This window comes from Abramis brama (assembly GCF_963993115.1).
Source record: "Abramis brama genome assembly, chromosome: 13".
NCBI lineage: Eukaryota > Metazoa > Chordata > Actinopteri > Cypriniformes > Leuciscidae > Abramis > Abramis brama.
Genome location: NC_139975.1, coordinates 8626840 through 8748735, shown reverse-complemented (window position 1 = coordinate 8748735; position 121896 = coordinate 8626840). Strand labels below are relative to the sequence as shown.

The 121896-nt window shown below is 38.5% G+C and overlaps 1 protein-coding gene across 3 annotated transcripts; it reads left to right on the top strand.

Moving 5' to 3' along the window:
- The first annotated feature begins 3258 nt into the window (after positions 1 to 3258).
- On the top strand, positions 3259 to 108736 carry LOC311095324 (transcription factor COE3). Of its 3 annotated transcripts, none has more exons than XM_084133794.1 (16): positions 3259 to 3667; positions 16230 to 16386; positions 18611 to 18674; positions 20364 to 20419; positions 23247 to 23320; positions 28731 to 28799; positions 72408 to 72489; positions 72577 to 72694; positions 74105 to 74235; positions 74784 to 74910; positions 86591 to 86679; positions 98444 to 98509; positions 99300 to 99474; positions 102243 to 102425; positions 104769 to 104858; positions 106048 to 108736. In XM_084133794.1, the coding sequence occupies exons 1-16, from the start codon at positions 3534 to 3536 to the stop codon at positions 106077 to 106079; spliced, it is 1647 nt and encodes a 548-aa protein (XP_083989920.1). In that variant the 5' UTR covers positions 3259 to 3533; the 3' UTR covers positions 106080 to 108736. The 3 variants fall into 3 exon arrangements, with proteins under 3 accessions (XP_083989920.1, XP_083989919.1, XP_083989921.1); XM_084133793.1 differs by having other exon boundaries at positions 74102 to 74235; XM_084133795.1 differs by lacking the exon at positions 104769 to 104858 and having other exon boundaries at positions 74102 to 74235.
- Positions 108737 to 121896: the final 13160 nt, after the last annotated feature.

Genomic DNA, 121896 nt, shown 5'->3' with positions numbered 1-121896 from the left:
AGGAACTATTGACACTATCTTCTGTAGTTCCTGGATTCTGTTTTGTACATTCCTGCCCTTTTTTAAAGGACGTGCAAAGGAGGGTCCTGCCAGTGTGGCATTCTGAGAAAACCCAAATGCTTCCTCAAATATCATGTCTTTTTACAGTGATGTTAATTTGCTTGCATTCAGGTCTTCTAGTAAGGCCATTGTTAGAACACTAGATGGAGCTCTTTACCTTACTAACAAAATAATAGCATGGCCTTGATAATGTCTGTTCAGTTGTGTAGCCTGCTTATTTTATTTACTACTCAGGTGTCATGACTTCTGTGATTTACGTTACAATTTTAATAATTATCACTATTACTAACTTGCATGCTTGCATAAGTAATATGCAAGCATGCAAGTTAGTAATAGTGATAATTATGGTCGTGACAATTAGCACTCAGTCTGATTCTAAACTGACTGTAATTTTATTGTATGTTACTGATAACAGACAAGCTCACATGCTTTTATAAATAAACAATAAAATTAATTATCCATAAAATGATGTTGCAAGCCGCCAAATCTCTGATCTCAAAAGACCCCAGTAATTATTTAAACTCTTGAGGTCCTAATTTAATATCAGTCGTTGCACATTTAAGGTGATTCAAAAGATTGCAAGAAACCATCTTTTGAAAGGTGTAATAGAAAATAAAATAAGTAGGCTTAATAGGAAAAATACAGATTTTCTCTTGACTTTTTGAAGAACACCATTAAGTAAATTTATAGATGCTCGAGCTAATTTCATGATTATTGAAGCATTGCTTGTTTTTTTTGTTGTTTTTTGTTTTTTTAACTTGACGGCCACTAGGTGGAAACAACCGCTTGAATCTGACAGAAAGATGTCCGGACTGATATAGTGACTTCAATTAACCTGAGCCACATGTGTGCGAAAAGACAAGATACCATATTAAGTGCTTTTTCTCAATTTTTGTTTAAGATATATTTCAGATAAATTTCATAAGAGACATTAAAACTATTAAAAAATGTCTTTGCACGTATCTCGCTTTTCACTAAATATGTTCAGTGTAGTTTGATAAATTGTGCACTCCAAACTAAAATGCAAATCATAGCCCAAGTTCAAGAGTTTTTTCGTATAGCAAAATGTCAGCCGGATGTGTTATATTGTATCAAGGATTATTAGTCCATTAGCAACTTTAAAAACCCGTCCGTGCAGTTAAAACGGCTCACATGATGTTTTACAATTTGACAGCGTCCATTCCGCGGAATAGGCTACATGTAATATTAGAATAATATAGAGTAAAATAAAATTAGCTACATGTTCTTGCCATCAATTAACATATATAAGACATGAACATTTGATAGACTCCCAAACAATCGAAAGTGGCTGAAATAAAGCATTAGAAAATAATTTTATACCGTAAACATCTTTCAGACGTCAGGAAATATTTAGCACGGGTCTGGAGAGTTGCGAAAAGCGCACGAGACACAGATGCTGTGCTTTGAGGATTGACCCTTCAACCTCCTCTAAAATATAGAATAGAAAAGAATATAATAGACCGTCTTGTATGTTTTAGTTTCGTCATGTAACCCAACATGAGTTTCTGATGACTGTTGACCTTCAACCTTCTCTCAAATATAGAATAGAATATGTTTTATTAGTGGTCAGAGGTCACGCTCCGTTTGAGCCAGTTCAGGGCAGAGAGGGATCGTGTTGTTTTGTAGATGACTTTCATGAACACTGGGCTGCTTTTCTGCCGCTTCAAGTATTTTGTCTTTGAGTGAGACGTGGACGCAACATTTTCAGACAACATAAGCAAGATAATACTTTTGTAAAATATAATAATAATAATTAAATTAAGAAGTGTGATATATATATATATATATATATATATATATATATATATATATATATAGGTAATACTACTACTACTACTAATAATGTGTAAGGTATGATGGATCCGAGGGAATTTTTATTTTATTTTTTTGCATTATACGGGGACTCTTTGCTTTAGTCAATAATATTTGTTTAGATGAAATGGAGTTTGTTTGTGTTTTTTCTTTCTTAAATCCCACTGGGTCGTTTTCTGACTATGAGCTCTGGAGGGCTATCTGTAATAAATATTTAATCAGGCATCATTTGGTGGAATTCAAAATAATGTCAAAGAACACCAAAAACCCTTAATTCAATGCACAATTCAAAATTTATTTGGGATAATAATGTGTATGAGCAAAAACATTAACTTATTTACTGGATTAATTTGACCCAAATTATATAATAACTTTTGTTAATATAAGTTATTTAATTTATTTTATATTTGCATTGCAGGCGGACTGATAATAATAATATTATGATGATTGCTATTATTATCGTAGTCCATGCAGCTGCTAATAACCCTGGTTTCTCAAATTTGAAAATTTCTTCTAATTTATCGAGCAGGAGACAGCATAGTCCTTAGTCAGGAGGACAACTTCATTCCTCAAGGTTTTACAAAATTAAGTCACTGTTTAATAATAATATTTGACAGAATATTACTGCGCTTTGCCATCTGTGGAAACATAATGTATAGTAGTTTATAGTAGCCTTTCCAGTATGCTCCTCATTCACTCACTTTGTATCAGATCATACCGGCTGCACTTTTAGACAAATTTGACTTCTGGAAAACTATATATCCAAGTCGATTATATTTTAATCATGATAGATGAAATGCATCGTGAATGTTCCTGGATATTAAAGGGAAGTGTCATGTTAAATCTGGAAAGCACGAGACCACTTCCACTGGCAGAGCGCTCAGTCCCTCTAACATCAGCTGAGTTTTTGCGGCCAATTTTGAAAATGACGCAAGGGATGACCGTGACCAATCAGAGCTCAGAACGGAGATTGACATGTAAATGACTTTGCCTTTTAAGGACAAGTCTCCGCCCTCGTCAAGTCCACGCTTGTCCCCCCCGAGAGCTCTGGAGCCGCGGAACCCGAGAGAAGGTGCGCTCCGCTGGGACACAGGAGGCATTAAGAGACGGGGAGGGAGGGAATGAGATTTCTTGCTACCCAATCCCTCTTTTCCCCAGGGACAGCAAGCCTTCCCTGGTCCATCCCTCCCTCTTGTTTGGTAATCATTTCATTTTACTCCTTTTTGAAGCAGTCGCCCGTTTTATCCCACTTTTCATTTCACAATCCCGTGCGCGTCTGTTCGCCTTCTTCTTCAGAGCAAGTTCGCGTTCTCCCCTCTTTCTCCCCGCGACGAGAAGGTCTGCTTGATCCCGGCTGATCGTTTCCTTTGAGATGCTCCACAGCTCTTGCCTTCTCTCCACCCTCTTTTAACTAGAGACCGGTTAATCTTGAGTGAACTGAACTTGGGTTTGGAATCTAAAAGAAAGAGGAACACCCAAAGGGATACGGCAGCGCGTCTTTGGATAAGGACCTCTTTCCCCTTGTTGCACTTTGGGGGAAGATTTTTTTCCCTTTCAGTTGGTTTTTGCTAATCCAGGTGGTGCAGGAGGATTATTCCACTCGAGCTGGTGTAGAGAGACATCCCCAGAAGGCTATTTTCATGTTCTCCATCCAGGACGGTCTCCCACGGGGAGCCTTGACCATGAAAGAAGAGCCCCTTACGAGTGGCATGACGCCGGTGCGCTCTTGGATGCAGAGCGCGGGGATACTGGATGCCAACACAGCTGCGCAAAGGTAAACATCACCAACAAGCTCCAAGTTGTTCATATTCCAAGTAGTTGGGTGCGTGAAACGGAGCTTCTGAAGCGCGTTAGAGAAAGCGCTTTGCCACAGTTCTGTGAGTGTTTCGAAATCAGTTGTTTTGAATCTGTAAGTGCTCGTTCAAGGTTGTTGCAAATAGCACAGTATCCCAGTCGGTTTGTCGGCTGTTATTTAGTTGTAGACGTGTTGAAACTGATTGCGCATCGTTAGGCGCATTAGCAAAAGCTGCTCGCTCCGCTCCAGAAAGGCGGACTCTGATTACACTGCCTGTCACACATGAGAAAACATTGTTCTACCTGATTTCTCTGTGGCTGAAAGAGAGCTGGAGATCGTTCAGGTTGTCCTGGGTAGGAATGTCCCGCTCATGCCATCTTATTTACCGTTAAAATGTTGACATTTCGCGCTAATCTAATGATGTTTCACGTGCGTCGCAGGGACAGAGAGCTCTAGTGAGAATCACTGACTAGCATGAGTTTATAGTTTGTTTGTAAATAAAATATGCAATACATTGAGCGCCCTTGAAATAGTCGATTAAAACGGATCTTTAATTATTTATTCTGATAGGCTTAATCTTATTTATGTGGTACGTTACAGAATATAACAGATAAATGCTGAAAGTGTCGAAAATGTGTTTGTGAGGTTATTGCGCTGTCGTAGACAAAACTATTTGGCCTGTTTTCACAAACAGAAAAGTCAAACCGACCATGCGTGTTTTTCAGTAGTGTAATGCAAACCAAACCAGTTTCCAAACCATTTGCGCTTGAATCAAAGTTAGTTTTAGGACTGCGAGTTCCTCCGCTTACATAGCCTACTCTCCTATGGGTTCTAGAATGATGTTGAAACACCGAGGAAATGTGTGCTGTTCTGTCTCAGCCTTCAAAGAAAGACCTGGGATTTTGAGAAATGTGTAAAGGTAACACTCAAGTTGTCTTGTAGAAATTTCACGCAGAGTGACAACATTTGTTTGAGCATTAAAAAAATAAAAACTCTGATAGCGGCTCAAAATGATTATTATATGGCCAGTGATATCATGTTAAAACTGTTTAAAATATATATAGGAGGAGAGGGAAGAACAGGGAGCATCACACTAATTCTGAAAATGTATTGTATGTAGCCTAATATTAAGACGGGCACGCTTTTTTAGAAAATATACGTGTGTGTTTTTGACCAAAATTTCCATTTCTTTTCTTTTTCTGACTTCATAAACGCACAGAGAAAACGGTCAAGGACTTAAGGAGATTTGCTAATTTACTGCCATTGATTATTTTTTTATTTTTTTTGCAGCATAGCCTATTTGAGCTCAATTAAAAACTTTATGTAGGCCTGTATATTTATTTATCATAGGCTATACATTTAATTTGGCTGCAGCAAGGCCAAACGTGCGGGCTACAATAAATTAACATCTAAATAACGATTTTATGTGATCTTTTATACTCAATTGATCAGTAAAATGCAGTTAGGCTAATTAGACGGGTTGTTATTTTCTGCTGGTTTGTGGAAAAGTATGCATCCTGAAATCAAAACATCTTCAGGACATATAAGCTTTCCAGGCGTTTTTTAATGTACAAATAATATTGCAGTTCATTAAAACATGTAGCCTACCAAGAGAGATATGCTGCGTTTACATGTTTTTGCGATTCCCTTGAATACGTTCGGAGATAAATCCCCGTGGTATATTAATATTGCATATTGTGAAGGATAAAGTTGATGTTTCAAACTTACACCGAGGTCAGCTGCCGTGTACAAGTGGACGAAATCACCTGCCCATTCTCTGCCTTTCATATGCGCTAACATGAAAAAAAAAAGTCGCGAACACCTTGTAGATCACCAGTATTTGCTGGCGAAGCTGTTGATGTTTTTACTATGATATTAATTAGAGACAAAAATGCAGAGTCTTTGGGCATCTAATTACCCTACATGGGATAAACTCACATCTTGAATTATTTATTTTGGGGAGAAAAAAAAAGTCGCATTGAATGTAAGTTCCAATGCATATCGCATACAAAAAGTCAATTTGCAATGTGACAAGAAAAAGCACGTTTTATGTGCATTTATTTATTTAATTATTTAAAATAAATCGGTCAGATTTATCGCACGTTTTATAGTAATTTCTCATGCTTAAAGTTGTGATAAAGAGCCGCGTTTTCTCATCATGTAGCAGGGCTGCAGAAAAGTCATTTGTATATGTTAATACAAAACCGTTTCCCTCATAATAGCCTAAATAATTTGCTCTAGCCAATTATCAGCCTCATACACAATAACACAAAATTCGAGCTCCTGACAAACGTATAGCGAAAGTGTCACGATAGCATCTTAAACTAAGACTAAAAGATTTAAAAAGGCTACTTAAATGATTAAAAAGAGTTCTTAATTTTTGCATAACAAATAGTGTGTTTATAATCCTTAATTTGTTGTACATTTCTGTATCAGCCCATGAATAGCCTACTTTAGTTAACTTTCAGGTAAAATAAATATGCACCTCTTCTTCTGCTTCTACTTTAAATCTATCCTCTTTCTCTCTTTCTTGCTCTCTCACTCTCACATTTTTCAAAAAAAAAAAAAAAATAGATTTAGTGCTTCATTTTAATATCAAATATACACTGATGGCAGGATATCAGTTTTATGGGTGCAGTAAAGGGTGTTCTGTTAAGAGACAGTAAAGAGAGTGAATCTAGACAAAAGAAGCAAAAGTGAGAGCTTAATTTTATTTTAATCCTTAATGTGATCCTGTAAATACAGGCTACCATGTGTTGGCTGTGGAGGTGATAGATAGGTGTAAGGGGTGAGCTTGGTGTAAAGTGCAACCTTTTTTTTGGATTAGTCAGAGTAAAAAAAAGGAAAGTCATTATTCAGACACATTGGGATTCTGCATTCAATTTTAACTGCAAAAATGAGGATTGATGCATGATCCCATTATTATTACCCACATTGTAATCACAGTTCAGTGCAAATTTTCATCCAGTGTAAACTTGTTTGCATTGCTTCGCTATCTAGATAGATGTAGATGGAGTTGGCGGAACAGGTTTGTGATGCTCAGGCAGCTCGGGGGTATGTTTGTGGGGTCCATCTCCCCCCAAGCATTTCTCTCTCTCTTCTCTCTCTCTCTCTCTCTCTCTCTCTCTCTCTCTCTCTCTCTCTCTCTCTCTTTCGTTCGTTCGTTCTCTCTGGGCCCAGGGGTGAGTGAGAGGGCCGCACAGCTGGGGAACAGATTTCGATTGACCCTTTCACCGATTCCGTACCCCTACACTGTAAAACCTGGCAAAGTGAATTATGTCGCCTCTGTTTTGTCCGCTTGGGGGAGAAGGAGGGGTCAGACTAATGAAGTCCAGACCCACAGGCTTTGTAAAAAAATAAAATAAAATGTAAAAAAGCATTTTTCTCTCCGCACCGTCCCAAAATCCCTTGCATGCCGAAAGAGAGAGAGAGTGCAATGGCGGGATACATACTATTTTTACATGTTGCAAATCCGTCCAAATATGCAACAACGACACTGGACGGTACAGAAATCGCACTTGGCCGCTCCAAAAAAGTTGTTCGTGCAAGTTTAAAACATTTCCGTATTCGTAAATACATTAAAACACTCACCAAATCACAAAACACACCTGATTTACAGGGTCTCGCTCTGCTCTGTCTCAGTTGACGCCTGCATGCCGGAATGTAACACAGAGAAACAAGTGTTTTAGAAACAGCTGCCCCATAACATGCTCGCGATTAGAGGCCGGGTGCAGGGCCACCTCTGTAACGACCCCATTAGAAACATACAGGTGACCAGCTAATGATTTCAGCTGTAGGCCACTAACGATTTTAGAAATGACTGTAAGGTGTTTTTTTTTAGAACAGTGTGAGTGAGAGAAAGAAGCGAGTGCTATAATTTGTAGTGTGTGTGTGCAGGTCTGGCAGGTGCAGTCGAGCTAAACCTACAGCAAACACGCACAAGTGCAATACTAATAAAACACACACAGACCCCACAGTGCAGGGGCAGCACTTCACACACACTGCACTGCTCTTATGTAGAGCTCTCTCAGTCCAGCTGAGGAGAGACATGTGACCAGTGCATTGATCAAGGCGTCCATAGCAGATCAGTTACAATGAGGCCCTGGCTAATTTTCACTCTCTCTCATGATAGAAAGAAAAACAAATATATGGCAATTTGGAGGGAGACAATAATGGTAAAGGAATTCAATGTGATTAAAGCATAAAGAATGCAATAATATTAGGGCGTAACAAATGTAAATACCCATTTCCTATGCACTTGATACACTTCTGCCGCTCTATTCTTTGTCACATGTTCAATTAGAGTGTTCTAATCGCATGAAACATTTGTCTGTAATTTAGCCGTCCAGCTCCAGGAAATAACTTCTCACTGTGCAATGGTTTACTTGTCTCGGTGCAATTACGAACAAATTAGAAATGAGCTGGAAGCGTTTAGCACTGGCTGGTTATACGCTTTTACGATTAAAGAAGAGGAGTATTACGTTTCGGACGTGTTGCAGTGTCTGACAGTGCCGTCAGCACTTTGAATTTGTTGGTGCATGTGTGTTAATCTTTATTGCTAGTTACACTGGCTTAATAGTACGATTAGCAATCATTGTGTGGACAGTAATTACCATTATTTGGATACAAGACATTAAAAGCTCTTTTATTTTTTGATCAAAACCTAAAAAGACCAAGTCAGTTATAGAGACTTGCATGAGGTGCCTGTTAAAACTGAATCAGCAATATGGATCATGATATTATTTTTTTCAGGAAAACATGATAAACCTTTATGGTCCATATCACATGACATGCATGTACTTTGCATTAAAAAAAGTCTGGGTTCATAATAGCCTACATCGTTTTTGTCACAGCTGTGGAGCGTTCCACACTGACATGATAGCCCACGTTAGCGAGCGATAAACAAACGGAGGTGAATTTGATTAGATGTCTAATCTGTGAGTGAGCCGCGAGTCTATTGACTCAGATCATCTCGTGTTGAGAGCTACAATCAGTGAGCAATGATGGCACATCAACCCCACTGACTCCACGGCCCATTCAGCAGAGCACCTCTTCTCAAAAGAGACGTTCAGCTAAACGTTTAGGTGGCAAAAGCTGTGTTTTGTGTGTGTTTTTTCAGTGGCTCATTGGTTTTTTTGTGAAAATTCAGATCGTGTTGAATGCGTTTGTTTAAAACATGTTCGGGTGCTTTTAATTGGCATACACTAGTGATTCCGTTTAGATTGAGATTATTCAAAATCATCAGTCAACAAAAAGTATCCAAATAAATGAATGGATGATTAATGACATTGAAAAGTAAATATTTGGGCTTTAATTTTTTATTGAGAACCAAGCACATTGTATAAACCAGTGTACATATAACCAAACATATTGGTGTATATAGAAAGAAAAAGAAAGCAAAAAAAGTACAGGGGAAAACATCTGTACATCTTAAGCTATTGCATATGCAGTTTGTATTGCTTTTAATTTTTTTCTTTTACATATTTTCCCAAATGCTTCCAATTTCCAATTGTTCAAACAATTTGACTATATGAATATAATAACAATCAAATACAGTAATTAAATAAAAAAAGTGTTACATTTTTATCACCATCCAATGAGAAACACCTTAACATCAATGTGATGCATGATGTCCCAAAAAAGCCATTTTTTAAGTTACATACAAACCACATTAGGTGATAACTTTTGACCCTTACCCATAATTCTTCTTCACATGTAATTGTGTTTTTACTTCTGTTGCATTGGATTTGCATACCTCTTAAAATACATCATTTTCAATACATTTCTCTATTTTTGTATGCATTGTCTATTAATCCATGCATCAGAGGTTAAGGGAACACGATCAGGAACAGAGAGGCATTTAAAGACACTGTGTACTTTTCAGTAAAGTGTTAGTATTTGTGTGTGTGTGTGTGTGAATAAAACGGCGAGCAGGCGGTGGCAGGGATGCAGGCAGCTGGTGATGTATGTGCCAGCTTATCACTGGGAGACGTGACAGACAGGCCGTTTGTGTTTGTGTGGCAATAGAAATCATGGAGAAATGACAGGCCTTTCTTTATGCAAAGATCCTCTCCGACACGTTTGCTTTGACTTACGGCCACCCGTTACTGTGCAGCGGTGACAAATGCCTCTATTACTCTCTGCACTCTGTCATTCCAGGAAGGTTTTCCTATGATTCCACGTCGTAACATCCAATTAGCGATAAAGAAACAAAGATGCCGCCTATCCATAAATGCAATCAGCACATCTGGCGCAGCGCTTTCACCTCAGATAACTGCCATGTAAAATACACATTTTTATACTTTAGGGGGAACTAAACTGCTCATTTTGACAATTTACAATGCACACGGCTTGTGTTGAACAATTAAATCACCACACACTTGAGTCGAGAGAGAACGAGAGCTACAGAGATGACATCGCAACAGGCCAAGTGAACCAAAGAAAAAAAAAAAGGCCCCGTTTGACCACAAGTGGGATTTGGGTTTCAAAACAACCTCTTATTCTCTCTCTCTCTCTCTCTCTCTCTCTCTCTCTCTCTCTCTCTCTCTCTCTCTCTCTCTCTCTCTCTCTCTCCTATTCTCATTCTGTTTCTGCTCTCCACTAATCCCAATATGCTGCCCGTGCTCCTACAGCGCTTTAGTCCTCAACTCATTAAATCTTATTACACAGCTAATAAGCGCTAACCAAACATACCGCTGCCATGCTGACTGCCCGCTGCCGCCCCCAACACCGCACGAGTGCACACACACACACACTCGTAAGCATGAGCAAATGTATGCCACAGTAATTGTCTGTTTCTGCATAAATTACTCCTCATGTAAACATAGAGTATGTGCATATCTTAGTATCCACCATCCTCAAAATTCTTCCATACGGACCCTGATGAGCACGAGAAAAGCGAGCATGTTCTGGTTCTCAGCTTTCTTCTTTCTCATTTGGTCTGTTTTGGACATTTATTAGAGTAAAGGTCAAATTAAATATGATTCCCTTATGTTGGTTAATTTAGAGAATGATCTCCTTCTCACTGATGAAGGCAGGTGCTTTATCGACCAAATCTCAGCTGATTTTTTTTTTGACGAGACCTTTCTGTGAGGGAAACTGGTTCTGAGACCTTTTTGAAAGGATGGAAGCAACAAAACAGAACAAGAAATTCTTTTAAAAAAAAGTGAAAATGAGGAAGGAAGAGCGCAAGAGAGAGAGAGAGAGAGAGAGAGAACAAGATTTACATTTACTTGTTGGATCAGCACGTTGGCGCTCAGCCAGGGCAGAGATGATTTTTCCGCGTCACATTTGTATAAACAGAGCGCTGCTGTACGGCTCATTAGTTCGATAGTGAGAGAGAGAGACGAGCTGTAGTTAAAGACTTCCCTTTGTCACAGTCCATCACAGGCGTGATTAATGTCACCAAGATGTGGGGCCGAGTCCGTGATGCCACCCATATGCCACACACACACGCACACATTCACACTCACACACTACATGTGTCATATATTGTATTGCAGGCGTTTTAACAGACACCTCATGAAAAAAAAAAAAAAGGAAAAATACTGGTTGACAGTCAATACAAAATTGATGCACTACCGTTTTTGAAAGATGCTTTCAATTGTTTCAATTGTTTAAAAGTGACAGAAATGAAGTTTGTAATGTTACAAAAGGTTTCTATTTCAAATAAATGTAGTTATTTTTAACTTTCTATTCATCAAAGAATCCTGATGGAAAAATTTAGCAAGGTTTCCACAAAAATAATTAGAAGCACAAATGTTTGCAACATTGATAATAATAAATGTTTCTTCAGCACCAAATCACAATATTAGAATGATTTCTGAAGGATCATGTGACACTAAAGACTGGAGTAATGATGCTGAAAATCACATGAATGAATTAGATTTCAAAATATATTAAAATAGAAATAGTTGTTTAAAATTATAATAATAATTCACTGTTTTTGATCAAATAAATGCAGCTTTGGTGAGCATAAGATAGTTCTTTCAAAACATTAAAAATTTTACAGACCCCAAATGAAGTGTAGTGTTCAATAAAGATAACTTACGTTTGTTAACACAACAATGATGTACTAAAAATGGAAAAGTTTTTCCTTTGCATTTGGATGACAACATTGTCAAAGCGATCCCCGTTCAGACGGATCCGCGAAAACGATTAAAAACGCTGTATAAAGCTGCCAGGCCCATAGTTGGCAATGTCACTTTGTAAAGAAACACTACGCACCTATAGACGGAGCATGTAATACACATGTGCATGACGTCACCGTTTTCACATATTTGCGTTTTTGTAGTTTACATGGAGACAATAACGCTACTGTTTTCAAAAACTTTCACTTTGAGCCCCATTGTTGTGTAAATTAACGGCCAAAATGCATGCCATTGCCGTTTTTAACTTTTAAAAAAAGTATGTGAAAATTCATTTCATTGTGACTCATCAAAGTAATGTGACATTTTATTATGATTTATTATGACATTTTATTATGACATGTTATCAAATTCATTACTTCAACATTAAGTACGCATGTTAAACAACTTTACCGACCTCTGAAACATCTTTTCTTTTTTGCTGACGTAATCTAAGTCAAATTGGCGGGAAAAATAGTAACCAATAACGTAGCCTAACAATCAAATCAAATCCTGATAGCTGATATCAAGTAACGCTCTACATTTGAATACCAAATATTCTGTTTTACTCTGAAATATGACACGTTGTGGGAGTTAAATGTGTTGTAAATTACATATTTGCAATAGAGTGGTGCAGGGATGACGTCAAAACCCGGAAGTCTAATTCGCCACTGGTTTCCTCGAGACTTTCCTATGGGGTTTTATAATGGTAAAGTAAAATAAGGACTGTGTTAAACATAACTTGATACTTTGATGTTTTGTTCTACAATGTAAACACTCACACCCCAAACGTTCTTATCTAGTAACTTATTAGATACGTTTTTAAAAATAAACATAACAGCTTAAACAGTTTGATTTATCATCATTTTGCAGTGAGATGATTGTTTTATTGAGATGTGCATGTGAAGGCATCACTCCTTTTTGCTCACACACGTCATCTAACTCCTCAAAATCTCAGCAGATCCTGCTGAATCCTGTGTATCGGCAGTTTCTTCTCCTCTGCATGTTCATTAGCTGATGATTTCAGAGTTTGAGAGTCTCTGTGAGCTTAGTATCTATTTCCCTCAAGTGTTCAGGCCCTTGAGCTGTGAGGATCTTAGCCTGGGGTTACTTTTTTCATTTAACATAATTAGACTTTGCTGTATCGTGTTAAGCCTGCAGTGTGCAAAGGGCCGCAGACTGCACCGACTGCCATTGCATAAAGAAAGACAGCGCTCTTGTATTCTGAAATGTCATCATTACAAACCCTTCAGCTCTTGCTATGAATGGTTTATTGTTAAAGCGGTTCTGTGAGACTGTATTTATTGATTCAAATAAAAGGCTTCAAGTGGAGGGTGTTTTTACGTCCAGAATTGTGTCAGAACTGTGGTTGTTTCTGGCTTGCATGCTTTTTTTCCTTTTATTTCTCTCTGCTCTGTGACGAGAAGACGTCAAACAGTGTGTTCAACGGAGACCGTAGTGAGACCGTGTGCTGTAGCCGTCCGTTAGCGACTGATTTACACAACTCTGCTGTCTATGTGTGTGTGTTTGCCACCTCGATTGCAGTTACTTCAATACAGAGCGAGCGAGAGCCGACCAATCGCGCCTTCCTCTGACTCAGAACTGCTGGAGTGGATATGGCAGCAATCAACATAATTAAAATAATAACACTAACAAGCTTTCCGTGTCGATCGTTTCCTGCACGTAAAGATCCGTGCTATTGCGAGAGTGTGCGGGAACGCTGTCTCTCTCTCCTTCACCCCATCAGAAACATGACGCCTGGCTTTGTAACCGAGCTGATGGGGTAATGGAGAGGAGCTCATGATGCAATGTGTGTGTGTTTAAGTGTGATGCTCCCCCACAAATGTGTAAATTTAGTAGTTCTGTCTTCCTATGTGAAGGTGATAATTTGTGTTTACATGTGCTGGTGCATTTCATGCAGTGCAGATGCAGGATCTGGGCCCAGACTGTTGATGTATCCTGTTGTGCGATATATGCCATATTTATTCTGAAACTCATATATATTATTTTATAATTATTATGCATTGGGCTAATTTAAAAATGTCACAATGCATTATCATTCATATAAATTTGAACCTATTATCTTGATGATTTGATTTAAAAATATTATTTAGAATCGGCAGTCGACACGATACATATCCACTAACAATTCTTTCGAAATTATTTTGACGTATATTAAATAATACACTTTTCATAATGTTATTGTGATCTTTGAAGAACCCTCGTCTTACTCTCTTATTTTGTATGCCTTTTTCGTATTGCATTTAGAGGGCATCTGTCAGACTTAGCACCGCCCTGACCAGTCAGACTGCTAAAGATCTTCACTGCGAATCAATTACTACAGATGAAGAAGATCATATTTCCCATTTACGTTGAAGTCATCCGCTTTACAAGTGCTCCTCCCAGAATCCCCCCCTCCCACAGCCTCTTCTGTGAAAGCTCTTTTTGCCTTCAGTGTAGTAACCTCAACTTCACGAATGAGATTTCACCAGGCTCGGATACAAATGAAGCATTAAGCCCTGGTAATAGTACTGGGGAGGGGTCAGGCTTTATTAATGTCCTATCAGGGGAATATCTCAACGAGCGGAGACAGAGAGCAGGCCGCTTTCCAAAACACTGGCTCCCCACCCCGAGCTCAGCAGATGAACAAATATTTATGTATGAGCATATTTTTGAGATTCAAATGCATTTCGGCCCACCTCATCAGGGTAACGAGTAAATAATGAACTGACTTAACAATGACAGCTGCAATTTACGTCTGTGAACATTACGTACTTTCTCATTTAATGATTCAGGGAATTGTAAATATTACGGGGTGCTTGTTTTGACTTAAAGGTGATGTCATTTTTTTCTGTTAATTATGTTAAAATACTTTCTCCGTTTTTATTGTTTATGAAAGAAGTCATGCCTCGTGTTATGCAAGGCTGCATTTATTTGATCAAAAATACACTAATACCACATAATACTAAATAATACCACATAGTAACTAATATTATTACAATTTTAAAACAACTGTTTTCTATTTTAATATATTTTAAAGTGCAATTTATTCCTCTGATGTCAAAGCTGAATTTTCAGCAGCATTACGCCAGTCTTCAGTGTCACATGATCCTACAGAAATCATAAGAAACATTTCTTATTGTTATCATAGTTGAAACCAGCTGCGCTGCTTAATATTTTTGTGGAAAATGTGATAATGTTTTTCAGTATTTCTTAATTTTTATTTAGCATTTAATTAAAATGGTAATCAGTAATGTGCGTTTGGGGCGGGACTATCTGTTTGGCAACCAATGGCAGATGTGTTCGGGAAACCTGTTTGAAACAAGTCATTATCACCTTTACATACATAAATATATACATAGATATTTAATAATAATAATTCAAATATATTGTTATTAATTCATATTTTAATGCATGTCAAATTTCTTTGTTAAAATGTAATGTTGGAAAAGTGTTAAGAGATCGACTTGAGTGCTTGATGTCAGTTTCTGCTTGAGGGAAGGGATGCATGCATTACCACCCTATTAAAAATACAGATCACCTGCATTTTAATCTTCCTTCCTTTACTTCAGGCCTTTATCTCTCTCTGAGGACCATGTGTCCACTGATCCAGGTATGGCTATGAAAAGATGATCAGTGCTTGCGTCAGTGGACCAGGGCTGACGGTTTGATTGATAGGTGGAGGTGGAGGGTTGGCGTAGATGTGCAGGCCTCCTCCTCTCGGGCTGCCCGAGGATCCTCGGTCTCTGTCAGTCCGTAGTTTGCCACGCGTTCTAATCGATGCTCAAGTGCGCGAGTCAGGATGGAGTCTCCTATCGGCTGAACCCTGGGGAGGCCCGAGCAGGTTTGACTGACAGGTCAGGGAAAGAGGAACGCAGCAGTTGCCAAGGCGAGCCGTACCCAGTAGCGATTGGCAGCCGCAAAGGCAGACGGTGCCTTCTGGGGTCCCCGATCTGCGCCAGATTCCAATTGTTGAGGTGGCAGAGCAGAGAGGGGCAGACAATAGAGTTCATGGCACACACAGGGCATGAGAAAACAAGCCAAATATCTCTCTTCTAACCCCTCTCAGTTATGTCCTGTTATCTCTCTTTGTAACCGCTGTAATTTCCTGTTTGTGTTTCCTATAGTCTTTGCCATTTTACGGGATTGGCGTATAAAGATACATGGGACTCTGCATATTCCCATGTAGAAAAGGGTTGTGAATCACATGCAGATTTAAAAAATGTTGACGTTGCGGTGACTTTTCAACAACACGGCGTTATATATTTATATGCAATGTGATATTATTTGTGAAAGTTCATGTGAAACTGCCATTTCATCTTTCTGCAAGCTCATGTTTTGAGTGATTATTTGGGTTACAGTACATTAATCTCTCTGTCTCTTTCTCTCCATCTCTCTCTCTCTCTCTCTTGTAGTGGTGTGGGTTTGGCAAGAGCCCATTATGAGAAGCAGCCTCCCTCAAACCTGCGCAAGTCAAACTTCTTCCACTTTGTGCTGGCCCTGTATGACCGGCAGGGACAGCCCGTCGAGATCGAGAGAACCTCCTACGTGGACTTTGTGGAAAAAGACAAAGTAAGCACTCTGTCACTAATAGACGCCGTTCCACAACGCGACAGGGTTTGCGATATGCTGGGGTGCTGCTTATTGAACTTAGAGAACATGCTAAGAATGGTATAATTGTTTTTAGATGCATTTTTTTACTAAATTATTTAGGAAGATTTTTTTGTGTTAGAATAAAACCTTGAAATAATTCTGATAAAGCCGAAAAGTTATCATAGATCTCTGAAATCTCTGAAAACCTCAAATGTGAGACAAAGATTTTACGTCATCTCACACTGAGTTAGTTTTTTTGTTTTTTTGTTGCATAGGTCAAAACCATTGTTTATTGTTTATTTGATTGTAGTGTTTGTTCGTTAAAAAGTAAGAAAAGAAAAAAAAGAAAAAAAAAAGAATTATTATATATATGTGTTAATACATCATTTTTTAAAATTAAAAAAACAACATGAATTCCTAAACATTTTCCAAACCCTCTGCTACAATGTTTAATGTAAAGGTAAGTTAAAAAAAGTAAAAAGTTAATAAATACTTATTGATCATACACATTCATAATTTTAAATTATTATCTTGTGTTTTGGACGTATTGTTCCAAGATGCTATTAATATAAATGCTAATTTTATAAAACCACACCAACATTTCCCAAACCCTCTGCAACAATGTTTCCTGTTTACACACATTGTTAAATTTTTGTTTCTTTGTTGTGTATAGTTGCAGTGTGTATAAGTGAGATCTTGGTTCTGGGCTTCACCCATTCTCAATAGTAGCTGTACCAAATTATACATCTAGGGGGCAGCAATGAGACCACTTTTTTTTTCATAAGAAGTGCATTAACAATATTATATAAAATGTTCTTATTAACTTCAAAGCATTACTTATTTATTTTTTAATTGAATTTAACTCTAAAATATTCAGCTTTTATAAGAAAACACTGTGCTTAGCTTATTTTTAGCGCACATTATTTTCTTCTTCTGTGTCTGATTCTCAGTCGTGTGTTTGTACCTGCTAGCCCGCGGTGTGTGTCGGAGGGTAGTCCTGCTCACCTCGCGGTGTGTGTGTCGGGGGGTTGTTCTCAGTAAAAGGTTACAGAGAACAGCTCCGCCCACAGTCATGCGGGACGGGGTCCAGCTGGCAGAGTCAGAGCTCTGTCCTCGCTGTCCGTTCACCTCCGCCATAACCCCCGCCCAGCATCCCCTCCACACACTCCTCCACTCCACCCTGGGTCGCTGCCAAGACACTACCACTAAACTTGGCAGTGAGGAGATAGAGAGAGACTGACGACATGTGTGGGTGTGTCGTGTTCTTGCGTCTCATTTGATTGATGTTACATCAGGGGAAAATAACTCACCTGAAGCCGGGATGTGATGCTTAAATGTAAACCTCACACGAGCTTAGTCCAAAAAAGTGACATCAAACTAGGCTCACGTTTGGATGGACTGATTTCGAAATGATTTCGTAGTGAATGATTTTGATAGACTCACCAAAGACTTGAAGTAAGCCTTCAAATTAAGTCAGTAAGATAAAAAAAAAAAAAAAAATGACTTTAAAAGTTTAGGCTTTAATTTAGGCTGACAATAAAGACATTTATAATTTCACAAAATATTTCGATTTCAAAGAAATGCTTTTCTGTTGGACTTACTATTTATCAAAGAAGCATCAAATCAGCACATTAGAATTATTTCTGAAGGACCATGTGACACTGAAGACTGGAGTAATGATGCTGAAAATTCAGCTTTGCCATCACAGGAATAAATTACATTTTTATAAGTTTAAAAATAGAAAATAGTTATTTTAAATTGTAATAATATTTCACAATATTACCATTTTACTTTATTTGTTGATCAAATAAATGCAGCCTCAGTGAGCATAAAGACACAAAAACATAAAAAAATCTTACTGACCCCAAACGGTTAACTGGTTCTGTATTCAAGACTATAAGGAACTACATAGAAGAATGCATTGCTAAACCTGCACAAACAAACATCTAGTTGTGAATGTATTCTTATTTAATTGTAGTTTTTGCTAATTATTGTTGTCACAGTGACAGTGATTATAAGTCATTACCAGCAGTATGACATTCACAATTCAGATCTGAAGGTCAATGTGCTTAGATAACCTGTCTTGATGGTGAATGCTTTAATAAATGACCCCAATAAGCACAGCACACACATGTATATGCACGGTATGTTAGTTTTGTTTTTTATTCTCATACATGTCCTACTTGCTTTTGTGTTCTTTTAGGAATACAACGGTGAGAAGACCAACAATGGCATCCACTACAGGTTACAGCTTCTCTACAGCAACGGTGAGACCCATACTGTTCCTCCAAACCCTTTCCATATCCCATCAATAACAAAGACATATTGCGAGGCAGAGCGAGGCCAACTGTAAACGATATGTAACCACAATCATGCAACATGTCTCATCACATCTGGGAGAGTATTTTAGAGCTCCATCTGTTTATCCTGAGAAGAGTTCATGCTGTTGAACACATTTGCCACCCTTTCACAGTTTACGCTCATGTCTAATGTCATTCCACGCTACTCACCCTCACAGACACGTTAAACATGGTCTCATTTGAGCTCTTAGTTCTTAGTAAGTATATACTGACTGGCCACATTTGTAAGAGCAGGTATGACGTTACACTTGTCAGTATAAGTGATTTAAATGAATGATAATGTATATGTACATTGGCATCACAGGAATAAATTATATATTAAAGTAGAAAACAGTTATTCAATTTTAATAATATTTCACAATATTGCAATTTTTACTGTTTCTGTGATCAAACAAATGCAGCCTTGGTGAACATAAGAAACTTCTTTCAAAAACAGTAAAAAAAATGTGTTACTATGTTTGCATAATAACTATGAACAATATATAGAACAACTTGTTGACCTACACAGTCATGACCTACTTTAAAGTAACTTTCATTAATATCCGTATTAAACATTGGTACACTATTCAGTGCTTAACAGACCTTCAGTCAAATAATTATCACCCAAAAATGTAAATTATGTTATAATTTACCCTCATGTTGTTTAAAACCCGTATGACTTTCTTTCTTGTCAACCACAAAATGAGAAATGCTGGTTGCGTTTTGTTTCATATAGTTACAGTGAATTAGGACTGAAGCTTTCAAGCTTCAAAAAGGATGAAATAATTATTTTGAGTTGGATCTTTTCAATAAATCTGTTCAATCTTTTCACAAAATAAGATTGATTCATTCATGAATCTGACTGATGCATTCGATTTGGGTTTGTAACGACATTCGGGTGAATAAATTAAGTGAAGTTAAATTCCTTTAATGTACATTTAAACAGTTTGAAATTCCACCTTAAAATATATGAAAATTAAAATGAAAGTTCTCATAAAGTGTGACTCAACTCAACATGTATGCTATAAGAAGATTCAGAACCAAATACTTAATACAAGACTGTTCTCTTCTCCTGCTCTCCTTAGTGTAATGCTAACAGCTAGTGATGAGTGATTTGTCTATAGATGTGGATTCTCTGTCATCCACCAGCACAGAGACAGCAGGGCAAGAGAAAAGCAAGCTCTCACACTTTAAGGCGGGAAGATCATAAATAATAGAAAAACTGAGCTGAGTTTGTTTTTGCTAAGAAGCGTTAGCGGAATAGCTCAGTCGGCACGACAAACATAACAGAATGTGCATAAACGTACTGTGGGGAAAAGAATAATAAAACAAATTAATTTCCAAGATTTTCATAAGAATTTAGTCCCTTTATTTCGACTTGTCAAAACAATTGGACTCTGCGTTTTAGGGCTGGCTTTCTGTTTTGTTTGCTCAAAGAGCTCTTTAATTTGAACACACTTGATTCTACAAGTATTTGTGTTGAAATATGGCACATTAGATTTTTTTTATTGTACAACTGAGCAGGATTGCATTAAATGCAGAGCATATGAGAACATTTTTGTGTCCAAAATGCATGTTTTTGTGCCTAATATATATTTATTCCATTTAAACTTGTAGGTATCAGGACAGAACAGGATCTGTTCGTTCGATTAATAGACTCCATGACTAAACAGGTAAGTACTTTTTTTATTTATTTTCAATGTTTTTTTGTTGTTGTTGAAATTCTTCTCCACTCTGAAAGTTACATTGTAAAGTGTATAAAATGTAAATCTCACCAGATAATGAGTTGTTAACTAAAATTAATTAAATAATATAAATAACAAATAATTCAACTACAATAAGTATATCCAACCTTACCCGGATACATACATACTCACGTTAAGCGGTATGTGCTATATAGCAAACTGCTTGATTGTTCTATCGTCGATAGATGTTAACTATATTAGCACTTGATTTATTAAAAGTTGGATATATGGTGGTACATCCTACTTTACCTGCGTACATACAGTATCCTCACGTAAAGCAATATACTGTATACTCTATAGCAAATCTTGGCTGCGTGATTGTTTATATCGTTGAAAACTGTAAACTCTATTATCACGCAGCTCTCTATATAATAATAATAATAATAATTCATTAATAATTCAACTTTATCTGCATACATACAGTACATTCACGTAAAGCGATACTATATAACAAATCTCAACTGCTTGATTGCTTGTATTGTCCCAAAATGTAAATTATATTAATGCCCATTAATGCTAAATGCGACTATAAGGCATGGAGATATTAAGATATTCTAAACATTAACATTATGATTTTCTAAAAAGCTTTGAAAATGCTTTGAAACAGCATGTATTGTGAAAAGCGCTGTACACATAAATTTGAGATGACTTAAAGTGCATGTGATATGAACCCCACGTGCAAATAAAAGTGCCATTAGAGATGCCTCTCATACCCCGAACTCAGTTCTGCACCTGCTTTCTTCATTCCGTCATAAAATGGACCAGACCTCAACCCCCTCCGGTCTTCACATGGCCTATCCTTTCCCCAGCCCAGCAGGTCCCACTGTCACTGCGTGTCAGCCTGTCTCAGATCAATATGGCAACCAGTTCCTCGACAAAGCATCAACCCCGGAGACCAATCAATAGGCCTTAATGTAGCTGCAGAGCCGACACGCTGGAGACAATAATCCTCCCGACGACAAAAAAGGGCTATAGCTGTGCGTGCCCGTAAAATCCTTCTCCCAACCCGCGCACGCAGTCTTTACATATGTGCATCAGCAGCGAAGCTGCGAATATCGATTGACAACGGACACGTTTTTTTCTTCTAATTGAGAATACGAGGGATAAGGATATTGGTTGAGCTATGCTGCCTCCAATTGAAACATTTCCCCAAAATTAATTTAGCAAAATAGCTTTGTTCTACTAATCAAATTATTCCTTGTAAGGCGAGATGACTTCATTAGGAAACCAGGAAAGAGTGTGTTTGGAGTTCATGGAAGAGTTGTAACACTATTCCATATCGCTGGAGTCAGACGTGCTTGAAGACCTGGGGTGGGGCCACTACTGATATGGCGCCAGCGATGTGAATCAAGAACGATGATATATAAATATCGACCCGATCCACCTCCCGACCCCCTCCGATACCAAATCCCCTCCCCCTTCGACAGATTTGGAGGATGGTGATGAAGAGGAAGAGACTTTCATAGGCAGCGAAGAGAAAGATCAATAATGTAGAAGTGGTCGTTATCCTAAAAGTATTGTTCCCTAGGGCGTTGGGTCAACCCCGTCTGGCCGACTGACTGACTGAGTCGAGTAAGATGGAGGATAGTTTGAGGTGGATTGTGTTTTGCGTTTCTTATGTGTGTGTGTGTGTGTGTTTATGATGGATTCATCTTTACCGGTGATTGGGATGAGGTCTGGTTGGAAGGGGGGTGAGTCCTTTAACTTCCTTGATATGCACCGATCATCCGTCATTCAGGCCAGGCATGACAGCCCGATGACGGATGCCTGGGAGGAGGCCTCTCTTTCGGGGCCTGGCTGGCCATCTGGCTGCTCGGGTTGGATGCTGATGGGGAGAATGGGAAGATTGTTACTCCACATGAGCCCCAGCAGAGTCTGGATCCCCCTCAGATCGCTGCATACATCCAACCGTTGATGACCAGATTTAGCTTTTAAGCATATGTTAAAGTTGTCAGCATGCTTCGAACCAAAAACATGACTAATGACCAGGTGTCAACATCCTAAACATTTATCTTGAGCAATCGCTGGTTTCAGGATGAGCTAAAGGAGGGCTCAGCCAAGTGTCAAAAAGATTTTTAAAAAGTAATCATTTTAGTGAATACTATCTTCCAAACTACACTACCACTAAATTTGAAATTACTTTTATTCAGCAAGGACTCGTTCACTTAATCAAAAGTGACTGCAAAGACATTTGTTACAAAAGTTTTCTATTGCAAGTCTATTAACTTTGTATTCAAAGTGTCTGGAAAGAATGTATCATGGTCTCCTCAAAAATATTAAGCAGCACAACTGTTTTCAGCACTGATAACTATAAAAGAAATGTTTCTTAAGCACTAAATCAGAATATTAGAATGATTTCTGAAGGATCATGTGACACTGAAGAGTAATGATGCTGATAATTCAGCTTTGCCATCACAGGAATAAAGGCATTTTAAAATATATTGAAATAAATAAATAAAAATCACTTCTGGGGTAGGTTGTCACATTATATTTAATGAACTTTTTTCCCTGGACAATAATTGTGGAATTTTTTCAATAGTTTTTTTGGTAGCCAACACTTTATGGTATGTGACTACATAAAAAAATTACTTTTAAAAATAAATAAATAAACCCTGGGAAATATTCACTGGTGTAAAAGTGTGACAACTAGCCCTGGTCTGCTCTGCCTAGTATAAAAAATAACATGCAATATATCTTTCTGCTTAACTTTTTATATTTAGCAATAACATGCATTTGTCTCTCTTTATTCCTTTAGGCAATCCTTTATGAAGGCCAAGACAAAAACCCAGAGATGTGTCGCGTTCTCCTCACCCATGAGATCATGTGCAGGTCAGTTCATATTTACCTCTCATTTCGTAAGACAAGATCCTAAGACCTCTATAACAAGCACAGCTCTTCTCACATTCAAAGCACTAACATATTGAACACCGCAATTTTTGAAGTTTCTTTCAATGCCTTATTAATCCCTTTTTTATTATTTAATGTGAAAAAAAGTATTACGCTTCATATTACTGATCACGATTCACTATCGCTGCATGAGAGAGGCTTTAGAAGAATATTAACATATGGTTTGGGAGTTCAGCTCACGGGTGTACCGCAGGGTTGCATAGGTTGGCCTACACGATTCTTCCCGCTCCACTGTGAAGTCCTACAGGGCTTTCCTCATTACATTGACCTTAATGCAGTGTAATTATGGGTTCACAGTAGGCTCGCGTGGCTGGAGGCCTGGATAGAGGGCTGTGTTGTCCATGAATTTTTGCCTGATGGCCATTGGAGGGGGTATGGACCAGTAGGGGAGCAGGGCTGGGGGGTTGAGGAAGTTAAGGGGGCTCAGATGCTGATGTCCTGGGTGACAGGGGGCTGACCAGGTGGGGATCTCAGAGTTAATAATGTAAAGAGGGGAAATTATAGGGCTTCGTTTGAGACCCGGGGCAGGTGGGAGACACAAATCCTCCAATGTGGCGAGAAGACAAAAATAATTAGAATACCGATTAGGGCTGCACGATATAGCAAAATAAAATGGATATTGTGATATGACTGCATGATTGCAGACTGCAATTTAATTAAATAAATGTATACCATGGTCTGTCTGAATACTCATTTCTGATTGGCTTGAAATAAAACATTTTAATGCACTGGTAGTTCCAAGTCAGTTTAATCACCGTTCTAGATTAAGGTGCTGCTTTCATTGAAGCGCACACACACATACTTGCATCACTTGCACACAGAAACTTTCATGAGCACAAAAACTTGTCCACGCTGTCCCAAGACATAAATTAGCTTCGCTACTGAATTGCAACATTAAATTACTCAGCAAGGAGATTGTAATTCAACTTCAAATAAAAGTTATAATTCAGTCACATAGATGTAACCTATACTTTATCTCGGTTTCTGATTTAAAGCGGACAGAATCATTAATTCTTTCCAAATATAGCTATTCAAGTCATCTGGTGAAAATTAACAAAATATTGCAGTGTCAGATTTTTACAATATCTTGCAGCCCTACTACTGATGTAGTTTGCGTCCAATATTTTTAATATATTTAATTAATGCTAATGTTCTTTGCTTTGCTCTGACAGAGAATTGCCAAGAACAGAGACAGTCAATTATAATGGGGAGCATGGCGAGTTATTAAAGTGTTGATGGGAATTTCAACACATTCCAAATCATTAAGATGGACTTTGCTAATTATGTTCATCACTGAAGTGATTCCATCTGGCTGCCACCAGTCCTACATAAATCTCACAAATGCTTCACCCTATAAAGTGGACATCATCACTTCCAGAAAACTCACCTGTTTTATGCCACACGGCACTGGATGTTGGGTATCCTGTGCTATTTTCTCCCTCAAGGAACCGGGCTTCCTTGTAGATGATTTCGAAACAGGTTCCATTTCCATAATGATGGCTCAGTTTGAGTTGGTCATTATGTGATTGAGTGTGATTATTAACTGCCTCCCCTGATGAATGGTGTGTTTCCATTCGCTAATGAGAGCGAGATGAGCGATATTTCCCCTGTCTCTCACTCCCAGGTGATAGAACTCTTTATCAGGGCCCTGACGGAGTCTGCCTCACCTGCAACACCCATCAACAGACTGAAAGCACAGCAGATGTTCATGGCAAACTTGATGTTCTTGTCCCAGACGTGAGGATGAGTGTCCTATGGTCCCTTTCAGGTTTAATAAATAGCAATTGTTTTGGAGATCATTTCCTTTTGTGTGGTAAATGAGCTTAGCAAACGACTTTGACAGATTAATTGGCATCTCTTGTAAGCAGAGTTACAATATTGCCACATGAACATACTCACAGACTTTTAAAGATTTTAAAGAATGTTGTTCTGAGATTTAGCTGGTTTGCATGGCCCCATTAGCTGCTTTGTAACCATTAAAAATGAATTTGCTTCTATTGACAGAACAATTCTTTTCAAAAACCCAGAGATGTGTCGTGTTCTCCTCACCCATGAGATAGTCAATGCAAGTCAATTCATATTTACCTCTCATTTCCTAAGACAAGATCCTGAGACCTCTATAACAAGCACAGCTTTTCTCACATTCAAAGCACTTTCAATGCCTTATTAATTCCTTTTTTATTATTTAATGTGAAAAAAAGTATTACTCTTCATATTACTGATCACGATTTACTATTGCTGCATGAGAGAGGCTTTAGAAGAATATTAATATACCAAATAAATTAAAAAGGTAGTTTTTATTTATAATATTTGTTATATTTTCCCTGTCTACTGCCTTTGAGGGTTGGGTACTGTGTCCATCAACCAATCAGTCTGTTGTTATGTCATTTGCGGCTCAGGGGATTGGCTAAAATATTTTAATGTGGTAGGTGGTTTTACATTTTCAAGATTCAGACTACAAGTAAATGGATTGACTAAACAGAAATGTTTGGTTTTTTTATAGATGGAAATAATATGCCCCTAAAAATCAAATCCAAGGTGCAAATTTAGCTTCTTAACTGAAAAGTTAAAAGTTAGAAAGAGTCCTGTGTTCTCCGTAATGTATCGTACAAAGGAATTTGTCATGGGACAAGACTTGATTTGCCTTCAACCATTCAAGGTCCTTCCTGGTCATCCCAATGACTTGAAATTGGCACTTCAGAGTCTCCAAATGGGGCATCGCAGCAGATAGTTGGCATGGCGCATCTACAAACTCATGGCGCGTGGTGCACAGTGGGCACGGACTGGTCTCTGTCCGCCAGCCTGGATGAGGATGCTGTGTTGGAGAGGTCTGTCATCGGCTCTCACCCTCCAGTCAGGCAGCCTGGTGCATATGATTAGCCCTGGCTACATCCTCTCTGTGCCTGACTGGGTAATTACAACACTTGCCCTTTGAAAACAAGCCCTCTATTGACATCCATTCTCTCTGTCCTTCTCTATCGTTTCATGTCTTATCTTACCCCTTCAGCATGTTCCACTCTATCTGATGTTAGTCTTAAGATTCCCCAGGGAAGCTTTGAAGGCTATTTTTTTTTATAAGCCTCGCTCTGATATTGCACCCTCATCCGATAAACCCACCTTTCTAGTTTTTGAGTGAATCTACTTTAGTATACCGGAGGTCCATCTGGTGGACTAGTGAGGGCCACTGTGGAGATAGCAAGCTGAGTAAGTAGCTCTTAAAGCATCTGTTCCTCAATCTATGTCTAATCAGTAGGAGCGACCAGGGTAGGTGCCTCTCTACAGCCGCACAGCTTGTCCTAAGGTTGGAGCCGCATTTGTTTTCGTGGTTCTGGCCCTTCGTCATTAACCAAGCCAGGGCTAGCCTGCTTAGACCCTGGAGGGAACGCCATTAAGGCCACATTATGGACGCTCCGCCAAGGTTTGTTTTTGCGAACGGGGGCCCGGGCCTCCCTCTGGACCTGGCTGTGCTCCTGGGGTCCAGTTTGTTTATAACACTTCTTTCGCAGTTTGAGGAGGTTGTCACCACAGCCTCACCATTGGGTTTCCAATGCTAATTGGTCTCCTGGAAGTTTGCTAATGGTTCCAAGTAGCTGGGGGAATAAATTATGGTGGCGCGCACTATGGCAACAGTCACACACACAAAGAACAGGAAAACAAGGAAACGGTTTATGTTTTTTCAGGTTCTTAAAGATCAAACAATGTGATAAATGATTCATAAAGTCAGATCATTTTGCATTTAGTGGCTCTAAGTGAGGATTATTTGTCAAATGGCAATCTAATGCATGACAGCATGAAGAAAGTAGGATGAATATATCAGGAGTCTTAGTGGTCGGAAAAATCTATACAATATGATTTGAAGTTATTGCTTAGCTAATCTTAATCGAGGGTAAGGATTTTTTTTATTTAAGCATCTACTTCATCATTTTATCAAACTGTGCAGAGAAAAATGGAGCAGGTACACCAACTCGGTGTCTCCCGCTTTGTTATTCAGGAGTGCTGCTGCTTCATGATTAATTTTGATTATGCTTAGTCATCATTCATAAAAAAATCTATATTTTCTTTAAATATGTTATATTATAAAAAAATTAAATCATATTTTTAAGTATATATATATATATATATATATATATATATATACTTAAAAATATGATTTAATTTTTTTATAATATAACATATAAATTATTATTATAATATATATATACAAATATTATATAAAAAATACGAAAATGTAATATTTTTTTTTAAAAAATTCTTTAAATATATTTTTAAGTGTAATATTTAATATTTAGTATTTATTTAATAGTTAGGGGGGAAATTATTTGGGATTATTTATTATATTATTAGGCCCAAATTCTTAGGGCTATTGCTATCTCTTGCTGCAAAAAACTAAATCCTGCAGGAAGCACTACTGCAACACTATTTCTCTTCTGACTGATGATCTCAAGCTGATGAGATTAAACTTAATTGGAACCATTTTCACAAAGCAGGCGGCACCAGTGGTCTCACCAGTTTGGTTGGCAAGGGGTGAATGGGCAAGGCGGGATGTATTTAGGGGAACCACATGCCACCAGATGAGGTGCCAGCCTGGGGCGAGGGCATGGGCAAGGGCAGAGGTGATGACAGTGTCGGAGAGGAGCATTTGGGAGAGAGCCGCTGCACCAGGACTTCTCTGGGTGCTGTCCAAACTGTCAGAGGCTGGCTGAGTGACCTTGGCGGGGGCCCAGCCCAGCTGGAGCACAGGGCGAGAGGAGAAAGAGGGCGACCTGTCAGGCAGCCACCAGCTTGGAAAGACTTGCCGGTCACCACATAGCTCCATCCCTACCTCTCAAAGAACAGAACAGAGCAGAGCATTTCTTTTAAGCATCAAAGCAAATCTCTTTTCTTCTGTGGTCTTTTAGAGAGCTTTATGTCCTTTTTCTTTGGTTCCAAATCAAGTCACTCTTCTCAAATTTTGTATTTAAAAATCTAATTGAACATCAAGCTGGTTGTAAAAAAAAAAAAAAAAAAAAAAAAATCATTTTTGTGTTTCTTGCTATCTAAACCAAGATTAAATATAACCCCAATCATAAAAGTGATTTATTTTGTATGTTTAATAAAAAATGTGCCGTCCAAATATATTATTATATTATATATTCTTTGGTTAAATTGAGATTATTATGCAACTAATTGCAAATTATAATGTTGAATGTTTGAGTCTATTGACACCCTATGTTTTTGGTGTTGATTCAATATTGGTACTGAGGTCGCAGTGGCTAGTATTGCACCAAAACATTTTGATATCGATCCAACCCTATTAGATAGGCATGTAACTTATGTCTTTTATCCATTTCAGCCGGTGTTGTGACAAGAAGAGCTGCGGGAACCGAAACGAGACGCCATCTGATCCTGTCATCATTGACAGGTAAGAACATCTTGTATCTTCCTCTTGCCCCCCAAAATGGAAAGACGCCTGTACCTACTGACACCTGGATATTTTATTAATGTCCATTTTGGGGGTAAATCCTCAATCAGACTAGTGAGTGAAAGATCATTTGCGAAGTTTGTATACACATTCTCCTCTTGACAAATGCAGCTCTCGCAGGGGTTCATGTGTAGATGGATCGATAGGATTCTGAAACATTTGGAGATATTGAATATATTGCATAATTCCCATTCTTTTTGCCTCCCCCCCGGGTTAATGCCACATGTTTTTACTTTAAGGTTTGCTAACTGCTTATTCCGTTCTGAATACGTTTCTAAAACTCTTTACCCTGTTGACTGGACTTCTACCCACTAAAAGCATCTGTAGGGAGGTTTTGTAATGACTGGAATGGAGTAGACGAGATTGTGTGAGAGAGTGTGCACTTCCAAACAGGACAGCAGTGAGAGTGTCCTCCTTGGGCACAGGGGTCATTACCAAATCCATGTTGGCTCATTAGACTGGCCTTGGAGCGTATCCAGCGGACAGAAGTGAAGGGAGCCGGAAATCAGTGACCCTCCCTCTTTCTCAACACACACACACTTACAAAAGCGCGTACGCACAACCACACACGAAATCTTCTCACCTCTAGCTGCCATGGAGTGCATCTGATTGGTGTAAGGTCCGAACCTGCAGAGATGATGTCACCTTTTCATGCTCTCGGTGTCTTTTATGGAATGTACCATTATTTAGCCGCTCAGTAAATGACAAAACCCTGCAGCCATTATTGCATCCACGCCGGCAAACAAACTACCAATAATGCCAATTTACTAACAACCGACTGGGCGAGAGAACCATCAAAGGCGCGACAAAATACGACAAAAGCGTGCGCGAGAGCGTTTGAATTTTTCATCTCTCTACAATGAGGCTGATATTGCCATCTGAAATGTTTCCTCTGGGAGTAGTCTGAATGAATGGCGCTACGTGGGGGCTGAATCGCTGATGTCTAGCTTGTGTGTGTGTGCCAGCCACATCCAAACTCCTCATTACGCTGACCAAAACCCATTCTAAAGTGTTTACGGGTGACAGCGGATGCGCTTGATTTAAGGCGGACCGGTCCATACGACTGCATTTTAGCGCCCTATTAAGATGGGCAGTATTTATAGGAGCGCCGCCCTGAGCTCCTTAAACCAACAGATAAATCAGTTCGGCGCGAGGGGCGGCCGCCGGCCCACCATGCAAATCAGCTGTAGCGCCCGTCACTGTAAAAGGCTTAATGACGGCCATTCATTCTATCCTCCACAATCTCTACCTTTGTTTCAAGCACAGATCTGCTCTGTAAATCAAGACCTGCTGTGCACGGCTGTGCGGCTCCATGCATCACAAATAAGAGCCCTCGGACGCGCACGCGCACGCTTGCATTAGCGCAGCCAGGCCTGGTGGCATTCAAAGGAATCATTTTTCACCCCTGCCTCTCTGTTAGTTTGGTCTCATCAATTTTGCCCCATTGATCGTGATGTTTACTGCTAATGGAGACGATAAACAACAACAAACAAAAGAGCTTCACTTGATTCTTTTTGATTTCGGCCCATTATCGCCTGTCACAGGAAATAAGGCAATTGTGGCGACACAGTCACTTCCTGTCCTGTTTCAGCTTCGTAAATGCGAGTCTATTCACTTGTTAAGGGTTAAGTACGGGTCAGAAAGGTCAGGGGTCGTATCTCACTACCCCTTTACTTACACAAAACTGGAAGCACTTGCATTACATGCCATTTATAGATCAAGAAGTGCTTAGGGAAGAGTCAATTTGTGATGGGCTGGATGAAATATTGCTCTGCAAGCTTTAAAACAGGTGTTAGTACAAGCTAATTTTGCAATTAGATTGTCCAGAGAGTTCTCTTAGTTGGACAATAAATTGTGCAGCGCTGTCAGTGCTTAGATGGGTTTGGTCTAATTACCTCCTTTTCCCTCTCAACCACCCTGCCTCAAACATGATCATCATAATTCGCCTCTATGCTTTTCATTTTGAGTCATGCACGAAGAGAGAAATGAGATGATAGAAAAGGGTTAACATCCATTTCCATGTGACCTTCCTGACCTTTGCTCCGTGTCTATGTTCACCAGTGTCTCTCCTCTTATCTCTTCATAAGGAAAGCATGTTTTCATGAAGGTCCTGTATAGCATAGAATAGTGGATGTGTGAAGTGAAGGGAAAGCCAGTTCTTAAGATGTGTGTGTGTGTGTGTGTGTGTTTGCGTGGAGTGGAGCACAAAAGTCTGAGACCATATTGAAAATCTGGCAGAAAAAATTTTTTTTTAAAGGAAAGATCAATTTCTTTAAAATTCAACGTTTTCACTTTTTTACTCTTTTGATAATATAATTTGTTAAAAAGAAAAGCATTAGAAAAATGGGGGAAAATATTATTTATAAATTTTATAAATATATTTATAATATTAAATAAAAAATAATAAAAATTATATTAAATAAATTAAATTAATTTGTTTTAATGTTTAATAAATTAAAACAAAAAGAAAAAGAAATGTATAACAAAAATGTTAAAAATTTAAAATGTACATTTTATTTTTATGTAATTCACATTATATTAATATATCCAAATATCCAAATATTTTTTAAATTAATAGTACAAAATAGAAGCATTTTCACAACTGGTCCTTCTCTAAGGAGTTATCCCTCTGCTTTATTATTTATATGTGTGCTTGTGTCAGAACTTAATGTGTTTGTCTGTTTGTGTAAGATGGTGTCTATACAAATGTGCATGTGCGTCTGAACTTCAGCTTAACCCTTATTTTGAATGTTTGTATGTGATAGGACTGTGTGTGTGTGTGCTTTGTACATATATGTGCATGTCTGTGTCAGAGCTTAACCCTGTGGGGGTGGCTGCTGGTTTTTGGTTATCAGCCTCTCTGGACTCTTCCCAGCAATCGCGTTCTATTGATCGAGCTGCTCGCCCATCGGTGCCGGCCAGATTAAGAGTATAGATTTGCAATAAAAGAAGGACATTACTGGGCAGCCTGGGTAAAATTGAAAAAAATGATGAGCTCTTGGAAGTGGAGATGAGTCAGAGGCAGAACAGAAGGGTGTTAAAGAGGCAGATTTTATGTCTGTGTGTGTTAGAGACATATTACAGGCGGACACTGTACATGTATGACTATATACACTCAGGACCAGGAAGTCTTAGCTCGTTTTAATGTGCTTTAATGTGGAATAGAGGAGTGATGCAGCTTTTTTATTGATTAACCATTTTTAGAGTAATAATTTGCAGTCAATCTTAGCTGTCACAAAAGCAGCATTTTATTATCATATAAAAACACTTCTTAAAGGTGAAGTGTGTAATTTCTGCACAACTACTTTTGCAAAAATAACACTCCTCCTGTCTGACATTGGTAAAATGTTTGCCAAAAAATATTGTTCAAGTGTTTTAGGTTGGATTCACACTAGGCCTGTATGGTATAGAGGTATGTTTTAGTGTGCTTGTGTGTTTTATATGTGAAATATGAATGATCATGGTGTAGGGGCAGGTGGCCCGTTTGGCTGGTTCAATAATTCAGTATATCCTGTCCCTCACAGGGGGACCCGTCTTGCCCCCTATTCCGCTCTCGTGCACACTTCTGTGGAATAGAAAAGGAAAAACAGGGGAATGGAAAGAAAAAGGGAAAGAGAGAGTGAGTTTTGAGTATTCTGCAGTAGCACGGCTGTTAGCCCTGGTGGTGGCACTCTGATAAAAACAGTGACAGATGCAGGTGAAATGAGGCCAGTCGCCATGACGATGTGGAGCGTAAAGTTCCCATAGCCATTCTCGAATGGTCATCTCTCATTAACCCTGAGTCTATTGAGCCGTTTTTACCCAAAGCACCCCCATCAACCGTAGAAGCGATTGCGAACACAATCATTCCTGTGCTTTTAGCCTGGACTTTAAAAGTTATTATGTTTTTTTGTGCCTTTTCTGTATAGTAAATGTCAAGAGATGACAGGAAATGATGGAAGAATTGGATAATGACATGTTGCGGGTCAATTGAGACCCATCACAATTACATTGCGATTGCAATAAAAAAACAAATTCCCCAACCTTACACCACAGCTCAATGTGTCTTGGGCCACGATTCCAATACATATCATATCTTACAATGTCAGCACTAATTTTGCAACCGCGACCTAATGTGTACGTGTGTGTTTATCATAGCCGTAACACGATGATGACCTTGAGTGGCCGACTGAGAGGATTGAAGGGAAATACGACAGTCGCTGTTTGTGCTGTAGACCTCTCCTGTTACACGCGGGCTATCTGTTTCAACTCTCGCTACACCAGCAACACAGCCAGGCCTGCAAATAGAAAGCCACACAACCACAAGCACCTTCCCTCTCGGTTCTGTTGTTACAGGCTCACCCTCTGCCACACAAGCCTCCAACAGAAGGTTAACTCACTGTAACTTATCTGGAGCACCAGCTTCCGCGTGGACTTGGATGTTTACTGTCTTGTTGTTGCAGTATCATCCATGTGTGCCAATAAGACTTGTGTGCCACATATGAAGACTTTCACTTAAGAAAAATCTCTTTCACTTTATATACAGTAGGCTATATACAGTATATATATATATATATATATATATATTGCATGTTCTAATTGAATATCTGAGCATTTTTAGGTATTTGTCCGTGCATTTTTTTCACTTTCAATTTGTAGCTTTATTTATTTTTACATTCATTTATTTTATTTATTTAAATATTTTAATTAATATTTTGCTGATTTTTAATTTGTATTTCTTTTAATATAATTGTATTTACTTATTGAGTATTCAGTTACATACATTTTTTTTTTTCTCATAGAATGTCTGTTTTTTTATTGTTTTAATTTTAAATATTAAACAATTTTTACTTTTTTTTTGTTATATGCATCTAGCTAAAAAATTTCTTCATACCAGAAGTTAAGCTATTCAGTAAATAAAGACAATGTAATTGTAAGGTTAAGAGCAAACATTTGTTCCTCTTCGCTGTTGACATTTTCCATACATGTAAAGAGCTTTGAGTAAAAGGCCTGCACTTCTATTTCTTCACTTAAAAACAGATGAAGCAGTTGTTGAGGCTAGCAGGAGTTATAGCAGAGTGAAGGGCATCTGTAGTGCCTGTTTACAGCTCTCTATGGGGAAGTGTTGTGTTTGCATCCAGAGCCTGAGGTGAGATGTGTCTGGGAGCCTGTGGGGCCGACAACTGTAGGCCCAGGCTCAGTCACAGCCTGCAGAACGGCCCCGGGGCCTGCAGAGATGGATGTGCTCCTGAGGGCCCACTCTGATGGAGAAAGAGAGAAGCAGAAAGGCATGAATAAAAGGAGGGGAAAAACCCAAACAAAACAACAACTACGCATCTGTCAGTTCTTACACCATTATGCTGGTTTTCATTCCTAACAGTTCAACTCCTTTAGGGATGCTGTTAGATGCTCCGAGCAAGAATCTCCAAACAGCCAGGTGAGCATCGCCTCCTTCCAGTGAATGGCAGAGTGTGTTTGGGGTCATGGGAATCTGATCGCCCCCCTCCAGCAAATGTGGAAGTGTTGCAGCTAAATCCACCCCTCCAGTGCCTGTCACTAATGCTAGCATTATCCCTCGCTACCCCTCTGCGAGGGAAAAGCTATCGATCCGTTCTTCCTCATCCCTCTGTCGACATATCGCTGCCTCCTGCGGGTCTCAAAGAAGGAACGCTGGGTGCTGTGTAATCTGGGAAAGTAAACACAGGCAGGGGTCCTCTTAGCCACGCCCCAGTATTGATTTGACTAAGATCATGCTGACTTGTCTGGGATACCACTGAACTGGACCTGAACCCAGAGTCCGACCCAGATTCTGACGCCAGAGGGCTACTGTATATGATCTCAGACTAAAATCTGCCTAAAAGTTTTTATTGCCTAAAACTGCCCATTAACTCTGGTAAAATCTCTGTAATTCACTCTCTCCTGTCTCTAGGAGGGCTTCGAGATATATATATATATATATATATATATAAATGTCGAAATAAAATTGATATTGCTTAGTGCGATTGTCAAATCACAGAGGTTGGCATTTAATTATATATACTGTATATATATATATATATATATATATATATGCACTACCGTTTTCAGAGTGATGCGCGGCATTTACACGTGTAGTTAATGAAACAATAGTTATTACTGTTGAAGAAGTTAAGGTGTAAATATTGGTATTGTAATTTTACAGTAAATATAGTTATTTTATTACTTGAATATTTATTTTACAGTACAATATTACAATATTTCTTATTGTCAATTATCACAATAATAATCATAATAATCAATCATAATAAATATTATTTTATAGTTGTGTTGAATTACTCATGAATTTAAATTTTTGGGAAAAAACATTTTTTCAACACTAGAAAAAATTAGTTAATTATTTCAGTCTGAAAAGAATAAGTAAGTAGAAAGAGTTTTAAGTAGAAAGAATGAAATAGTATTTTCTTGTAAAACATACTCCAGTAATCTTTGTTTTATTTACAACTTTTATTAACAGTGAAGCTTTTCCTAAATCGTTTACATTAAAAGGATTTTGCCATTTAAAAAGTCTTCAGATTAAAAAGTACTTTTTCAGTTGTTGTTGTTTTTCTATGCAGATGAACTCCCCAACAAAATTACCCAAATTATTCAGTCTTTCCAAATATAGCTATTCAACTCATATGGTGAAAATTCCTGTATTTTTTAATATCTCAGTATATAATATTGCAGAAAATAAATATCGCAATGTCCGTGTTTTACAATATTGTGCAGCCCTAGTCTCTAGCAACAAATAATTGATCAAATTGGTAAATTTCAATATCAAATACATCCAGCATGCTTCTACCCACTCTCTGATAACTTTACCCCCTCTCACCTTAGTAACGGAACGTCTGCCCAATTAAAAACAGCCCTAATGAGGCCCTGCTGTTTTGCATCAGAGGGTTCTGTGCCATGGTTCATTAAGGTGGCTCTCTCCATGGTGCTGATTCTGGCTAGCAGATGTGAAGGGGGTTCGCATTCTCCTCCTTAAGCTGCTGAAAGGGTAGAGCGCTACTGTCGCCCCATAGAGATCCAGACCAGCATGGGGCTCCGTGCAGGTCATGGTCTGGTCAAACTGCAGATGTTCTCGAGAGGTGCTCACACATAACGCTGGTTTTGAATACAGAATGCATCTACGGTTAAACATATCAAAAGTAGTTCTGACTTATCATATTCCGATATATTCTACCTTTTTGGATTTTTTTGAGGTCTAATCATTTTTAGTAATCAATTTAGTTGTATACCATGGCCTACACTGTTATCACATTTTTTTTTCTTTTGTCAAATCAATTTAGAAAATGTATGTGGTTTAGATAACATAATATTTTGAATTTCTGTTGATTAAACCAATATCCTTCATTGTATTAACAATTTTTTTAATTTCAATGAACTCAAAATTTTAAGGCAATAATGTTACTTACTAAGTTAAACCAACAATATATTTTGTAACCACATGTAAAGTTAGTGACAACATATTTTTCTCATTTCGAATGTTTCAAATTTCACATTGAATATATTTCCTCATTTATTTGTTTTGTATTTTTTATTATCATAAAATATTTGATTTAGCATTCTCACTTTTTCTTCTCATAGAATTTCCATTCCGTTAAATTTTTTCCTCATTGAATATCTGAATGTCACTTTTTTTCTCACTTAATTTTTTGCACTTTCCTCATTATACATCAGAATATTATTTCCCTCATTTTCAGTGAATATCCAGTTTTACTCTGAAATGTCACATTATGGAAATAAAATGGGTTGCAAACTCTGTTTCATGCTAATATAGAACTATGTGGTGTAGGACCATTGAGATTATACTGTGACCGTTAGGTTACAACGTGACAAAAATAGATACCAGTGGACCGACAGAACGTATCATCACTTGTTGTTGGGACACAAACTTGATGAGATACACAATTTATCGCTTTTTGTTTTATCAGGTTGTGCATGGTTAGGACACAATGTTATGTCATTGAACACAATAAAACCTACGGTAGATAAACGGCAACAAAAGCAGAAGAAAGGTCATTTCACTTTTAGATTTCCCAACTGGATCAGGATGAGATTTGTGAGCTGAACTCTACAGGTCCAAATCTAGTCAACCTCACAACCTAAATCCCACACAGCTGAACAGCGGGACAACACAGCGGTGTAGAATGTCCTTGATGAGGTTTTGAATGAGTGCGATTTATTCTCTACCACTCCATCTATGCTTTCTTTTTCCTTTCCTTCCTGTGTCCTTTTGGTCTCTCACTGTCTCAGGGTGCAATCTGGCCTTGACATGCCCAGACCAGCCTATAAGCGCAGAAAGAAACAGAGACCAATGGAGAGGGGTGTGGAGGACAGAAGTGATGGTGTGGATGAGGGTAGAGGGCAAACGAGAGAGAAAGGCAGGGGCTGGATGGAGGCAGGTGGAGAAATGGAAACAGAGTGAGAATGGAAGAGGGGGAGGGATGGAGGCCTGAGAGATTGGAGAGAGAAAGAGGAGCAGATTAAGAGGGTATTGATTTCTATATAAAGATCCATAAATCTGATGTGGGCGACCGTGGCAGTGTAGTAGCCAGCCACAGGAGACTGCTTTAGGGACTGACCGTTACATAATCACCAACGTACTGTACAGACAAACACGCATAGATCCCTCCATTGAGATGTTATATTGTTTCAATGAACTGCTGGATACACTTACGTTGAAATGCAAAAACAGTGATCTTATCATATCAGTTCAAATCAGCCAACAAAAATGAAATTACGACAAACACATAACACAATTACTCTACCGTTCAAAAGTTTGGAGTCGGTGAGATTTTATAATATTTTTAAAATAAGTCACTTATGCTCATTGGTGTATATTGTGAAATGTTATTGCAATTTATTATGACCGTTTTCTGTTTTAATATATTTTAAAATGTAATTTATTCCTGTGATGCAAAGCTGAATTTTCAGCATCATTACTCCAGTCTTCAGTCTCACATGATCCTTCAGAAATCATTTTAATATGCTGATATTGTTGAAAATTGTGCTGCTTAATATTTTTGTGGAAATTTTTTTCCATGATAAAAAAAAATATTTTGTAATTTTTTAAATCGTTTTGCCAATTATTTGAAACAAAAATCTTGTTATATATATATATATATATATATATATATATATATATATATATATATATATGTATGTATGTATGTATATTAGTAAGTGATTCATGGCCTTAAAACAATAATGCTAGCGTGTTGTAAGCATTTGTAAGAGCATTATTATGTGGTTGCTAAGGTGTTCTGAAAGCTTTTTAGGGTTTTGCTATTACTAATTACTATGGCGTTATGGGTGGTTGTTTACTAGAACACACCTCAAATCTCTAGATATGGCTCATGTCCCTCCTTCAATGTAGGGTTATACGTTATATGTAAACCATAAATCTGAATGCTTAGAAGAGTCATTGCACACTCAAAAAACAAACAAACAAAAACAAAACAATACATGATTTGAAATTTGTAAAGGTGTTTTAATAATTGGTTAGAAGTGTGTTAAATCACTAACTCTAAGTAGGAGCAATTATAATAGTGCTGCTTACCTTAAGTGCTATAGTAAACACCACTAATTAGTGTTCACCACTATATAGAGAGCTTTCCCCAGAGCAGACATTGCTTGTGATGAAACCTGGCTCATGTGTGAGTTGTGGCGGTGTAGTTTATTGTGTTGGTTTTTGTCTGGGTTGGCCTTTGTTGTGTTATGTGCAATGGACATAGATCTCTCGTCTAGAGCCAGAGGATCATGTATATTTGATGCTTTGCTGTTGTTAGTTATTTTAACACTGCACACATGTACAGTATGTGCACATAGTCACAAATACACCTACTTACATTAATAGTGTCATATGCATACATTCTCACATAGGCATGTCAGTTCTCATTCATACTCGCACACTACACTGTGCACACACTCGTTTGCTCACCTGAAGCTACATACACCTCTTATTAGAATTTTATCGGCCCTGTAAAAAAAAACACACCCTCTCTCCCTTTCCAAACGAATACTGCGTCTACATGCAATTACACACACACCTTCTCTGTCTGTCTTTCTTACGCACACACACACACCGTTTCTATATTTCTCGGTCTCTCCAACAAACACAAGAGTGCACGCACACACTCACACAAAACACAACACAAATCAATACCAATTTATAATTCAGGATTGCTGGAGTTTGGGTTTTAGGGCAGGCCAGCATCCAGCCTTCATAAATATTACAGTGTTATTGACTGGATCCGAATGAATTGGAGATTTTTTTTTTCTTTCTATCTCCCTCTCTCCTTGCCCCCTTTCTTGTTTCAGGGTGCCGAGCAATAAAGCTTGCTTTTATTTATTCCCTTTGAGTTGGAGATGAGAGGCCTAACTGGACAACAAATTTGATCCTAGGAATGAAATAAAGTGGCTAATGGTGGGCATAAGTCCCCCCCCCCCAAATCTGTGGAGAATAGTATAGCGTGTGCAGGGATCGGGATAAGTGGGGCGATTTGTCTGAGCCGTGTCCCCTCTGGTTGCCAGAACCGGGTGCACTTTCACACATGGATTTATGCCCTAAGTAAAAACACATTGTCTTGTAATACATTGCTCTCTCGGACTGGAGCCAGGGGTGCAGTCTCGAGTCTCGACCAACAGAATGGAATGAGTTTTTGATAACTTCAGTTAACTGTAATTTTGGATTTGTAAAAAAACAACAACAAAAAAAACAAAAACATCAACCCATTAAAATTGTTACATTTAAAAGGTAAAATTGAAACTGCCTTATATTTTTAAATGAAATCAGTTACACAAACTTTTTGGTCCACTTTGAATTTAATTATTGATGAAGAAAATTGAGTGGGAAGCCTGGAAACTGGAAATTATTGTGACAAGGACCAAATAAGTTATATCATGATGATGAAATAATTTTTACAGTAAAATTCCAGCTTATTAGACGAGCCATGTTCAAAGGTGATGTGAAATCGAATATATAACACCATATATGGTCTACAGTTATGCTAATGAGATATATTGGTGGAAGAATTGTTCAATGTGAATTTTTCGTATAGTCTGCCAGATGAAATATTCTGTATGGTATATTTGTTGTTAGGCATGAAAAAGGCTTGTTATATACACTTATCTGATTGATTTATTGTTATAATTCTTACAATTGTCGGTACTAATTTAAATAATAATAATGATTAAGGACACTCTGAAGGGAAATTTGATGCAAGAATGAACGGTCTCCTGCAAGAATAGTGTCTTCTGCAGTTATTTTCAACAGTTGGGAGGTTCAGAGCTGTCAGGCCTGTAGAGGTGAATAAACTGAGTGTGCGAGTGTGTTTGGGGAAGATGATGTCTCTAACCCTCTTCTGTTTGCGTTCCCTGGAATGTTGTATCCAGACACAGTGTGAAGCACTCAACTTGTCCAACACACACGGAAAGAACAGGTTGGTAAAGTCCGGTGAAAACATTCGCACACACACACACACACACACACACACACACACGCACACACACAGAGGGTTCAGTTTTCCCTGACCTACCCCTCCTCCCACCCCCACCACGCATCTCCTGGGGAGTCTCAGCCGATGAAAGAAAATCAATCATGTCATAAAACAAGGGAGAAAAAAAGAAAAGAAAAAAGAAAAACCTGTTTTTACCTCTGCAAGTAAAACCACCAGCAGCTATAAACTTTACTGATACAACCCCAGTACCACACCACACACATGCACACACTGTACAAATAAAGCACACAACAATTTAAGTTAGTGTGACTTAATGTTTGCCACCCATTTTGCTGTAATTTTTTAATATTATTTATTTATTTAATTATTTATTTTTATCAATGGAAATTGATGCTTGGTAAAAAAAAAAAAAAGTGGACATTAGATGATAAGCATCTCTTCCATTGATGAGAACTGAAGCCGCCAGTGTCCCGATATGGCGCTGACATATTGGAACTTGAGTCTGCGCAGTAGCGATCTCGGGACCAGACCTGCGCAGTAGTGAGTAGGAAGTAAAGCCGTGAAATCAACGCTTCCGTCCTCACTCTTGCAGAATGCACTCAGGGAGAGAGGATTCTGCACACTTTTTTAAAAATTGATTGCAGTACGTCAAGAGGCTTGTTAAAATAAAGTAAATACAATCTCCTCAGTCCTCCGAAGATCCCGAAAAAATGTCCGTTGCTGCTTCAGTGACTACTTCGCTCAGAGAACCTGTCAATCACAGCTGTCAATCATGACGTTACACCACCGCATCACGTAACTAACTAAAAAACAACTTATTTTTGAAACAGACACTTGAACTAACATCAGCGTGATAAAAACGACAGCAAATGAAAGAAACCACCTTTGGAAAAAAGATATTTGAAGTGTAATTTAATTGTTTAGTTGGTCTCACGTCCCGTTGAATAACATGGGGAGGCGGGGCTTATGACCTATACTAGGACCAGTCACCGGGGGGCGATCGAGACGTTTTGGCTTCACTTTTCAGGGCTTGTGCGGCACGCTTGTTCCAAACTCATGACTTTCTTCTATAAAAACAAACACACACACACACACACACACACACACTAGAGATGCGCGGATGGGCTATTATTCCATCCGCAACCGCATCACAAAACTCATCATTCCGTCCGCCATCCATCCGCACCAACGTTTTTGACCAATTTTCAAAACCGCACCCGCCCCCCATCCGCTGATTGGGCGATGCAAGGCACTGCTGATGACAGCCACGAGACTTTCATTTGATTGGTTCAACCGCCGCCTGCCACCCGCCCGAATATAATTAAAATATTATTTTTCGTCACGTCATCCGCCCGATCCGCGGTTTATCCGCGGAGTCCGTGGCTGTAACCGCCAACCGCACATCTCTAACACACACACACACACAGGATATATGTGTGTGTGAGTAAATGATGAATTTTCATTTTTGGGTGAACTATTTGCTTAAGGCTTTTTCACTTCCACACAGAACTTATATATTTACATATTCTTGCTTGCACGAATTCAGATGCTTACACACACACACACACACACACACACACACACTCACACTAGACTAGAGGCCGGGTTGCAGGGCTAGTGGCTCCAGAGAGAGGGGGGATTTAGGTTTGCTCGTTCTCTTCCAGCAGTCAATACCGAGCTCATCAACCAGCCCGTTTTAATCCCTTAATCAACCACAGCAACTGACGCTTAATTGGGCCAAGAGTCCAGTAAAGATCCCTTCCTCCACCTCTGATCCTGTCAACACATACATAAGGGCCACCGCTCACCCCTCACGCATCTTAACCGTGCTGCAGAATCTACCGGTAAGACACAGTCAGCTGAGAATAAGAGTTTCTCGATCAGGGCTTTACTGTCTGTGTGATTGACTGGACTTTCAGACATTGCTGCAATACTAACAAGCTTACTAAGAGATCTCCACACGAGTTAAGCTAGACCTTAGAGACGTTTAAGCCAGGATTGGTAAATGTACCTGCTGTTTTGTATCCCTCATTTTAGGGCAGTTTTTTTTCAAAGTTCCTTAATGATAACGGATACATGTAGAAGCCCAAGTAAAACCATCTGTTTTTCTCACAACACAGCTTGAGCTATAGCAGGTCAAATCTATGGAGTCTCCAGCACACATCCCCACTCTACTCTTGCAAACCGCCCAACAAAAAATGAATTTATTGATTTATTTCTGACCATACGCGTGATTTTTCCTATTTTCCTACCTGAGCCGAGTGATCTATATGTCCCCTGACGTGGGGTAATGGCCAGGCTGACTATACATACTGGCTCTGAAAATACCACCAGACAGGTTCACTGGTGCAGGCCTTACAGTTGGTGCCTCACCATAGCTGCAGTCTGCTTGATTGGGTTTCCAAACGAGCCAAGGAGGTCTAATATATTTGGAGAGAGCTATCCGTTAGCATTCCCATTCATTCCAATGGTTGGCGCATAGTCACTCCTGAAATTCCAGAAACTTAATTCCAGATTTTTTACCTAAGCCATTTATGTGATTGGCCTATCTATCTATCTATCTATCTATCTATCTATCTATCTATCTATCTATCTATCTATCTTAATCTAATTTTTAAAAAAATGGACATGGAGAAAACATGCTTTTTTTCCCTGCTCCTAGCAATGTCTACAGTAATTGCTGAAGCTAATGAGCCAAACCTTGACCCATGGAACGAGCAGCTAAAATCCATCCATGCTAGCAGTAGGTACCAATGCATTGTGGGAAATTGTCCATGTTTCATCGAGTGGCTTGATTTTGTCAGATGTCTCTGCTTATTTTCATTCTTCACCCAATTACGCCTGATCATTTAAATGTGATAACTTTGATAAGTTAGCGTTGGAGGGCCAGTAATACTTTTTAGCTCTGCCATGTGGGCCAACTGTGACTGACCATAAGGCATTGTGGGAAAACAAATCCAGCGCTTTATCAAGCAAATTCAGGGGTTGGTTCTCATCAGCCGCAGTCTGTAGGCAGTTAACGGCAGCTTTATGACGGGAGCAGAGAGATCAGTCTCTGTAGACGAGTCCGAGTAATGAAAGGCAGGCCGTTTGTCTCTCTCTTTTTCGTCTTTACGCTAAAGGCTCTGGTTGCATGGAGCTGTTCAGCAGACCCTGGTGGATGCTAAAGGATTGTTTGTTGCCTGCTAATCATGACCGGCGTGTCTGCTGAAGGAGCATTTGGCAGTGGCAAACGAGGAAGAGAGAGAGAGAGTGGGCACCGCTGCTGCCCAGGCGTCTTTAGCGGCAGTAAAACCCTCTTAGTGGGTAGTGCCATCTGGCCGAGCCCCTTGTGGGGGGCGTAATGTGCCCGAATCGCGGGGTCGAGATGCTTTACTACCCAAGCCTGCCGGCTGCAGATGGCATGGGCAGAGCCACTAGAAAACGCCAAGGTCGGGCACGCGCTGTGGCGTGGGATTCACTGCGCTAAATGGCATGGAAAGCATTTGATGGTGCACTGGACAGACAGTCAGGCATCTGAGGGCCCAGAATGCATCTCCCAGCATCCATCAGCACAGAAGCTCAACGCCCCTGTGTGCAGAACCAGACCTAAACGAACATCAGGGCCACTGCTGCTTTAGTAGACAAAAATTAAGCATTGAAGTGTTGTTTAAATGCTGTTGGCACCTAAGTTTCAGGTCACAGAAAATCTTAAAGATTGTATCTGTGTCTTAGTTTGGCTTCGATTTTGCCATTAAAGTGTGCACACATTATGGGCTGTGTGCATTAGTGTGTGTGTATTTAGGTATTTGTGCATGTGTGAGTGGGTTCTGGGCCCACTCCAGAAATCCCACGTCACCCGTGCCGTTCTCAGGGACTCTTTATGTTGTAGTGGGTGGCAGCTGGCAAAATGAATAGACATTTTAAGAGCAGTGAGACATGAACGGGCGCAACACACAAAGGAATTTAATAAGTTTGCAGTCACCATCAAAGAGAAATGAAATATAGAGAAGAAATGGTATTGGTGGAAACAGTGTTTTTTTATTTATATGAGCCCGCTTTCCCTTTACCCTCCATCCAGACCTCCACAAACGGGCCGGGGGTCCCAGAACTCACACTGCCGTCGGCCAGAGATGAGACTGAAAATTAATTTTGGCTGAGGATGGGGTTTCATTAAATTCTTTTTTTGGCTCATTTCCCTGAGTGGTCCCTGAGCTGAACACCCTGGCATCAGTGGCGTCTGTGCCAACCCAGCCCCCAACGCTCAACAACAACAAAAAAAAGACATGATGGAATAGTTGCGGCTTAGATGTCCAGACATACACAAGTCTGAAAATGTCCAATGGAACTTTTAAAGTAAATGATTCTAATTTAACATCACCCTTTGTGTTGTATGTGTTATATATGTTACCGGCAAAGTGTGTAATCCGGCATTCTATAGAATGCCTAGGTAATGTATAGAATTAGGTAATGTATTTTTGGCAAAAAACATCAGGAATTCTATACATTGCCTAGGCATTCTATACAATACCGGGATTTCACACTTTTTCGGTAACATATACACACCATGATTTGTCTGATTCGAAGATCAGAATAGCCACTTTCCAGCACACTTGAGTGGACTATTTATTTTTATATATTATGAAGTGTAGTTGTATTGTTTTCCTTCAATGTTGTATTATTGCACCCTCCCCCCCCAATGAATATACTGTGGCAATGAGTCATATTTTTGTGAGTTTTAAATCAATAGGTATAATATTTACTTTTTTTTTATTAATGGCCAATTAGGTTATTTTAATCAATAGATACTTCCGTGGCCTCGTGTGCGTGTGTTTGATGTGCAAAGCCTTTTTCATGTGCTCTACTGTCACTTTCTGAAAAGCTATCAGAAACCATCTAGCCATGCTTTTGTTATTTTTTGCGCTATATTTTAGAGCAAATTCCTACCTTTTTCTCTCAGTCGGACTCGGGAAAATTGAGTTTTCAAGGTGAACATCCCATTACTGGAGAAGGTTGACAAATTAATTTGGTGTGCGCCTTGTTGCAGTGTGGGTAGTGATAGAGACCAGCCTGTCAATTTGAGAAATGAGGGCCTACTCAGGCAGCCAGATGGGAGTGAAATTGAACAGCACATTAGCTAATTACTTATGCAAATCACCCGGTCTTGCACCTTAACTTAAGCACGGTGGATGATACTCAGGGCGGCTGGAGAGTTTTAGATAATACTAATCCTACTCCCATCACCCACACGAGCACATCTTTACCTGCTGAGAAAGCTCTATGAGGAATTGCTCACAAATAGCTGAATGCACAAACATACGCACACACGCAGCGTTCCCACTCTCGTGAGCGCACACACATACACGCAAAAACAAAGAAACACTTGTGAACCCCAGAGAAAACAAAGAGCTTCTGGCGTAAGGGGGGAGAGAGTTTATTAAAACTGTTGAACTGGTTATATCTGCCCGCTTTCCAACAGTTACTGTTTGCGCAAGTGCTGTCTGCTGCTTTTTTAAGTGTAAGGGCCCTTTCGATGCTTCACGTCAGCATTGTCCAATGCATTGACCTCGATGGAGTGAGGCAAGCGTCAGCTGCAGCTTTACCTCATATTCAACTCATATCTGTCTTTGAAATGACAGGTCAAACTGCGTCTAAGTTTGTGATATCCTCATATTTTTGCTTGAGGACAGGCCATTTTTAACGACATCGTTTCTTTTCGTATTAACTTTGTGTCCAAAATCCTGATTTTGTTCTTTGTTTTTTTATGCTTTTACTTCAATATGTTATGTTGAGTAACTTGAGTCACATGAAACAATCTGTATTATAAAGCAAATAATAAAGGTGACCTGACTTGTCATGAAAGGGCATTAAAGAATATTTCAGTTTGAGTACAAGCTCAGTTGACAGCATTTGTGGCAAAAATTAATTTCCACTTGTCCTTCCTTTTCTTTACAGAAAGCAAAAATCTTGGTTAAATCAGGAGGCACTTACAATAGAAATGAATGGGGCCAATCTGTGAATGTTAAAATATTTACTCTTTCAATAGTATAGCCACAAAATATGAACAATGTGTGTTAATATGCTTTTAGAAAATCACTTATTACCTTTTTTCTGGAGTAATGTTCAGTTTTACAACTTCGTTGCATAAACCTGAAAATGATTTAAACAGCTTTATAATACATTAGTTTTAACAGAATAATTAATGTAAGTTCTTTTTGAAAATTATATAAATGCTCCACAATCTTGGCCCTATATTCGCTTTCATTCTAAGTTCCTCGCTGTTACCTTGATTTTTGCTTTTTTAGGGAAACAATTATGACAATTACTATTTTCTACTTTTTTTTATAAGTTATACAAGATTCAACTCATTTTTTTTAAGTCAGTTTAATGTAATTTAAGTTGAAATGACTTAAACATCCAAGTTGATTTTACTAAGGCAGCAACTTTTAGTCGAAATTATGTTTTGTGGTTATAAACATAATGCCATAAATACTGTTGACTGAGCTTAACTTCCACTGAACGCGACATTCTTTTAAAAGTCAGAGAAAGATGTTTGTCGAAAGTCAGACAACATTCAGGCGGGACAGGTTGCGGACGGGGGCGGAATCTCAGCTTTTCAAGGTGTCAATCATGAATCGCCCACCCCCTCCTCCTTCCCAAAACCAGCAGTGTGTTTTCAGGGGTCTGCATGCATCGCATCGCTCCTCGTGTCTGCGAGGGGCTTACGGAGGGCTTAACCGCTTCGCCGTGGCCTCTCCCCTAATCACAGTTCGCTAAGCCCACCTGTCAAAACACGCTGCCACACCAGCTACAAGATCTGCCTCAGTCCCCCTTAATTAGCTAATCTAGCTCGGGCTGCGCACTGGGAAAACTGAGAAAGAGACTGGCAGCAGTCAGAGACGTCCAGCCCGGTTCAGCCAGAACGCTCTCTAATGCTGAGCATGTGTAAGTGTGTGTGTGTGTTTAAATGGACGTTGACTTATGTTGTACAGTGGAAACTGTCGATCTATTGATTTGTGTGCAGCTGACGGGCCCAAGGCACAAGCTTAAGTATTATTAGCGATTTTGCAGTTTGGCAGCTGGTCATTAATTAATGCTCGCTTTCTCTGACTAACAGACACTTTCTCAGGCCGTTGTTACTGTAGACCTTCTTCATCAGGCCTCTGAAATTCAAGTATTGTCAAGTCCACAGTTATTCGCGTTTCCCTGAAGTCTCTGTATGTTTTTTTTTTTTTTTTTTTTTTTTTTTTAAGAAATGGGAGCGATAGCCTTTGTGCCTCTTGGCTCTAGAGCTGGAAGTTTTTGCGTCAGGGGTTCGTCCGCCCACAGTCTTTGTTACTCGTGAGCCATATCCTGTTTGATTGGAAAAAAAAGAGTTGCTTTCAAAATTCATTTTAGTTTGATAGCGTTCTATGCTCTCCATGTTGCCATTGTAGGTTGTTAGTGGGCGTGGGCGTGTTTTGCTCATCTTTGCAAAAGGTTGCGTATCCAGATGTTTCAGTCTCGGGTCTCTGCTAAAGTGTAGGTTGTGTTTAAACATTGATAGTTGTGGATTTATGTTTCACCTTCACCTTTGTAGGAAGTCGTAGAGTTGCCGTATGATGTAGAAAAACAATACAAATAGTACTCATTTTATATATATATATATATATATATAATATATTCATATTTTGTAATATATATATATATATATATATATATATATATATATATAATATTGTTTTCGCATATTATATTATATTATATTATATTATATTATATTATATTATATTATATTATATTATATTATATTTTGGATGATGATATGCAAACTGTAACAGACCAAACTTTCAACCTTATTTTAAAACAATCTAAAAAAAAAAGATTTTGAAAATGTGCTTTTTGACGTTTTTATGTTGTGAAGCATTCATGCTTTGGAACATGCATTCCTACCATTTTATTATTATTTTTTCACTGACACTGACAAGATGGTACTAACATACATTTTCATAAATTCTCAGAACTATTAACATCCTTTTTTTATGTAGTTGGAAAAAGTTCTTACATGTAACTGTAACTGACGAGAGACACTCCCATTCCCAGAGGAAATGCAAACAGAGAAATAGAAGGAGGAAGTGGCTGCTCATTCCCAGGGGAAGGACTGGACAGTTTTAGTGGAGTTTCGTGGACACCCTGACGTTCACACAGTCAGAGCCAAGGCTGCTGTCTGATGATGCAGTGATTTTCATCCCGGTACACTCAGCTGACCTCTGACCCCTTAGCTGTGCACTTTAACCCTCTCATGCCTGACAGACACTCGCCTCTTAAGAAGCGGCCCTGAGAAACCAATATAACTTCCTCCTCTAAACAAAACATCTAAAATACCATGAGTTTCGCAATCATGACGAATCGAGAACTTTAATTAAATGCAGTTGTGTGAACAAATTTCAAGGGAAAGTTTGTGAATTGGACGTACAGAATATTCCCAGAGAGTGGTCATCAGTAACAGATACCAGGATACTGGCAACTTCTCGAGACTTTTCAACATGAAACAGACGTTAGGAGAGAGCGGCTGAAATACGAGGAGGGCAGCATCTGTGCTGCGCTGTCTAAAGCTTTAAATACCATTTTGCTTGAAGTGAACTCAACATAAATAATCCAAATGTGTGAGGAATAGGAGTGTAGAAAAGGTGTGCAGATCCTGGGGGGGAAACGAATCGTTATTCAGAACGAAAGAAAGCCCTGATGAGTTTACAGCTCAGAGATCTGCTTTTGAGATTATCTTCTTTATTTCAAAGAAATAGTGTTTACTCTGACTGAGAACATTATGAGTGCTTCACTGTAGAGCTTATGGAGCAGACCCGAGGCATTTGGTTGTTGTGAAAGTTGCAAAGTCCATTTGAAAAGGAATTTATTTATGCACTACTACTACTACTACTACTACTACTACTACTACTACTACTACTACTACTACTACTACTACTAATAATAATAATAATAATAATAATAATAATTATAGTAATAGTAATAATTACTATAATTATTAAATGTATTATAATAATTAAAACACTAATAAATTATAATGATTAAAATAATAACCATTATTATTATTATTATTATTTTCCCACACATAAATAATGCACACAATAATGATAATAATAATTATTTTGTTATTATTTTAATTTTTATAAATTAATTATATATATAAATTATTAATTTATTCATGTTTTAATTATTATAATATATTTAATTGTAATACTACTACTACTACTAATAATAATAATATATACTACTAATTATTATTACTATTAAATAATAAATTATAATAATTAAAATAACAACGATTATTATTATTATTTTCACACACATAAATGCACAATAATAATAATTATAATATATTTAAAAGTTATTATTTCTTTCTGTTTGTGTAAAATGAGGGTAAAAATGATAGTTACAATTTTTTTTTAACATTGACTGAAAAAAATGTTTTTTTAAATTATTATTATAATTTTTTTTGTCAGTAATTTTCATAGTATAGGATTAAGTTTCATTGACAAGATGGTACTAACATAAATTTGTAAAAAATTATCATCACTATTAACATCCTTGTTTTATGTAGTTGGAAAGGATAAAGTGACAAAAAATGTAAACATTGATTGTCATAGTGCAAAAATACAGTTCAGATCCAAAAGTACAATATGAAAAGAGACCAAGGGGGGTGCAGGGGGAAGCCGGTGAAATCGAACTTGAGTTCTGACCCAGCTTTTCGACCAAAATAATAGCGTTTCATTTGGATAAGATCCCTAAAGTGTTTCAACGATACAGAAATTCCACATTAAATGTAAAATCTTATTACTCAATGGAGGAGCTCAGGTTCTGATCCGTCTGTTTATGAATGTTGTCATATTACCTATTAAGTGTATTTATGGTGCAAACAAGCATAACATTGTCATTGGAAGTTGGCAGAAATGGAAATGGCAGTGAGCGAGTGAGAAAATGCTTTTGGCAGAGCAGCGCAGCGACTGGGCAGCGCACAAGAGCCTTGGCAGCGTTCTGTGTTTTCCTTCAGTGGTGAAGTTGCGATGCCACCAGGGAGGAAAAGGAGTTTTACTGGCACTGAGCACTCAGGTGCATCCACAAAAACACACACCAACATCCATCTGGGCATCATTAGATATCATACCAACACAGAATAGCATGTGCTGCGTGGCATAATATATGATTATTATTAAAATCCACACGCATTTTCTTTTATAGCTTTGGAAAAACATGAAAATGGGCTTCACAAATGTAATGTTAACTGTAATGTCTGTTTGAAATAACCATCAAAAGAGATTTTAATTAAATCTATAGGCTTGTTTTCACTGATATCTTCCATTCTTGAGGATTAGCATCAAGCGTTCTGATAGAGAGATCAGTTTCTAAAAGACGTGCATTGGAGTTGCTTCACTTGCTCATAATTAGAATGGCATGTTTTATTGACTATAATAAGGGATCATATTTGAGCACTAATTCAGAGCTGCTCTTATGGGAGGAAATAACTGTCATTAAGCAGGCTGTACGCTATCGAGAGCTGCCTCTAAATCACCGGGTCAGGCAACACGTGCTGAAAAATGCCAAACAAATGGGTGTCGGGTAAACATCGGTAGCTTGACGGCAATGAAGCAAAGCTGTTATGTGCTGCCTGTGCATTTGAATTAATATTTACTTGTTTTGAATGCCAAATGAACTACATGCGAGGGCCTTTTAGAAACGAGCAATATATGTCAAGTGTCCTCAGTCATGACTAGAAAGTGAGCATAATGTTACCTTTGGCATCCAGAGAGCAGTTTTGGCCTGACATCAGTGGTTAGTGTACACTTCTGAGATCCAGCCGCCCATCTGTCCAGGGTCCTTCTCCAGGAGCAATGTGTCCTTGGACGGACCCCCCGTCCTCGGCGCGTTGCGGTAGTGGACTCCAGCATTCACAGACTAGCAGAGCCAAAGCTTCTCTCAGGCCTGCCAGCTCACACTTAGCCATGGCTGGGCTTGAGTACGCTGCTGGCGGCCGTGACGGTGGCGCCCTGGGGGGTACTGGCTCCCCTGACTGGCTTCAGTAGAGGAGAGATAGAAATTATTCCTGTGATGAGATGATTTCAAATGCAATATAGACAAATGGAATCAGGATTTATGTATTCTTTGATTTAGGTTCAACTTTTCTACCTTATTTGGCTTTTGACACTTTTATTGATAGCTAAGAGAAGACAGGAAATGATGGCGGACTCAGACTTGTGTCGCTAGCTCGTCATACGTTTTGAAGTGGCTTGACATGACTTCAGCATTCTTCCAGCGAATAGCCATGTAGAAAAAATACTACAGTACGTCACTGTGAATTTCATTTTAGTGAATCATTTCATTTTGAGTAAATCAAGTGGATCACAAAAATGATTCGGTTATGCGGCAATTCGAGTTTTTGTGCTGCATGTTTTTGTCTTCCATGTTGAAAAAATGTCATATTTTTTAAATAATATTGATTCCTTTAATGGCCTCAGGGTAGTTATCTACTCTAGCTCCCTAGCTTGTAATGTACACTAACTTTAAAAAAAATAAAAAAAATAATAATAATACTTTCCTTCAGCAAGGTGATCAAAGTGACAGTAAAGACTTTTACATTGTTACAAAAAAGTCAAATAAATGCTGTTCTCTTGAAGTTTCTATTTATCAAAGAATCCTGAATTTTTTTAATCATTGTTTCTACAAAAATATTAAGCAGAAAGTATTGATCATAATAAGACTGGAGTAATGATGCTTTGTCATCACAGAAATAAATGACATTTAAAAATATGAAATTTTATATATTTATATTATTATAATTGTATTATATTTAATATTTGTATTTTATTTAGATATTATTATCATCTTAAATTAACAATATTACTATTTTTACTGTATTTTTTATCAAATATATGCTGCCATGGTGCCAACATTTTGAACAGTAGTTTATCTATTTTAAATAATTTAACTATTTTAAATGATCATAAGCTTTTAGCTTATGTAGCTACAGTTTTAAAGTAGCTACTCACCATATATGTATAACCTTGGAAGGCGTCCATAATGTTCTAACCTTTTATAGTCTACCTAAACATAGCTTTTGTCTCCTTATTAATTGATGTCTTCTTTTGTTTGCGTGTTTCATTTTTGTATGCAATCTGTTCTTCAGAATGAGGATGTATCTGAATTGATAGACCAACCTGGTTCCTCAAAGCAGTGTGCGCACGATGTTGGACAGGTGAATATGCGCTGGTGTGAACATGTTTAAAGCGTGTGACAGCATAATGTACGGCACTTAATAAAGGCCCGTCCTGTATAACGGAGATGGAACGTTGGGAACTGTGATCTCAGCTCATTAAGAGTGCGCCTTCATCTGTGAGGTGCGCTGTCATCATCCCTCACGCAAACACGCGAACACCTCACCTCAGCCTGTAATTAATCTTTACCTTTAAAGGGTCTTACGAGCCCCTCCTCTGCCAGTCCAAGGTGCATTAACACCTCCGCAACAGCACCGCAACATGTCAGTTTGTGCCAAGAGGTAAATAACAGATTGATGAAGATTCCGCTTCACAAAAATCGATAAACGTTGTACAAGATTGGCACTTCGAAAGGGGTCCGAGCATGTATCTCATCTGTGTGTGGTGTGTGTGTGTTGGCGTGTTCTCTTAGTGAAAGGAAAATTAGATTTGTATCTGAAACTACAGGGATGCAGTTTGTGATTCTCACTAATGCAATTCGGCCGACTCTCCCTGTACGTGCTACTGGGTAATGTTGCGTCAAGTTCAAACAGCATAGAGTAATTTTAAATAAACGAAGTTCAATTTCCCGAACCACATCATTGTTCTTGCTCTCTCCACGGCGTAAAATGCTCCTTTCATCTCCTTTTGAAGAATCACACGTCAGAAAGCTGACTTGGGACTGGGCCAGACGGTAACACAGAAGTTGATACCCATTTATACGTCTATCTTGTTTTAAACTGATTCCAATAAAACAGCTTGCAAATTTAATGACAGTTGAGATGCAACTCGGGCTCCTGGAGTCTTTGTATTCCGGTTCAACTAGAGCATCAGTTTTCACTTCTGCCTGTACCTGGATCCCTCACCTGAATCAGTTGAGAAATGGTACCTTTTTAAAGTAACACTTTACAATGCAATTGCATTACACTGTTCATTTTAATGGAAAGTAATGCATTTAATGGTACTTCTTCCTTATCACAGTCTGATTTTTACATTTGAGGTGATATTTATCTAAAAAAATTGCAAGTGTTATCCTTCCTGACAGTTTTCTCACACAAAACATAGGCTGTTAACCATACTAAAAGTGCGTTTCTAGACTTTTTAAGGGATCACAATTGCAGGGAATATTGCGTTTTGTGTTCATTTCATTACATTTATTTTCCAGGTAAAATATCTAAAAATCATTGAAACAAGATCAATTTACTTGTGAAGCAACACTGCATAAAATAATTAAGTGCCCCTGTTATGGTATTTTAAAGGTTCCTAATTTTGTTTTGGAGGTCTGCTACAATAGGTTTACTTGCATCAAAGGTTAAAAAACACTTTAATTTTCTCATAATATACATTGCGCCTTACCTAATTTCTCCAGAAGTCTGAAAACGGTTAGTTCGAAGATTCAGTCTCTCTAAACCTCTCCTTTCCGTGAGCCTCTGCTCTGATTGGTCAGACGGCCGAGTCTGCTGTGATTGGTCTACTGCTTGCAGCACGTTTTGAAAACAAAACAAAACATTTCCATATTTGAATTTCAGCTCCGGAGGCTTCATCAGCACTTGATACACAGTGATACGAACAGTGACAATGGCCGACAACACGAACTAAACTCATCCAGGCCTCAGCTGCAACTACAGTGTTTGAGGGTCAAAGTAGATGTTGTTCGCGAGCAGCCAATGAAGACCAATGAAGGCTGGCATTATGCTAATTTGTTACATTGTAACATAGGTATGTAACAGGAAGTGAGACTGGAATTGCTGACGACTTGTTTGTACAGTTCAGAATCAATAACTTTATTTGTTGTGCTCTTTGATCTGTAAAATTTTGCAGATCTATATTCACAAATGGCTATTTTACACACTGCAAGAAAGGTAATATTCGAAACATTATGTTAGGGGTTTTTAAGACTTTAAGACTTGTTTTCAGAGTATGCATCTTTATTAACTAAATTAATTTATGCACTGGCAGATTTTTCACTTATTTACAGTCAATATGGCTTTTTTTTTTATATTTTTTTACTGGAAAACAAGAAAAAAAAAGATTTATTAAAACCGTATTAACCGTATCTACTGTTAAAAAGTTTGTGGTAAGTATTTTTTTTTTTTTAAAGCAAGTAATTATTTTATTCATCAAGTGCGCATTCAATTGAGACACTAAAGTCTGGAGTAATGATGCTGAAAATTCAGCTTTGCCATTACAGGAATAAATTACATTTTAATATATAATTCGATACAAAAAAATTTTATTTTAAATTGTAATAATATTTTCACAATATTATTGTTTTTGCTGTATTTTTGATGAAATAAATGCATCCTTGTTGAACAGAAGAGACTTCTTTCAAAAACATTTAAAAAAATTGTACCAACCCCAAACTTTTGTAGTATGAGTATTACTTTTGAGTATTATTTAACCCTACAAACAGTGATAGTTGCAGCTCTAAATATACCCCAGCATGAGGCTTTCAATCAGTAAAGTTATTTGAGAAAGTAACGCCTGCTAATGAGAATTTAGTTTTAAAGTGTAGCTCATTAAAGCTAGACATGATCTGAAGACCTTTGAGTCGTTATGGTGGGTAATGCAATATTCTCTGAGTGCATGGTTTGTGTCTGGCTCAGATTTTGCGGACGCTGCTCATTGTCTGGGATAATGCACACTGCCATGATGGCCCCATGGCAGGAGACGTCCACCCCTGGCAGGGCAGAACTGCTGACGGGGCGGCTCTGATACAGACTAGACCAGATGAATCGGGCCCAGCGACAACAAAAGACGAATGACACGGGACGAGTCGGACGCGTGGGACTTCCTGTTTCCTGTACGGGCGCACGTCGGAGTTTGTTTACCGGTGGCCCTGTTGCCGGCTGTAATCAAAAGAAGGGTCGAGGAAAGAGAAAAAACAAAACAAAGATTGACACCGACCATACAGCCCTTGACAAGCCGCCTCGATGCGTTTGTTCAGCAAAATTAAACACTCCGGACTTTTTTCACCTGCTCTGGCAAGCAGCGGCGCATATGGCCCGCGAGTTAAAAATAAAGACAATGCGCATATATTATCATACATAATGCAGAACGACCCCCATTTAATATGCAAATTCCCTGAAATATTACTGAACACCTTCTGTTCAGAGCGAATACATTTGAATTTGCAATTAGAATTATCCTGTATAATTAATGAAAAGCGTCAATTTTTGGCTGCTTACTAATTTGATTAAACATGTTGATGAGGCATTTAGCAGCCCGACTGAATGGAGACTGAAACTGGACTGGAGCAGAGCAGAGAGAAAACCAGAATCGGCCCAGTTCCCCTGTGACCTTTCTGACCTGGCTGCCTGGCTCAACTGCTCGTGCATTTGCATGTGTGTTTGTTTGTGTGTGTGTGTGTGTGTGTGTGTGAGAGAGGTGGCTTTGGAAAAGGGTGGGGGTTACAGGCAGAGCAATTAGTAGGGCTGCGTTTCGTCTGGCCATGTGTCGTAGATGGCAAAGAACAAATTGCTTCAATTGCGCAATGGCTTTCCCTACAAATCAGGGCTGTGTAAAAGGCTGTACACACTTCCCTCTCTCTCTCTCTCTCTCTCTCTCTCTCTCTCTGCGAGAAGACGGTGACATCATGAAACACTGCGATAAGGCGAAACAGGTGACTTGAACAACAGCAGCTCAACTCTGAAAAAGGTGTCGTGTTTACAACTGAACGAGGGCTGCGAATACAACTTTTGCTTTCACCTGATTTTATTCACACCAAGCACAAAATCACAACTTTTAAAAGCACTCCATGACATTTCTAAAATACCATCCGGCTGAATAAAGGTCTGTTCACACCAAAGATGGTAGCTCCAAAGATAATGATGAAAATTATATTAGTGTCTACACCAACGCATATTAACATTCTGTTTATTCTAAGCTCTGCCGCTTTAATGGCACACTATGAAGTTTCCGTTTTTGTCAAACAGCGACTCCTAGAGTCGGTGTGGAGTACTTGTATTTAACGTCACTGTCGTAAATACTACTCACGCAGAGCCGTCGTTTTCTTTTCCTTGACTCTTCCGACCGCGTTTTCTTCGACGACTCTGCCATGATTCACGTCTGAAATGCGTTCATAGAGGCTGCTTCTTATGTTGTTGATGTATGTGACGTCATGCCGTAAAGCAAGTCGTGATTCTCGCGAGATTTGTTGGGGCGCCACTCTCAAACTTGCAGATTTTTTGGGGCGCCACCTCTCAAACTTGCAGATTTGTTGGGACGCCACCTCTCAAACTAGCATTGCTGGTTTTGCCCCCCATCCCCCCCAGCTTTGTTATCGGGATGATTCGCCCAACTACGAGTTCGTTTACCATCGAAATGATTTTGAAGCTGTTATATTAAGGTACAAATCTTGCATAGTGTGCCTTTAAACTGAAGCTCTGTAGAGTCGGTGTATTCTGATTGGCTGTCAGTGTTTTTATCGTTCATCATCTCGGAAAACGTTTTTCCGAACGAGTCTTTATCATTCTAGCTGTACTTTGGACTTCCCCATTCTCATACAAGTAGAATGATTATTAAAATGTTATATTTAGTTATCATTCATTTTCGTTTGTGTGAACAGGCCTTGAAGAGTTTTATTTATCTTTTGGGTACATGTTGCCAACAGTCCCCGATGAGTCACTTATTCCATTCGGAAAACTAAGAAAGCTTAAGCACAAACGAAACGTTTTTATTGTGCAATGGCAGCAATTCACACTCCAAACGGCTCCAGAATTCTGAGATAGAGATGTATAATTTCTCATGCGCTCCGCTGCTTTTCAGCCATCACATTCAGTATCTAAAATTCAGCCAATCAGATCAGGCGATAAGCCCGTTCCCAGGGAATTCTGGCGTTGTGCGTGTGCATGTTTGTTTATGTTGACCATTTTGATCTCAATTCAGCCCCCTGTTGCTATTTGTTATGGCTCTGTTTGTTTTGCACTGTATACAGTATCCATATTACACATACACAAAGTCAGTCGCTAAGATGACACGGGGCTGGCTGAAGATCTTGAGAATGAGAGAATGAGAGAATTCGAGCGAGCACGCCCAGCAGCTGATGCTGAGATAATTCCTTTGTCATGAGAGGTATTTGGCGAGATCAGTGCGGTGGAGGGTGTGTTGGTGTGTGACCTGCGTGATTGAGTGCGTATGCGCGAACGGAGTGTGTGAGGCTGGGCCGCGTCCAGGCTTCGCACCTGCACCGCTCTCTTTGGGCCCCTTCTTCCTGTTCTCTCTCGCTCTCCATCCCTCTCTGTCTCTCGGCACGCTGCCACGCTGAAATATCGGCTGTTTTTATAGCAGTTCGGTTCCACTTATGCAGAACTTTTCCCTCCTTAGATTTTCATTGACTATTTGAATATTGAATTGCAGGTCTTGTTTCTCCTCACCTACACTTTTAGGAAAGGAAAATCAGATACGAGATCTTAATAGTTTCTCGTAGACAGCAATGAGATTAAATAGAGAGCAACTGGAGACTCTGTAGTGTCATGCTTCTCACATTTTTCTCCTGTCCTCTCACGTGGTTCTTGTTACTCAAAAATGAGTTGCAGGTATTTCAGAAATGTTAGTATTTCATTAAATTCTTTCAAGGACACTTTTTTTTAGCTTTTTGCATTCCGTGATTGTATTTTATTCACGATTGTAAATACAACTATTATTTATTTATTTAGAATTTAGCTTTTTATTGACACAATTATATACTTGATTTTTAATAAATTAATAAATAAAAAAAATAATTAAATTTTTGCTTTCTTACCATATGTCAGAAATAGTCTTGTTTGATATATTTATATATATAAACATTTTTATTTATTTAATTATTAGAATTATTTTGAGCTTTACTACTACTAATTTTTAGCTTTATTTTTTAGCATTATTCATTTCTCATTTGTTTAAGACAATTATATATTTTTAATTATTGTTTTAATTAATTAATTTTCTTGCCTTTTTGCTCTGTCAACAATTGTCTTATTTGTGTCTCTTTTAATTTTTCTTTTGATTTTTGAAAAAGCAAAGTTTTAATGAAACATTAATGAGATCTCCAAGAAGTCTCCTGAGCTTTGAAAGAGCATCCTCTGAGCAGCACAAGTCCTCCACAGGCATGTGAGGAGGTGGTGTCCCGCCGCAGGGCCTCGGGCCTCCTCGTCATTTTCCTCTGTGTTATTAGTGCCAGAGAGACCAGCTGCTCCCACAGCTGTAAGGGAGGAGGTGATTTATTAATTGAGTGGCAGCTTTTTTTAATCTCACACGTTCTGACGGGACGTGACAGGAGCTGTTCTCTCTGTTTGTCCTCCTCGGAAAGTGGCACCGTCCCCACGCTGCTCTTTTGTGATATGGGAACTTGTGTGGAACAGTCTCGAAAAGGAGATCCCAGCCCTTGTCCTCTTAATAACACAATGCATCACGCTTGACGGGACGAAAGTCTAATAGACTATAGAGTGTAAATCTCACAGGACACCACTAACATCACTTATCAGATCTTCCAGAACTTATCAACACATCCACACAAATGAAATACTCTACAATCTGAATCCAGTGCCGCACCAGGATCGATATGTCGACTCGTGGCAATAGCGGTCTGATCAAATTCATTCTCTGAGATCTTTTTATTTTCTCTTTCCTCTCTAAATTACTCTGGACAATTTTATCACACACACACACACACACACACACACACACACACACACACACACACACACAAAAAGAAAATCTTTAGTTTGTTTTCGTTGTGCCGCAGTGCCAATATATTCCTAATAAATTTCATTATAAAATTATATAAGTAAAATTTATTTAGATATTAAATTATCTTTGTTAAGATTTAGATTTTTTATTTATAAAATTATTTATTTTATATTTTTATTTCTTTATTTCTTTATTTAAGAAGGTTTTATTAGCTTTTTTACATTTATTTACTTACTTATTAATATGGTTTTCTTTGTACTTTGTTTCTTTGTACGGTCACTTGGGATTGTATAATAAATATTACATGGGATAAAATATTACATAAATATTATTCAACATTTTATACTATTTATTTTTAATAATAATATTAATAATAATATAAACCAAATAAAAATTATTATAAAATATAATTATATATGTGTGCTTCTGATTAGTATGAAGACAACAATAATAATTAGAGATTCTATTTTGTACCATCAGACAGATAACACAGTTATCACGGTTAACACAGCTCTCATTGCAGAATTTCTATTAATTTCATAGATTTTTTTTAAAATATGCACAATGAATTATTAAGACAGTGAAAGCACAACATCCTAAAATGAGCATTTTTTTAAATATTTTTTTTATATTATTTCTTACTGTACAGATAGTGGCATCACCTTCTGACAGCCTGTTTTGTTCTGTAACCACTAATGAACACACCACCTGTGTGCCGGCACAGTCCAAACTGTCTACTTCAGTCATGCTGGATTTAATGCCATACAAATCACATGACCCCGAACCCCACAGCGCGCTACAGTTTAAATCTACGATCCCAAGTGACCAGCCTCCGATAAATCAATACGCTATCTGAGCGTAACCGCCCGCCCGAGTACGTAGAGTAAATCCATTCTGCTGTTTAACAAACAAGAGCGTTTGTGTTCAGTGGGTGTAGGTTTGCAATCTGAAGGCAGCCGTGTCTAAACACTTGACCTCTCTCTTTCCCAGCATTGGCAGTTTTCTATCACTGTCATACTGTTACTCATTCACATCTGAGCTCACTCATCACTCAGGGCCTTTCTGGCAACTTTGAGCCTCACCAGACGAGATGCTGATTTGAGAATGTTGGAAAAAAGAGCGGCATTCATCAAATTTCTGTGGAATGTAAATCAAAACATAAAGTGTTCACCTGCAGGCCTGGATTCAATGCAGCACTGCTGAACAGATTCTCATTAAGTCAAACTCACCCCAGCTGTGTACACTCTAGCCTGCCTGAGCGAACAAGATCCCAAACTCTCCTCACACACACGTGCTTTCAAACGTTTGCGGTAAGACTCGAGCCCTCTCCTAAGACGGGAACCAACGAGCTGTTTCTGATTGGCAAGCCGTACCCTCTTCTGGTATGATGTGTTCCACCAAACAAAGCACCATCAGGAAGAGAAGAGGAAACATAAAAACAGATCTGTGAAAGTTGAGACTCAATTGAACTGGCGAAATATGAAGGGGTGGTATAATGCCCTTTTCACAAGATGTAAAGTAAGTCTCTGATGTCCTCAGAGTGTGTATGTGAAGTTTTAGCTCACAATACCCCACAGATATTTTTAAATAGCATGTTAAAATTGTCACTTTTTGAGGGTGAGCAAAAACGCACCGTTTTTGTGTCTGTCCCTTTAAATGCAAATGAGCTGCTGCTCCCAGCACAGAGGGCAGAGATTTTCAAAATTTCAAAAACTTTTAGCCTTTTGTGTTCAAACCGGAGTCAGACAAAGATGGAGAGACTCAAGAAGAAGTGACAACATACTGTAGACAACATTTCTGAATGGATAGTTGATGAATTTATGTAGCTTATGTGTAGTTATCTTCTAGTCATTGATAACTACATAAGCTAAATAATTCATCAACTATCCATTCAGAAAGGTTGTCTACATGTTGTCATTTCAGATTATCAAGACAGAATATGCTAATCTTCTAGTCATTGATTAGCATATTCTGTCTTGATAATCTATAAATCGTGTTCCGGGGGCGGGGTTTATGTAAATTTTAGGGTTAGTGATGTCACTAACCCGAGAGGAATGTCGTGTAGTCCCTACCAGCCGTTTGTTGTAGTCCTTAAAAAGCAATTTCTTTAAAAGAAATATCTCCCTTTGCTTTGAACTTTGAGCATTGTAACTTTGCAGATGTTGTTTATGCTCAAACAGCAACATTACACACTAACTAAAGTTAGAAAAGTGAAATCATAATCAACCACCCCTTTAAATGTGCACACCTGTGAATGCACACCTGTGAATGGATGATTTCTTTATTTTATTTTATTTTATTTTATTTTATTTTATTTTATTTTATTTTATTTTATTTTATTTTATTTTATTTTATTTTATTTTATTTTATTTTTTTTTATTTTATTTTTTTTATTTTTTTTTGTTTTATTTTATTTTATTTAGTATTTTGGGGCACATTAGACAGACATTTTTTTATTTGTTTTATTTTATTTCATTTTTTTTATTTTTTTATTTTTTTTTATAATTTTGGGGCACATCAGACATCAGACATTTATTATTATTATTATTATCATTTTATTTAGTTGTTTGTTCCTTCTTCTGGTATGTCTTTATCTCCAAAAAAATCCCATCAGGATGAAAAGAGGAAATAAAAAAAATAAAAATGAATGCGGCAATCTACTCGGGAAGATTCTGAGAAGATGTTGGCGACTGCGTGTATGTGTGTGTTTCTCTGGAGTGTGTAACTGTCCTCGGTTCTGTCCAGGCCAGCACACAGCCAGATGGTGATGCTGGGTTCACCTTGTCCATGACCGTCTCCTCAATGCAGCAGAGAATGAGGTGTGCCAAACAGATGGATAATATCTGCTCTGTGATTTTAAAACCTGCATCTGGATTTTTTTTCTCTCTGACTCTCTCTTTATCTCTTTCTCACTTGCACTCTTTTCACCCTGAATGAAGAGTGAACTTTCATCTTTTCTGGCAGCCCGGCCCCGTTCGTGGTAATTCGATTTTGTTTTTCGGGTGGTGTTCACATTCAGAATAAGTTCCCTCCCTCCATTATTTGTGTTCCCGTCGTGTTTAATTAAACCCCCAATGTCTGATGTGCCCCAAAATGGCTGCTGCTCTCTAAACACTTCAAAGCAAATTAACACTTCAACACTTCATAGCAAATTACATTTACTATGTAAGCATTGCATCATGTGTGCTTTTCAAATCAACATACTGTATGTATCTAGGGCTGATATGTCGGCTCTCCTTCATCTTGACTTCGAACATCCCACTTCAAAAACAAAGCAAAACACACCACACTGACCTGGAGGTATTCGTGTTCCTTGTTTATGAGGCTGCAAATAGACAGTTTTGTAAAGAGATCGACTCTAGTTGTGTGTGCTTACTATGTGAGTGCTGATTTCTCTTGACTGACAAACAAACGATTGACGTGATGCTTGAAAAGGTTAAAGTGGCATGAGTGATATTAAAATGAGGCGGATGAGAGGCTAGCCCAAGGCGTTATTCAAATGGAGGAGTTATTTTTAATTTTGGTTCAATAAAGCAAGACGTTCAGCCATCCCTACCCAGATACTTAATTAAATACTTCACACACTATATTAGTTTTGTCTTGCCTGCCGCCGGTTTGGAATGGTAATAGCCATAAAGAGAAACATTTGTCTGACAGATAAAGTGAGGTATAAATCACTTTTCCCCCGAAGAACGATTTTGGAATAATAAAATACTCCTGTTTGCTGGCGTGAGAGAAATTATATTAGTTTCTACTTAAAGAGGCAGAGGCTATTTCACAGACTGACTCTTTTATTCTACTGGTCTTAAAGGACTCTCACATGTATTGTGGTTCACTCACTTAGCCCGCTGATTTACCTCGTATTCCGCTTTGCTTCAAACACTGGAACATTCGGCTGTGTGACTGTATTTCAAACCAACATATTTATAGTGTTAAGTCGCTCAGTTTTTGTGATTGTTTTTAAAGGGCTGAGAATTCTGTCATCATTTATTCATTCAAGTTGTTCCATACCTGTGTTAGGGATCATTTTGACAGTGAATTATCAGCATTTATTTTCAATGTATAGACATCATTTGAGGAAAAGTATAGGGTAATTAATTAACATAAATATTTGTTTTCTACAAACCATGTGATCTGTGGAAGAAGGAACTAAATTGGACTGGCCACATTTGAATGTGAATTTGACGTGAATGGATCATTTCTACAACAGCATTTTAGGCAAATACTTTTTTTTTTCAACATGTGCAACTTTAATATAAAATATTTAAAATGTTTTTTTATTTAATTTATTTTATTTTATTTTATTTATTTTTTATTTTTTATTAATCTGTGAGGGGATGTTCCGCATAATATTCACTCTGATCTTTTCCATTCAATAAAAGTGGTAGTGGACGGAGACTGTCTAGCTAAGAATTACAATAAGGCACCATAGAAGAATCATAAAAGTCCACAAGACTGGGAAAACAGGACCAAACAGGACCAAAAGTTAAATTTGTTATCTGCTGAAAATTTCCCTAAAACTTTTTTGGATATGCATATATTCAGATGCAGCATTTTAATTTGTTTTATTTGTTTTTATTTCTCTGTACTCTTTATATTCCTCAGATAACTGTCCATGATATAGTTTCATTCTGTAATATATCATCTAATGTATATATATATAAAAAATGTATTATTATTTCTCTGCATTTGATCTCTGTCATTCACAAGCCATCTTTTCTGTAAACACTGAGCATTTGATCTCCCAGCTAACAGTGAAGGCACTGACAGTCCCTGTAGCGTGCAGTGACCTCACAGCTTCATTCCCTCGCTCTCCTGAGTAAGATATCTCCCCATGGACGAGCGGTGTCGGACGCCCATATTTCTCACTCTTTCTCCCATTCTGAGGGTTTTAACTGGTGGCATCTGCTTCACTGTCTCTCCCTCTGTTCACCAATATGCTCCCAATCTGTCCACAGGGCCTTTACTCGCTCTAATCTACGACTTCATCTTCAGTGAATATATCTGTTCGCTCGCTAGGCTTTGACAGGGCTGTTGCCGAGGATTAGTGCTGTCTAACAGCGCGGGATGTTCCGGATCCCCTGGACTTTATAGGAATAGTTTAACCCAAAATAAATATTCTGTCATTATTTAGACCTGTGTGACTTTACAGCCAATCTTTTCAATATACCGGTAATGAAGGTGCAAGATGACTATGAAGCTCCAAAATTACTGAAAAGCACCATAAAAGATTAATAAAATCTTTATTTAAAAAAGTTTATCTTGGTGCATTCATTAAAGAAATAGCAATGTGTGAACAAATCATTCTTTACATTTGAATCAGATCTTTCAAGTAAATCAGTTGATCCAGTTCACAAAACCTTTCTGCATGATTCATTCATGAATCCAGAACTCATATAACTTGCTGACTCATGATTCAGTCGCAGTGGTTAACAGCTTACTCAAGAGAAAGGAAATACATGTGGTTGAGTAAACAATGACAGAATTTTGGGTGAACTATTTCTTTAAAATAATCTTCTTACAATGTGCTGTTTATCTTCCCTCAGTCGTGATGATGCATGGGAAAGTATCCCTCTAAGAAGCCGCTCAGCACTGCTGTATGCTGGTGTTTTGGCAGTGAGAGAGACTTACTGTAGGCTTCTACGGAATATCTGTTTCTGCTGTGCTTTAATGAGGGAATATTCCCGAAATTAATACTGTATGACAAAAACTCTTTTTTTTTTTTTTTTTTTTTGTCTTCATGGCTCTTCATGAGATTAAGTGGCCTCAGAAAACACCTACCATTTCTCCTTGTCTTTCCACCCACAAAAAACCACGCTCCCTCCCTCTCTTCCTCCCCATCCGTAGTGGTTCCCTCTGTCTGAATAGAAAAATCCAGCAGGCCTGTGGGTGAAAAATGGGGCCATTTGGGCTTGTTTGTAAGTTCTGTCAAGAAGCAGCACCCCTGGCCTGGCCCGGTTAACAAATTGGATGTTTAATCTGGTGACATTCCTATCTGGGCCAAGGGCTAATGTATGTGTCTAAGAATAACCGGCCAGCCGGCCTGATAGATGGGAAGCTATTATAGGCGGTATTTAAATCTGAGCGCACAATTCCTCTATTTCCATGGTGGAAGAGTGACAGCTTGATTTTAACACTGGGGGGCTTGGATAGAGCTGTCAGCCTACACACATCAAGGAGGGATTTTCTTTGTTTTCCTTTCTTTTCCTCCATCGCCTCTTCCTCCTTTGGCTTGATTGACTGGACAGGCTGTTAACTGTGATGGTTGAGATGGAAGACAGTGTTGTAACGGGATTCGGGAAGTAGATATACTGCCTACAGATCTTTCACTTCAGTTCTTGACTCAGGGAAGAATGAGGAGATGATTTGCTTATCTATCTATCTATCTATCTATCTATCTATCTATCTATCTATCTATCTATCTATCTATCTATCTATCTATCTATCTATCTATCTATCTATCTATCTGATTTGCTGGTCCATCCATCCATCCATCCATCCATCCATCCATCCATAGTTATATCTATTATTGTATCATGCTATAGTTGTATCCATCCATCCATCCATCCATCCATCCATAGTTATATCTATCATTGTATCATGCTATAGTTTTATCCATCCATCCATCCATCCATAGTTCTATCTATCGTTCTATCATGCTATAGTTCCATCCATCCATCCATCCATCCATCCATTATTTAATTAGTATATGAATATTATATTTATAAAGAGAGGAGTATTGTTTTTTTAATATTATTTAAAAGATCAGATTTACCTTATTAATGATACTTACCTGGTGGACAGGTATGGTGTATATATGGTGTAAGTATGATATAATATGGTATAGATTTTTAATCCCACTGGGTTAGTGTGATTTAAAAACAAATTTTTAAATGAGTGAACTCACTTGGTCTTAGACTCTCACACATCGACGCATTGTTCTCTGATCACAACAGAGCTGTTCTACTATCAAGTCTGACCGTTTGATCTCCATGTAGAGGAAAATATTATGTTAACACATTAACCCTGTCCTTCTCACAAGACTCAGTGGGGCTTCAGATGGGGACCAAATAATCTGTAAGATCTACTCCAAGTCACTTTTGACATTTGACAGTTCATTAAGGAGTGTTGTTTCATAAAATCTAGCATTTATTGTGCTGAACATAATGATTCAGACTTCATGAGGGAATGTGCAGTTTCTGTTCACATAATGGGCCGTGTGAAAGTGTGGCAGGTTTCTGGGGTTTCGTTTATGGGTGTAATAAGTGACTGTGCTCTGTTCAGGAAGTGCAGCTTGCAGTAATTTCTGATCCATTCCTCCGTTGTGAGGTCAGCCACGTTCACGTGTTTTACACACTCTCTCTTTACTGCATTATGTCATGGATTGATTTCAATTGGAGGTACAAATGTGTACTTCGCCATGGCAACAGGGGCCAAAATAATGCTTAGGAGGGTCTTGAGGTAATCTGATCACAGGGGAGGAGCGATTCTGTGACTGTGATTTGAGTTGCTTCGTCGTCTGTGTCTGCCGTTAAGTACAAACAGACACAAGGACACTGTTCACTAAACAAACATCCCACCATCAGGGCTTTTGCAGGATCTTCTCATTTCTTATCTGTCTGTCTGCACCTCCTTCTTTCCCATTTTTCCCATGGTGAAGTCATGGATTTATTTTCCCGGCCTTGTCTCTTGCAATTCAGCATCTTTTGTATGAGATTAATCTCATATAAAACAGGAAGAAGCAAAAAAGATGATTGTTAGTGTACATCCCTGTCACTTAATGTCTATTGTAATCCAGGTATTCTTTCTAATTTAAGTAATATTTTATTAGAGGTAAGGATTTGAACACACCCTCAACCCTATAAGCATAAAAGTTTAGCGCATAACCCTTTGACTGCATAAAAGTCTCTTATGACCAATTTATTTGATTAAAAATACAGTAAAAACAAGATAACTGTTTTCTATTTTAATATATTTTAAAATGTAATTTATTTGTGATCCTTCAGAGATCATTCTATGTTGATTTGATGCTCCAAAAAAAAAAAAATTCTTATTATCAGTGCTGAAACTGGTTGTGCTGCTCAATATTTTTGTGGAAACCATTAATTATTTTATTATTCATTGATGAATAGAATTTATTTTAAACAGATTTTTTTGTAACAATTTAAATGTCTTCATTGTCACTTTTGATCAATTTAATGCTTCCTTTTTGCTATATATTTATAATGAAAATGAAATGAAAATTCTGTCATCATTTACTCACTCTCATGTCCTTCCAAACCTGTATGACTTTCTTTCTTCTGTGGTACACAAAAGGATTTTTTATTTTTTATTTTTAAACGTCTCAGTTTTTATTTTTTTTGTCCATACAATGGAGGTTCAAATGAGTCAATGAGGTTCAAAAGTTAATGGGTTGATCCTATTGACCTTCATTAAACGACAGTTCTTCAGAATATCATCTTTTGTGTTCTACAGAATAAAATGGAAGGGCATGAGGGTGAGTAAATGAGATGACAAAATTTCTCAGGCTTTTAACTAGATCATTTCCTTATTCCTAAAAATTCTTAAAAATTCCCTTCGTGTTTTACAAACTCCCCAGATGCGTACAATAAATTGAATATGCATTCAAGCGAAATGCAGTCAGTGCTCATCTCTGATACGTGCAGGAGACTGTGAGCTGTAACTGTTTTTGTACTCATAACAAAGGTAAGAGGCCAGGAGAGTGGACGTTAGATGCAGTGTAAAGGATGAGACTGAGAGAGAGAGAGAGACAAAGATCCGTTCTAGAGACTGTTTGAGTGCCTTATTAAATATTTAGTTTGATTGTACACGGTCCTGTAATTGCCATCTTGGCTAGTGAATAATTGATGACGTGTAGGAGAGCAAAGGAGGGCCCCAGTCTCTCTCTCTCTCTCTCTCTCTCTCTCTCTCTCTCTCTCACATATCCACACCTTGCCTTTTTTGTACACCTTTATTGTTAATATAATCTTGTCCTCATTAACTAAAATGATTCTGAAGTGAGGACAAAGTCAGTGAAATTATATTATAACCTCTGGTTAGTTTCCTGAATGTTCTCTTTGCTATCATACACAATAAATTATAGGGATGCGCCACATTATTGCCAGAAACTGTGCGTGTGGCTTTAAAATAATTTCACACAGTTTGCTACATTCAGAGGGCCAGAAAAAGCAAGCGAGTTTTGATTCCGCCTTTTCCGATACAGTGAGGTAATTGGATATCAGTCAGCGTGTTGAGAGAGAGCCGAACGTTGTGAATGGGACAAAAAGCATCCTGTTAATCTGATGCAGAGCCTATTGCAGAGCCTATGAGAGCGATCGCCGCCCGTCTTAAGCATCCCAAAGAAAGAGCGTCTTTTCATCGAAAGCAACTAGCGGTGGCTGAGAATTGGAGCCATGGCAGCTTTTAAAAATACCTCTGCTGAAATATTGATTTTTTTTTTCTTCTTCTTCTTCTTCTTCTTGCCTAACATAATAAGTGAGAGACTCCAGGGATGTGTGCGTATGTGTGTGAGACGATGGGTGAGCAGACAGAGATGCTCTTTTCACACATCATGTGAGGACATTTGTGTGTGTGTGTGTGTATGTGTGTAAGAATGTTTGTGAATCTGTACGTGTGTCTTTGTGCAGATACACCAAGTTGTATTCTGAGCTATAATGACACACTCTGGTGAAAAAAGGTTCTTTATAGATATTCTACACATTAAGAAGAAAATTGTTATTTTAAGAACTGTTCACCAAAATTGGACCCACTGTTTTGGACCCCATTGGTTCCCTGTTATTTTGGACCTCACTCACTGTCATTGTATAGGTTAAAATATTCTTCAAAATAGTGATGACAGAATTTTGAATTTTGAATGAACTATCCCATTAAAATATCCTTTTTTTCCTTTTTGATACCATGAAGACGGAATAGAAAATCTCCAGTTTATCAGATTTTTCTCCAAAGCCGCTTGTAATCTCTCACACAAGTTTCTGAAGAAAAGTCTCAAACTGTGCTCAGATTTGATAAGTCTGCAATCAAAAGTTCGAAATCTTCTTGAACTTATCAAACTATTCAGAGACCAGCTTTATCTAAGCTGTACTAGCCACAGTCATTTTAAGACTCAATACTTGTGCTGTCTCATTTCTTTGTGTTTTATTTTCCCTATGGAAGTTTAGGAGAGACAAAGACAAAACTGAGTCTATGAAAGAGTTACCTTGGAGCAAATAATGTCTAGGTTTAAAATAATTTTCCCAGATTTACATTTTGGTCCTTTTTTGTCCTCAAATTCTCAGATTTCTTAGTGGCTTATACACATCACCAAAACATTTGTTTGCCAGCATCACCCATAAAACAACCCAAACTCTTTTTTGTGTGTGTGAATGTACTGAATGTGTGAGTTGTAAATGGTCAGGTGGTCTGACACCGCTAAAGTCAGGTTTAGATGAGGGCCTGTCATATGGCTTTTCTCTGAGCTAAAAGCGAGAGACCCTGGCCTTCACAGCCTGAAGCCCACCAGCCCTTCCCTCAAGTTAGAGACAGAGCGATGGAGTGAGAGAAGTGTAAAGGGTGCTGTAGACCAGCAGTAATTCCTGACTTGGAGTTGGAGGCACATTAGGGACTGACAGGGCCACACATCCCCCTGTAATTGATTGCAGGCCAGCGTAATGAGGTGACGGCTTACAACAGAGACGCCAACTCCCTCATTATCTTTACCCACTTTTTTAAGAGCAGAAAGAGAGAGAGAGACAGCAAAAGACAGAGAGAGAGACAGAGAGAAGGATGGAGAAAAAGAAACACTGAGACTAATAACCGAGCCCTGGCTCTAGAAGGTCATTAATTATTTATGTTGTTTTAATAAGTTTTAGATGGGGAGGGAGAGGTTCAGCGTGAGAGTTAGTCTTTCCCTTCTCCGTCTTTCTCTGTCCACACCTCAATTTCACCTGTTCTGTCATTCTGTCTTTTCCTATAGCTGTCTGTCCATTTCATACTGGGGTCTTTGTATCACAGGTACAATATCAGTCATTGCCAAAGCCTCGAGGGGACTTCAGGATGACATGTATCCACACCTGGAAATGAAAACGCTCTGTATTTCTGAAAGTGACAATGATAGGATATGATTATTGTATATGATATATGATTTTTTTTGTTGTTGCTTTTATTCTGTCATTGTGCTAATTAGCAAGGAGAATGTTTTTAAATTATTTATTTTTTGCATAGTGATCAACCTATATGGGTTTTGCAATAGTCCAATATAATGCTGATATAGGCTATAACAATGCTCTATCATTAAACACTTTTTATATACATGTATTATTATATATATTATTATTTATATTTTTATATATTTCATTTATATATATACAATAATACAGTACAAATACATTTATATATAAGTGTTGCAATATATAATTTCATATAATATAATGTATTGCAACACAAATATAAATGGATACCAATTATTTTTTATTATGTAGATTGTGTACTCCTATATATAAAATGAAATAGCAAATGTTTTTACAAAATGTACCCAAAATAATATAAAATGGAAAAATAATTGTATGCTTATTATATAATGCAATATTATATTTGAGAATTAAAACATCTATTGGGTGAACAGAAAAATTGCCCCATAAAAAGTCAAAGATGCTGTCGATAGAGCTTAAGTTGCATTTAACCCAGAATATTCCTTTAAAGTCTGCTGGTTACACTGGACTCTTTCAGAATCTGCCCTGCTCGTGCCTTTCCACTCGCCCCCGTTTTCCTGTCTGAGATCTCTATTCCACCCCGAGCCTTGTCATCTAAAAGCAGCTCTACCCCCCTCATCCCGCAGACTTCCAAACACTGGGCTAGTCCTGCCTCGATCCGAAGGGAGCCGACCTGCTTTGAAGTGCTGCCGCTTTTCCAGGATGAGACCTGGAATCTCACATTCCCTGTCAACTCCTGCCCAGTGGCAGATGGAGAAGTCTAGACCTACGAGACTCACTCCCATCACGTGCTTCTCTCTCCCCCTCCATGCCCTCATCTCTCTCTCTTTCTTCCCCGTGTTCCTTGACTCCGAGGGCTGTGCGGTTCCAGAACCGCCAAAGCGGGACGGGTTTCAGCCCACGATCCAGGCAGGATTCTCTACTTTCAGATGGTGACTGGGGCGGTGTATAAACACAGTACTCCTCTAATATCTGAGAAGAGCTTCACTTACAGCCCTTGTCTCCTGCTGTGTTTTAATTCAATCCTTATTGATCCATATCTCTCCTTCCAAGGACTCCAATATCATATGAATGGAGCTCAGGGATGGGTTCCCCATATTATTGTATTCCATGGCCATAAAGGGCATTAGCAGCCAACAGAGCAACCCAGATCAAGTATCAGTCGATACTAGCTAAAGAGAGCAGGCTTTCTCCCTTTCTCTCCATCTTTCTCGCCGGATTTCTCTCTTTCCTATCTCTATCTGGGTGTTTGCTGTAAGAGTGCTGATGGGGTTAAAGTATATATAGTGATTATGTCATGCGGTAAAGTGAGGTTCTAAGAAATCGCTTGAGTTAGCACCGTGTGTTTTTAAAGATATTGTTACTGTCTTATTAGGGAGAAATCAATGGCGTCTGCAGATGGCGGCCATTTATATAGCAGACGGGGCTTCTCTCGCCGCTTTTTCTCCCAGCATCCTTCTCTCTGCGCGCTCCGTGGGGCGGCAGCGGCGGAGGTTATCCTGTGGTTAATGTGACATGGCTGTCTGCGACCTTGCTGGTTGTTAACTGCCCGGATTATTATTGTGATAATGTGGCAATTAAAAGGAAAGCACTCCATCAAAATAGTGGGGCTTATGGTCCTGGAGATGAATGCATAGAGATTACCAGCCAGGGGAAATGCATTAAGACTGCAATCCATTTCGTACTGTAGCCCACCTCCAGCAGCGGAGGCTATTACGGCTCATCTTCATTGATATCTATTCCCGATCAATAGCGCCAGGCTGAGGTAAAAATACGAGTAAATCAACAAAGCTTGAGTTGGTCTTCAATATAAAGGAAGAAAAATCAAATATCATCTCTAATTGCACATCATTCGTCTATACCGAGTGTCTTCTCTGAGCCGGCTTTGAGACTGGGCTAAATCACTCATTGGTGGCTGTTTATATATAGCTGTTGAGTGTTTTCATTGTGTTTGAGTCACTCAATGTCTCTGTCTTTCTTTTCCAGATTTTTCCTGAAATTCTTCCTCAAGTGTAATCAGAACTGTTTGAAAAATGCAGGGAACCCCAGAGACATGAGGCGATTTCAGGTGAGAATACAAATGTGCGGACAACAACAATGTGGTTACAGTACATGCACACAACCAGGGAGTAATCACGCTTTGGTGTCTCCGTAGGTGGTGGTGTCCACCACAGTGAATGTGGACGGCCATGTCCTGGCCGTGTCAGATAACATGTTCGTCCACAACAACTCCAAACATGGGCGGAGGGCGCGACGCCTGGACCCTTCTGAAGGTAAGACGCAACCTTCACCAAAAAATACATGTTTTTTAACGTTCTATTCATCAAAGAATCCTAGAAAAAGTTTCCACAACAGCACAACTGTTTTCAACATTGATAGTAATTGAGCAGCAAATCAGCATGATTTCATGAGACACTGAAGACTGGAGTAAACATTTAAATGTATTAAATTAAATTCGAATTGTAAAACTTTTTGGACTTTTTTACTGTATTTTTGATCAAAGAAATGCAGCCTTGGTGAACATAAGAGACTTAAAATCTATTCAAACTTTTGAATGGTAATGTAAGTTTGAGACCTCATTCATTATAATAAACAAGGAAAGCCAAACTTGTTAGTGCTACTTTCAACTTCCTCACCTAGTTCTCAGAGTACAGGTAGTCTCGCATCTGTCTATCTGACGGGGTTGCACTGGGTAATGTCACTTTGATATGAAGTGATAAGTTTGCGCAGAACATCACCTCCCAGCTGACCTCAGAACAGTTCCTGTATGTGGGAAAATATGTGATTAGCTCTGTGACTGTTTTGTGTAAAAACCGTCGCTGTGGAATCACCGGCACTCCTGTGTCCCAATCGAGGAAAAGGAAAGTCACTGCTCTACTTTTAGTCACTCTTCAGTAGTTCTCCAAAGACAAGAACATGAAGAGGAAGTCACTGATGGCGATGCATTGTGGGAGTTGTGCAGGTTTTCATCTTTAACACAATAGAATACCCATGCAGATATTGTAAAAAGGAACAGCTGTTCCGTTACACCCCAACAGGTGAATGCAAATTACGCCCATAGGTTGTTTACTTTCATCTATTCATTTTCACATGTATCAAAATTCCCTCTTTCCAGAGATTTTTACTTATGCAACAAAGAGAACAATCAAAAGCAATCAGAACTGATTCAGAGCCTAAAGTTTGGGAACTTTGCATTCCCATAATGCCGTTCGAGTAAAGTGGCCGTTGGTGTACAGCACAATATGCAGTAATGTGGTCTGAAGTTGCACCAAGAGCCCCTTGGTTTGCCTGTTAGCTCACCAAGCTGCGACCAATCAATTCCCGTCCATAGCCAGTGGAGACTGGGCCAGTCGTTCAGTCAGCCTGTCTGTCTCCATACCGCCTGCTCAAAGACGGATTTACGATAAAAGACCAAAAAAAATCTTAATGGTTTTATTGAGCTGAGTGATGCACAGACACCAAAGGAAAAAAATAAATAATCAAATGAGCTTTTACAGTCATCGGACTTCCTGTTTATCAGGTTTTCTTTTTTTTTTTTTTGCATTGAGAGTATGTGGAGAGTAGAGTAAAACACTGGTAAATGGTAATTTGTTTAATGATAATGTTTCCCAAATGTTGCATGAACGCTGACACCGACCCGCTCTAACCTAGTGCTTGTGTTATGATCTTGTTTTCCGAAGCAGCCACTCCATGCATTAAGGCCATCAGCCCTAGTGAAGGATGGACGACTGGGGGGGCGACCGTCATCATCATTGGGGACAACTTCTTTGACGGATTACAAGTGGTCTTCGGCACGATGCTGGTTTGGAGTGAGGTAAGTTATGAAATTTAAAAACTTTGGAAGAATAATTATTTTATTTTATTTTATTTTATTTTATTTTATTTTATTTTATTTTATTTTATTTTATTTTATTTTATTTTATTTTATTTTATTTTATTTTATTTTATTTTATTTTATTTTATTTTATTTATTTAAAGCCAAACCATTTTGCTATTAAACATTTAATTATTCTTTAAATATTTCTTTATTATCTTTCTTTATTACCTTTCTATTTTTTCAAAAGAATACAGTGCTTTTTGACTTGGTACTGGTACTGCACATGGGTTTAAATAAATCAAATTTGTTTCAATAATGTAAACACTCTTACATTTAATGTTTAATATTACATAAAACTTTAGATTTCAAGTTTGAGAGATAAAAACCACAGCACAACAGATCCCACTATATGATTAAAATCTATAACCGTGTCCTTGAGAGTAACGAATCACTATTTAGTTTTATCACATTAACTGTGTTAACATTGGAGACAATGCTTGTGTATTGAGTGCTGACCACTGAACGTGTGCTCCGATGGCTTCTAGCTCATCACACCTCACGCTATTCGGGTGCAGACGCCCCCTAGACACATCCCTGGGGTCGTGGAGGTCACACTCTCTTACAAGTCCAAGCAATTCTGCAAAGGAGCTCCGGGACGCTTCGTCTACACAGGTACACAACACTTTGCAACTGCCTGGAGCCATTGCAACCATCTCCGGCATCAGAATACATTTCTGTCATCTTTCTCAGAGGTCGATTTTTGCATGTGTTCTTTGTCCATTTTGTCGAGTTCCTGCCTTTGTTAGCTTAAAATACTAGGGCTTGTATGCTTTGCTCCCCGTAAAGACGCTTTCCCATGATGGAATACTGTTAGCAGGTCATTCTTGACTCCACACAAGCGGCCGTGTCTTTAGTTTTGGCTGATGTCCATTCTCCTGTGTCCAACAGGCAGGACGAGTATCATTTAGTCAAATCAATGCTTTTCATACACCGATTATTCCATCAGAATAATCCAGATGCCAGTCAAAGTAGGCGAAAGGTCAGATCTAGGACTGTTTGGTGTGATAAGAAAATGTCACAGCGACGGCCATAAAAGAGAAAGAAAGAGAGGCCTGTGTTCAGGCTTTCTGTTATACATCAGCTTTATCTCAGTGTATTTCCCACGTTCTTTGTTCAAAGCGCCTCTCATTCAGATGCATTTGCCATGTAAGCAGCAAAAAGAGACAACTTTACAATAGAGAGGACGGTCCTGTCTTACCTTCGACCATTCCTTTGCAATGCTAATGTCTGCCGGACCGACGAGATGAGTTGACTGACAGCTGTTCGCCGCGTCTGCATTGTGAATAGCTTGAATTTTCTTAAAGTTCAAAAGAATATTCTCAGTGCAATGAAAGCCTGTTGCAAATTGTAAAGATGAATGAAAAAGGACCTGTGGAATATCTCTGAATCAGAAAGAAGAGACAAAAGTAAATGTAAGGTCATACAAGATAGAGGACAATGAGAATATATACACGCGCAAATGATATATTTCTCTATAATAAATAAAAAATAAATATAATATATATAATACAAAAACTACATTATATATATATTTTTAACACACACATATGTATATACATTGTGTTTGTGTATATATATATATATATATATATATATATATATATATATATATATATTATTTTTTTTAGATAGAATTAAATATATAAATATTGACTAAATAAATAGATACATTAATATATGCAGTATATACAGGTATATAAAAAGGAACAGCTGTTCCATTACACCCCAACAGGTGAATGCAAATATTATTTATTTATAATAAATACATAGACTATATACATACACTTTTTTTATATACAGTAGCAATTCCTATAAGAATATAGTTTGGAGACTGAGTGCCTAATCTTTCTGTTTCTCAAAATAATTTTCATTGTACACTGCAAATTAGATTCACACATACATATTTTAGTTTGTGGATGCACTGACATACATCCAGCAACTTATTTACTGTGCCAGAGATGTGTGATATTCATGAATGTGAAATGAAGCGGGCTTTTAAATACTAAATAGGCAGACTGTACATAATTGAAGAGGAATGAGAGTGCATCTAACCTCAGTGATGTCTTTCCCACCAGAGATTTCCCATAAGCCCCAGTGAGCTCAACTTTACACAGCATTCCAGCAAAAAAAAAAAAAAAACTCACTCCTTATCATCAGACACTTCCAAATGAACACAAGCCAGTTTGAATATTTTGAAAGAGATACATTTAGGTCATCAGAAATTAAGTGTTCAGGCCTTAGGGATTGGGAGGAGGATACGTACATTGGCAAAGGAAACTGGCATCTCTGTGCAGACACGCATTATTTTTATCATATTCCTTTTATCTGCTTTTCATTAGCAGTAATGGACCCCAGAAATTCATCAAAGACGGTCAATGTGCCCATTCCACTGATTATAGGTTGACTGTCTTATCTTTGCTGGAGTGCAAAGCAAGAGCAGCAGTGTTCAGAGCATGTCTTCTCTGATACCACTGCCGTTAACACGTCCATCACAGGAAGTGATCTCACAGTCTTCAAACTGAAGCATCTGGGGCCGGTAAAGAGATAGTTCAACTCTCTTCAGCGGGGCTTGATAAAATACAGAATTTAGTACATTAGAATTTATCAATTTGAATTTTGTCACATGGAATTTTTATTTAAATTGGACATTGGAGATTTCAGCACTTATATTGGAATGGCAGGAAAAGGGTTTTACTTTCCAGTTCACAGAAATTAAAAACAAAATCAAACAATCAAATTGCAATTCTGTATCCTGTTTGCTACCACAGTTCAAATTGAAATTATGTTATTTCATTGCTATTAAAGGAGAACTCCGGTCAATTTTAACATTGAGCTCATTTTTCATTGAACACGGTGAATCTGACTGCAGTAGATGTTAAAGATATGAATAAAAATGAAGTTAATTCGGCCAGCGCTCATACCTGTATTTATTTCCTGTTTTCGGTCGAAGTCCACAGTAGTCGATTGTCGAGTTCACGCGCGTGATCATAGGTAACTAACTAACTGCGTGAACTCAACAATCGACTACTGTGGACTTCGACCGAAAACAGGATGTAAATACAGGTATGAACGCTGGCCGAATTAACTTCACTTTTATTCATATCTTTAACATCTACTGCAGTCAGATTCACCGTGTTCACTCTGAAGGAATCACTCACATTGGCTGTGCACTTGTAATGACACATCAAGGATGTTAAGAGACTAAAAGCAGGTTTAAAACTTGCCCCATTGAAGTCAACAGGGTGCACATTTTAAAAAGAGGATAACACGGTGTAGGCAACATCGATTTTTGTTGTTGTTCTCTGTACTGACAGCACTCCAAATTTACAAAAAAATGTTAAAATTGACCGGAGTTCTCCTTTAAAGGCTTTATCAGTTAAATTCTGAATATCACACAACTCTACTCAGCACCTGCTGGCTCTGGCTTTACCATGTCTAGCTCTACAGGGAAATATCAAAGATTGGCTCTGTCCAAATTCCCTGAAAGCATTTCATGTGTGGCATGGGCTAGTTAGGACATCTTGTTAGATTAGCAGAATGTTAAGACCATTCTCACTTTCAGTGTTGCAGCTGGTACCTGATAACTATTACGGCTCTGTTGCTTTCTCACATTTACTCTGTTCTCTCTCGCTCTCCCTTCGGAGAGATCTTCACTCTTATTCTGTTAGTTCTGCTTTCTGCCTGCATGCATCATTAAGTCCTTCAGTCCACCAGCTCATGTCTCACTCTCTCTCTCTGTCTGTCTCTCAGGGGGTTAAGACTCCCCAGGTGTTGGGTTAGAGGAAGGAGGGCGAGATGAGTGTGAAGAGCCTGAGGGTATTGACTTTCCTGGGAAAACACAGCTCTCTAAAATCAGTAGCCAAATACTGCAATAACTCAACAGCCATTGATCCTCTTTCCCCTACGGCCACATTGATCTATACATTACAAGCCCTAAGACTGGCGGCATGGATCCAGCCTACGCTAACACCACCCTCCCAATAGCCAGTAACTTACTGCCTCTGCCATTATAATCATAATAATAATACATGTGACCAGAAGTGATGTACAGTTAAACGACAGCACATCGTGCCCCTGGTTTGCAAGCGTTCAAGCTGTATTTGGGGCATCAAAAAGTCAGCATTTGACTTGGCCTTTTGGGTATACCATTTTATTTGATTGCATCAGTCAAGGAGATCCACCAGAAATAAAACTTGTATCTGAAACATCCTCTCAACTTCCTGAAAGGGGGAGGGCTTATATTCCCTTAGAGATGCTGCATGCATTCCAAGCAATTGCACAATATCCTAGAAACAGAGGCTGAGAGGATACTGGAGGTGCGGGACTGTTAATATGAAGAGCGCTGTTCTCCTGGGTGCCAATGTGCCTGTCAGAACTTGCCTGATACTTTCCAGGCTGACAGCCTTTGGCATTGCAAACAAGAGCTGTAGCATCTTTGCTGGGTGAGACCTTTTGTTTAAAAGATCCAGGGGTCACTTAAATAGGGTGCTGTGTTACAGAATGGGCAGGGACTGGGTGTACTACCTCCCCGACCAACTGCTCAACCCATTCCCGGTACCTTATTTCAGCTTGTTTGAGCATCAATTGTAGAAAAAGGGTTGTTTTGTGAAGCTAATGGCTGTCATGGGGTTGTAGGTTAGGCTGGCACGGTCCCAAAGGGTTAGGAAAGGTGTATATGTTTTTTTGGTGACTTCATACATTATGCTATTCCCAGACTTGAATGTAAAACTAATGCTTACTTTAGGTTCATATTGTGTTATATTGACTTGCAGCTCTGTTAATGGGATAGTTCACCCAAAAAATATCCAAACCTGTATGACTTTCTTTCATCTGTGGAACACAAAAGTTGCCTAGATATTTTGAAAAATGTCTCTGTGCTTGGTTTGTCCATTAAGTATAAGTCAGTGGGATCCAATGTTGTTCTTTTGGATCCCAATACCCTTCATTATACTGACAAACAGTTGAAACATTCTTGAGAATATCTTCAGGTTTGAAACAACATGAGGAGGAGACTAAGAGAATTGTTGGGAGGAAGAGACTAAGGGAATCGTTGTAAGGGTGGGATTGGATGTCAAAGCTACACAACAAAGATTTTCTCAATCTAGCTATGTAATTGCCACAGCCTGGGGCCTGAAGAGTTGATTGGAAAACCACGGAGCACCCAGCTGGTATGAAACTTAAAATCATGGGCTGGATTTGGAACCTGCTCGCTGTGTTCTCACATCAGCCAGAGGTTCTGGCGCCATTCACTACATAAGCTCTTTAATACTGGCACTAAAGCTTAATGGCACAGGCTCTGTGGATGCAGTGGCTGATGTTTCTCAAAAACCGTTCCCATAGCCTGAGCTCAGAGAGGGACCAGGAGCAGTTCACTTGTTGCACAAGCCATGGAACAATGGGCCACTTTGTTACCTTTTCATCCTCGGAGCGGGCAGATGGAACACATTAGCGGAACGTTCCACTGGATGAGCTCTGCAGGGCTGCCGAGCACGTAGAGCAGGACCCGGCATGATGTCATCATTTCGTTCAGTTGTTTCACAGCTTGGACGCCGATGTGTTTGTGAGTCTCGCACTAGGAGGTGGTCTGTCAGCAGCAGTATCCTTACTGTGGCGTATATTGGTGAGATACTTTGACAGTAGCTGAAGTACAGCCTTTTAGTGGAATCCATAACCAGGCTATTGATGTGGTAACTTATGTAATGTCCTATTTCAAATGTTAGAAAAGCAGAAACATCATCATTTTTTTCTTTCTTTCTAACCAAGCAACATAAAGAGTTTGTCAGGAGTATTTATTAATTCATATTTTTGTATTTGAAAAAATGCTAAGGCTGTGCTAAAACAACCATACAGTATATTGATATATACGTACCACAATGCTTTTTCTCATAATATTCCATTGATACTTTAAGATTTTAAATCAATATTTGTTGGTGATGCACCAAAATAAATGCTCGGAATGGAAACCGGAAATTAATAATTTAAAATATTTAAAATATTTAAATCATTTTGTATTTTTAAAATATTGCTCTTTAACTCTGTAGACATAAAACCAGAATTTTTGGTTATATAACACATTTTTACGCTATAAAATGCTTCTTTGACATTAAAAGTAAAAAAAAATTCTACAATTTTCCACTTTTTTGTCCAATTTTTTCTCTTTCAGTGAAAACTAAAAATTCATTTTATTGTATTCATAATTGTATTTGCTTTTGGTGGCCAACATTTTGGTGCATTTGTATTTATTTATTTTTGCATTTCCTACAGTTCCATAATGAAGAAAAAGGTCATCTAAATAAGCATAAACTCTGAGACTATGTTTCTCAGTGCAGTCAAAACCACTCTATGAGGATCAGAGAGATTGAAACTGTATTGATGTATTGAATCAGGACACATGTATTGTGATGTATTTTGTATTGTGACGTAGTTGGCGGTTCTCAGCCCTATAATACACAGCACCAACTCTCAGGCCCTGTTTACACCTGGTATTAAGATGCATAAGCTCGATCGGATCAGAAGTAGACAAGGCAGACACATACCCTTTTACACCAGGTGTTTTAAGGAGTCTCTTATGTCCACTTCTGTCCTGATTTCTTGGAGGGGAGGGTCTATGGGTGGGTAAATGTGTTTTTTCGATCTCTTTCGATCTAATGGACAAAATAAGCTTGAACATGTAGTTGGAAAAACATACGAAGAGCATAAGCTTTCGTTTCTGCTCTGATAGCCGCAAGACCACTCTGAACGCTGCGAGAGTGCGTGTGTGGAATGGTGAGAGAACATGCTTGGTACGTTTTTAGTTTTCAAACCAAACTTGGGTCTCCAGCCAACGTTTAAATCTCATCTGGCTAGCGCGCTTCCCATAATGTTTACTTATTAGGTGAGTAGGCGGAGAGTAGGCGGTCATTTGTGGCTGTTTGAACGCATTTGACCACACAAGCATTTACACTACAAAAGCAATCTAATGCGTTTTCGACTACCTCTGGAAGTGGTCGAAAGTGGACAAGCTCAAAACGTTTTAAACCTTGCCTACTCCTGTATCTAGTGTCATCCACTTGTGATCCGATCGACCAAAACGCATCTTAATACCAGTTGTAAACAGGGCCTCAGATACAGTATGTGGAAATGTGTGTGCTTTGCAGTGACTTGAATGTAGTGAAGCAGAAGTGACAGTAACACACCAAGCTCCTTCTGTTACCCCTACTCTCTCTCTCTTTCTCCTCGGAGAACGAACAGTGATGCAGCCATGCTGATTACCGCTTGCATCCGTTTGCCTTGCCAGCTAGATATGTTAATCATCTGTTAGGTAATTGCCTCTGTAGCGCCTTGATTAAGTTGAGTGACACGTCAAGGAAGTGTGCTTCAAAGCCATACTTCCCCCACCTGAGGAGCCTGTTATTATTTTGGAGTCGCAGCCTAAAGTGTCCCCCCATGAAATCACTAATTATCCAACATTGGTTCCACAGGTCTCCTCTTTAAGAGAAAAGAGACTCCTTTGATAGTGATACGAGTCTCGGCTCTGTAGAGCAATGACACGTTCCCCTGGTGAAGAAAAGCCCTCCTCAGCTCATCAAATGTTCAACCTCCTCCTATTTTAATCCACTGATCTTATTTCCCATCTTGTACATGCATACAGAATGATTGACACCCATGAAGTGATATAGCACTTGTGTTTTCGGGACATCTTGTTGCTCTCCCTTACTATAACGTCAGACCAAATGTGAGAATCATTTTGTTGATTATTATCTGCCCCTAAAAATCCAGACAGTGTTTCATAGTGCGGTGTCACACAGGGGTAAACCAAGGTTAGCTCGGCTTTCGTAATTGCTGCCATAACAGCGAAGCGTGTTCAAGTCGTAATTAAAAGTGTGTGGTTTTTAGTGCGAGCGAGTCTGTGTTGTCTGTGTGTTTGAAGAGGCTGGGGTGGGTTTTTCTTCATCTTCCCTGGTGGCTCTCCACTTTAAAGCAGCCTTGCCTCTACTGTCAATCACAGTTTAAAGTTCATGAAATTTCTATGAGGATCGATCCAGGGAGGAGGAGGTGGTGGGAATGTTTGGGGGTTGCAGGGGTTAGGGATGGGGGAGCGGGCCGAAAATGATTGATCAGAATCTTACTTCTTGTTTTATTCCTTCAGAATGGTGCAAAGAAGCGCATTCTGATTTTCCATCAGTAGCGAAGCGATGTATTTCCACGTGCCACGGCCTTTCTGACGTGAAGACAAAGAGGAGATGGATGGGTTGAAATCGATGACGCGCGCGGGTTTTCAGACGTTTGTCAACAAGCCAGATCTGCGACCTCATGGCGACAGACTAGAACCGGAAAACAAATCGCTTCCTCTCACGTCGCCCAATTGCGCACCTGTAAATGTCTTCCCCCTAAAGAGTAGCGGGGCAATCTAAGTGCGAGATTCCCATCTGCAGGTGAAAGAGCCGCTTGGTGCCATTCTCTCCCATATCAATCATGTAGCACATGAAAATGAGAAATTGAGGCATGTTGCATCGGAATCCGAACCTGCATCAAATTCCCCATTCCATCAATGCGCCTCCCGTGGACAGACCAGGGCTTGATCAAGTGTTTTAGATGGGCCGAGGGCTCCATCTAAAATCATTCAGTCTGCGTTAGAGGGAGACTGCTGAAATAGCCTCTCGCTGAATGGCGCGGACACACGGTTGCGATTGTGGCCTAAGGGGGCATGACTATGCTTACGATCACTGCATCACAGGGGCTAAGGAGGAGAGAACATGAATGGATATGGCACCTAAAAAGCCCCATGTTGTAAGGACAGATGCCATCAGGGAGAGGGGAAACATGATCAGCCGGGAGGCCTGTTGGAAAGTGGGAACAAGAGAAAGTAAATAGAAAAACAGTGGAGGGTAAATAGATGTAAGCCCATTGAAGAGCATGGATGTAAACAAGCGCAAACTAAACGTACATACAGTTGGCGGGAGACGAGTTATTCGGGCTCGGCTGGGAAATGAAGTGCTGTGATAGCTTGTGTAGCAGGGTTGTGTTCCATTCACAATTCGAATTGAGAATGGTTTTTAAATTCCAATTACTTTTCTGATTTTGAATTGAGGTTCAATTCAAATTTGAGACAATTAAAATCAATGGAAATTAAAAGAAAGAGAAATGCCATTTTTAACTAAAAAACAAAGCATGTTGAGACAAACTTTACAATGTGGCTTGTTTTAATGTTTAAGATGTCATTCAAAATATTCCTCTTCCTGTCACTTCATTTCAAATCCCAATTCAACTTCCTGTGTGTTGAGTCAATTCTTCATTTACATTCTCAGCTTTTTTCTCATTCTGGTTGTATATCTTTACCTCTCATCTTTTATTTCCCTCCATAAGACTCATGCTGTAAGCATTGCCCTCATTAGGTCTGGCTATCATGAGTTGGTGCGTGTTGAGTGGTTTCCCAGTCAGCCCTATTTGACCTCTGACTTCTGCAGAGCGTGTAATAAGAACAGAGAGGTATGCCGGGATTGATTTCAGAGTTGCACGCACTACCTCTAATTTGCTAGATAGATGGAGACTCAACAAGCTCATATGTGAGGACAAACGCAGGTGCGCCGCGCAGGTTAACTGCATGTCAGAGGTCAAATGCTCTACGGTTTTGCTGAGAGGATTGTGATGCGTGTCGATGATGATGGGAGACACGATTCAGACTTGACCCTGTCGTGCTGATGATCAAAATTTCGACGTTAATAGAGTTATGCAAGCATATGAGGAAATGCTTTTTTTGTCTTCTATGGCGGCTCATTGTGTTGTCCCGTCCCACTGGACATCTGAAAGAGGAAATCATATTAATCTTTCACTGTTACCTCACACTCCAAAGCAACCTTCTATTTAGCATCAGTAGATCTCAGTGGAGAGTGTGATAACCTTCAAATGAGAACGAGAGAGAGAGAAAAGAGATGTGCAGCCCCACAGCGCCTGCAATAAGGAGATGATTAAATTAATAATAAATATGCAACCCTCTATTCGTCTCCTCCAACACACACACACATACACACATACACTCGCCACCTCTTCAGCGAACTGCATTATCTTTCCCTTTTCGCAATCGCACGTCAGGCACAGCAAAGACGCGTGGATGGCTGAGAGGAAGGGAGAAAAAATCAATACAAATTACGACGGAGAAAGTGGCACTGATGGCTAGAATTGCAGCATATGTTTACACTAAATCAGGCAATCTATCTTCATATGGGCTGTGTAATGCAGGCGGGGTCAGGGTTCGGCCCGTGCACACACACTCTCCAATTACTCCCACTTCTCGGCGGGAGGCAGCCGTATCGATTGGCTGAGAGGACAGAGGCCCTGCAGGCAGCCAATGGGGCGCTGGGGTCAAAGTTCAGGGGGATTTTAATAAGAGAAGTAATGGGCTTAATTTCTTGGGGGTGTGATAGAGAGACAAAGCCCTCCCTCTCATGTCCCCTGTTCAACGGTTCATTAAAGTGCAAGTTTTATGGGACTGCTTTGTGAAATTGCTCTCATGGACGCTCTTCCTCCGTTGTTCCTGTGTCTCTTTCCTTTTCTTTCTTCTCGTCTTATTTTTTCTTTCCTTAACTCTCTTTTGTTCTTATTTGTTAGTTCATTCCTTTCTTCTTTTACATTCCTCCATCACCCTTTCTTCCTTCTTTTGTTATTTTGTTTGTTTTTGTTTGTTCATTCATCTGATCATTTGTTTGTTGTGTTTGTTCATTCATTCATTCATTCATTCATTTGTTATTTCTTTTTCTTTCCTCCCTCCCTCTCCCTTACTTCATTTTTTCCCTTTTCTTTCTTTATTTCCTTCCTTGCAATCCACTTCTTTCTTTCTTTCTTTCTTTCTTTCTTTCTTTCTTTCTTTCTTTCTTTCTTTCCCTTCCTTCCTTATTTATTTCCTTCCTTTCTTTCTTTTTCCTTCCTTCCTTCCTTCCTTCCTTCCTTCCTTCCTTCCTTCCTTCCTTCCTTCCTTCCTTCCTTCCTTCTTTCCTTCCTTCCTTCCTTCCTTCCTTCCTTTCTTTCTTTCTTTCTTTCTTTTTCTTTCTTTCTTTCTTTCTTTCTTTCTTTCTTTCTTTCTTTCTTTCTTTTTCCTTCCTTCCTTCCTTCCTTCCTTCCTTCCTTCCTTCCTTCCTTCCTTTCTTTCTTTTTCCTTTCTTTCTTTCTTTTATCTCTCCTTCTGTCTTGCACTGTTTTTTTTTTCCTGACACTTTATATCCAGATGGCGGCAATTATCGCAAAGCAGACTGTCCAAAAATGACACAACAAAACAATGGCACATAGATCGCTTACTGAGTCTAATAACACTGCCGTTTGATCAAACCGCAGTTCTTCTGACCCGGAGAAGGAACGCGATCGTTTCCACTGTGCCTTTCTCAGAGCGTCCTGAGAGACTGTTCCTTCACTTTCACAGGGGCATTGAGTCACAAAGATCCCCGCACCCCCCCCTCCTCCTCCACAACCGCTGTCACTCCACAAGCTCTTTTCTCCTCCTCGCTGTGAAACCAGCTCAAACAAATTTGATTTAGCAGCTCGCCGAGACCATTCCCGAGGAAAGAAAACAAATATTGTTATAATGGTAATAACATCTATTTGCCACGCACGACAAACGGCACCGGGCCCTTTGAAAAGAGGCCCCTGCTCCTGCGCAGCCACCTTATTCTTATTCATGAAAGCACCGCTTATGCATATTAGTGCAAACTAGGTATTCTACTCGCTAGCATTTGGACTGTCAATCATCCTTACGGAATACAAGAGGCAACGGTGACAAAAGCGGACCGGGCAAGAAGGCTGACAAATTGTCCCCAAAGTCAAATTTGACAGCCTTTTATGATTAATGGGCTTGATTATGGAGAAATATCTCCCTAACTGCTTTCCGGGTGTTTCTTTCTGCCTTCGTACCGCGACGGAGAGATGGAAAAGAGGGGAAAAGAGGAGGTGCTGTTTGCTGTGAGAGAATGAAATAAAACGTGTGCAGGGTTGAGAGAAAAGAGAGGAATTGAATTAGGCAGGAAAGGTTAGAGTTTGGGAATAAAGAAGTGTAAAGGGGGACAGGAAGGCCATAGGGCCTCACTAAACACTTCATAAAACAAATTCACACAGGGGGAAGCTTGGATTGATGCCACAGGACAAATGTAAACAAATATACAGGGACAAATGTACATACACACGCACTGATATTTAATCCTTCTGAACTCTGGGGCGTCATGGCAGAGAACTCTGGGAAATGGACGAGATGACATAATGGCCTGTTTCTGAGAGAATTGCAGCCATTTAAATCAAATAAACATCTTATTTTCGGTTTGTCCCGCAGCTCTGAATGAACCCACCATAGACTACGGTTTCCAGAGGCTACAGAAGGTCATCCCTCGCCACCCTGGAGACCCAGAGAGGTTACCTAAGGTAAGTGCGGTCTGAAGTAATTGCTTTCGCTGCATATTTTTTCTGTTCAATCAAAATAACACATTTTGCTGTTCCTGGCCGTGTTTTAGATTTACACAACCTCTCTTGTTTTTGAAAGAAAAGCTTGACATAAACTTTAAAATAGGTGTAAAACATTCGCAAGATGGGCATTTAGTATTTCAGCCTCCGATTTGGCTTTGCATCTCCTTTCTTGCTGCAAAGGATGGGTGTTTTCTGTGTCTGTGAAGCAAACCTTGATTCTGAAAGCCTGAGGGTCTTCTGTTTGATAGCGTAGAAGAGCAGCTCGTTCCAGCTTGTGAATGAAAAAACAACTGTTTGTGTGATGCGGGCTTTGAGAGGGTGAGATGGAGGTTAGATCTGTGCTGTTATCCATGCTGGTGGCATATTGCAGCTTTGGGGCAGCAACAAGCAACAAATCAAAGAACAAAGCTGATATGCAACGGGTGCAGACTGTGTGTATATATACAAAACACACATGCATACGCACACACATCGAGTCGAGCGCAAAAACCTGATGTGCCGTCAGGTGCCCTGGGCGGTTTGCCGCCTGGTTAGTATGAAAAGATTATTTTCCCCTAAAAAGGCAGGAAGCTAAGTGAGAGAGATTCTTTCGGGCAGGGCTCTGGTGTAGGAGGGGATCAGATCTGATGCGGACTGACACTTTAAAACAGCTGCCAAATTGAAACCATTTATCAAAATCTGACATCTGAGATCCAGTCACCAAAAAAGCAGTTTATTTGTAAATTGATACTAATAGTGAGCATACATTGTCTGGCTGCTTTGATGCTGTGATACGTGGCAAGGGGAGACCGCCAGCTATCACCTCTTATATACTTATACATTCAAGAGGAAAACTCAATAAGAATGTAGACAGTTTTTTTTTTTTTCTGTTCCTGGTGCCTCGTTTTTTGACACAGGCCTATAAATAAATAACCAAGTAAATACATAAGGCAGGAAAGGAGGTAAATAAATAACTAAGTGAATGAATAAGTAATTGAGCATGCAAATAAGTAAATAAATTGGGCCAAGCCAAAAAGGGCAAAATATTTAGTGGTCTTTTTTTAATCACAAATCAATGGTCAGGAAATTAGCAAGAATTTGCACAAATACTGTAGATAAAGTAACTTAGCACGGATTAGCCTTCCCAAACTTGCAGACAGCTTTTTGCAGAAAGACGTGTCAGTCACTCAATGTTGATGGCTTCAAACAGTTCATTGGTAGTTGAAAAATGTCTCCCAGTTCGTTTGAGTTTAATGTGAGACCAAATATTCACTATAGGGTTCAAATCTAGACTCGGACCAGGCCAAAACATGAGCATGATGGACTTGTTCTCTTGGTTGACTTTGCAGTTTGAGCAGGAGCATTGTCTTGTTGAAAAATAACATCTGATCATTCCTCTTTAGATAACTTTTCACCCGTGGGAAGCAAGCTATTCTGCAATATTCTCCTGTACACCAAAGCATTAAATGACTTTTCACCGTGAAGTAGCTCACAAATACCAGCAGCTAAAAGCCTCCCCACACAATGACACACTTCCTCCATGCTTCTGTGTGGTAGAAATGCTTTTTACTATCATATTTCTCACCAGATGTTTGAAGACTGGAGCATCACTCCACACACAACTTTCCATTTTCTGCCAAAAACTTCATTCTGTCTTTTGATGTTTTTCTGAGACAGCAATGGCTTTATAAGTAGTGCATTTGCTTAAATTTCCTGACCAATAATTTGTGGTTAAGTCAATTAAAGGCTTAGTGTTTAGTCATTTGGGGCTTGGTCCATTTTTTTTTTTTGTGTATAACCGAATTGTTTCACAGTATGACAGAGTTTGACTGTGAATTTTACATTTACTTGACTCCTTCCAAAATCCTGATCGGATCTGCAGTGTGTGTGCCAGTGATGGCCCCAGCATTTAGAAACCCAGCTGTGTTTGTCTGACGACCTTTGCCGGGGCCAGGCATGTATCAGGTTTATCTATAATTTCATTTCCAGTCCCAAGTTTGGCCGTGAGCACACACCTCTCCGTCCAGATAGATCATGAATATGGACGTGATTCAGGACGCTCCTCTGTCCCGCAGGCAGCTGCGTTTCTCTCTGGCATTCGGGACACACGTTCGCTGGCAGTCCCAGGTTACCGCGAGGTTAACGACCTGTGAGATCCTCTCGAAAGGACACCTGGATTATGGCGTGTCTTATGAACTCAGAATGGTGGTCTCTCTTAGCAAATGAGTCTGCTTCCAACACAAGACAATCAAATGCACATTAAATTAAACGAAAAGTCATGTTGTTTGCATTCTGAAATGGGGTTTCTGCTCACTCAGAGAGAATATGTACTGTATGTACATGTGGTAGCTCTCTGAAGCCCTGGACAAAAGTAGAATATGGAGACGGGGGCTAGTTGTCACACTTTTTACTTAAGTCAATTTCTGTATGGATGTGAATCTTGACCTTAAAAAGCTATTGAACATTACAACTATGATTGCCCAGGAAAAACTTTTGTTTTGACAGGTCATATTGTTACACTATACGCGGTAACTTTGATTAACAATTTAATTAACAGACATTAATCAGCATATTTTAGGATTTCAGCTTAAATTAAACAGCAAATTAATTGTGAAACAAAAAATAATCAATTAAAAAAAAAACAGCAGATATTTATATTAATAAAGTCCATAAAGTAAACCTGTGACTTGTTCATTTGAATTGACAAAAATGTTTCTAATTAAAAGGGCTTTTGGATGTTTCGATGACATCCAACAAACCAACATAAAAAGCTACTTTTAAAGTAAATACATTTGTGCAGTTTTGGCTTATTCAGATATTGCTTGCGTGACAACTAGCCCCGGTCTGCTTTTTAAGCCCTGTTTATACTTACGTCTTCTTTAAGAGGAAGTATGTTATTGACTTCCTTTGCCTTGTCATGTTGGAGCATTTTACTTTATCAGATGCTCTTTATTAGCACGATAAGCTTGTGTGTGTGTGTGTGTGTGTGTGTGTGTGTGCGTGTGCGTATGTGTGAAAGTTGTAATGTTATGTATGTATGTGTGTGTGGTGGACCTCTGCTCACCAGGCTCAGTGTGTGTGTGTGTGTGTGTGTGTGATTTATCATTGTTAGGGGACCTGTCGGATGGCTTGCTCTCCCGGGTCAGCTGATCTGCTCTCGCCGGGCGCTTGAGAACCATCCTCCCATAATTGAGCCCCTGGAAAGAAAGCAAGGGGAAAACAGGAGGAAGAAAAGATAGGAGGAAGATAGAAACAGGCTTGTCGGGAGACTTCAGGACCTTCAGGACTAGAAAGCCGAGAGCCGGGCCAATCTTAAGTCAAACAGACTCACCTTGTTACCTGTGCTGAATGAACTGTAGAGCTTCCGAGCAACTCCTTGTGACCCACCCACACACACACACACACACACACACACACAGAGAGAGACAGCAGGGGGCCAGGAGTGTTGAGATGGTTTCATGCTGTGATGCTGGGCTGTGGAGGTCTGTGAAAAGGAAAAGGAGAGGAACACGGCATCTTGATGCACCGTAACACGTGCTCTCTGCCTTTTGGCAGGTAGAGTGAAGAGATTAACATGCAGACATGAATCCAGCTCATCCAGAACACCTCTCAGGGGAAGGAGCCGCTCGCATGCCTCCCTGAGCGAATCTCTCGTAGAGTCCGAACCCTTCCCGGCCTGTCTCTTAAAAAGAAAGGTTCCAATTAGAACCGAAAAGAGTTTTACAGACATTTGTTCAACAAAGAGAGAACTTTTTTGTTACGATGTTCTCGGGCAGTCTGATGCTAATGCTAAAAACAATGCTAAATGCAAATTCTAAAATGCAGCTTAGCATATAATTGCACTTTTGGATAACAAAATAATAGGCTTTTAAAAGGGAGGAGATGTGTTTGATGTTGTATTTGATGTTGGGGATGAATCTGAACAAACGGTAGCACTTTATTTTACAGTCCTGTTCCCCATATACTATGTACTTATTACAGTAATTACAATAACTGGGTTATATTGAACCTGATCCTACACCTAAACCTAACCTTAACCCATGTAGTTACCTTATTACCTTTTTCTTAGGTAAGTACACTGTAAGTACATGTAAGTGCACATACTGTAAAGTAAAGTGTAACCGAACAAACTTTATTACCTGTCACTTGGTAAAATGGCTAATACTAAATGATCATATTTTGCCAAGTGTTTATTTACAGTGTAATTTTAGTATTATGTATATATTATTATTAACATTTTAAATTAGCTTTATTTTTATATTTTCAATTTACATTTTCAATTTTAGTTTAAATTAGTTTTTTTTTATTACTATATAGGTCTGATTGATTTTTATTTCCATTTTAGTTGTTTATTTATTGCCAGTTAGTTATTTTAGTGTTTCAACTTAAAATAATTTCATACAATTTTTACGTTTTATTTTAATTCAGCTTTATTTCAATTAACAAAAATTTTTTTTAATAGTTTTAGTTAATAATAATAAATCTTGCCATGCAGGTAAATCACACTTCTGCTATTGTTTATGCGTTTAAAAAACTTTTCCTTTTCAGATTAATAATTTTGCAAGACATTTTGACGTGTTGACATTTGCGCTAAGGGTGCCCAGAGGCTGTTTGGGTTGCGAGATAAAGCTCACACGATTGTGTTGATATGGAAATTACCAATAGTGTGAAGTCATCTAATTTGCATCCTAAAAAACACAATAACATTTAATTAAAAAAACAAAACAATTTAATGTCTCAAGAGCCATAAAGCCATCTCAAGAACCTTTTTTTTTTCTTTTTCTTTTTTTTCAAGAGGGTCCTATAAAGCTGCAAACAATTTAGCAAAAGTTATTTTTCAGAGTATATGTAGGAACGGGGGGTGATGGAGTGGGCCGATTCCTCCAGTCGCTGACCCTGCAGAGGATCACTCACGGTCCTCTTGGTAGCACAAGAGACACTCCTGCCTCGTCCTTAACCTGTTATGCAAGGGACCCTCCGTAAGATCCCATCACCTGATCCCCAACATTACCTGGGACTCCCGGGTGAGGAAGAGAGAGGGTGTCGAATTGGGGCTCTGCTAAGAAAGACCACCACCCTGGAGTAATAAAGATCACAGGATGACTAATTGTATGCCTGGCAGGCGGCAGATCTTTACACCTCGACAGTCAGCTAATAAGACAAAAGGCCCAGCGCCGGTCTCTCCCAGGGCCGGGTGGCACACCTCTGGAGCCCAGACTGGGGTCAGGCGCTCAGGCCGACCGGCTGTAATCATCAGCGGGTCCACTCGAGGGCAACTGCCACCTTATCAATCATTGATTGCATTTCATTAGGGGTTCAACAGAGTGAGTATTGAGCCTCCAAGTGATATTGAGGTTATAGAGCAGCTTGACTACAGGGAACGCAGTGCTGATTTGTGCTGGCAGACTTAATTTGAGAGGAATGTGCCGGACTTTTTGTTTTGGCTGAGAAAGTGTGATGTGAAATAGTTTGTAGAGATGTGTGAGGGGAACGTGTGTAGAGTAGCCGCAGGTCGTTCTGTAGACGCCACATAAATAATGAAGTAAAGCTAAGTCCACAGAGCAGAACTGTACAGTTTATTCACCTCGTGGCTGTTTGAAGTCATTTTATATATCTCTCTCCTTTTTCTCTGTTTCTGCATGCCTCACTTTCTTATGTTTCTCAAATAATTATTTTCTTTTTATATTTTACAGGCTAACCAAAATAGTTTAGTTTTACAATTATAAATTTATGTACTTTTTTTTTTTTTATCCAAAGCGACTTGCAAATGAGGAATACAACAAAGCTATGAAAAAAATACATTATTAATATCACAAAACACTTTTACAGTGCACTTAAAAACGTTTTCACTAATCCTGAATGATACAGCTCAGGGACACATTCAAACAAAAATACATTTTGCATTATTATTATTATTGTTATTAATCACAGTTGCTGCAGTATAACAATAATTTTTATTTTTTAACAATCTTCTTTTTTTTTTTTTTTACGTTGCTCATGTTGCTGACTAGCCCATGAAAAAAGAGGCCATCCCAAAGTCTTGATGATAGTCTGGTCCTTAAATTTGCCACATATCTCTGCTTTACTCTAAGTCTATAGGATTTTATTTTATTGTCCATTTAATAATATAAAATCTGATCACTTACAAGCCTCAAGATGACTTAAGTTTATACACTGTAAAAAGTGATTTTTCTGAGAGAAATTTTTTCCAAAATAAATCCTTCAATATTTTTTTTATTTTTTTTCAGTGTACTTAGGGTTTGGCATTTAATAAAATCTCTAAACCAATGTAAGAGAGAAATTTACCCCTAAACCAATCATACTTGAATTTTTTATAATTTCTTTATCCAAATACTACAAGTTTTATTAGATTATTTGTACATTATGTAAACACAGAACATACAGACTACTAAATCTGTGCGTGATTTCTTGTTTTGTTTAATGCAAGAATGTTGTATTTGTCAATGTGTGTGAAGATGTGAACAGTTAAGCACGAGTAAATGTGTGTGTGTGTTTTAACGGAAGTGCTTGTGTGTGCGTTCATGTTGTGCCAAAGGGCCCGTGGCAGGGTGTCGTAGCCAGCGAGCATCAGAGACATTAACTAACTTCTGTTTTATAATGGAGATTAATGAACTGAACCGGGGCCAGAGGGAAGACAGGACAGGAGAGGAGAGCAAAGGAGAAAGAGGGTATGAAAAAGAAAGAGAGAGAGAGACCGAGATGAGGGGTGTGCTGCCAGTGCCAAGGCTGTGTTGGTGACAGATTGCCCACTGGGTGTGGATGGCAGAGCGCTGTTGAACCAGGGACAGGTTGGGCGGCTGGGGCCGGACACGGGGAACTGCAGCGGGGAGGCGGCCTGGAACAAGAGCCCCATACCTGGACAGCATCAGGCACGAGAGCAGGGGACAACCAAACCACAGAGACACGTACAGATGGGCAGAGAGAGGGAGGGAGGACTGATAAAGAAACACCCACAGGAACACTGTAAGAGAGGGACGACCTGACGTACAGTAAAACAAGAAATACTTTATGACCAGGTGCGCACACACACACTTAAAACACTGCACTCATAAGCACGCGCTTTACGCTAATAGATGCATATAACAATAATGCAAAACAATACAATAATCAGAAAGAGCTTTAATACCAAGTTTGCTTGCGCACACAATTTTTCCAGTGCACGCATGTAAATACAACAAGACACAAAGAATTAAAATATGAAAAAGTATAAAGACACAGTTAGGTTAAGACAGAATATACATATTTACAACTTTATGGATAATATACAGTAGTATACTATAAAAAAAAATAAAAAAAGATGTATACTGCAAAACAGTATATGATCAATAAGTTATGACAACATGTGTTTATACATTGCTTTAACTCGTCAAAATAAGTTAAGCAATTTTCAACTTTTATTTATAAGTTATACAAGATTTAACTCATTTTTAAAGTCAGATTAATGTAAAGTTGATTGTACTTTAAACGTTAAGGCAGCAACTTATTTTATTACAAGATATTGCACTAAGCAGAGGGAGTATATAAATATGTATTATTCGTATACTAAATGAATAATAAAAAAGATTTTGTTACCTTAAATAGTTTTTTCTACCTAATTTGACATTTAAAATCAATTTTGTTGCTGTAACCTAATTAAATAAGGTTGATTTTGTCATATTAAATAAAATGTTTGGTTTTAATGTTTGTTCATCTGGTATAAAAATTTTACAGTGCAATAAAAACACGTTTTTAATAAAACTATACACCCCGGACAGACATTCAGATTACATGTATCTCTTATTTTATATTATATTATATTATATTATATTATATTATATTATATTATATTATATTATATTATATTATATTATATTATATTATATTATATTATATTATATTATATCAATTTTATTAATGATATTATATTATTACTATTTTATTACTATATTATTACTATATTACAATATTCAAAAAACAGTGAAATTGTTATAATAATAGTTAAATATTATTTTTGTGTAAATATTGCACAGGTTGTTTCGGGAGGTCTTGTTTGGGTGTTTTAAAGATGCTCTTGTTCTCGTTCTATTCTAATCATGTCACTTTTTTTATTCACTTTTGGAGTTTACAAAACGAGTTCCTACTAATCACATTATAACTAATGTAAAGGTTGAATAAACATGTTATATTGAATAATGCAGGAACAACAGAGCACAAGGTCTCAACTCTCTCTCTCTCTCTCTCTCTCTCTCTCTCGCTCGTGTTTGTCATTGACTTGAGCCATCTGTGAGGATCGTTACTGCTCGTTGTTGATTGGCTGAGGAAGGACTGTTAGTTCTAAGGTCATATTTTGTCGTGGGAAATGCAAGTAAATGAGGATGAGGAGGAGGAGGAAGCCTAATGCCCCAATCTCCATATGCCCCCCGATCCTCTCTCGAGTGCGTGTGTGTATGTATGAGCACTACCACGCAAACAGTCCCAGATGAGCTCTTAAAGTTAAACTCCAAAGGAATATCACAATATTTGGTGGTTTCCTGAGCATGTTTCTGCCTCTCTGCCTGATCTGAAGGCCACTGTTGTTCTTCCTCGTAAATGTAACAGTTTCCACACAGTGTGTTCAGAAACTCAGCCAGAAAGTGTTCAGTTTCAGGGCCTCGTGGCCTGGCATATAACAGTCACTAAGAGCTGCACTTCACAGATGCAGGCATGACATACAGTAGATGTGAGAAACCTGAGAGCTAATGTTCCAACATCTGCATGTATTAAGGCATAGTGTGTATGGTGCGTATTTCTGGCCTTGATGCACTTTTTGGGGACAGACAGTCTAAAATGTCCCTAGATATAAGAACAATCTGAAAATGTTTTTGTTGATATATTCATAAAACGAAATGGTTTGTAAATAGTGTCTTTATTCATTTCTAAAAATGCTAAAAGCTTTGTTTTAAGGTTAGGGATATAGTTTAATTTACGGACAATACATTGAAAAGTAAGATTTGTTTTAAGATTTTATTTAATTTTTACTTACATTTATTTACTTATTACTTATTTGAGAACTAATGTTCCAGCATGAACTCTGCATTTTTTATTATTAAGTATTATATTTGTGTATTTTAGCTTCATTTGTGTGTGTTTCTAGCCTAGATGAACTTTTTGGGGGACACAATTTCAGAGAAATGGCCATAGAAATAAGAAAAATCTAAATCTAAATCTTCAGAAAATGGTTCGTAGATAACGTTGTAAAACGAATAAAAGAGACAGAATAGTATTTTTTATACTATTTTTGAAAAGGAACCCCAGATGTCTAAACAGCAAATTCCTAAATGTAATAATCAGATTCAACAATAACAACGGTGTAAATAAAATCGGCTAAAGTAAAGTACACAGCCATATTAATTATTCATACCCTGGTGTATGCTGGGAACACCTGTGCCGTAAAGCTAAGTGTATTTTACTTTATACCTTTCAAATATACTCAGATTTGTGAATAGGGTTTTCTGCTTTGCGATCGATACTTGTTTGTAAATATAAGCAATATTTACTTTAATTTCAACATGCTTGAATTGTGTACAAATGTAGAATTAGTGTAATATTTCCAATGTGCGTGTGCGTGTGTGTGTGTGTGTACAGACACAGGCTGTTGTTCTCACAGTACAGTAATGATAGGTTTGCCAGCAACCCCAGCTGCCTCTTACCTGGCAACTCTTGAGGGAGAAAAACAACTAGAACTTCCCCTCTTCATCCCTCTCTCTCTCTCTCTCTCTCTCTCTCTCTCTCTCCTAACATACTCACTCACTCACTCACTCACTCAGTTCCACTTTATTTGTGCACATTTCCCTCACTTTGTCTTCTTCTGTCTTCTCTCTGTCCCTCGAGTCTTTTTTCCTTTGTTTTCTTCCAACCCTTTCCCCCTTTGCTCATCTTTCAGCGCTGTTTTCTGTCTGCATCTCTCTCTTTCACCTCTCGTCATGAGATTTACAATTACTCTGCTGTTTCCTCTCTTTCTCCTGCTCTCTTTTTTGTCGTTTTATCCTGATTTCATGAACTGCATCTGTAGTTCTTTGGGTCAATCTTTTCTCTCTTTGTCTGTGTTTACTCTATACTTTCATCTGTCTCTTTCTTTGTTTCCTGTCCTCATACAGTCATGTGAAGTGTGTTTTGTGTGTGTGTGTGTGTGTGTAGGGTAGGTTTCAATGTAATACCCCAGGGAGCTCCAGTAGAGGTTGCCATAATACCAGCTCTGGCTTCCTCTGTATCACCTCCACACCTCTCTGTCTGTCTCTGAATGCTGTGTGTATGAGAGAGAGGAGGGGGGGGGGGGGACTCCTCTTTAGCCTGAACATGGTGACTCAAATATACAAATCTAAAAGTTGTTTATTGACATCAGTGGTTACATGAAGAATCATCCACAGTGGAAAAGGGTTCTTTATTTTTTATTTTTCAAATGTTCTTCACAGTAAGAAAAAAGTATTCTTTTTAGAAATGTTCACTGAAAGGTTCTTTGCGGAACTAAAAATGGAACATTAAAATGATCAAATGGGACATTAAAGATCTTTATACTGTTACAAAATATTTAAATTTCAAATAAATGCTGTTCCCACAAAAAAATTAAGCATTAAACTGTTTTCAACATTGATAATAATAAGTAATGTGTATTTAGCATCAAATCAGCATACACTGTAAAACTGTAAAAATATTTTCATGATTTATTATCACAACTTTTTATCTTTTGTCAAATCAACTTAGATAATTAATGTGGTTCAGATAACATACTATTTTGAGTGTATGTTAATTAAACCAATCTCCTTCATTGTATTAACTCAAACTTTTAAATTCAACTAACTCAAAATTTTAAGGCAACCAGGTAACTTACTTTTTTACGTTAAACCAACAGTAACTTTTTACAGTGTATGATCATGAATGATTTCTGAAGGATCATGTGACACTGAAGATTGGAGTAATGATGCTGAAAATTTATATATATTTTTTTTATTTCTGTACTATAACATATACTGATGAGCTCATGAAAACTAATATCAATTAGAAATGGCAGAACTTCTTGTGACAAGGTAAATAGATAAAGCCAATGTGTTGTTCAAAAGTGATTTGATGTTTCCACCAGTGAAGTGGAAAGGAGGTGCACTGGGGGTGAAGACAACATGTAGAAGAGAAAATGTATAGAAGTTAATTAAGTCCAGATGGAGCAGAAGCCGTTGTAAAGTGCTCATGTCCTCTCTTGGTTTCGGTTCTCTCAGTGAGACCAGAATGGAGTCTGTGGGCCGGTGGAAACGTGTGACTTACACAGGAACACTACAGGATAACACGCACAAACACACACAGTCACACACGCCGTGTGAAGAATGACAGTGGAGCATATGTGTAGTCTGAAAGGATCGCAGCCCTGGATCACTGCTTGTGTGATTTGGCACAGGTTGAGTGTGTGTATTTGTGTGTACGTGTATGTGTGTGTGTTTGTGTGACAGGTTGGTGTAAATGAGATTCCGACAGCTTCTTTTTCTGTCCGCCTCATCACATGTTTTGTTTCTCTTTTTGAGCATGGCTTGCTTATATATATATAATAAATAACTTTGGGAAAACTTGAAACATAAAGAACATGATTTATTTATTTTATATAATTATATATTTTTTTATGGTGCTCATTTTAGCTGTGCGGTATTGTTTATGTTTTGAAATGCAAACAGTGCTGATTTCCAGTGTGTAAACTCTGTGTGTTTGTGTGTGTTATTAGGAGGTACTGCTGAAGAGAGCCGCAGACCTGGTGGAGGCGCTGTATGGGATGCCTCATAACAATCAGGTATGAAAATCACAAGAAAGTCCATGATATTATATGGAGTTAGCTGATTTATATGTTGTGTGTGTGTAAATAATCAGTACTTTTTAAATATTTAGAATATTTAGATTTTAAATATATATATATATATATATAAATAATAATTAATTTGTGTTTTTATATATAATTATTATAAATAATTATATTAAGAACACATTATATTATTATGTATTTTTATGAAAAATTAAATATTCTTTAAATAATGAATACTATTTAAATATTTTGTAATTTTTATAGTTATATTTAAGACATATTTATTAATAATATTATTATTAGGAATAATTCATATAATGTGTATTTATATAGAATTATTTATAATAATGTTTGATGTGAAATATAGTATAAAATAAAGCGTTACCAATTTATCACAAATTTTATAATTTTAATAATAATAATAATAATAATTTATGTAACTACTTATATAATTTATGTAAATATTTATATAACTTTAAATTTCGGTAAGCTACATGAATTATAATTTTATAATTATTATAGTTTTTAAAAAATTATAATAATTATAAAAAAATATTGCTGATCTATTTATCATGCTAAAATATTATTCAATTAATAATAATAATAATAATAAATCTTTTTTTTTTCATTAACATTTTTTATTCAAGAGCATTATTATTTTCTTTTATACTTTTTGCTATGGTTGGAGCCACCATTTAATTTAATATCTTGAAACCCATTTCAACCCTTTCTCTCTCTCTCTCTCTCTCTCTCTCTCTCTCTCTCTCTCTGTATTGGTCAGGAGATCATTTTAAAGCGCGCTGCAGACCTGACGGAGGCGCTGTACAGCGTGCCGCGGAGCCATAACCAGTTGCCCTCGCTGACAGGCTCCAGCGCTCACTCAGGCATGATGGGAGTTAACTCTTTCAGCAGCCAGCTCGCCGTCAACATCTCTGAGGCCTCACAGGGAGACCAAGGTCAGTGTGTGTGTTGACATGCAGTATTTAAGTCCCGAATCACACATGCACTTCAAAAACTTGTATGTGCGGCTGTCAGTCTAATCAGATTTACTGCATACATCAATATTATATTATTTGTTTTATTTCCATATCATTGAACATGAAGCCTCGTTTGACGGTGGTACTTAATTTACTCACAGTTCAAGGGGCATGCTTAATTGTGTTAATATTTTTATCGCACTATTTTCTTTCGAATTAATTTGTCTAATGTGTTGCGTTGACAGCCGTACAAAGTGTTTGACTGGTTCTGATTGAAACATGATTTCATGATTTCACGAAACTCAAAGCTACTTGACAAACTCAACACTTAAATTCCGTCACACAGTCTGTCAGTCCGTGTCTGGATCTGTTCATCTGTCTTTTGGTGAGCTTCACACCCAAACACAGCCCCGGACCAGCAGCACTGCACATGACGATCACATGGCTGTGTTTTGGCAGGCCTGTCACCCACAGCACTCAAAACTGCCACTCACACTCACCTGCCCATAAAAACGTCACGTTCATCAGTGTGAGTCTGTGTGTGTGTGTGTACACACTCCATGTCACTCCTGAGAGAAGTGTGAGCCACAGGCTGTGAACGAGCCGAGAGACTCAGAATGACAGCGCTACAAGAATCAAACACGTTATTTGCAAATGCAAACGCAGTATATGAGCACAGCATGCATGCACTTCGGTATGTCTGTGTATTAAAACCAAGATTATAAGCAAGTAGCAATTACAGGTTTACAATTCTGAGAGATGGCAAACACTTAGCGTTCATAAAGCAACGTCATAAAGCATGATGTTTCTCGAGCATCAAATCAGCATATTAGAATGATTTCTGAAGGATCATGTGACACTGAAGATTCAGCTTTGATATCACATGAAAATTACATTTTAAAATACATTCACAGTTATTTTAAATTGTAATAATTTTATAATATTAGCTGACTGCTAAAGCATGGTGTCAACATCAAGGTCATGAGTTTGATTCCACATAAATGGATCAAATGTATGCATGATTGGTTAAAGTTGCTTAAAAAGCCACTAAAATCTCTAAGAAGTTGTTTAAAACATCTGAATTATGTCATTTCTGCACTACTAGTGTCAATAAACAGAACTGCAATTTTTTTGGACTTGCATGCGTGCATCTCATGCCCTGTGTGTGAGCATTTCCATGCACAAGTGTTTTCAATATCGCAGCGCCGAGCCATGTTTCTCTTCACCCACCAGCTCTGACACTCACAGACAGGAAGTGGGAATGGATGTGAGATGAACAGATCACTCTCCTTATATCAGAGAGAGAGAGAGAGAGAGAGAGAGAGAGACACACACAGGAAGACAGAAGCACTCTCTCTCCCTTGACACTCTCTGCTTTCCCTCCTGCTAGCACTCATCCCGTTCTCCTCTCGTCTGTTTTCCTCATTCACGCAGGAAAGGAACACCTACAGGAATCCATGAGGTCATGGGAAAGGGCCGTTAGCCATTATAAAAATATTGCATTTCATACTTCATGCTCGTATGCAGTGAAACTTCAGCAGGATTTAATTCGGTTAGCCTGCTGCTTTTTCTCGTTCATCCATCAAACTAATTATTGTTTCAAGTTCTAATTAAGTTGCAAACTGATTTACAGAATACAGCACCTCTTTCATGCGGCTTATCAACCCACGTAGGTAACAGTTTATTTAGGGAAGTTTTTAGATTAATGAACATTGGCTCTCTGCTAACGAATGATATTTGTGTCTTATGACGCAGTTACAGTATGTTGCCGCTCATGTGACTACGACATGTTAAAGGGCTGTGGATCTGTTTTCACGATTTTCTGAATTTATTACTTGTTTTCCAGTTTAAAACTAGAAACTTGCTTTTCTTACTAAATTGAATTGAAATTCATTCCAAATTTAGGGTCAGTAAAAAGAAAAAGAAAATTATTGATCAAAGTGACAGTAAAGACATTTGCAATGTTACAAAAATATTATATTTTAAATGAGTGCTGGTTTCTCAAAAATATTAAGCAGCACAACCAGTTTTTAAAATTTCAGCATCAAATCAGCATATTAGAATGATTTCTGAAGGATCATGTGACACTGAAGACTGGAGTAATGATGCTGAAAATTCAGCTTCGCTGTTACAGGAATAAATTACACAAACTTGTTAGAAAAGTGAAATCATAATCAACCACCCCTTTAAAAGAATATGACCTTAGAAAGTTTGAAAGTTGAAACAATAGAACGTTGCTTAAAATGGGGGGAAAACTTGGGCGGAAAGCAGTCTACTCTCTACCATATCATATCATTTTTTTCATTTAATTTTTTTATTCATTCAGTTTTGAACTCCTCTGCTTCCTCATCCTAGGTGGTTACTAGGGTTTTTACTTGCTGTCAAAAAAAGCACTCTCTCAAGTCTCGGTGATCTCCATGTCTCTCAGTATGGCTCTGCTCCTGTCTCTTACCGTCCGCCAAAACACTGCTGCTTATGGGAACATAGACAAAGTTTTATTTGACTGTACTGAGTGCTTTCTTAACAGCGGTCGGATATCTTGTTGGTAAATGTTCTCACACTTACCAATGTTTTCCACCCACCAGAAACACAAACCCAACATGTCACAGACACACATTAGTCCAACTGCAACATCTACAAATCACATCAAGCGTCTTAATAAGCAAACTCAGAATAAATCCCAGGGCTGACATGGTTCATATTTGAAGAGTGTCCTCCTTAACCTGTCGCTGTGTCTTACATTCCAGGTTACTCTCGTAACTCAAACAGCGTGTCTCCTCGCGGGTACGTGCCGACCTCCACACCTCAGCAGGCCAACTACAACACCATCACCTCCACCATGAACGGATACGGAGCTGGAATGACCAACTTGGGCGTCCCTGGATCCCCGAGTTTCCTCAACGGATCCGCCGCCAACTCTCCTTACGCAAGTGAGTGTCCTGTTGGTCAGCTAACAGATCCTGGAATTCCTGCTGAAAAGACCAGTGTATTGGACTTCTTAACTAGTTTAACCAGCAAGACTTTTCGCTTTCAGTTAGCCTCACTAGCTAGGCTACACTCTTAAAAATAAAGGTTCCAAAAGGGGGTTTGTGTGTACAATTTTGTGTTCCAACCCATTGTGGGTTCCGAAAGAACCTTTGAGTAGACAGTTCTTTTCTTAAGGCCCGTTCACACCTATAATGATCAACATTTCTGTTTATTAGCGTTCAGTGCAGTTATGTCATCTGCCGCTTTAAATGCTCGAGTGCTTTAAAGTCAGGTGGAGTCCAATTCGCAGTCAATTGGCTGTTTTTAATCATTCATCAGCTTGAAAAAAACGTTCTGAAAATGATTCCAATAATATTGTTCCTCAGTGTCATTATCGTTATAGCTGTGGTGTGGACTTCCCTGTTATATGGCAATGATTATTAAAACTTTATACAGGGTTCGCACAAAGTCCTTGATGTGTTTGAATTTAGCTTTTAGAAATTTAACGCATGCAATACCTGGAAAATCGTCTTGTTTTGTTAAAAAGTGCTTGACATTGAAAAGGAATGTATGTATGAGGTTTGTATACCTGAGAACAAATACACATTTTGGAAATGGCATTAAATTTAATTCAGCGATATGCACTATATTCTCCATATGCAGTGGTCAAACCACCCTAATTTGACTGAAAAGCAACCAACCACAGCTCACTTTTTTTTTTTAAGGCCGGGTTAAAAACAAAGAACTGCACTTTTGTGCAGGAATGGTTTAACTGGGAAACTTGAAAAGATAAATGTTTAATTTGAATGATGTATTTTGGAGGTATTAGCAATAAGAGAAAATTAATTTCAGGAGTTTGAATTCTTGCAATGAAGAAGTTTAGTTTTAGTTTTGATCGCAGTCTTTAGTCTGAAGAACATTTTAATAATCCGAAGAACCTTTTTCCACTATAAAGAACTTTTTGTGTAATGGATATTCTATGCATGATCTACATGGAACCATCAATACCAATAAAGAACCTTTATTTTTTTAAGAGTGTAGACTGACTCATCAGGTACAAACCAGCCAGGATATGTTAGATACTCTACTAATTGTTTCAGCAGGGTTGTTGTTAACTCATCAGTGTATGTTTAGGATTCTGAATGGTTGTCTAAATTCAAGTGTTGAGAGTCTAAAAAGTTTGTGATTTTGGATATCACAACAGGCATGTTTGGTCACAACTCTGCCAGCGTCTTAATTCTAATCTGAAATGCTAAGGTTGTTTGTTTGTCTGCGTGTTCTGTGAGGGAAAGGTTATTGTCTGTCTGCTGTTCCATGCACTGTGAAAGTCTCCATCCGAACTAACTCCACGAACACTCATATTTTTTCATCTCCTTTCATGTCTAACACATTAACGACTCCTCCATGCCTCTCACTCACTCCGTCACACGCTCGCTTTCTCGCTGCGGTCAGGATAGTGAGCTTTCTGTCACTTTCATGTAAATACGTCTGCTGCTGCTATATTTTTTTTTTGGGGGGGGGGGGAATCACAATGCTGGGGGCCTGACAATTACAAATGAGGTTTATATACTGAAGACTGTTCATATATTCGATATATAGCAGCTGTATTTTGTGTGATTGGCACTTGTTTGGCAGGCCGAGCTTTGCACAAAGCTGTTTCGGGGCAGGTTTGCTTTCCATTCATTATAAAAATGGGAAACAAGTTGGCAGGGGTTTTCAATTGGAATTTCATTGAAGGAAATTCATTGTGGGTTTTACTCCAGTTTGGTGAGAAAGCTCAAGCTTTCTGCTCAAGATTCAGCGCCAAGACCATTGGCTTTTATTACCTGTCTTTCTCTCAAAGCATGCAGATGACCGCATATTAGATGTCCTGATAATACCGTCTATTGGAATGCTTAATGTGTCAATAAAAGAAAGCAGCTCTCATGTTGATGCTCCTGCAAAAGTGTGGTTTGGCAGTCAAATGTGGACTACATTGACATAAATACTCTTCAAGAGTTGTAAGTTATGGATCAACTTTGCAATGCAGGTGTAGCACACGGTTTCATTCCCATAATACCTCACTCTGCCATAGCCCCTCCCCTTCAATTAACCCTCTAACAATCGGCATGACCCACCTCATAAATCTCATCTTTGTGTGTGCGGGTGTGTGTGTGTCTCTGTGTGTGTGTCTGTTTCAGTCACCCCCTCCAGTCCTCTATTGGAGCACCATGCCTCCTCTTCCTCCTCCTCTTCATGCATCCCTACTTCCATCTCTCTGTCTGCGGGCCCTTTCTCATTCTCTCCTGTCCATATGATCTCTGCAGTCAAACAGAAGAGCGCCTTCGCGCCTGTCGTCCGGCCACAGACCTCCCCGCCCCCCACCTGCACCAGCACCAATGGGAGCAGCCTACAGGGTGAGCACCCCACCCCTCTCCTGACTCTGAGCCAATCAGGAAACAAGACCCTCCTCTAGAATGTGTCAACAACAAAAAAATGGCACAAAATTTTTGAGGACAAAGTTGATCCATAACTTTCTACTTTTTACTTAGATTGGTTGCATTTACAGCAATAAATAAATAAATAATGTTTTAGTTTTTCATGCAGGTGGTGATGTCTGTTGGGGGCAAATTAGTGTAAAATAGTATCAAAATTACTTCAGAGTTGCATGGAGTCAATAACTTATTCATAAAAGATCACTTCTCATGTTACTTGCATGTTATGAGGCCAAAAACTTTCTTATATTCTCAAAATGTTACAATATGACTGCAGATCAGTTTGTACTAAGGAAACTCTTAACTTTAAACTGTTAAACTGTAGAAATGTTAGCTTAGCTAAAAAATATTACACACTCCAGACTGACTGTGGAATGAGCTGCACCATTGACCCGTAATAACCATAATTTTATGGTTCAAATAGGTCATACACTGCAAAAAAAAAAATATATATATAACTAATGATTTTCTTTCCCATTACAAATATCTAAACATTCTTAAATCAAGATACTTTTTCTTGGGAAGAAAAATGACTTGTGATATTAAGTCTTGCCGCCTTAGAAATTGACAAAAAATGTGTGTGTTTTTTTCCTGCTTAAAATAATAATAAATATCTGCCAATGAATGGGGTTGGCATTGAGATTTTTTTTCTGACCCCATTGGCAGATCATTGTTCTTGTTTTAAACATAAACTCACTTAATTTTGATAAATTGGTTTCACAGACAGGACTTAGACTAAGCCAGGACTAGGTGTTAGTTAAATTAGGACATTTAATTATATTTTATAAACGTGCCTTAGAAAAAAAACATTACTGGTGTGCATCCTGAGACAAAACAATGGCACTGACATTTTAAGATCATTCAGTGCAAGTTGTTTTCTGTTAAGGCGGCTCAAACACGCATTTTAGTCTGGGACTAGCTTAAGCCTTGTCTGTGAAACTGGGCTTTAATATCCTAAGTCAAATCTATCTTGATTTAACAATGTTTGGATGTTTGTACTAAAAAACAAGTCATTTTTTTTGCTGTGTATATCCGAGTCAAGTAGATAATACTTGTTATTTGAACCGTCTCTATTTTTGTCGACTAACCTCTTGTTGTTGTTCTCTTCCAGCTATGGCGGGTCTGATTGTCCCTCCCATGTGAAGAGGAACCTGATCTTCCTCTAAGGCTTCATTGAGCCCACAACAAACTCACTGGCTCACCAAATCTGTCTGCCACTCCCTTATTGAACATCACCAGTCCTACGAGGAGCTGCCCGAAAAGAACATCTACACCTGGATCACTAAAAAATATATATATATATATGAATGTCCCATGTCCTGAAATGTCAATAGATGTGTTTGTTTTGCCCCTCTAAGACTTCATCCTTGGAGACTCTGAGAACGCCGTACCGGGTGGCATTTCGAGCAGGACAATAAAAGCTGGATAATATCGCAATGTGAACGAGAAGCCGAGGTTTTGATACGTCCACGACCGTAGGGGCTTCTTTGCATGGCTGATGTTGTCTATAGACTGGTTCCTCTCTGTTCGTTTCATATTGTATGTCTGTCCTGTTTCCACTGTGAGAAGAGAGACGCCACTCATCCAGATGGGACTGCCACAGCTCAAAACGCCAGTCGAAAACGGTTCATTCCTATTTACAAAATGCAACGTCTCTGGTTTTTAACATCAAGCTGATTTTATCCCCTTCCGCTTTTGTTTTAAATCATCAGAGTGGTGCACAAAGACGAAATGATCCCAGACTGAAAACCGTGATATTTAGCAATGATCAGGATGATGGATGTCAGCCGTTTTTCCTCATACTGTTTATGTAGTTCCAGTGTAGTTCCAGGTGTGTGGATAGGTAGATTTAAGCCAGGAATGCTTTCTGCAGTTTTAATCACATTTAGGTACCAGACTTATTGTTGAACTTCTTATTGTGCTTTTTTGTATGTATTTATAAAGTTCGTTTCGGGATTTCTTTGGTGAGTTAGGCCTGAATAATAGTATCAAATATCTGTCAACACATTTGATGTCTTAATACCTTTTAGATATTGTAAAAAGAGTGAAAAATAAAAGGGATTACACTTTTTTTGTAAAAACAAAAACAACAATGACAAAAAAAAAGAGGTCTGGACATGACCAGGACACCTGTTTTTTTTAAAGCAGGGTGTAAAACTTCACCACTTTTGTAAAAAAAACAACAAAAAAACAAATCGACAAAATTTTTTTCAATCGTATATTTAATGTTTTCTTTTTGCTAAAAGCATTTGTGTTCTTGTTCCTCCTCTTGTCTTGTGTGTTCTTGTGAAACGTGTATGATCATAGTTATTTCCTAATGCACTATTTTTGTTGGGGCACTTACAAGAGCTATGTATCTTAGCAAGCAGAAGAAAATAATAATGATAATAAAAAAGAACAAAAAAAGAGAAAACCTTATACAAATATGCACCAGTATGTTTTCAGATGATTTTTTTGGGATTACTCTTTGCTTTGGTCATTATAGCTGAAATCGTTCATCATGTGATTTTGTTGATGTTTCTAAAATGTTTCCATAATACTTCTCTGTCCTTCTTGAGGTTTATTTTACATTAGATATTCGTTGTTTCGCCACACCTCGTCGACTGGTGAAATGTCAACATTTCTATGCTGTCATATCTAATGTGCCACATGATTATTGTATCACATGTCCAGAAATGGACAGTATCAGAGAAGCCTAAACCTGTTGAAACGGAGCACATTTTGACGTGGAACCATTCAGTGAGGTCAGTGTGGCTAGTGATATTGTTACTGTTGTTGCGCACACATGCACAAGTTATGCAATCTGTATTTAAATGCAAATCGCTATCCACATTTCAGTGGATGAGCTGCGAAATTAAATATTGGAAGGAGATATAATGATGCCTTAAAATAGGATGTGCTCCAACATTCCAAATCAAAAATCAAGAAAAAAGTCTGTGATATGATACATTAAAAATGGCAATTTTCTCAGTAGAGAATGGCAAAAGTCTCAGTAGAGAAAATGTGGAAAATCATTGAGGAAATATGACATAGGTGATCAACATATTGCAGGTTATCATCTTCATGAAGGTGGTTTCTTTGGTTGGACACGACCAAATATCACTAACTGTGAGCACTTGAAAACGACGTCAAATTTTAATATTCCAGTCATGGTTTTTTCCTATTTTCTTGAAGTATGTGAAGATATGTGTTTGCAAAGATGATATGTGAAAGAAATAGTGGTTTCTGAAGACCTCTTTTAATTTCACAGGTGACCTAATTACTTCATATTCGTCCTTTTGGGGTTTAGACATAAATGGGGTAAAGAAAATACAATTTGACAGTGCCCTATTATACTACAACAGCTGAATTCAATCTCAAAGTTCACATGAAAACATCTCAGAGATCCAGCTTGGCTGGACACAGTCAAACGCACACACATACACACACACACACACGTCCATCCATTTCACCCATGCATTGAGTTTCCTAATAGCTTGTGAAAGGTTTTTTGTCATAGATGTAGAGAGCTGGCTTCTGCCTTCTTTCTCAAACCCTGTTTTCTTTGGAAATGTTGAACTCAAAGTGAAATGAAGAAAGGTACTGCATCTTTGTGAAATATGAAATATTATATCAAAATATATCAAAGCACAATGTTTAATTAATGTCTTTAGAATTCAGATAGGGAGATGTATTCTACTTTCCTTTTTTCTCTCTGACCATGCTGTAAATAAATGCATGTTTTTTTCAGATTTTTTTTCCCTGTGATCCCGTGCTTTTTGTACAGAAACAGAAAAATAAAGATTACATTTGGCTTGAAAGCATTTTGTTAAGCGTCTTTATAACGTGAAAAGCACAGCCTCTTTTTCACTTTCACAATGTTTTAAAACATCAACAGTCCATCGAGTTATAAAAGTCACTTTTTATGCTGTGCTTCTCAGCATGGGGTGGACCATCTCAGGCCAGAAATCTCCAGCTCCGCTCCAAACTTCACAGCGAGGCTCATCCTTCCAAGGTTTCGACCTTTTGGTCTGCTCCGCCTGCCAGCACTGCTCAGTTGATGGGATATATTTTTGAAACCTTATCCAAAGACCACATTCAATTTTTTTTCCAAGAGTTTTGGCCCTCAAACCCAACGCGCTGAACCTGCATAAAGACACATTGACCCATGCAGATCAGAATCAATCATTCCTGAAATCACTCCAGCGCAGTAATTTTCCTGAGCTCTGCTTGGATAGGACAGAATGAGGGAGATATTCAGAACGTGATTTGTGTTCATGTCAAGGAAATATCTGAGACATGAAGCTGGTGGCCTTTTGATTACCTCTAGAGTTTGACAGTCTCACAAATTGCACAGTCGACACTGGCTAGTTTACAGCATGTCTGTCTACACCTAAAGTCAGTCTTACTAGCTATCCACTATATCTCAGAGCAGAAGTTTAAAGGAAAAGTAGCAGAGAGTACACAGTGCAAAAAAAGATTCATTTGGCAGTGTTTTTAAGTATAAATCCAACTAAATGTAAAGGTTTATGCTTGCAATGAAATAAGAAAAAAAAATATTTGTACACATTTACATGTATTGGTGGCTTCAATGCATGTGTACAAGGGAGAACCGTCATGTTAATGTGAGCATGCTCAGTGTAACTGCATCAACGTGTGTTTTTGCTCATCTACAGTAAAGAGTCAGCAGCCGGACATTTGAAGTCTTGTATCTTTATCTTCTGGGTCCTCACAGCCTTTGATGCCATTGGGCAGCAGAGCTTGTTTCAAAGCTTTAACTCATAAACAGGAAATCTGCCTGGTATCTCCAGAACGTGTGGGAGTATCAGAGCTCCGTCTATCTCCCAGTCCATGCTGCCGAGACCAGACTCCACAACCCTGAATGAGCACGTCTCCAGCACTACCATGACCCTGCTATTGTTGCTCAATGAATATCCACTTGTCTGTTTGTGAGTGGGAGAATGTCGTTCCTCAAAGATCCAAGGCTGCTATCAGTGTTTGAGTTTTCCCATGGAGAGTTTTGTGTTTCACTGCCATCCATACGTCAGCCCTACGATAACAGTTCCACGCTTCCAATACCTCCACAAAGAAATGACTGGTGCAGCCAAATGGCGGACATCTTGTGTAATACGATTTCGGCAATCCAATAAGATCACAAATCACAATGTACGACATGGATGTAATAAACTTGGGAACAACATGTATGCAGACTGTACAATGATGAAACCTATTGAATCGTAGGCTACGACGCAAGTTAGAATTGAAGAATAAAAGGTAATCAGCAAGCGCTAGTGGGAAACAAATAGAGCAAGATGAATCGCACTTTGGCAATTGTGTTTTTTAATGTGCGCTAAAAAAAAGAAGCAGCGAAAGAGGAGAATATGGACACGGTCTTGGCTAGGGAAAAGAGGCCAACTTGGCAAGCGAATTTTGCAAATGGAGCTTGAAGTAAGTAGTTTAAAGTTTTGCCGCAGTGTCGCATTGATCAATACACCATTTTATGTTGTATTTTTATTGGCTAGTCAGTAGACGTAGGTCATAGCAGCAAACACACTTGAGATTATCATGCTTTCTGAAACTGTCAGAAAAATATCGCAGGCTCTCTTTGGTCGCAAGGTCGTGACAATGGCCATCTTTGAATTGCTCTCAATGTACGACATAGGACCAACTTTTTGGAGCCACGACCACAGAAAAATCACTGAGATTGGTCAAATTTCATCTGGGACAGCTCAAAATCGTACAATGTGTACCAGGCATAAAGGGGAAACATTTAGAGCTGGCTTGTCAAAGCTTGACCACCAGCCACACCTGACAGTTTTAGGGCAAGACTCCCGTTTCATATTCTTGTTTGATGGACATTTCAGAAGAAAAATGGGGCTTTAGTTGAATATGAAAACAAGTAAAGAATTTGTGGTAAGTGAGTGAGAGACACTGGTTTGTTTTTGTTTCTCATTACCCTAAAAGAATAGCTCGCTCAAAAAAGTCATCGTTCAACAAAATAATATATTCAGTTAAGAAGTAGAAATACAAATGAGTGTGTGTGAGAAAACATTTGACTGATAATGTACCTTTTTCATGTTGTTCCCCAATGTGCCTTTAATATGTACAAATAATACAAGAAATAGTTCTCAAAGACTTCCTTTCCAGGTGTGTGGGTGAGTCAGAGAACCCAATGCCATGATGTCACTCCTCAAGTACGGCCCATCTGTGTATCAGCCACCCTGACAAGTAAGGAATGGCCGTGCTTCCTGTGTCCTGATGATGTCATAGTGACAGTGCAGGCCCGCCGTTGCTTTTGCGAGGGGTTGGGCAGCAGTAAAACAGGCCCAGAGGACTGACAGGGAACTGTAAGTCATCTTAAACAGGAAGTGCATGAGGCCTCAGCCTATGATGACATAGGATCCCTCCACCAACTCTGCACAGTTCACAAGGTGCATAAATCACCCGTGCAAAAGTTCACCTCCAGCCAGGGAAGCCACGATCGCTGAAGGAGCTCTGGAAAGATCACATCGGCCCATCAAAACCATGTGTTGCGCTATGGTCGGCCCTCGTCTGAAGGAGAACCTATTTAGGCGTATCTCCCGCTGTTGGTTGCGGTTCCCTCCCGGATTTGACGATTGTGTTACAGCGTGGCACAAGCAAATGGCCTCTGCAGGTGTGAGTTATTGAGAAGTGATCCATCATTCTTGTCAAAGCCAATCTCGGTTTTGATCGTGAGATACGTTTAAATGTTTGTTAGGGCTACTAGCAAAGAGAATTCCATACGGGGCAAGAATGGGAAAGATCTCACGCCGACATCCATGGGTCACGCGGTGATCTAACGTAAGAGGAATTGACGTGGTTTGATTCAGTTGATGTGCGTTTGCTTATAAAGTGAGACATGCATTGCTGAACACTTGTTACTTGCTCTTCCTCCACCTGTCATTGAGTATGACAAGTGTTACCGGATGGCTCTCGATGAACACTGCTTTAAAGATGCATGTCTTTCACAGCCGAGGTTGCTGCAAAAATCACCTGTCAGAATAACTGTTCAAACCAAATCAGTTTGCCGTTATAGAGGAGAAAATCTCACTTTAATTAAGAGGCTTATAACTGCGTGTGACCGCAGCGGCGTTTCTTCCCAGTTAGTCCCTCCTTCCTGTCATCACCTCCGCCTAAAACCACACCTCATTCTCTCACCACGATCTCTCCATTTTGAAACCGCTCGCTGTATTCAGCTGAAGAAATATTATCATTTCCGTTGCCAATCGGACCTTGTGTGGCCCTGAAGCGAGAGGGCCGTGTGGAGAGTGTGACCGGGTCACCGAGACGAAGTGTCGCTGGATGTGGTTGCTCTGCTGGGGAAGAAGCGCTGTCACACCCCCCTTGGCGGGAAACTCGATCCTAGCGGCTAAGAGGCGAGCCGGAGAAAGCCCCATCACTCCTCCAACATCCCAGAGAGCTTGCGTCCCGGGAACCCTGCTTGTGTTGAAAGAAGAATAACATCCCTTGTTTTGTTTTGGTATTCGTTTTTTTCTTTTTTAGACGGCCTTCGTTCGTTCGAAGACAACCTCGGCGTAAAACGCCTCCTTGAGAAAACAAAGGAAAAAAAAGTACACTTTACACCTGTTTCCTTTTTTCATCTGTCTTCATTATTCTGTAGGAGGCAGGATGTTTGGTTTGGCTGCGACCTGCCTCATGACTTAATCCCTGGGTGCTATTGTTAAATTTTCGAGAAAAAGAATGAAAACCAAATGTGGTGTGGGACCGAGGATTGAGTTTCAAGCCTGCGCTTTAACAGTGTTATATTTCCAGCCATGCAGGCCAAATAATTCACTTATGTTTCTCTTGTAATATTATGCCAAACATGAGATCTTTACTTTGTCAAATCTGGTAAATATCAAACCCACGATATCAATAGGAAAACAGTTTTAATAAGCATTCCCAGAAGAGGTCGGAGGAACACCTCTCACCTGGAAGCGATTAAACAGGACAGGAAATGGAGGCAGAGAGTGAGTGCTTCCCAATAACGCCAACCCCTGAAGAACAAAAATATGCAGAATCATCATAAACCATTATCTGAGAGCAGAGACAATCGCTGCAGACATCTGGGGCACAAACTAATTATTTATACTTAATTTTAATATAAGTTAACATGCACTTCTTTTTGTTGCAAACGCCCAGTGAAAAAACAAATACACATTACTATACTTTACATTGAATAATTTTATTAAATTTAACAACAGAATTTAACAATGAGATTTTATTAAAATTAGGGTTTTTTTTGTACCAGTATTTTTATAGTTAACTAAAACCATATTCTATAATTGAAATAAAGCTGAAATAAAATAAAATATAAATATTAGATGAAAGACTTGAAATCAAAACAAATAAAAAATTTAGCTTTGGCAACTAAATGAATTCAATATGTTTAAGTTGAAGTACTAAAATTACTTAAATAAAACAAAGCATAATAGAAATATACAATTAAAAAAGTGACAAAAGCATTTAAAAAAACAAACTAAAATTCAAAAAAATTCAAATAGTATATAAATAATACTAAAAGAATATTGTGTATATAAAAATGGTCATCTCATCCAATTATATTTTAAGTAGAAACAATTCCTTTATTTTTATGTACATTGAAGTACATTTCATGTTGTTAAATTGGTTGCATTAATGTATGCAAAGTTTATCTTTAGTCTGTTTTGTACTTTACAATCGAACTCAAAGTAGTCCAAGAAATTATATATTTTACAGTACCATTATATCCATTATATATAGGTCGAAATGTTAAATATATAGGGACCAAGTTGCCATCCCAGATTTTGTAGTAAATGTAACAGGAAATGTATTAAAAATCCGTTCAATTTTGTTAAGATGGGTCACCACATGTCTAATGTAAAATCCGGGTCCCGAAGCAAAACCAGGTGAGAACCACTACTTTAAGGAAAAGTTCTTCTTTAGAAGATTCCTGTTGAGCAGGGAAGCCCTTCCCGATTGAAATTCAAACAGCAGAGACACTGTGATCATCTCCCAGGTACAAATCAGAGTTAATAAATCAATCTGCAGCCTGGGTGTGCTCACTGTCACCCGCTAAACAAATGGATTCTGCATGCTTAATGAGAACACAAGGAGGGGGAGGAGGGCTGGAGGTAAAGTAACTAATACCTCTGATGGAATCAGCAGACGTGAGCTGCAGACACCTGCCAAAAAGTAAACGGCAGCGGCCCAAGTCAGGGATTTGGCCAGCGAGGCCGCGGCGGCATCTGCGTAGGAGAGCTTCTCGTTCCGTGGCAGATTTACAGCTGACCATGAGGCTTTTCTTGGAGAGACAATGGGCTGTCGGAGCACCCAAAGGCACGCAGAGGATAACTACAACAGCAGATCGTAAAGAAGTCTGATGATGATGATTCTAATCCAGGCCTTTCTATAGATGTCAGACTTATTTCGTTAATACAAGGTGATGATATGAACAGATGAGCAACAATCAGCACTGCAGCTGCAAAACACATCCTCTTGCACATGTTCAAAACCTCACTTCACTGGCTGGATCATTGCTGCATGTCTACTGCAAGTTTTTGGTCTACAGGATCATGTTGTTCAGGAATTTTCTTTGGGAGATGTCTTTCTTGAGCACTGAAACGGTTTCTTCAATTTCAGTCACAATATTTAACATGACATTTTTAATGTATTGTTATGGGCTCTCAGAGAGGTTCGTGTAAGCAAGGAAATGAAAAAAATGAATAAAAAATTGCTTTTTCTTTGATTCCAGAAGTTTCCACCCTCATTTCCTCAGGTATTTCAAACAATTTGTCAATAACTAGTTTTAAAGCCTTGAACCAAACCAACCAGCTTTGAGATTAAATCACAACTTCTTTTCTAATTTATAAGCACTAAGGCACTAAGATATACAGCATTTATTAACCTCTGTTAATGTTAGTTAATAAAAATGCTAGTAATGTTAACAGGTAAAAGTTTCGATCTTAAAAATGTATTAGTAAATGTTGAGATTAACATTAACTTAGATGAATAAATGCTAGAAGTATTTTTCATTGTTAGTTTGTTAACTAATGTTAACAAATGAAACCTTACTGTAAAGTGTTACCCATTTCTCCATGAAGAAAAGTGGGATTTCTAATTCTGTAACCTGCACCAAACACACACTTCTCTCGCTCAAAACCAGCATTTACTTCACCAAGCATCATCTATTCTCCACCCATGAATATTTATCTATTTGACACTGTTCCAGGTGCCTTCTGGGTAAAAGCATTTGTGAATGTTGGTGACAGACTAAATGAAAGTGTGTATGAATCTAAGCAGAAATCCAATGATTGAAATGGGACCATCTGCAGGAACATTAAAAGGATTCCCAGGGAATGCATGAACTGAAAAAAATGTATACCAGAATGCAATGCAAGTCGCTTTGGATAAAAGTCTGCCAAATGCGTAAATGTAAATCTCTATAATCAACAATTATCTTTAAAATCTATAATCTTATAGAAGTATCCACTCATTTATTCATCGTCATGGTCATATCATGGCTGTATGCACTGTAAATCTGATAGACAGACTAAATGTATATATTTAACTCATGAATTTGTCTAACGTTATAAAATATATATGTGGAAACTGTCAGCGATATGCATCTATGGACTTTTAGCGCATATGCATGAACATGTATGTTTCTGTGTGAGAGCCCTGTAGAAAATATTCCATATAGTCTTGCGTCCCACGAGAGCTTTAATGGGTCATTCCGCATGTTTACACAGCAGCCGAATTCTCAGCAAAGCGTCTTCGACGAAGTCAGCTCTCCGTTAACTATGCGAGGTAGCTTGTGGTGAGCGGCGCTCTCATATATATTTCAGCTCAAGCAGATTGTTGAAGGACTTTTGAAACAGGAGATTTGAGATGACTCAACTTTCACTGCAGCCGTATAAACATTCACTGCCGCTCTGCCCGAGATCCATCAGTCTGCCCTTAGTGAAAGCGGCCATAAAAAAATCCCCTCCGGGAACAGTGAGAACGTATGAGAGTTCCAGCCTGGCAAGGACTAATATTAAAACAACGAAGCCCCATAATTATCATAGAATTCCAAAGAAGGCCGGCCCTTAATTAGGCCACACAGGATCCTCTTTATAAAGTATGGAAGTAATAAATAAGCCATTAGCTGGGCACTAAAGGCGCAAGAAATAAAACCCAGTGCAGGAGAAGGCAGAGATTGGCCTGAACTCAAAGACTGATGGTGAATGATATACTAAAGCCCCTGGGTCACAGATCTTCATCACTATTCTGAAACACAGCTCAGAGCTCGACTCTTTTCTTACTGCACTGTGATTTATGGGTCATGTGACCAGCTGCAACTATAGGCACTGAGGACGGGAAGCTCCGCCCACACCTGTTAGCTGAGGTACGGCTATAGTAAACAAGTCACACAAATCATTGTATCATTATGTACTGTTAGGCGTAATGCACCGTCGGTTTACAAAAAACTTTCAAGATTATTTATCGCTAACGTCACACTCGTATCCAATATGCGGTCAAGCGCGGTCTTGTCAGGGCTGCTTTTGAGGTTGAGAAAAATCTCATATCTATGAAATTATGAAACCTCTCCTTTAGGAACCGTACAGTTTTATTAGTTTTACAACGGCAGCCGTTAACGAATGACCGCCTTCACATACCAAGTAAAAAACAGCAAAGTTAATGGCTAACAAAGGAAGTCAGGAGCAACGCTAGGCTGATTATGGCAATAACTCTCACAGATACTAATTACAAATGGCTGTAAAATAAGTCAAACTGGTCATCCTAATGAGCACACCAGAGACCTATTGTTAAATTCCATTAAAAAGATCTATTCTTTCTCCTTTTTCTTTCCATTTCTTTCCACAGCATCAGTGTCATGTTATCAGACGTAGCACAACAAATACAGCATGTCTCTTAAAGGTCATTATGCTGTAAAAAGTTTCTTTAGGTAAATTATTAATGTAATTATCCAACTTGAAATTAAAACCGATATGAAAGAGAAGGAACCACAGAGTGTCAACATATAAAAGCATGTCCACATATTTTAAAATTAAGCTTTGGCTAATTAAATAGACTGGATCAGGGAGATGATTCTGCTATCTACAAAAAGGGAAAGATTAATGTATATACATACACTAAAATTCAAAAGGAATTAATCATTTTATTCAGCAAGGATGCATTAAATTGATCAAAAGTGACAGAAGAGACATTTCATTTTGAAAAAGATTCTACTTCTAATATGTTATATTCTATTGAAATATATATTTATCAAATACTCCTAAAAAAAGTCAGTTTCCACAAAAAAAATATTAAGATATTATGCAGCACAACTGTTTTCAACAGAGGCCTGGTTTACATTACAGATTTGTACAAAACTTGTGCAATATTTTCTAAATGTTGATAAAAAACTTTTGCAAAATGACAGCGTTTCCATTAACCAATGTTATGCGACTAAAACGTAATTTTTTTCCTCTTGCGAAAAGTAATTACAAAAATCATGGCGACGGATGTTGGTAGGTTTATGTATATCGCATTTTTTTTGCGATATATGGAAGTTTTTCCGAAATTGACGTGTTTCCATTCGGAATTTCAATTTGCCCAATTTGAAGAGTAATGGGAATGCAGCTATTGATAATAAGATACATTTCTTGAGCACCAAATCAGCATATTAGATTGATTTCAGAAGGATCATGTGACACTAGAGCAATAGTTGCTGAAAATCCCAGGAATAAATATTAAAATATGTTAGAATAGAAAACATTTTAAGTAGTAACACTACTGTATTTTGATGCAGCCTTTAGTGAGCATAAGAGACTGCTTTCAAAGACATTAAAATATTACCGACTCAAACTTAATGAAACTGATCACTTCTTGTGTGCAGAAGTTCAGAAAAGTCCCCTAAATGTATTTGGACACTTACAATATACTTTAAAAGTGTATAGATGTACTTTTTAGAAAACAAAACATCAAACCAATTGGCATTTGCAAACAAAAAATGTTTCACTTCACTTTTGCAATGACTTTAAAGCTACTTGGCCAAAAGGTCATACACCATTTCAATATTATAACAAACAATATTGTAACAAACTTCTAATATTCTGTGTGAAAAGTATGCTTGTACTTTCTTTATATACAATAAATACGTCTTGGTTTGAAATTTTGTTATTTAATATCTCTACATTTTTAATAGCCCAAATACTTCATGAATTCAATTTTTGTTCAGATGAGTTCAAATGCTTAATTTCCTTTGATGACATGCAAAATGCAAGTCCATTGTCTTCCGTATTGTCGGTGCATGGCTACAAAGAACAGAGAAGCTCTCTTCAGCACCTCCACTAATGTGGGTCACTCTGCAAATGAGCGATTGCCTTTGCCGTCATAGCACCAAAACACTTTCTGTAAAGCTCTAAGAGGCTCGGAGCATTAAAATAAACCACTCTAGGGAGACGTGCTGCAGGCCGGTAAGACCATCCCACCTCTCCAGTGTAGAATAGGTGGATAGGTGGTAGATTAAACTTATCTGAGGACGAGCCAAATGGGCTGTTCTCCTCCAGCTGAATTTCTGACGGAACCCTTTCGCCGTGCCATCTTTCGACTGCCTGCAGTGGACTCTAGAGGACTCTGAGCTCCACAGGGTGGGCAGATTCTAATAAAAAGTAGTTGACATTTTAATTGCATTTTTCTCATCAAGGACTAATATGCAAGATGGGTCTGGCATCTCTTCGGAGAGCAATGTGGGTGATGTTATGATCAGTAATTTCTTTGATAAACACTCAGAACCCCCATTGATACGATCTCGCAGCGAGCGGCTTTGTGTGCAAGCGCTTCTCATCTGCATTTGTTGCCAAGCCCAACTAATGGAGACATTTGATTGGAGCGCAGTGCATGCAGAACGCTTTGGCTCGTAGCTATTCGGCAATTGCGTTAACAAAGGCTGCACGCTTGGACCACTACAGTATGTGGATGCGCAAACTATTGTGGAGAAGAAGTTTCTGAATGTATATTGTTGTGCTAAATTCTTATATTAATCAAGGCCAAGGAGAGGGAGGTCAAAGACTCAATTTCCTTGCTTAGCATTAAGCTTGTCACGCTAAATGAAACCATGTCCAAATCGTGTATCGTGGTAGAAAATGAAGTGCTCTTAGCGTACATAATAACTTTATTGGATTATTTTGTTACACTAATCTGTGAAGAATATAAAGTCAGATTAGGCAGCTGCCCCCTGGTGTGACAGTCACCAAAGACCTCTAAGATTGTCTGTATTAGCGTTTCCCAGAAGGCCATGCAGTGCTGTTTAAATACATAATGGCTTTCAATTAAGAGTTCTATAAACATTGTACATTGTACAACATTGTACTTTTCAACTTGTACATTTTAGGTGGAGAGAAACGTCATTGCTGTGTTTCTGATGAAAAGTTTGAGAAATGAGCAGCAAGCTTTTTCTCATGACAACTATTCAAGAAGCCACCTGGATTAGCTCTGTTTTCCATTGGGCACTAGCACACTCGTACACACACACTTCAACATCACCAAGTTGAAATGAATTGAGTAATTTACCATCTGGTTGATGCCATCATATCCTGCTAGTGTGTTGATTGTTTCTCATTACACGCCTGCTTATATCCACTCATATCCATTATAAAATATCATTTAAATTTTCATTTGATTATTTGCAGTTTTTACACCAATATATCCTCTTAACAGCAGTCTGTTGTATAACAGAGCGCTGCTCCTCTATGAGAGCATGGTTTCGGGGTTAAAGGTGTAAGCACTTTCCAAGAGGCTCCCAAACGGATTAAACGGTGGAAAAAAAGAGAGGTAATTGGAACTAGTCGGCATAGCTACAAACAAGAACTTCTTCCCTCAGAAGCTTTAAATTTACTGTTTGAATGGCAGAAAACTCAAAGATTTTTCAATTACCAATTTTCTTCGTACTTCTCTTTTCTTTTTCTCTTATGCATTTAAATTGGATATGATCTCAGAGGAAATGGTTATCATTTTAATGACACTCTCCATTCATTAAAGGCTCCAGATCTCCAGCCTTCACACTCTCATGGGGAACCGCCGAATAAGAGGCAGACTCAGAGAAAGAGAGAGAGAGACGCTCTGTTCAATTACCTCTGTGTTGGCCCTTCCTCACGAGGCCCCGCTGTGTGGCCCTTAATCCTATCCTAAGGAGTCAGGCCCAGGTGCGAAGAGAACTAGAAGGAAACAAAAGATTTAAAGTGCTTTTTGTGCTCACTTTTTCAACAGAACATGCACATCAGAAGTAGATCAATTTACTTAAAAAACAAAAAGGATGTTAAAGGGTTTTATTTTTATTATATTTATATATAAAAAGAAGAAAATAGTTAAATATAATAAAAATAAAAACGCTATATACGTAATAGAATATAAATATATAATATAAAAAGAATATAGTTTTAAAAAATCAATTTATCTAGAGTTAAATTTATCAAGATTTAAAGATGTTTAGCTATTTTAACTGGAAAGACAAGACTAAAATATTGATTAAGAAAACACTTTTTGCCATTTTTTTACTGCAATAGTTGTTGAAAGAAAACTATGTGGAATGGGACGTATGATCTTTTTGATAAAAATGATATAATTGCATGAGTACGGTTACCTCATTGAGAGAAATGAGAATCATTTGGCTTTAGTCTTTGTGGGCCTCATTAATTGGGTTTAATCAGAGGATTTCAAAGAGAATATAAGATCAAATATTAAACATGTTCAGCTGTTGTGATACACACAAAAACCGTTCATTCGTTTGTTCCTCTAAATTTCCTCCTAACACAAGTTGAATAACATCAATGCGAAAAACACGCGGCCGATCCTTTGTAATTTGCATTTTAAGGCATGTCTTTAAGTCGGCAAATGTGTTCTTTTTGTAAATAAACCAACACGCCAGATTTCCACCTCACCTCAGGTGCAACAAAGCAACATGTTTTAAGTGGGGAGAAGAAACAACATTTGATCAGGGACTAATCACAAATTTCACTCTACGATGCTTTTAATATTTCAAGTTCCTAAGCAATATGCAAATAAGAACCGCATTAATCGTCGGGCGCATTAGTAAGTCAAGGCACACAACGCAGCTTCGGAGATCGGCTTTATTCATTGTGTAATTAGGACCCAAATGTTAATGAATTATGCTAATTCGGTACAATTAGCATATAATATTGAAGACAATCAACAATTAGCATATGCTATTGGAAACAATCAAAAGGGCTGCATTCCCATATGGATCTTGCACCCTACGTAGCCTATAGGAAGAGGCTGTTATGTGGGACGCGGATGGGGTATGTGAATTATAGCACTTTCTTCCTCTCATTCTCTCTCTCCCACCCCCCGCGTGGCAGACATGACCTCTATGTGTGTGTGTGTGTGTGTGTGTGTGTGTGTGTGTGTGTGTGTGTGTGTGAGAGCTAGCGGCTATGTCTTATCTTTGCACGAGTATGTGTTTGTGTGCATACAGTGGGGCCTAAAAGCTTCTATTTTGAATTTTGTTTTATAATTTACATTATCAGTATAATATACTGTAGATTTTAGAGTTTCTTATTTTGTCAGCGGTACTCGAGTCGCATGAACTCCACAAACCGCATAAAACCTGATGATCATGTTCTCTAAGCATGACCCAAAGAACAAATACTAAGAAACTCTGGAATCCATGTTAATATTTCAATTCCTACAAACTTTTTACTCAATGCTGCCAATTTTAACTTACTGATTTGAATTTTTTTAAGTTCACATGATCAATGACACAAATTAGCTTAGTTTACCTAAAAATTGTGCAAAATCTTTCTTATTTTACATCATAATGTTACTTTGTTCATTTTTATATTTCTAGGTTTGGATTAAAATGTGAAGTTTCACTGAATGCTTCAATCATAAGGAGCCCATTATAAAAATAGCACAAAATAAAAAGGCCAATTAAAGGCTTTCTTTCCACAGAATTTTCCTTTGTTACATTTTAGCA

Coding starts and splice junctions, on each gene's coding strand:
- LOC311095324 (XM_084133793.1), top strand. CDS start 3,534: ATGTTCTCCATCCAGGACGGTCTCCCACGGGGAGCCTTGACCATGAAA. Junction 3,668..16,229: donor GCCAACACAGCTGCGCAAAG/GTAAACATCACC, acceptor TCTCTCTTGTAG/TGGTGTGGGTTTGGCAAGAG. Junction 28,800..72,407: donor GATCCTGTCATCATTGACAG/GTAAGAACATCT, acceptor TTTCTTTTCCAG/ATTTTTCCTGAAATTCTTCC.